The sequence below is a fragment of the Hemitrygon akajei genome, chromosome 24 (genome assembly GCF_048418815.1).
Source record: "Hemitrygon akajei chromosome 24, sHemAka1.3, whole genome shotgun sequence".
Classification (NCBI taxonomy): domain Eukaryota; kingdom Metazoa; phylum Chordata; class Chondrichthyes; order Myliobatiformes; family Dasyatidae; genus Hemitrygon; species Hemitrygon akajei.
Window position 1 is genome coordinate 51,962,302 of NC_133147.1, and position 142,997 is coordinate 52,105,298.

General features: G+C 51.1%; 7 protein-coding genes and 1 non-coding gene across 10 annotated transcripts; 2 read left to right on the forward strand and 6 right to left on the reverse strand.

Annotated features, from left to right (window-relative positions):
* Window positions 1-10,186: 10,186 nt before the first annotated feature.
* LOC140715728 (C3a anaphylatoxin chemotactic receptor-like) lies at window positions 10,187-11,143 on the forward strand. The gene has a single exon (XM_073028100.1). The coding sequence runs from the start codon at window positions 10,187-10,189 to the stop codon at window positions 11,141-11,143; it is 957 nt and encodes a 318-aa protein (XP_072884201.1).
* A 12,979-nt stretch (window positions 11,144-24,122) lies between these two features.
* Window positions 24,123-27,308, forward strand: LOC140716065 (L antigen family member 3-like). The gene is made up of 3 exons (XM_073028752.1): window positions 24,123-24,252; window positions 25,487-25,615; window positions 27,004-27,308. Exons 1-3 carry the CDS (start codon window positions 24,203-24,205, stop codon window positions 27,116-27,118), a joined length of 294 nt encoding a protein of 97 aa, XP_072884853.1. The 5' UTR covers window positions 24,123-24,202; the 3' UTR covers window positions 27,119-27,308.
* Window positions 27,309-28,188: 880 nt separating this feature from the next.
* LOC140716064 (ras-related protein rab7-like) lies at window positions 28,189-40,200 on the reverse strand. 2 transcript variants are annotated; one of them, XM_073028751.1, is made up of 4 exons: window positions 39,233-40,200; window positions 38,146-38,174; window positions 35,341-35,688; window positions 28,189-29,476 (listed from the first exon to the last, which is right to left on the reverse strand). In XM_073028751.1, the coding sequence occupies exons 2-4, from the start codon at window positions 38,161-38,163 to the stop codon at window positions 29,126-29,128; spliced, it is 717 nt and encodes a 238-aa protein (XP_072884852.1). In that variant the 5' UTR covers window positions 38,164-38,174; window positions 39,233-40,200; the 3' UTR covers window positions 28,189-29,125. The 2 variants fall into 2 exon arrangements, with proteins under 2 accessions (XP_072884852.1, XP_072884851.1); XM_073028750.1 differs by lacking the exons at window positions 38,146-38,174; window positions 39,233-40,200 and adding an exon at window positions 37,296-37,556.
* Window positions 40,201-44,611: 4,411 nt separating this feature from the next.
* On the reverse strand, window positions 44,612-75,354 carry renbp (renin binding protein). The gene is made up of 11 exons (XM_073028753.1): window positions 75,284-75,354; window positions 74,571-74,673; window positions 73,562-73,637; window positions 70,056-70,131; window positions 68,852-69,024; window positions 54,727-54,951; window positions 54,075-54,156; window positions 53,245-53,407; window positions 52,541-52,685; window positions 51,101-51,188; window positions 44,612-48,576 (listed from the first exon to the last, which is right to left on the reverse strand). The coding sequence occupies exons 2-11, from the start codon at window positions 74,669-74,671 to the stop codon at window positions 48,497-48,499; spliced, it is 1,209 nt and encodes a 402-aa protein (XP_072884854.1). The 5' UTR covers window positions 74,672-74,673; window positions 75,284-75,354; the 3' UTR covers window positions 44,612-48,496.
* A 1,011-nt stretch (window positions 75,355-76,365) lies between these two features.
* Window positions 76,366-104,559, reverse strand: LOC140716067 (protein FAM3A-like). Its single transcript, XM_073028754.1, has 13 exons — window positions 104,492-104,559; window positions 103,956-104,012; window positions 95,909-96,019; window positions 95,563-95,586; window positions 95,256-95,379; window positions 93,274-93,332; window positions 92,549-92,593; window positions 91,615-91,705; window positions 91,396-91,522; window positions 81,038-82,232; window positions 77,784-77,892; window positions 77,383-77,512; window positions 76,366-76,692 (listed from the first exon to the last, which is right to left on the reverse strand). Exons 2-10 carry the CDS (start codon window positions 103,966-103,968, stop codon window positions 82,143-82,145), a joined length of 684 nt encoding a protein of 227 aa, XP_072884855.1. The 5' UTR covers window positions 103,969-104,012; window positions 104,492-104,559; the 3' UTR covers window positions 76,366-76,692; window positions 77,383-77,512; window positions 77,784-77,892; window positions 81,038-82,142.
* LOC140715730 (protein FAM107B-like) lies at window positions 76,549-77,863 on the reverse strand. Its single transcript, XM_073028101.1, has 3 exons — window positions 77,784-77,863; window positions 77,383-77,512; window positions 76,549-76,692 (listed from the first exon to the last, which is right to left on the reverse strand). Exons 1-3 carry the CDS (start codon window positions 77,861-77,863, stop codon window positions 76,549-76,551), a joined length of 354 nt encoding a protein of 117 aa, XP_072884202.1.
* A 12,740-nt stretch (window positions 104,560-117,299) lies between the features above and the next one.
* rpl10 (ribosomal protein L10) lies at window positions 117,300-119,892 on the reverse strand. 2 transcript variants are annotated; one of them, XM_073028755.1, is made up of 7 exons: window positions 119,846-119,892; window positions 119,597-119,630; window positions 119,156-119,214; window positions 118,852-118,959; window positions 118,009-118,147; window positions 117,574-117,736; window positions 117,300-117,498 (listed from the first exon to the last, which is right to left on the reverse strand). In XM_073028755.1, the coding sequence occupies exons 2-7, from the start codon at window positions 119,617-119,619 to the stop codon at window positions 117,346-117,348; spliced, it is 645 nt and encodes a 214-aa protein (XP_072884856.1). In that variant the 5' UTR covers window positions 119,620-119,630; window positions 119,846-119,892; the 3' UTR covers window positions 117,300-117,345. The 2 variants fall into 2 exon arrangements, with proteins under 2 accessions (XP_072884856.1, XP_072884857.1); XM_073028756.1 differs by lacking the exon at window positions 119,846-119,892 and having other exon boundaries at window positions 119,156-119,208; window positions 119,597-119,621.
* Window positions 117,839-117,975, reverse strand: LOC140716098 (small nucleolar RNA SNORA70). Its single transcript, XR_012096242.1, has one exon. It is a non-coding gene; the product is annotated as a small nucleolar RNA SNORA70 (small nucleolar RNA).
* Window positions 119,893-142,997: the final 23,105 nt, after the last annotated feature.

Consider the following 142,997-nt stretch of genomic DNA (forward strand, 5'->3'; position numbering starts at 1 on the left):
AGATTCAGGATCAGTTCCTGAGGATTAGAGAATGGCTAATGTTATCTCACTTTTTAAGAAAGGAGGGAGGGAGAAAACAGAGAACTATCGACCTGTCAGCCTAACATCAGTAGTGGGGAAGATGCTAGAGTCCATTATTAAAGATGAAATAGTGGCATATCTAGATAGCAGTGATAGGATTGGGCCGAGCCAGCATGGATTTACCAAGGGCAAATCATGTTTGACTAATCTATTGGAATTTTTCGAGAATGTAACCAGGAAGTTAGACAAGGGAGATCCAGTGGATGTAGTGTACCTCGATTTTCAGAAGGCATTTGATAAGGTCCCACATAGGAGATTGGTGAGTAAAATCAGAGCTCATGGCATTGGGGGAAATATATTAACATGGATAGAAAACTGGTTGGCAGATAGAAAGTAAATGGGTGTTTCTCGGAATGGCAGGTGGTGACTAGTGGGGTGCCACAGGGCTCGGTATTGGGACCACAGCTGTTTACGATTCACATCAATGATTTAGATGAAGGCATTGAGAATAACATCAGCAAATTTGCTGATGATACTAAGCTGGGTGGCAGTGTGACATGTGATGAGGATGTTAGGAGAATTCAGGGTGACTTGGATAGGCTGGGTGAGTGGGCAGATACTTGGCAGATGACGTTTCATGTGAATAAGTGTGAGTTTATCCGCTTTGGGAGTAAGAACAGGAAGGCAGATTATTGTCTGAACGGTGTAGAGTTAGCTAAGGGAGAAATACAAAGAGATCTCGGAGTCCTTGTTCATCAGTCACTGAAGGCGAATGAGCAAGTGCAGCAGGCAGTGAAGAAGGCTAATGGAATGTGGCCTTTATTACAAAAGGAATTGAGTACAGGAGCAAGGAAATCCTTTTGCATTTGTACAGGGCCCTCGTGAGACCACACCTGGAGTATTGTGTACAGTTTTGGTCTCCAGGGTTAAGGAAGGACATCCTGGCTGTAGAGGAATTGCAGCGTAGATTCACGAGCTTAATTCCTGGGATGTCCGGTCTGTCTTACGCAGAGAGGTTAGAGAGACTGGACTTGTACACGCTGGAATTAGGGAGATTGAGAGGGGATCTGATTGCAACATATAAAATTATTAAGGGATTGGACAAGATAGAGGCAGGAAATATGTTCCAGATGCTGGGAGAGTTCAGTACCAGAGGGCATGGTTTAAGAATAAAGGGTAGGTCATTTAGGACAGAGTTAAGGAAAAACCTCTTCTCCTAAAGAGTTGTGGGGGTGTGGAATGCACTGCCTCGGAAGGCAGTGGAGGCCAATTCTCTGGATGCTTTCAAGAGGGAGCTAGATAGGTATCTTATGGATAGGGGAATCAAGGGATATGGGGACAAGGCAGGAACCGGGTATTGATAGTAGATGATCAGCCATGATCTCAGAATGGCTGTGCAGGCTCCAAGGGCCGAATGGTCTACTTCTGCACCTATTGTCTATTGTCTATTGACTGGTCGTTACTCACTGCAGCCCTGGCCTCCTTTAACGGTGCCCTCAACCCCCTTCTCTATGTCTTCGCTTGCAGCAAATTCCGCCACGTCTTCAGGCGCTCTCTCCTTGCCTCGCCCCTGCCGGCCTTCGCCGAGCAGAGGCTCGAACTGAAGACCCAGACCCGCAACCACACCTCAAATATGAATACCCGAGGGAGTTAATCGTGGACACACAGACAACCGATATCCCCTGACTACAGACACAGTGGACAGTCGGGTGCAACTGTGGTCAGGAGTGGAGTCTTTCCTACACCCTTATTTTAATCACTTAAAACAATACAGCACAGTAACGTGCCGGATCAACTAAATCAGTAAATAGGTGGACAATTAAACTAATCCCCTCTGCCTACACAATGTCGATAGACTCCCATTATGCTCATTTCACCTATCTAAATTTCACTTAAAGGTCTCTAACCTCTCTGCTCTTACCACCATTCCAGGCAGCGCACACCGCGCTCTGTATAAATAACTTGCCCCTCGCACCTCCTTTGGTCTATAGATCTTGGAGACTAGGACTTACTATCGATAGGTGGTTGTTACGGGTACTGATGCTCCTGCTGGAACAAGTGAGCGTGCTGATTGATTCTTTGCTGCTAACACAGACATCTTCAGTATTGAGTTCTTGAAAGTGAAACTGTAGGTTGTGAGATCAGTTCAGTGTTGGGGTGAGAGAAGTTATCTTCTCTGGTTCAGCAGCCTGGGATGGCCGACGGGTCATAACTCTTCCTGAACCTGGTGGTGCGCTACCGGAGGCTCTGATGCCTCCTGCCCGATGGCTGCAGAGAGAAGAGAGCATGGCCTGGATGGCAAGGGTCCTTGATGATGGCTGCTGCTGCCGTGTGACGGCTCTCCCTGCAGATGTGCTCGGGTGGTGGCCAGGTCTTTATCTGTGATGGACTGCTAAAGTCCTGCCAAGTCGCTGTGAATCCCACGCTGTGAATGCGATACAGCAGAAATTACTGCAGTGCAGCATTTTGGAATTTAACCCCTAAAAAACTTTTGAAACACCCTGGTTTCCTCGGCTGAATAAGTCCGGGAAAGTCAATCTCCGGCCCTACGAAGCTCGTGAGATTCAGGAGCGATCCCACACTAAATCCCTCGTTTCTCTGGATGTGTGTCATTCGCTACCCTGTTTCACAATGGTGTCACGAAATAACAGACAGCGCACCATGTACGATCAAAAGATTTATCTTTACATTTCCTAATTTGACTAAAGGGTTAATAACAAAAAGAAAAAAAGGGCCCATTTTAATGAAACAGCCTAATGTGCACATGTTGGAGCAGGTCGGAGGAGCGACCATTCGGCAAGAGCAATTTATTAAAAAGAGCCAGTAACAATAACTCAGGTGCAACATGAGCGGCCATTCTTTTGAGTGAGCCAGTGTTTGGAGTGGCTTTGAATAATTAGGTTTTGGCGAGATCAGGCTTGGAGGTAGAGCTACTACGACTTGATGTTTCAATCCCAGTGATCAGTCGGCACTCTCAATGTTGGCAGTGGCTTGGACTGGTGACGAGGAGGGTAGCTACGTCATCGGGGTCATCAGGTGGGCACCCTCCTTCTTTGAGATTTCGTTGATAAGCCCACGACGTCTCCAGAGGGGTCAACGGTGCTACCTGGCGTCCCAGATACACCCTCCTCAGTTCCGTACCCTCCTGTCTTCATCTTACAGCCCAGTTGTTGTCTTTCCTTTTAATCCAAATCCAATTGCTGCTTTCCTCTGCTGCGTTTGGCACAGACTTGCTCCTTGCTGTAGCTCTAGATCAGGTCGCCCATCTTCTCCAACTTCTTTTCTGCTGATCCCTTGATGCCACTTAAGATCAGGTTTACATTTGCATTGATGGTTTCCCACTCCTTGCTGTTAGACTATGGTCGTTTCACCAACGGCTTAAGTCCTTGCACGTTCTCCACTTTACGATGTGCCTGGCTGGGTCTTGGACTGCTGCTTGTGCCTGAAACTTCTTCCACATCCCGCAGGGTGCTGATACTCTGCGGACTGTGGGTTTCTTCCTGCCGCTGAGTTTCATCCGACTGATTTGACCTTCCTCTTAACAGAAGCTGGCCAATGCGGGGCCCTAGGTTGGAGATTTTCAAGCATTTCTTCCGTCCTTGGTGAATTTTAAGACCACGAGTTGATGTTACTCTAGTCCAGCCGCACCCACAGGTCTGAAGAACATGTCGAGCTGCCGGTTTCTTGATTCATTGTTGTGTCCATGCCAAGGTTCGTCACCGGGAGGTCAGTCAGAGAGTCTTCTTACGCCCCTGCTCTCACAGACTCTGGAGGTATACTTCTCCTTAAACTTTCCATAGCCAAATGAGGGTGGCACTTCTGCTCTGACAAACTGAGGGGGCCTGATGTTATGGGTAGCTAGCCCATAACAGCCCCGCTAGGGTCTAATTCCTCCTGGCTTGTGCACTCCTGTCCTGTGTAAGAAGTATATCTTGCACGTTATTCTCTCTCTTTGTTCTTCTTTCTTCATTTCTCATAGTTAGTGAGAATGGCTTCAGTGGCAATATTTCGTTCTTCGTGTGGCATGTAAGATGTCTGTGAGACCTCTGGCGGCCCAGATAAACACATCTGAACCAGGAGCGCCGAGTTGCAGTTACTCAGACAACGTATTAAGAAACTGGAGCTGCAGCTTCACGTCCTTCGACTCATGCGGAAGAATGGGGAGGTGATAGACAGGAGCTACCACCAGGTAGTCAGCTCCAGAATTCAGGAGACAGGTAACTGTCAGGACAAGGATGGGAAATACACGGCCAGTGCAGAGTACTCCTGCAGCTGTTCCCCTTAATAATAAGTATACAACTTTAAATATTGTTGAGGGGGACGAATTACCGGGGGAGAGAGGGGCACAGTGACCGGATCTGAGTGTTGTACCTCAGCAGAGCAGAGAGGTGAAGAGGACTGCAGTGTTGACCATCAAGGAAACTAGGTGATGTTCTCTGGGCGCGGTAATAGCACCAGAATGGTATGTTCCCTCCCTGGTGCCAGGATCAGTAATGTCTCTGAATGGTACCATGGCGAGAGTGAACAGCCACAAGTCTTATTACGCATTGGCATCCATGAACTAGGGAGAAAAAGTGAGGAATTGCTGAAGAGATTTTAGGGAGCTCAGTAGAAAGCTGAGAATCAAGACCACCAGGGTAGTAATCGCAGGATTGCTGGCTCTGGCATGTGCCAGTGATGATGAGGATAGGAACAATTGCCAGGTAAATATGTGGCTAATGAGCTGGTGTTGGGTGCAGGCAGGGTTTCCAATTTCGAGATCATGGGTATCTCCTCTGGGGCAGGTATGGGTTGTACAAATGCACGGATTACACATGAACGCGGGCTGAGGGGTGTGTGGTGTTCCAATATCCTTGTGGGCAGGTTCGCTGAATTTGTTCGGGAATGTTTTTGGCAGGGTAGTGGGAAAAAGAGTGATAGTGCTGAATATGAGGCAGTTGGTTTACAAACAGAGACAAGCTGTAGTCAGGCTCCTCGCAAGGAAAGGCTAATGACAATGAAAACTGCAGTCAACAGCATGAGTCGCAAAGTAAAATGCGGACAAAATCCAAAAGTGTGAACACAGGACTGAAGGTATTATATTTTAATTCGCACAGCATACGCAATCAAATAGCTGGTAACCTGTAGCACAGTTACAGGTTGGCACGTATGATGGGGTGGGTATTATTGAATCGTGGCTGAACGAAGATTGCAGCTGGGAGCTTAATGTCCAAGGATACACAACGTGTCGAAAGGTCAGGCAGGGAAGCAGAGGGGAGGCGTTACACTGTTGGTAAAAAAGACAAATGAAATCATTGTGGATAGAACTAAAGAACTGCAAGTGCAAGAAGACGCTGGATGAACTTCTTATGGAATTGAGTAGAAAGTTTAAGACAAAAGAACCCAAACGGGAAAGTGATGACAAAATGATTGAATTTATCCTGAGAAAGTTCAGCTAAACGCAGATGTATCTGTATGACAGCAGAGTAAAGGGAATTAAAGACATGAGAGAGGAGTTGGCCAGAATTAATTGGAAAACAACACTGGAAGGGTCGATGGCAGAGCGGTGTTACATACCCCGTGGGTATCTTGTGACTGTCTTATGACCATGATGTAATTAACTATCTGCTGAGCATGATGTAATGTTCTTGTGATGGTGGGGTGAAGTAATTTCCGGCCAGTGTGAGGTCAGGTGATGACATGTTCTCAACAGGTATAAAATAGGAAAGCCTGCTGTGACGCAGGTGTTTTCTGTTGACTCGTCGTTCGATTCGTCAGTTACTCCGTTACGCTGCATATTTGGTCTCATGACGCAGGTTCGTCTTAAAGTGGAGTTTTACTTTCTACTGTAATGTTGTCCCGGCAGTTTTGCAAATAACTGGCAGTTGCTTGATGTATCTTTTATTTAATTTTATAGTCTAAGTATTGGAGAGAGCAGACTTTACCGAAGTACGGGTACCCGAAGGATCAAGTAAAGTTCGGGGGTTTAATACAGGATCGACCTTATTAGATCTTCGTTCAAGGAAGTACTGACCTGCATCTGAGATAACCCCTACCTATAAGAGTAGAAAGGGTGGTGCAGTGATCCTTCACCAAGGAAAAGGTCAGTTCCTTTCAGCCGTTTTTATTTCCTTCGTCGTGAATCCTTTGGGCAAGGCATATTACCGCTGGGATCAGCAGTAACGTCACGTCTTCGAGGAATTCGCTACTTCAGGGAAGTCTCTGCTAATTGAATGCATAAACCACTTGGACTTTCGTACTTACCACGTTTATGACTGTGTTCGCATCTACCACTTTAATCACTATTCCAGAGTTGCCGTATAGCAGTTAACTTCCGGTTAAATTAGTTGTTTGTTTACTTTTCATTTTTTATTGAGCAGAGTTTAATAAATGTTTATTTGTTGATAAAGAAAAACCTGACTCAATTGTATATTCATTGTTGCCGGACACGTATCGTAACAGCGCAATGGCTGGAATTTCTCGAAGCAATTCGGAAGGCACAACGTATATAGATCCCAAACAGGAAGAAGTATTCTAAAGGCAAAATGAAACAATCATAGCCAAGAAGAGAAATTAATGACAACATAAAGCCCAACACGGGCTGTATATTACAGCAAGAATTGCTAAATAGTTAGGGAATTAGAAAGCTTTTAAAAACCAACTGGAAAACCTGAAAAGTCATTAAAAAGCTCGAGATGGAATAAGAAGGTGAGCTAGCCAATAATATTAAAGAGGATACTGAAGTTTCTTTAGAGACTTAAAGTGTTAAAGAGATGCGAGAGAGGTAATAATGGACCGCTGAAAAATGTTGCTGGAGAGACACTAATGGCGGATATTGAAACGACGGAGCACCTGAATATTTTGCATCAGTGTTCATTGTGGAAGACACCAGCATGAAGTATCTGGATTCACTATTCCTAGGGAAAACGTTTTCGGGAACCTCAAAGGTCTGAATATGGATAAGTCACATGGACCATATAGGGTTAAATTCAGAAATTATCCACGTGACCTCTTTATCTAATTTACTTCTCAAAAATAAAAGGAAATGTTTTGTTCTTCTCTGCTTTCTGAGTAAAATATTATCTTCTAATGTCAACAGCTCAACTTCCTCATATTGAGCTTCTTGGAACTTCACACACAGAGAGTCTGTACCGAGGTGGACTGACTCATCTCTTCGGCTCATTCGGAATCAAGATCCCCACCATTGCTAAATCAGCATCCAAATTCCGCACAAGACACAACGCTCTGATGTACCTGGAGCACCCAAGGAACCCCACCGTCCAAATTAACGCCTGAGTGCGAGTATTAAATACTACTAAGGACAGGTGACGGAGCAGGAGATTCCAGCGAAAGGTGAGATGAATTTCCATGTGATTTATATTAATGTGTAAATGTGGCGTCCGATCAGGGATCACCAGCGTGGCTGTGTTGCGGAAGAAACCTGTCCTTCCTACTTTTGGAAGGTTTTTCAGGAGATAACTCAGTGAAGGCAGGGCAGTGGGGTTGTTAACATGAGGAGAACTCCAGAGATTACAGAGAATGGTCTTGTCTTCCATGGGGATCGAAGGACGCTGACCGAACCCCTGACAAAATAAATTAAGATAACAGATACAGAGATAGTGTATACAGAATCGCATTCCCATGGTAGGAGCAACATTAACAGGAAGGCAGATACTGTATTTATCTTGCGGATAGGAGAGTTAAATCGAATATAACGGATAGTTGTTTTTTTAAGTTTGTTTTGAATGTCAGTTCGATTTTGAGATACAGCACTGTAACAAGCCCTTCCGGCCCTACGAGACCGCCCGGCCCAATTACACCCATGTGATCAATTAACCTACCGGAGTCTCAAGCCTTCAGGGATTGAAAGGCTTATCACATGAGAAACATTTCGTGGTCCCGGTCTTCTACTCACTGAAATTCAGAAGAATGAGAGGTGACTTTGCTGAAACCTGGGGACTGTTGAAAGGCCTCGATGCAGTCGATATGGAGTAGATGTTTCCTATGTTGTGGGAGGCTAAGAGCAAACGACACAGTCTCAGGAGGGAGGGCCGTCCTTTTAGAAAGGAGATTCTGTTTAACTTCTGTAGCCAGAGAGTGGGGAATGTATGAAATTCATTGCCACGGAGAGCTGCATGTTTCTGTATTTTTAAGACGGAGGTGATAGATTCTTGATTGGTCGGGGCATGCTCGGAAACAAGGGGAAGGGAAGAGACTGGGGCTGAAAAGGAATACGGCGGAGCAGAATCAATGAGCCAAATGGACTAATTCTGCTCCTATATCTTATGGAATTATAATCTTATGTGTGAGGAAACTGGAGCACCCAGAAGAAACCCACGTGATAGCGGGACAAATTCTAAACTCCCCTTAGACAGCGGCGGGAGATGAACCCGGTTTTTTGGCGCTGCAGCAGAGTCATGTTAATCACTGCGCTACCATGCTGTCCATCATGAACTGACACTTTGAACGTGGCTGCCAGGGGAGGTGACAAACATCATATGCAATGAGTACGTGTAAGAGGTATTTATGCAGACACGTGAATAGATGAGACATACGCAGTCACGTTTCCAAAGGGATGCAAGATGGATTAATGTTAATGGGGAAATAGTGGGCATGGTATGATAGGCCAAGAACCTGTTTCTGTACCGAACTTAAAGCAATAGGAACACTGGTAATATTGGTCGTGTTGGTAATGGTAGTAATGATGGTAATGGTAGAAGTCGTTTATAAGGTGATGAGAGGCAGAGATGGAGTAGACAGGCAGTATCTATTTCCCCTGTGTTGAAATGTCCAGTACCAGAGGGCGGGGATTTAAGGTGAGAGGGGTACGATCAAAGGAGACGTGAAGGTTAATTTGCTTTTCACACAGCGTGGGGGCCTGGAATGCGCTGAAAGAGTGGTGGTGGAGGCAGATACATCGAGACTGTTCAGAGCCTGTTGGATGGGAACATGAATGTGAGGGAAGTCGACATTGTGCCAGCAGATGTCATCAGTTCCGTAGGCCATGTGATGACTAATTTAATTGGTTCAGTACAATATTGTGGAGTATTCCTGTGCTGGATTCTTCTGTGTTCTTGCCGGACTCTGCAAAAGTCCTGGGCACATTTCTGTATTGGGAGTGACTTCGACTTTTGCACAGTACTATATTTGTCAACGTAGACCGGAGAGCGTCGAGCGGAAGCAAAGGATGCTGGGACTGGCGAGGGTAAAGCACCATGGGAGGGATGTGGGACAGGTGCCAGAGAAGGAGTGCCAGGGTTGGTGTTGGGGGCGGCTGCTGGCGCGGATGCAAACACGCACTGAGCTGAGACAACAGGGATAGTCATTTGATTCTAATAAATTAGTTTGTTGACTATTACAGAATGTCACTTTGGTGCTTTCCGCTTCCTCCCATCCCCCATCCCCTTTTCTCCAAGCTTGATTCCCTTCTCCCAGCCCCGTTACCAGACTCAGTCTACAACAAAGACCAATATCAGAATCAGGTTTATCGTCACTCACATACAGTATGCCTTTAATGTGTTGCTCTTTTGGTGACAGTGCAATGCATCAAGTTAATAAATCACTGTCTAGTAATAGGCAATTCCGGCCCAACGAGCCGCACTGCCCAGCAAACCACCTAGTTAAACACAGGAAATTTCACGAAGGTCAATTAACCTAAGAGCCAGAGCGTTTTTGGAATGTGGGAGGGAAGCGAAATACCCGCGGGAAGCCCGCACGGTCACGGGAGCAAGAATTAGTACTGGTAGTAGATTGATCAATCAAGTCCAGTAGAATGTTCTTCTAAGGGATTGTCATCCGTGGGTCCTCGGCTGGCTGTAGAGGCCGATCCAGGACCCATATAACGGTCATTATAGTACATTCCCTTAATGGAGATCGACCGCGCGTGACTTGTCTAACGTGGGGTAACTAATGTACGGCCATACATCACATGGTCGTTGACAGATCGGGGAGATGCCGGTCAGGGTTAACTGGCCTGGAATGCGAGACCACTGAGGTCCCTGCGTTGCAGCAGACTTCCGCCGGCCTCACTGCCGTTGTGTGTGTCAGGTTTCTGTTCCGTGTTACATCCCATCTCTGCTCCCCTTCCTCTCCTTCCCTCTTCGCTCTCGCCCCTCCTCCTGAATTCGCCGCCTCTCCATTCTGCACCCCTCTCACTTCCACGATATCTCCTCCACCAGATCCGACAATGTCGTTCTCCGAAGGAGTGACTAGTTCGACGCTCGCTGGGAATCTCTCCTCTCACAATTCCACGGCCGATGGAAACAGAATGGAGTGGGGAGCACCTTCCGTCGTGTCAATGGTCATCTTCACCCTCACCGTCCTACTGGGCGTCCCGGGCAACGGCGCAGTCATCTGGGTGACGGGCTTCAAGATGAAGAGTAAGGTACACACGGTGTGTTTCCTGAACCTCGCTCTGGCTGACCTGATCTATTGCCTCACTCTTCCCTTCAGAATGGCTAACATCTTCCTGATCTACGCTGGGTACAACGCCTACTTTTCCATGAAGTTTATTGGAACGTTGACGTTCCTCAACGCATCCGCCAGCATATATCTGTTATGCCTGATCAGCATCTGCCGCTGCCTGGCTATTACTCGGCCTACGTGGTTCCAGCATCATCTGGGCCTCACATGGGCTCGTGCGGCCTGCTTTGCAGTCTGGATCCTAGCCTTCGTCATGTACCTGCCCGTCCTCCTGCTTCCGGATTGGAAGAAGGAATTGACCGTCTTGGAGCCAGTTTGGGTTGTTTTCATCTTCGGCCTCCCCCTTCTCATTATGATCACCAGCTACTCCCTGGTTGGCAGTAGGCTGCAAGGGAACAGGTTCGCCAAATCTAAGAAGCCTATCCGCCTGATCTTCACCGTGGTCGTGACCTTTATGATCTGTTGGATCCCCAACGCTGTGTGCGACCTCCTATATGCCTTCACCACACCGATTTCCCAGGGCTGGTCATTATTCACTGTCGCCCTGGCCTCCTTCAACAGCGCTCTCAACCCCCTTCTCTATGTCTTCGCTGGCCGTGAATTCCACCAGGTCTTCAAGAGCTCCCTCCTCGCCTCGCTCCGTCTGGCCTTTGCCGAGCAGAGGCCAGAATTGGAGACCCAGACTCAGACCCCCAACCTCTCCTTAAATACGAATGTCTGAGGGAGTTCCTCGCGGCCAGACATTCGACCGATATCCCCTGACTACAGACACAGTGGACAGTCGGATGCAGTTATGGTCGGCAGTGGAGGCTTTGCTACACTCTTATTTTAATCTCTCAGAACATAGAACATAGACCACTTGCTCAACAATGTACCGTACCAATTCAATAAATGGCCAATTAACCAAATACCCTCCGCCTACAGAATGGAGATATCCTTCCTTTATGCTGATTCTGCCTGTCTAATCATCTCTTAAAGGTCTCTAACCTATCTACACTTACCACCATTCCGGGCAGCGTGTGCCAGACACACACCACTGTCTGTGCATTTAACCCGGGCTTTGTATCTCCTTCGGAATGACGGAATGACTTTAAATGGACGTCCTCTGGTATCAGACATTACAACCCTGGGGAAACACGCTGAATATCGACGCCTTTCTTTATCTTCTAAACGTCATCCCGCCACCCCAGTGAAAATAACCCAAGTGTATTCAACCTCTCGTAGTAGACGATGCTCTCTAATACCGGCAGCATTCTGGTATATCTCCTCTACACCCTCTGCAAAGCCTCGACATCTTTCCTGCAATGGATGACCAGAACTGTCTACACCTCTTTCACCAAGTAGTCTCCATGTTCCTATAACCTCTCACCCTACAAGTCATTTTCACCCACAGAACAGGATGGTTTTTATCTCACCCTTCTCGGTGAACTCTAAACAGACTGTCGTGCGTGAGAATCCCATTAAATCAGCAGTTTCTGATTTCCTGGTGGTGGCTGATGGAGTAACAGCAATCTGTCGATGCTCCAACTCTAGTTATCTTCCTACTACCAACCTGTCTTGAAATTTCTTTTTTAAGTGTGATATTTTTTCATTATGGCTACAAGGACTGACAGAGGTACTAAAAAGGATGATCCCCTGCTTCTTTGGATTCTATTGTGGATTTACTGCAAAGCATAAACGAGAAGCCTCTGAGAAGTTTCAACAATTCAGCTGTGAATTTAAACTAATAGATGGTAAACTGAATTCTATTCAACAAACTGTTAATGAACACGATAAACGCATAAAAATAATGAAGCAATCCAAGTCCAACGAAAGCTAAGACAGAAGATTGTCAACATAGAAAATGGAAGTAGAAGGAACAACTTACGGGTTCTGGGTCTCGAAGAGTTAACCGAAAGTTATCATTCTATGGAATTCTTTGCAAACTTTCTACAAGAATTATTTCCGGAGATGTTGACGTCTTTGCCTATGATTGATCAAGTTCACAGGTATCCCGTGTTTAGAACTCTTAACAGAGATAGCCCAAGATTAGCAATATTCCGTTTTCATGAATTTAAAACAAATGAACTGTTAATACAGTTAATTAATACACGAATCTCGTCGAAGAGGCATGATTGCAAGATTAGATTTGTTGCAGATTACCCAAAAGAGGTTATGAGGTTATGTCCGAGTTTTTTAACAAGGGTTCCCTTCGCTACCCAGCTCGACTCAGAATCACACTTAAAAATGGATCTTTGGAATCGTTTTGTTCGACTGCTGAAGCACAAAGGTTTTTTTTTTAATCCGAAGGTTAGCTGTTTAGTTTGTCCTTACATGAAGACACAAAATTAAATAAGAAACTTCTAATTCACAAATGCCGTTGTAGGGGCATGATTCGTTATAGGGTGGAATATTAAGATTCTCGAAGACGATTTGCTTGAGTTTATGCAGGAACGTGCTTAGTTTAAACAAGCTTTGCTGGAATTTTTTAACAAGGGTTTTAACCCGTCTCTTGACTGAAAATCTCATTAAAAATGGATCCTTCGAATTGTTTCATTTGAAAACTGAAGCATAAACATTTTTTAAAATTTGAAAGCTAACTGCTTAGCCTGTTTTTCCATGAAGATATAAGATTAAATGTTCAATGTCTTTCTGTATGAATAATTGTATCTTTTACTTTTGGTAAACCTTTGTAACTAATTTCCTTTTGTATTTTTTAATACTGTAGTTTTGATATACGAGAATTGAATTTCTTGTTTGGATATCCTTTAGTCAAGGTTGGAATATAAACAATCTTGAAACTAATTGGAGCGATCACTAGGTTTTTTTTTGGGGGGGGGGGATTGTCCGTAGTTGTAGATGCTGGCTTTCTATTGGTTGGTCTTCTTTCTTTGGGAGGTGGGCGTGGGTATGTTTTTTTTCTCTCAGAAGCTGTTTTCGATTTTTTTTTAGCTAACTTGTTCATTGGTTACCATTTCTCAAGGTTTATGGATTGGTTTAACTTACATTTTAACCCTTCCTTTAAATAATATTAAAAATGGACCGAACCATTAATTTAATCAGATTTAACGTGAGAGGGTTAAATCACCCTGTTAAACGTAATAGGATTTTTGCCTATATTAGGAAATTTAAGGACCCTATTATTTTTTAACAAGAAACTCACATACGCAAATGTGATCATCTACGTTTTTTTAGCCGTTGGAACGGTCTTTGTTTTCATTCGTCTTTTCAGGCCAAATCGAGGGGAGTTTTGATTATTATAGATAATACACTTTCCTTTGTCCAATATAAAGTAGTGTCTGATACGATTGGACGTTTTGTTATCGTTTCAGGAAAACTAAGTAATAAATTAATAGTATTGCCAATGTGTATGCCCCAAAAGTAGATGATCCAGGACACTTTGAGCGTTTTTTTTTCGTTTTTACCAGATCTGAGTCTTTATTCTTTGGTGATGGGAGGAGATTTTAACTGCTGGCTAGACCCAAGTTTAGACCGATCATCTTCTAAACCAGCGTCTCTTAATAAATCAGCTTTGTTTATTCAATCTTTTTTATTGAAATGTGGTATTGTTGATATTTGGCGTTTCTTACATCCTTTAGATTGGGAGTACTTGTTTTTTCCCCATGTTAATCATACATATTCCAGGATTGATTACTTTTTATTGATAGTCAAATGATTTCATCAGTTCGTTCCTGTGAATATGAAGAGAATGCTGTTTCAGATCATGTTCCTGTATTTCTATCTTTAAATCTCCTTGGTCGTCCTCAAGCAAACAAATTTTGGCGTATTAATACAGCTTTGTTGTCTGATAATGAATTTTTAAAATTTCTAAAGAGGCATATTATTTTGTTTTTTGAAGAGAATAAAAAAGGAAGATACTTCTAATCTTATTGTATGGGATACTCCCAACGCCTATATTAGAGGACAAATAATTTCTCCTACTGCGAGTGTTAAGAATAAAGCTAATAAAGAAAGAATTGAATTAGCCAACCAATTGAAACAATTAGATCAAGAATATGCTATAGTTCCAGATCCTGTTTTATATAAAAGACGTGCTGAAGTTTAAACTAAATATGATCTTTTGTTAACATATCCAATTGAAACTCAACTTCTTAAAGATAGAACTCAAATTTATAATCACGGAGATAAATCAGGCAAAGTATTAGCCAAACAATTAAAAACTTCTGTAGTTAAACGACAAATTAAAGAAATTTACAAACCTAATGGTGATAGGACAACTGATCACTCTGAAATAAATGATACCTTTAAAGAATGCTATTCTAAACTTTATAGTTCCGATTACCCTAAAGATAATACTGTAATGAATAATTTTCTAGATCAATTAAATATCCCTGTACTTTTTGCAGATAATTGTAAACATATAGATCAACCCATTTCTTATGAGGAAATTGCCGAGGCTATACATTCATTACACTCGGGGAAGGCTCCGGATCCAGATAAATTTTCTGGAGAATTTTATAAGGCTTTTTCTTCATTAATTATACCGCAGTTACTCTTAGTCGTTTTGGATTCTTTCAAATTGGGTAGCTTGCCTCAATCTTTCTATGAAGCCTCTATTTTTCTTATCCTAAAGAAGAACAAGGACCCAACTGAATGCTCTTCATATAGGCCAGTTTCATTCCTCAATGTTCATACTAAAATCCTTTCTAAAGTTCTGGCTCGTAGGATTGAAAACATTCCACCTTCTATTATTTCTGATGATCAGACTGGAGTTATTAAAAACCGACATTCTGATTTTAATATACACCGTGTATTAAATGTTATTTACTCTCCCTCCCAGGAGATATAGGTTAAGTGTGATATTCTTAGATGCTGAGAAGGCCTTTGATTGGGTTGAATGGAATTAATTATTTACAACCTTAGAAAATTTTAATTTTGGGCCATATTTTATTCAATGGATTCAATTACTTTATCTATCTCCTTCTGCTCGGATTCTTACTAATTTTCAAAATTCCAAACCATTTAAACTTCATTGCAGAACTAGACAAGGCTGTCCATTGAGTCCTTTGCTCCTTGATCTAGGTTTAGAAACCCTTGCCATTGCTTTTCGAGAATCTAATGATATCTGCGGTATTTTAAGGAGAGGTATTACTCACAAAATTTCGCTTTATGCTGATGATATATTGTGTTTATCTCCAATGCTGAGACGTCGTTACCTTGCCTACTTTTTTTACTCACCCGTTTTAGCCAGTTTTCAGGGTATAAATTGAACCTACGTAGGAGTGAATTATTTCCTTTCAAAAATTTGGTATCAATTAATACTAATCTCTATTTTAAAGTTGTAAGGAAGCATTTGCAGAATTTTCTTTGCTTGCTGCTAGGAGCTAGGAGTTTGTCAGAGGTGTTAACACCTTACTTCTGCAGAGCAATGTTCTTACGAGAACTGCAACATAAATAGCTTAATTGTTAACCGCAGACTAGACATGACATACGATATTATCACTTTCTTGTACGTCAGACTGTTTCATCTTTCTGTATAAAAGGTCAACATGTATATGCATCGGGTCAGAGTCAGTTTCTCCACCGTGAGGGTTGGCTTTCCGTGACCATCACGACAATAAAGGTTCTCGCTGCGAACTGAGCCCAGAGAGTCTCTGTCTTTTATTTTAAATAAAGTGTTAAAACTCTGCTACAACAGTCACCTTTTCAATATCGTTGATTGGACGAATTAATTCTACTAAAATGAATATTCTACCTAAATTTATATATCTTTTTTCAGGATTTACCCGTTTTTACTCCTAAATCCTTTTTTGACTCTCTTGATTCTATTTTATCCTCCAATATATGGAAACATAAACCTCCACATTTAAATAAAATTCATCTTCAAAAATCTAAAAAGTCTAGAGGTTTAGCCTTACCTAATTTTAGGTTTAATTACTGGGCAGTTAATATTCGATATTTTACGTTTTGTCTGTATTATATTAATCGTGTAGATTGTCCGGTATGGGTCTCTTTAGAAGCTAACTCTGTTAATAAATTTCCTATTATTTCTCTTCTTGGATCCTCACTTCTTTTATTTGTAAGGAAACTGATAATTTAATAGTTAAACAATCTCTGAGGATCTGGATACAATTTAGAAAACACTTTGGTTTATTGAGATTTTCCCATTCAAGTCCCAACTATTCAAATTTTTCAAACCCTCCATGACTGATTTAGTTAAGACTTAGACTGATTTAGACTGATTAAAGAATGGGACAGGTTGGGTATTAAATATTTTTGAGATCTGTTTGTTGGAGGAAACCATTTTTCATTTGAGCAATTGTCAGCTAAATATACTTTGTAGCTTACCCAAAATTCTCTTTTTAAAATATTTCCAAATCAGAGACAGTTTAAAATCTCAATTATGTACATTCCCTATAAGCTCAGATAAGAACTTACTGGACATAATTTTTAGTTTGACAACTTTTCATAATGGTTCTATGTCTAATATTTATGGTGTGTTACTGGAAACGAGGAATGTTCCTTTAGACAAAATTAAGAATCTCTGGGAACAAGATCTACTGACAACGATATCTGAGGAAACTTGGAATGAAATTTTTAAACTAGCTAATACTTCATCGCTACGTGCTCGTCATTCCCTCAGACAATTTAAGGTGGTAGATAGAGCTCATGTGACTAAGGATAAGCCATCTCGTTTTTATTCGGATATATCTCCCTACTGTGACAGATGTAATAATGGAGAAGCTTCATTCACTCATATGTTTTGGACTTCTCCGAATCTTGAAAGATATTGGAAGGAAGTTTTTCAAATTTTTTCCTTACTTTTTAAAGTCAATTTTAAGCCTAACCCTCTGACGGCCCTATTCGGTATTGTTGCAGGACAAGAAATTAAGCTGAAGGCGTCTGATTTACATATTTTGCCATTTAGTTCTCTTATAGTCCGGATGGCGCTTTTGTTTAAATGGAAAAATGTTCTTCCTCCTACTCATCCTCAATGTTTATGTGACCTTATGTCCTGTTTAGATTTAGAGAAGATTCGTTGTTCAATTTCTGAATCTCGTCAAGACTTTCAAACACTGTGGGGACCTTTTCTGAATCATTTTCAAAACCTTCAATTCGTTGTTTTGAACTCAGATGTTGTCTATTATTAATTTTTAATTATATAAGAAAGTATTTTACTTTCTTTCCTTAATAAACAGCTTCGGTCTTGGTAGGAGTTAGTCTCTTTTTTGGTAATAGATTAGTATATTTCAATATAACTATTGATTAACTTACATGAATACGGGTAAACAGCTGTTTACCATTTACGTTAACAATTTGGATGAAGGCATAGAAAATAACATCAGCTAATTTGCTGATGATACTAAGCTGGGTGGCAGTGTGACATGTGATGAGGATGTTAGGAGAATTCAGGGTGACTTGGATAGGCTGGGTGAGTGGGCAGATGCTTGGCAGATGGCGTTTAATGTGAATAAGTGTGAGGTTATCCACTTTGGGAGAAAGAACAGGAAGGCAGATTATTATCTGAACGGTATAGAGTTGGGTAAGGGAGTAATACAAAGAGATCTAGGAGTCCTTGTTCATTAGTCACTGAAGGTGAATGAGCAAGTGCAGCAGGCAGTGAAGAAGGCTAATAGAATGTTGGCCTTTATTACAAAGGGAATTGAATACAAGAGCAAGGAAATCCTCTTGCATTTGTACAGAGCCCTGGTGAGACCACACCTGGAGTATTGTGTACAGTTTTGGTCTCCAGGGTTAAGGAAGGACATCCTGGCTGTAGAGGAAGTGCAGCGTAGATTCACGAGTTTAATTCCTGGGATGCCTGGACTGTCTTACGCAGAGAGGTTAGAGAGACTGGGCTTGTACACGCTGGAATTAAGGAGATTGAGAGGGGATCTGATTGAAACATATGATTATTAAGGGATTGGACAAGATAGAGGCAGGAAATATGTTCCAGATGCTGGGAGAGTCCAGTACCAGGGGGCATGGTTTGAGAATAAGGGGTAGGTCATTTAGGACAGAGTTAAGGAAAAACTTATTCTCCCAGAGAGTTGTGGGGGTCTGGAATGCACTGCCTCGGAAGGTAGTGGAGGCCAATTCTCTGGATGCTTTCAAGAAGGAGCTAGATAGGTATCTTATGGATAGGGGAATCAAGGGATATGGGGACAAGGCAGGAACTGGGTATTGATAGTAATTGATCAGCCATGATCTCAAAATGGCGGTGTAGGCTCGAAGGGCCGAATGGTCTACTTCTGCACCTATTGTCTATTGTCTATTGTCTATAATAAGATTGTTATTATGAACAGATATAATGAAATTGGTAGTTTTTAACATCTTTTTTGATCTTTTATATACACTTTCCTGTACTCTGTATTCTTCTATGTAGAAACTAATAAAAATATTGGAAAAGGAAATCAGCAGTTTCTGAAATATACAAAACAATCTGTCTGGCGTGACCGATCAGAGTCACTTAGTTCCTTTCCCATTCTGATGTTTGGTCTGAATAACAACCGAATCTCTTGACCATGTCTGCATGTTTTTATGCATTACGGTGCTGCAATATGATTGGCTGATTAGATCTTTGCATTAACGAGCAGGTATACAGCTTTATCTAATAAAGTGGCCTAATGAATTGTAAAGTTTCTAAATATCAAACTAATACTATAAAGAACAGTAAATAGTAAAAGATAAACAAAATCAGATCAATATTTGGTGTTGCCACCCTCTGCCTGTAATGCTCCATCACTTCTCTTACTTCCACTGTCGTGGAGTTTTATAAAAAGACAATTGGCTGGTAGGTTGTCCCAAACATCTTGGAGAACTTACCAAGTACCTACAGTCGGCTAAATTTCCCTTTTCCATATTCCAATATTAATGTGAGAATTGGACTGTATTTTGTAATGGTTTAGAAACATAGAAACATAGAAAATAGGTGCAGGAGTAGACCATTCGGACCTTCGAGCCTGCACCGCCATTCAGTATGATCATGGCTGATCATCCAACTCAGAACCTTGTACCTGCTTTTCTCTCCATACCCCCTGATCCCTTTAGCCACAAGGGCCATATCTAACTCCTTCTTAAATATAGCCAATGAACCGGCCTCAACTGTTTCCTGTGGCAGAGAATTCCACAGATTCACCACTCTCTGTGCGAAGTTTTTCCTCATCTCGGTCCTAAAAGGCTTCCCCTTTATCCTTAAACTGTGACCCTTCGTTCTGGACTTCCCCACCACCGGAAACAACCTTCCTGCATCTAGCCTTTCCAATCACTTCAGAATTTTATACGTTTCAATAAGATCCCCCCTCAATCTTCTAAATTCCAGTGAGTATAAGCCTAGTCGATCCAATCTTTCTTCATATGAAAGTCCTGCCATCCCAGGAATCAATCTAGTGAACCTTCTTTGTACTCCCTCTATGGCAAGAATGTCTTTCCTCAGATTAGGGGAACAAAACTGCACACAATACTCGAGGTGCGGTCTCACCAAGGCCTTGTACAACTGCAGTTGAACCTCCTTGCTCCTGTACTGAAATCCTTTTGCTATGAATGCCAACATACCATTTGTCTTTTTCTCTGCCTGCTGTACCTGCATGCCCACCTTCAATGACTGGTGTACAATGACACCCGGGTCTCGTTGCACTTCCCCTTTTCCTAATCAGCCACCGTTCAGATAATAATCTGTTTTCCTGTTCTTGCAACCAAAGTGGATAACCTCACATTTATCCACATTAAATTGCATCTGCCACGAACTTGCCCACTCACCTAACTTATCCAAGTCACCCTGCATCCTCTTAACATCCTCCTCACAGCTAACACCGCCGCCCAGCTTCGTGTCATCCGCAAACTTGGAGATGCTGCATTTAATTCCCTCGTCTAAATCAGTAATATATTTTGTAAACAACTGGGGTCCAGCACTGAGCCTTGCAGTACCCCACTAGTTACTGCCTGCCATTCTGAAAAGATCCCGTTTACTCCCACTCTTTGCTCCCTGTCTGTCAACCAATTCTCTATCAACATCAATACCATACCCCCAATACCGTGTGCTTTAAGTTTGCACAGTAATCTCCTATGTGAGACCTTGTCAAAAGCCTTTTGAAAATCTAAATATACCACATCCACTGGCTCTCCCCGATCCACTCTACTAGTTATATCTTCAAAAAAATTCTATGATTCGTCAGACATGATTTTCCTTTCACAAATCCATGCTGACTTTGTCCGATGATTTCACTTCTTTCCAAATGTGCTGTTATCACTTCTTTGATAACCGACTCTAGCATTTTCCCCACCACCGATGTCAGACCAACCGGTCTATAATTCCCCGGTTTCTCTCTCCCTCCTTTTTTAAAAAGTGGGGTTACATTAGCCACCCTCCAATCCTCAGGAACTAATCCAGAATCTAAGGAGTTTTGAAAAATTAACACTAATGCATCCCCTATTTCTTGGGCTACTTCCGTAAGCACTTTGGGATGCAGACCATCTGGCCCTGGGGATTTATCTGCCTTTAATCCCTTCAATTTACCTAACACCACTTCCCTACTAACATGTATTTCCCTCAGCTCCTGCATCTCACTAGACCCTCGGTCCCTTACTATTTAGGGAAGATTATTTATGTCCTCCTTAGTGAAGACAGAACCAAAGTAGTTATTCAATTGGTCTGCCATGTCTTTGTTCCCTATGATCAATTCACCTGTTTCTGACTGTAAAGGACCTATATTTGGCTTGACCAATCTTTTTTTTCTTTTCACGTATCTATAAAAGCTTTTACATTCAGTTTTTATGTTCCCTGCCAGCTTTCTTTCATCATCTTTTTTCCCTTTCCTAATTAAGCCCTTTGTCCTCCTCTGCTGGTCTCTGAATTTCTCCCAGTCCTCAGGTGTGTCTCTTTTTTTTTGCTAATTTGTATGTTTTTTCTTTGGACTTGATACTATCCCTAATTTCCCTTGTCAGCCACGGGTGCACTACCTTCCCTGGTTTATTCTTTTGCCAAACTGGGATAAACAATTGTTGTAGTTCATCCATGCGATCTTTAAATGCTTGCCATTGCATATCCACCGTCAACCCTTTAAGTATCATTTGCCAGTCTATATTAGCTAATTCACGTCTCATACCTTCAAAGTTACCGTTCTCTAAGTTCAGAACCTTTGTTTCTGAATTAACTATGTCACCCTCCATCTTAATGAAGAATTCCACCATATTATGGTCACTCTTACCCAAGGGGCCTCGTACGACAAGATTGCTAACTGACCCTTCCTCATTGCTCAATACCCAATCTAGAATGGCCTGCTCTCTAGTTGGTACCTCGACATGTTGGTTCAGAAAACCATCCCGCATACATTCCAAGAAATCCTCTTCCTCAGCACCCTTACCAATTTGGTTCACCCAATCTATATGTAGATTGAAGTCACCCATTATAACTACTGTTCCTTTATTGCACGCATTTCTAATTTCCTGTTTAATGCCATCCCCAACTTCACTACTACTGTTAGGTGGCCTGTACACAACTCCCACCAGCGTTTTCTGCCCCTTAGTGTTATGCAGCTCTACCCATATCGATTTCACATCCTCCGGACTAATGTCCTTCCTTTCTATTGCGTTAATCTCCTCTCTAACCAGCAATGCTACCCCACCTCCTTTTCTTTCCTGTCTATCCCTCCTGAACATTGAATATCCCTGGATGTTGAGCTCCCATCCTTGGTCACCCTGGAGCCATGTCTCTGTGATCCCAACTATATCATATTCATTAATAACTATCCACACATTCAATTCATCCACCTTGTTACGAATGCTCCTCGCATTGACACACAAAGCCTTCAGACTTGTTTTTACAACACTCTTAGCCCTTATACAATTATGTTGAAAAGTGGCTGCTTTTGCTTTTTGCCCTGGATTTGCCTGCCTGCCACTTTTACTTTTCACCTTACTACTTTTTGCTTCTACCCTCATTTTACACCCCTCTGTCTCTCTGCACTTGTTCCCATCCCCTTGCCACATTAGTTTAAAGCCTCCTGAACAGCAGTAGCAAACACTCCCCCTAGGACATTGGTTCCAGTCCAGCCCAGGTGCAGACCGTCCTGTTTATACCGGTCCCACCTCCCCCAGAACTGGTTCCAATGCCCCAGAAATTTGAATCCCTCTCCCTTGCACCATTTATCAAGCCACGTATTCATCTGAAATATCCTCCTATTTCTACTCTGACCAGCACGTGGCACTGGTAGTAATCCAGAGATTATTACCTTTGTGGTCCTACTTTTTAGTTTATCTCCTAACTCCCTAAATTCACCTTGTAGGACCTCATCCCGTTTTTTACCTATATCCTTGGTACCTATGTGCACCACGACCACTGGCTGTTCACCCTCCCACTCCAGAATGTCCTGCAGCCGCTCAGAGTCATCCTTGACCCTTGCACCAGGGAGGCAACATACCCACCTGGAGTCTCGTTTGCGGCCGCAGAAACGCCTATCTGTTCCCCTTACAATCCAATCCCCTATCACTATAGCTCTCCCACTCCTTTTCCTTCCCTCCTGTGCCGCAGAGCCACCCATGGTGCCATGAACTCGGCTGCTGCTGCCTTCCCCTGATGAGACATCTCCCCCAACAGTATCCAAAACAGTATATCTGTTTAGGAGAGAGATGAAGGGTTTCCTTCAGTTTTTCGGTGTTTCTTTCTTGTGGCCGATTGGCGGGGGGGGGCTGACCTGTTAACTTTTGTGTGTAACAGGCAGTGTTGGGGGAATTTGGTGCCACTGTCCCTGTTCTTTTCTGCGAGTGAGGGTTCAAAACGTTACGTGTAGGGGACTTTGGTTGTTATTGTGGCTGTTTTTTCCTGCAGGCGAGTGGGGATATTGGGGTCTGCGAGTTGTTTTTTTCTTTTCTTTTTCGTGCCGGTTGGGGTGGGGGGAGTTGATGTGTTTCCTTTCATCAACAACCATGGTCTTTCTGAATTTAATGGCTGTCTGGAGTAGACAAATATCAAAGTCGTATCATACATGCTCACTTTGACAATAAAATGAACCTCTGAACTCTCCCCACCATCTTCAAGAGGGCGGCATTCATCATTAGAAACTCTCACCACCTGGATACAAGTCCTTTTCTCGTTGCCACCACGGGGGGGGGGGGGGGGGGATTTACAGGAACCTGAAACTCCACAGTCAATGATTCAGCAAGCGCTTCCCTGCCATCCGCCACCAGATTTTTTAAAGTTCCATGAACACGACCTCGCTATTTTTTACACAATATTTATTGACTTTGTCATTTATAGTAATCTTATGATATTATGATATGATATTCGCAGAGTAGCGTTGCCAGAAAACAACAAATGTCACGCCAGCTATAATGCGGTGATAATTAGACATATAACGACGACAGGCTTATACTGAGTCAATACCCACCATTGAAATTTCTTACAACACGGACAAAATGCTGGTGGAACACAGACTAGTCCCTACGAAGGGTCTCGGCCCGAAACGTCGACAGTGCTTCTCCTTGTAGATGCTGCCTGGCCTGCTGTCTTCCGCCAGCATTTTGTGTGTGTTGTTTGAATTTCCAGCATCTGCAGATTTCGTCGTGTTTGCCATTGAAATTTCTTATTTAACAAGTCACTTTGGAATTTCCCGCAGGGGGCGACCCCTGTTGTTCGCCCTGGGGTTGAACACTGGGGAAGAGGGCGGGGCCACGAACATCTGAAGCCCCACCCATCCCACACCCCTTAATAAGGCTTCTGTCCCGCCTCTCCTCAATGACAGGTTCCAACATCACCCCTCCGCTCAATGGTATCGTCCGCCACCACGCCATTCCACCCCCACCGCTCCCGCTCAGTGGTCGCGTCCGCACTTCCTACCCAAACATGGCGGCGGGAGAGGAGGCGGTTGCCAACGGCGACAACCGGCTGCACTTGTATCCTTTGTTTGATGGACTTCGACCGGGTGCGTTGGGACGACGGGGGAGATGAGGGAGCTTAGGGCTAGGGCGGTGTAAAGGCAGATCAACCCCGCCGGGAACACAGACGGTAGACACCGGCATGGTGGGAGTAGCTGCATTTTCGTGCGGTGCGCATGCGCCTCGCGTGGAGGCTCCTGGGCAATGTAGTTGTATTTGCTATACTCTGTGGCACAGTGCCCTGTTACTGACTCTTTGGAGCACCAGATGAAGATTTCATTTCTGCACCCACGTTCCCGCGGAATGTGCTCTAAATTGGGATATTGCTTACAGGGCATGCGCTCCGTTACGGAAGATATTCGAGAATGAGTAATTTAAGGGCTCTTTCAGGAGCACATGCGCTGTAGCTCATGAGCGCCTTGTGTGTGTGTGCTGCAGCCTGCTGGGAGTTGTAGTTTCTAATGTTGCGAGTGTCTCGATCATTTCTGTACGTTAAACCAGAAATGCCCAGTAATCCTTCAAAATTTCCTTTCATTTTTAGTCACTTCCCACAAGGCCAGTAAATGTTCCCCATCCCTAATTGCCCAAGATAGGGGGTCATCCCACACCCTTTAATCACAACAGTTTGTTGAAACGGGCTGCAGGGTTCAAACCCAGTGACGGTGAGCGATGTGACTTAACTGAGCCGTGATCAACTGGCAGAGCAGACTCGATGGGCTGAGTGGCCTGATTCTCCTGTGCTTTACGGTCTTAAAGATTTGGGATAGCAGGAGAGTCACCAGGGTTGGGAGGCGTTGCAGTCGAAGTTGCCCGGGCGAGGAAACAATATGAACCCAGCAGACACACGCTGTCCGCCGGTGGTGAAGAGAGATGTCTGGGGTCACGGATGGGATGCCAAACGAGGGCTGGATGGTGTTGGCCTTCTCTACAGTTGTCGGACCACGGCATGTGGGGATTGTCCTGTCACACTCCTGAGCTGTAGATCGGGGAGATGGTAATGTCATGATGTGGAATGCAGAGTCTAACTCCAGCCAGGGATGTTAACATCACACTCCTGACCGGTGGGAAGGCCCAGGAGGTGAGTCACCCACATCAGGACTCCACCCCTTCCACAACCATCCTACTTCTGCGCTGGCGAGGAGGTTCCAGTCAGCTTCCAGCACACGGCGGGAGCGGTGTGGGGTGGGGGCACAGGAACAGGGCCCCGTTGCCCTCTCCATTTCTGTTATCACTCCTTAGCGAGGGGCCACAGTAATCTCAGCGTCCCTTTCCCGTCGGCGAGGGAGGCACAGATCGCCTTGGGATCCCTCAGCCCGGACGCCGAGCCCAGGAAAGGGGGAATCAGCAGAACTTTAACCGTACAAGACTGCACACTTCAGGGGTGAGTGCGTGGAGTGGCATCCTTCTATGTCCTCCCCCGCCCCACCCCAACACCAATTTATTTATTTCTTTACAATCTGTGTTCCACACGCGTCCGTTGCCTGGCCCGATCTGCCCCTTAAGAAACGTGGAAGACTCCGGCTCGGAGCCAGGATGTGCGGCGTGGGGCCGCTGGAGGACCTTCACTGGGGCCCTCAACGCCAGTGTCATAACAGACACTTCTTGCTTGCTCTCCCCCCCCCCCCACTTAGAAAGCTCACAGTAGATTTATTATCAAAGTACATATACGTCAGCCTCTACAACCCTGAGATTCATTATCTTGCGGGTGTACTCAACAGATCTATAGAATGATAGCCATCACAGAATCAAGGGCCACCCGAATTGGGTTTTCAACCAGTGAGCAGAAGGCAAGCCTAGTTTTGGCCTGACCCCCCCCCCCCCCCTTACTTACTGACTGCCTGTTACGCCACTGGTGTTTAGGCCCTCTGCCTCTGGCAGTGTTCTTCATCATGTCAATAGCTTAAGCCCAGTTTTCACTACTGTCCGTCATGCAAGTCCCAGGTGGAGACTCATTTATTAAAAACTTGGACAGGTGCATGGATGAGAGGTGTATGGAGGGATATGGGCCAGGTGCAGGTCAGTGGGACAAGGCAGAAAAATGGTTCGGCACAGCCAAAAGGCCTGTTTCTGTGCTGTAATGTTCTGTGGTTCTTTGAATACAGTCGCATTCAGATGTAGAAGGGTTCTTCACTGCTGTTTTCACAACAGTTTTGTTTGACCCATCAGAGTTGTTAGCCTGGAGCTGAACCCCTGAACGTAGGAGACCACTCTTAGACTGACCTCTGCCCTTTGACCTGCTTGGCATGGGTCACCCTACCAGGAGCCAAAGCATGAAGCTCTGACTCCAGCCGACATAGCTGTCCGGGTCATTGAGCCTCCATTGAGGTTGTGGTCCTCTTGGAGGGAGGGAGCAGGAGGAGGGTGAGAGGAAAGGTGGGGAGTGGGCAAGCACACCTCCATTGGGCTTAGGTGACTGTGAAGAGTCAGCTGAGGATTTGAAAGGCACTAGAGAGACGGGGACTGCCGCCAGTGACTCGCAGAGCACGTGAAAAGGTGGGGGAGGTGGCTCGGGTATCCTGATGCTTTGGAGCACCCATCATCCTACACTTGCCCTCACTCAGTGGGGGGGGTTGTGAAAATAGTGCCTCCCTCCTTGCTCCCTGTCAACCCCCCCCTCCATCCACGTTCCCCCGCCATCTCTTGCCGCCGTCTTCCCGCGCTCTCTCTCTCTCCCCCCACCATTTCTCGCCCTCTCCCTCCCTCACCGAAATCAAGCACCCCACTGCCTGCCGCACCTCACCCACCCTCCCCTCTCTCCTCTCTCCACAGCCACTGGGAGGCAGAAGAGGCCAGAATCCTCCGGGTGTCCGTCAGCTCCTTCCTGGACCACCTCAGCCTGGTGCTGGAGACCATGGACAGATTCGGACCGGCCAGCTCTAGCTAGGGGCGGGGGGTCCGCGGGCGACGAGTCCAGGGGTGGCCAGTCCCAGGGGTGCTGTTCGTGGGTGATTCGGGAGGCATGCGTGCGGCTGCCTCCCAAGCCGGAAGTGCAGACGGATGTGTGGAAGCGGCGGGGGCGACCGACCGGAATCGGCGGACTGCGGGAATAAACTGCGGAGTGTCGACGGCCACAATTCCTGTTTCTTATTGTTGGGGTGGGGACGGGCAGGCACAGGTCACTTCTCCTTACTGATTCATTGAGTTACGTCACTGAGTCGACCCTCCCGGCCCTTCACCCGATTTAACCGTACCCTCATCACAATGACCAGTTAACCGACCGGCCGGTACGTCTTTGGACTGTGGGTGGAAACCGGAGCACCCAGAGGAAACCCACACGGTCCCTGGGGAGGAGGGAAAGACTCCTTACAAAGGACGCCAGAATTGAACTCCGAACTCCACAGCCCCGATTCCTGATCGTGCTGCGCTCACCTTTACGGTCCGTGGACCCTCCTGACAAACCCGTCCCACGCTCGCTCACACACACACACACACACACACACACACACACACACACACACACACACACACACACACACACACACACACACACACACACACACACACACACACACACACACACACACACACACACACTTCAGTCACTGCTCCAGTACGGAAAGTAACTCTACGGTCTGCAGTCCAAATCCAGTCATCGGTCACGACTCGGCACCAAGCGTCTGGGGAAATTTTCCACTCCCCACTGGATGGATCCGCTCTGCCTCAGCCAGACGGACTCGGATAATCACGGGGGGGAGGCAACCTGGGAGCGGTACGGAGAGGGACACGTGGCGAGGGTGGGCAGAGAGATGCAGATACACAAGACTCTGTGTTGGGTCGAAGATCCCGTTTCCGAGCCCTGCGGCTCCAGGACGCTGAAACCTCTGAGGGCCGAGGAGTGTTTGCCGGGGACGGGAAGTTCGATTCCAGCTCCCCACACCCACCCCTCCATCTTGGAGTGGGTGTCGACTGATACCAGACTCAAGAGCACAGAGCGGGGGAGGACCATTCCAGAAGTCATCTCAAATCAGTTTTTATTCAACTTGGGGTCCGTCCCGATCCACCTTGAATGACAGCGTGCGTGGGTAACAGGAAAGTGTGGCGGACAGGGACTCTGGCCTGCGAGAAAGTTGTGTGGGGGGGGGGGGCCATAAAGGAAGGGAAAAGTCAGAAATCTGTAAACATCACCCCTCCCTCCACACCATCCCCTCCCAAAGAACACAGAGACTAAAGAAGGCTGATAGACAAAGCAGACAGGGAGGAGAGCCCAACAGGGCCGGTGGGGAGACCCCAGCCTTTTCCTGGGAGGGAGGGGGCAGGACGCCCCCACTAGTTGCTTCCACCGACAACCACCGGCATCACAGAAACTCTGGTGTGGACTCTCTGTGCGCCCGTCTCGCAAACCGGGACAGGAGAGCGGAGATTTGGGGGAGGTCACCGCCCAACCGTCCCTGGGCATCCTTTCCTGCTCTCTCTCAAAGCCCATTCCCGAAAAGTGGAAAGGGTGGGGGTATGGCTCCCTTCTCCGCTTGCATGCTGCCCAGCCCGGAGGTCACGACGCCTTTCCTTGTCCCGGGACAGATGGGAGGGTGACATAGGCTGGTAATAGCCCCTGAATCCTCTTCTTCTGCGCCGGGGAGTGGTGACACTGGGGCCAGTTCTCTTTCTACCCCGTCTGCTAGCCAGCCCGAGGGGTCAGTCCGCTCCCTTGTTGTGGGACGGGGTGAGAGAGTCACAAAGGATGGAGACAGCCCCCCCCAACCCTCTCCTGTGGGCTGATGGGGGGTGTCACTGGGGTCCAACCTCTCTCTCTCTGCTATCCAGCCCAGAGGAGACAGAGCAGATTCAGGTTAGAGAAAGCCTCCTCTCTCCCCTGTCCTGGGCCAGGGAGATCACTGAGGGCTCGATGGACAGCTTCGGTGGGACAACAACGTGGGGTCAGGGGTCCCGCCGGTCATTTCCCCCGTTTCACACAGGACGCGCTCGGTTTAACAAATAAGGCAGGCGGAAAAAGTTTTTGGGGAGCAGGACTCAGTCCCACGGAGACGGCAGGATGTTGGCCCCACACCCGCACCAGAGGGAGGCAGTGGCCGGGAGGGTTACTCCAGTGAAGGTGGGCATTCCTCTTCCGGAACGAGGCGAGGGGTGTCCGGAGTGCGGTAAATCCCAATCCTCGGGTCTCACCGCTTAGCCCCTCCCCCCCGCCGGTCAGCACTGGCAGCCGTCTGCATCTGCCGCCCCCCCTGTCGGCCTGGTCCAGCCGAATCTGATCGGGGGTATCACTGCAGACATCAATCTCAGACTCCTGCGGGGTGGGGGGAGAGAAAGTAAGAGAGACCATCACTCAAAGCGTCCAGTCTAGCCCAGCCACGGGGCATGAGATCACTCCCAAAACCGCCCTCCCCCACCCAGTCATTCTGACCACACGCAGCAAACCGCTAACCCCCACAGGGAGAAGCAGTGACTGGGGTTTGAGCCACACTAAACGCCTGCAGGAGATAAGCGGGCCGGGCAGACTGCGGAGGGACGTGGAGAGACAGCGATTCAGGCCGAGACCCTTCTCCTGGACTGGAAAGTAAGAGGGAGGTGAGGGGAAGGAGTGGAGACTGATAGCGCTAAGTGAGGAGTCAGGGTAGTGAGCAGATAGGAGTGGAGGTGATGCGGGTATCATATCTGAACTGGGCGATGGAGCTGAAGATGACAGAGGAAGGTGGAGTGTGAACTAAAGTTTCAGAGTGGGAGACAGGGTTGTGGAATTCATTGAAACCTCAGTGAATGTTGAAAGGCCTGGATAGAGTGGACAAGCAGAGGATGTTTCATAGAGTGGGGGAGTCTAGGACCAGAGGACACAGCCTCAGAATAGGACCCCACTTCAGAACAGAGTTGAGAAGGACATAGGCCTCATATGGAGCCAGTGATCATTAATGGAGAATGTGTGGAGCAGGTTAAGACCTACAAGTATCTGGGAGTACAGTTAGACGAGAAGCTAGACTGGACTGCCAACACAGATGCCTTGTGCAGGAAGGCACAGAGTCGACTGTACTTCCTTAGAAGGTTGGCGTCATTCAATGTCTGTAGTGAGATGCTGAAGATGTTCTATAGGTCAGTTGTGGAGAGCGCCCTCTTCTTTGTGGTGGCGTGTTGGGGAGGAAGCATTAAGAAGAGGGACGCCTCACGTCTTAATAAGCTGGTAAGGAAGGCGGGCTCTGTCGTGGGCAAAGTACTGGAGAGTTTAACATCGGTAGCTGAGCGAAGGGCGCTGAGTAGGCTACGGTCAATTATGGAAAACTCTGAACATCCTCTACATAGCACCATCCAGAGACAGAGAAGCAGTTTCAGCGACAGGTTACTATCGATGCAATGCTCCTCAGACAGGATGAAGAGGTCAATACTCCCCAATGCCATTAGGCTTTACAATTCAACCGCCAGGACTTAAGAACTTTTTAAAAGCTATTACTAATGCTTTTTGAGATAGTGATTTAGATGCATATCATATTTTTTTTACTGAGTTAAGTATTGTATGTAATTAGTTTTGCTACAACAAGTGTATGGGACATTGGAAAAAAGTTGAATTTCCCCATGGGGATGAATAAAGTATCTATCTATCTATCTATCTATCAGCATTATTAATCAGGGACACACACCCCCACCACCACCACACAGGATCTCATTGTTGCCATCAGGAAGAAGGTATGGGAGCCTTAGGATTCACACCACCGGGTTCCATAACAATTAATACCCCTCAACCATCACACTCCTAAAGCAGAGAGGATAATTTCACTTGCCCCAACACTGAACTGCTCTCACAACCTATGGACTCATCTTCGAGGACTCATCATCTGAAGTTTTTGATTTGTATTGCTTATTTGTTAATTAATATTATTTATTTTTTAATTTATTTTGTATTTGCACAGTTGTCCAAAGTAAAATTTGTTATCATAATAACCTACACATCGCTTGAGATTCATTTTCCTGTGGGCAAATCTGCAGAATAGTACCTATAACAGGATCATGGAAAGATCGACCAGAGTGCAGAAGGCTACAAACTGTGCAAATGCAAATATAAATAAATAGCGATAAGTAATCAGATAAAGAGTCCTTAAAGTGAGATCACTGGTTGTGGGAACATCTGGATGGATGGACAATTGAGTATGTTTATTCCCTTTGTTCAAGAGCCTTTTGGCTGAGGGGTAGTAACTGTTACTGAATGTGGTGCTGTGAGTCTGGAGGTCTCTTGTATCTTCTACCTGATGGCAGCAGCCAGAAAAGAGCCTGGTCTGAATGGTGGGGATCTCTGACGCTGCTTTCCTACCACAGCGTTTCATGCAGATGGGCTCGGTGGCTGAAGGGCTTTACCCCTGATGTCTGCCCTGTTCAATGTGGTCTTTGATTGTATTATGGTTATTTGAATTATTGGGTATGCCAATTCCAGGGTAGTATATGGTGACGCCTCACGTCTTAATAAGCTGGTAAGGAAGGCGGGCTCTGTCGTGGGCAAAGTAATGGAGAGTATAACATCGGTAGCAGAGCGAAGGGCGCTGAGTAGGCTACGGTCAATTATGGAAAACCCTGAACATCCTCTACATAGCACCATCCAGAGACAGACAAAATGTTGAATTTCCCCATGGGGATGAATAAAGTATCTATCTATCTACATGTACTTTGGCTGTCTTTACCCATTTGGTGGTGAGTGTGTGGAATTCATTGCCCCAGGCAGCTGTGGAGGTCAAGCCATTGGGTATATTTAGAGCGGAGGTTGATGGATTCTTGATGAGTTGGGGGTCAAATGTTACGGGAATAATAAAACAACCATAAAGAAGTGGTGGAGCAGACTTAATGGGCCGAAAGACCTAATTCTGCTCAGTGTCTAAAGGAGCTGGAGAGGGGAGGGGAACCGGGCAGAGGAGAGTGTGTGTGTGTGTGTGGGAGGGGTGCTGGGGGCAGATGTAGGTGGTGACCTGAAGTTAGAGTAATCGACGTCCGTCCCATCGGGTTGGAGGCTACCCGGATGGAATATGAGGCGCTGCTCCTCCAGACTGGGTGTGGCCTCAGCGTGGCGATAGGGGAGGCCATCGATCGACACGTCGGAATGGGAAGTCGCATTGAAATGGGTGGCCAGCTGGAGACCCGGCCTCGTGCAGTGGAATCAAAATGGGCCGTCACCGGGAAGACCCGCCTGCCGTGGCGGACCTGCCGGATCTCCCCCCCCCATCTACACCAGGCATCGCCAATGTGCCGGAGGCTGCAGCAGGAGTCAGTAGGTGCCCCCCAAATGACTAGTAGCCGAAGTGTTGTCTCCCCTAGAAGGACTGATTTGGGCCCTGAATGGGGTGAGGGAGGTGAATGCGCAGGTGTCGCACTTTAGCTGCTCGCAGGGATAAGTCGTAGGACGGAGATCAGTGGGGTGGACGGGTGGACGAGGGAATGAAGAAGAGAGCAATCGCTGGGGAAATGGTGGAGGAGAAGATGTTCTTTTGCGGTAGGTGGACAGATACAAAGTGCCGGAGGAACTCGGCAGGACAGGCAGCATCTATGCAGAGCAATAAACAGACAACATTTCAGGCCGAGATCCTTCAACAGGAGTAAGAATGTGGTCCACATTTAAAACAGGAGGTAGAAAGTGTGTGCCAAAAGGACAATATCATGGGGAACTTCAATGTGCAGGTAAATCAGGTTCCAAGAGGAGGAATTTTCTAGAATACCTACGAGCTTTTTTGAGCAGCTCATGACTGAATTCATTTGGGGATCAGCTATTCTCGACTGGGCATTCTGCAGTGAGCCGGAGAGGAGTAGAAAGCTGAAGGAAAATCAACCTTAGGGGCAGGTGATCACACTATAATCGAATTTACCCTGAAATTGGAGAATAGCTAAAGACAGGTGTATCAGTATTACAGTGGAGTAAAGGGAATTCCAGAGGCATGAGAGAGGAGTTGGCCAGAATTGATTGGAAAAGAACACTGGCATGGCAGAAGGTGTAGCAGCAGTGGCAGAGTTTCTGGAAGCAATTCGGAAGGCACAGGATCTATACATCCCAAAGCAGAGGTATTCTAAAGGCAAGATGACACAAGCATAGCTAACAGAAGAAGTCACAGCCATCATAAAACCCAAAGACAGGGCATATAATAAAAAGAAAAAAAATATTGGGAAGTTAGAGGATTAGGAAGATTTTAAAAACCAACAAAGGCAGATAAGAGTCATTAAGGTAAAGATTCAATACAATAGTAAGCTTGCCAACAATTTTAAAGAGGATACCAAAAGTTTCTTGAGATACAGTGTAAAAAGAGACAAGAGGAAATATCAGTGTGCTGGAAAACAATGCTGGGGAGGTAGTAATGGGGTACAAGGGAAACGGCGGATGAGCTGAATAAGTATTTGCATCAGTCTTCATTGTGGAATAGAATAGCAGTGCGGTGGAAGTTCCAGGTGTCGGGGGTCATGAAGTGTGTGAGGTTACCATTACTAGAGAGAAACTGAAAGGTCTGAAGGTAGATGTCACCTGGATGGGATGGTCTACACCCCAGGGTTCTGAAGAGATTCTGGAGGCATTAGTAATGATTTTCCAAGAATCACTAGATTCTGGAATGAAGACTGGAAAACTGCAAATGTCACTCCACTCTTCAAGAAGAGAGAGAGAGGCAGAAGAAAGTAAATTATAGGATAGTTAGTCTGAACTCAGCGGTTGGGAAGATGTTGGAATCGATTAGGGGTGTGGTTTCAGGGTATTTGGGTGCACGTGATAAAATAGGCCACAGTCAGCATGGTTTCCTCAATGGAAAATCTTGCCTGAGAAATCTGTTGGCATTCTTTGAAGAAATAACAAGCAGGGTAGACGAGGGAGAATCGGTTGATGTTGTGCACTCGGATTTTCAGAAAGCCTTTGACAAGGTACCACACACGAGGCTGTTTAGCAAACAACTACAAAATATTCTAACATGGATAAAGCAGTGGCTGACTGGCAGGAGGCAAAGAGTGGGAATAAAGGGAGCCTTTTCTGGTTGGTTGCTGGTGACTGGTGGTGTTCCGCGGGGGTCTGTGTTGGGACCGATTCGTTTTATATGTCAATGATTTGGATGATGGAATTGATGGCTTTGTTGCAAAGTCTGCAGGTGATATGAAGATAGGTGGAGGGTCAGGTTGTTTTGAGGAAGTAGAGAGGCTACATTAGGATTTAGACAGATTAGGAGAAGACATGGCAGATGGAATACAGTGGTGGGAAATGTATGGTCATACACTTTGGAGTTTACAATTTGTAAATAGAGTGAAAATATTTTTTTAAAACTGAGGCGCAAAGGGGCTTGGAAGTCCTTGTGCAGGATTCCCTAAAGGTTAGTTTGCAGGTTGAGTCTGTGGTGAGGAAGACAAATGTGATATTAGCATTCATTTCAAGAGGACTAGAATATAAAAACAAAGATGTAACGTTGAGAATTTATGAAGCACTGTGAGACCTCATTTGGAGTGCTGTGAGCAACGTTGGATCCCTTATCTTAGGAAGGATGTGCTGAAACTGGAAAGGATTCAAAGGAGATTCATGAAAATTATTCCAGGATTGAAGGCTCGTCATACAAAAGGTGTTTGGTGGCTCTGGGCTGTACTCTCTAGAATTTAGAAGGATGAGGGGTTGCCCAATTGAAACCTATCAAGTGGAGAAATGCCTTGATAGAGTGGATATGTAAAGGATGTTTCCTATGGTGGGAGAGTCACGGAGGACACTGGCTCAGAATAGAGAGGTGTCCTGTTAGAACAGAGATGAGCAGGAATTGCTTCAGCCAGAGAGTGGTGAATCTATTGAATTTGGTGCCACGAGGAGCAGAGGAGGACAAGTCTCTGTGTGTATTCATGGCAAAGATTGACAGATTCTTGATTGGTCAGGACGTAAAGGGATACAGGGTGAAGCCAAGAGATTGGGGCTGAGAGGAAAATTGGATCAGGCATGTTGAGATGGCAGTGCAGACTCGGTGGACTAAATCGTCTGATTCTGCTCCTATACCTTATGGTCTTGCGGTCTTACCAGGACTGGAAAGAAAAGGGAAGAAGGTAGAGAAGGAGGACAAGCTGGAGTCAGGGGGGAAAGGCAAGGTGAGAAGCTGAGAGGTGATGGTGGAAAAGGTAAGGGGATAAAGAAGGCTAAGCTCCCTCTCCAAAACCCTCCTGCAGTGCGTGCTCAGATACCTGCTTCAGGACGTTCAGGACAATGGTCTGGAAGGCCTGATCCACGTTGATGGCTTCCTTGGCGCTCGTCTCAAAGTAGGGAATGTTGTTTTTCCTCTGGCACCAGACCAGCGCCCGCTTGCTGGGCACCAGACGAGCATCCAGGTCGACCTTGTTGGCCAGGACAATGAAGGGGAAGTTCTCGGGGTCCCGCGGGCTAGCCTGGATCAAGAACTCGTCCCGCCAGCTGTCCAGCGCCTTGAAGGTGTTGGGCATGGTGACATCGAACACCAGTACGCAGCAGTCAGCGCCGCGGTAGAAAGCGACCCCCAGGGATTGGAACCGTTCCTGGCCGGCCGTGTCCCAGATCTGCGGGATGGAGCGCAATACAGTCACACCACACTCTTAGGATCAGGCAGACTGTACCATCTCATCACACACTCCAGGGTCGGACACAGAGGAATCCCCTTCCACACCATCCCATCACACACTCCCGGGGTCAGACACAGAGTGAAGCTCCCTCCACACCGTCCCATCACACACTCCCGGGGTCAGACACAGAGTGAAGCTCGTCCCACATCGTCCCATCACACACTCCAGGGTCGGACACAGAGGAATCCCCTTCCACACCATCCCATCACACACTCCCGGGGTCAGACACAGAGTGAAGCTCGTCCCACATCGTCCCATCACACACTCCAGGGGTCAGACACAGAGTGAAGCTCCCTCCACACTGTCCCATCACACACTCCCAGGGTCAGACACAGAGTGAAACCCCTCCACACCGTCCCATCACACACTCCCGGGGTCAGACACAGAGTGAAGCTCCCTCCACACTGTCCCATCACACACTCCCGGGGTCAGACACAGAGTGAAACTCCCTCCACACCGTCCCATCACACACTCCCGGGGTCAGACACAGAGTGAAGCTCCCTCCACACTGTCCCATCACACACTCCCAGGGTCAGACACAGAGTGAAGCTCCCTCCATACCGTCCCATCACACACTCCCGGGGTCAGACACAGAGTGAAACTCCCTCCACACCGTCCCATCACACACTCCCGGGGTCAGACACAGAGTGAATCTCCCTCCACACCGTCCCATCATACATTCCCGGGGTCAGACACCGAGTGAAGCTCCCTCCACACCGTCCCATCACACACTCCTGGGGTCAGACACCGAGTGAATCTCCCTCCACACCGTCCCATCACACACTCCCGGGGTCAGACACAGAGTGAAACTCCCTCCACACCGTCCCATTACACACTCCCGGGGTCAGACACAGAGTGAATCTCCCTCCACACCGTCCCATCATACATTCCCGGGGTCAGACACCGAGTGAAGCTCCCTCCACACCGTCCCATCACACACTCCTGGGGTCAGACACCGAGTGAAACTCCCTCCACACCGTCCCATCACACACTCCCGGGGTCAGACACAGAGTGAATCTCCCTCCACACCGTCCCATCACACACTCCCGGGGTCAGACACAGAGTGAAACTCCCTCCACACCCGTCCCATTACACACTCCCGGGGTCAGACACAGAGTGAAACTCCCTCCACACCGTCCCATTACACACTCCCGGGGTCAGACACAGAGTGAAACACCCACCCACACCGTCCCATCACACACTCCCGGGGTCAGACACAGAGTGAATCTCCCTCCACACCCGTCCCATCATACATTCCCGGGGTCAGACACCGAGTGAAGCTCCCTCCACAACGTCCCATCACACACTCCCGGGGTCAGACACAGAGTGAATCTCCCTCCACACAGTCCCATCACACACTCCTGGGGTCAGACACCGAGTGAAACTCCCTCCACACCGTCCCATCATACATTCCCGGGGTCAGACACAGTGAAGTTCCCTGTGCGAGGAGAGGTATTGGGTATTGAGAAAGAACACGGGAGCAGAGAGAGTGAAACAGATCACCGAGGACAGGCGGCACCAAGTGATGGAGGAGAGGCGTTCACCTGCATGGTGACCAGTCGGTCGCCCACCATCACTTCCCTGGTGAGGAAGTCGACGCCGATAGTCGCTTTGTACTGGTTACTGAAACTCTTGTTCACATACTGATTCATCAGCGAGGTCTTCCCCCACCCTGGGGAGTGGAGAGGGAGAGGTCAGCACCAAATTGGCACCCCACCCCTACCCCGAACACCAGACTCCTGCCCACCTCGGAGGCAGACCAAGATCCCCACCGCCCGACCCGGGCCATCTTCTCGCAGCTCCCAGAAGCCCCACATCTCCAGGCTCCGGAACAGCGACTTCCCTTTAACTGAAAATCCTTCGCGGCTCGGTGTGGCCACTGCTCCGCCCGCGACTGCAGGAATCCGCAGAGAGTTGCGGCTCGTCACAGGAAGCAGCCTCCCCTCCGTGAACACTACCCACACCAGCTCACTGCCTCAGCTGGGCAGCCGGATCATCGAAGACATCACACAGCCCGGCCCTGGAGGGAACAGTACAGGCCACTCGGCCCACAAAGTCCTGCTGAACCAAGTAAATTAGGGATCAAATGGCCAACTAAACTGATCTCCTCTGCCGACACAACGTCCATATTCTTACATGTTGGTCACAGCCACTACCACCGAGCCAGGCAGCACATTCCAGGCACTCACCATACTCTGTCAGTAACAAACCCCTGTCAGAGCTCCACCCCTGCACTCCAAAGAACTGATGCCCTCTAATCCAGAGGGAAAGGGGCTATTCCCTACCCGACCCCGGTTTGCAGGACCACACACACTCCCCGACTGCCGCCATGTTTCCAGAGTTCTGACGCGCTCCTCACCCGGCGTCTCCCAGGATGATCACTTTCAATAATACCTTCTTCCGCAAGGCCATCGTGCTGTGAGCTGCAGAAGGGACAGGTATAGACAGAGGGATGAGTTCTTCCCCCCTGGGACAGGGAACACGAGACACAGGCGCATGCACAAACCCCAGCTCATCGTTCACACACCCTCTCCAATGACCTCCTCCCCTTCTCCCAGTAGCCCCAGCTCAACTGCTCCCATTCTTCTCCCACTTGGAGCTCTGGAACCGGGGGGGGGGGGGGGAGGGGGCGTCCACAGGGGGAGGAGATCCCGGGATCTGCATGGAAAGGGGAAAATCCCGGATCTCACCCCTTCCTTCTCTGCACTCCTCTCCTCTCGAAAAACCCACCCACTTCACCACCCTTTTCCAACAGCCAGCTTCTCCTCCCATACTCTCCATTCTCACCAGCCCACATATCCTCCCCTCAACCTCCAGCCCCAGGAATTCCCTTGGGCAATGGCCTTCTCCCTCCCATCGGACAAGGAACTCGGACACACACCTCGAGATCCTCCCAACAAACCTCCCCCCCCCCCCCCCCCACCAATAGCTTCCTCACCAGGCACTCCAGTCCCTCAAAAAAACTCTCTTTCACCTGCAAGCCCCAGGGTTCCCTCCTCTGCCAGGACATAACACCCTGCCCCTCACCACTATGCTACCCTCAGGACTCTCCCCACACTACCCCCAACCAGGATGCTTCCCCAACCTCATAATCCACACTCCCCACAAGAACCTCTTCCCCCCCCCCCCGCCTACTCCAGATTCCCCTCTGGGATGCTCCCCCACACCCGCACCTACTGCACACTCCCCCCCCCCAGGATGCTCGCCCCCCCACCTATCCCACATTTCCTCCGGGACACTCCCCTCACCTCCCCACAATGCCCCCGGGACGCTTCCCCTTCCCCCACACTGCCCCGGGATTGGCCCTACCCCATACTCCACTCGGGGTACTCCCTCACCCACCTACCCCAGTCTCCCCCAGCTACCCCACACTCTCTCCGTATGCTCAACCTCTCCCCCCAGGAGAGTGTGTCCCCCCGGGGGACACTCTTGCCCCCCACCTATCCCACATTCCCCTCGAGACACTCTGCCCCCAACCCACCTACTCCACAATACCCCCGGGACGCTCCTTCGTAACCCGAGTGCCGGCACCGCTGCGGCGAACTAGAATCAGGTTCCGGTCACGGGCCCTGACATCATCGAGTAAGAAGCCATGATTTAGGGACCGGTCAACTTTTTAATGAATAATTTAGCGCCCTGGTGAATATTAATGAGGTTGGCCGTCCTCCCATTGGCCCGTGAGGTTCGCGGATCCTTGACGGGGAAACGAAACAATTTTCCGCGAAATTTGTGGAACTGAAGTCTTGTCCCACACTTCACATGATCAGCGAAAACCGAGGGAGAGTCGCACTGTGGGAGGGGCTGTGAGTGGAGGTATCTCGGCATTGTGGGAGGGGTATTGCCTGGGGGGGAGGCGGTGATGAAGGAGGGGTGGTGAGGAATCTCCTCATCGTGTGAAGGGCGGGGAAAGGGGCGTTCTCTCCAGTCTAGCCATTCTCCTCTGACCTCCCGGATTAACAGCACGCACAAACACCTTTTCCTGCGCTACATTAACGGCTGGTTCCTGCACCCCTGCTGACCCCGTCGACCGCGTCCGCTTTGCCTCCAACTTCCACTCTGCTTTCAAACTCAATTTCGACACCTCCCTTCCCTTTCTCAATCTGACTGTCTGTCTCCGGAAACAGCTTGTCCACTGACGTTCATTAAAAACCCGTAGACTCTCACAGCTATCTGGACTACAGCTCCTCCCACCCTGCTACTTGTGAAATGCCATCCCCCTTTCTCAATCCCTTCGTCTCCGCCGCATCTGCTCTCAGGATGAGGCTTTTCATTCTAGAACGAAGATGTCCTCCTTTTTCAAAGAAAGGGGCTTCTCTTCCTGCACCGCCAACGCTGCCCTCAACCGCATCTCTCTCATCTGCTCTTACCCCATCCTCCCGCCACCCTACCAAGGATATGGTTCCTCTCGTCCTCACCTCCCACCCCACCAGCTTCCAGCACTTAATTCTTCGAAACTTTCTCCACCTCCAACTGGATCCCGCCACCAAATACATCTCCCCCCTCCCCCTCCCCCCCCCCCCCCCCACTTTCTGCTTTTCCGCAGGATTCGCTCCCTACGCGACTCCCTCGTCCATTCGTAACTCTCCGCTGATCTCCCTTCTGGCACTTACCCTTGCAAGCGGAACGTGTGTAAACCCTCCCCCACCCCCCCCCCTACACCTCCCTCACTACCAGCAGGGCCGAAACAGTCCTTCCAGGTGAGGCGACACTTCGCCCGTGGGTCTGTTTGGGGTTATTTACTGTGTTCAGTGTTCCCAGTGTGGCCTCCTGTACGCTGGGGAGACCCGGCCTAGATTGGGAGACCACTTCGCTGAGCACCTACGCTCCATCAACCAGAACAAGCGGATCTCCCAGTGGCTACCCATTTTAATTCCACTTCCCGTTCCCATTGCAATACGTTCATCCACAGCCTCCTCCACTGTCGTGATGACTTAGGTTGGAGGAATAACGCCATATATTCCGTTTGGGTAGCATAACACCGGTTTTTTCTAACTTCCGGTAATGCCCCCAACCACCCCCCGCCCCCTTCTCCATTTCCCATCCCCTTTTCCTTTCCTCGCCGTGTCTCCTTCCCCGCCCCTCGCCTCCCTCTGGTGCTCCTCCCCCTTTTTCTTTCTTCCATGGTATTCCGTCTCTTTCACCGATCAACTTCCCAGCTCTTTACTTCATCCCTCCCCCCCTCCACCTGTCACCGGGTGGTCATCTCTCCCCTTCCCCGCCTTTCAAATCTACTCCTCAGCTTTTGTTCTTCAGTCCTGCCAAAGGCTTTTGGACCGAAACGTCGACTGTACTCTTTTCCAGCGATGCTGCCTGGCCTGCTGAGTTCCTCCAGCATTTTGTGTGTGTTGCTCGGGTTTCCAGCATCTGCAGACCTTCTCCCGTTTGTGATTTCACACACACACACACACACACTCACACTCTCTCTGTCTCTCTCTCTCACACACACACACACACACACACACACACACACACACACACACACACACACACACACACACACACACACACACACACACACACACACACACACACACACACACACACACACACACACACACACCCAGGCAGCATCTGTGTTAAAGAGTTAATGAGCCGAATTACTCTTCAGAGCCGAGACCCTTCATCAGGACCTGAAACGGCCTAGTTCAAAACGTCAGCTGCTTAACCTTTTCCACGGATGCTGCCTCGCCTGCTGAGTTCCTCCAATATTGTGCGAGTGTGTTACTTGAACTCCCAGCATCTGCAGAATTTCTCTTTTCTGACTCTGCGTTAGCAAGGAGTTTTCGCCCAAAGACCGGTGGCTCACTGGATGCGTTTTGTGTGTGAGTGTGTGGTTGTTTGATCTTCACACTCAAGAGACTGTTGAAAATGGCAGATCAGCAGTCTCTGAGATACTCGAACCACCGCATCTGGCACCAACAGTCTCCCCCATGGTCAATGACAATTAGATCACATGTCTTCCCCATTCTGATGTTTGGTCTGAGCCTCTTGGCCACGTCGGCATGCTTTAATGCATTGAGTTGCCGCCACGTGATTGGCTGATCCGATATCTGCACTAACGAGCGTGTACCTTCTCAGTGTAGATAGATGGGGATGGAGTTGCTAACTCTAATCATTCTCATCGTGTTTGCTTGTTTAAAAATGTGTGAAATTTGCGTTCACCTTGAATCTGCTGTTGTAACAAGTAAGTTTCTCAGTGATCTCAGGGTGCATGTTCAGATTACAATAAACTCGATTTCGAAAGATTTTCCGTTTATTAACACATTCATCGGTCAAAGGAAAGTCAGTATTAAATGCACATTCTCGGGGGGGCAGGTTACAGAATACGTTGTTATATTATCACCCTCGGGGCGGGGGGGGCGGGGGGAGACAGATAGCGGTGTACATTTAGTTGCCTTATCTCTCCTCTCCTGTTAACCCTCCGTCTCTCTCTCCCCCCCCCCCCCTTTTCTCGGGGAGGGGACGGTGAACAGGTTGCAGAATACGTTCTGTTACATTATCACTCTCTCTGCTAGCTCTCTTCCCTTTCTCAAGGTGGGGGGGGGGGTGTGAGATAGCAGAATACGATTATCTCCCTCTCCCGACTCCGCTTCTCCCTTTCTCGTGTGGGGGTGGGGTGAACACAGCAGAGTACATCGAATTGCATAATCTCCCTCCCCTCAGTCTCTCTCTCTCCCTTTCTGGGTGGGGGGGGGACAGGTTACAGAATACGTTCATTCGTATTATTACCCTCCTCTTCCGGCTCTCCCTCGCTTTCTTTGGGGGGCGAGTAGGCATCAGAATACGCTTATCACCCTCTCCGCTTCTCCCTCCCTTTCTCGGTCAAGTAGGAGAATGGGATTCACTCCTCTCTCAGAGTGACAGGCAAATCTCCAGTTCTGACCACCGTACGTTCCCCCTTCTGCCTCCACTGCAGAGTTCAAGGAGTTATCAGGCCCGAAGCAGAGGGGCAAGGATTGGGGCAGAGCGAAGAGAGGAAGGTGAGAGTGAGAGATGGGTGTGAGGCAGAAGGATGGTCACAGTCTCCACCCCACTCCCCCCACCCCAGAGCAGGGGAGCCTAATACTAGAGGGCAAGTTTCCGGTAAGATAGAACACACTCAAGGCCAAAAGATTTCCCCACGGGGAGTGGTTCATATAAATTCTATGCTGACGTGTTAGAAGGCGTTGGTCAGACTACACGGATTATTGTGCGGCTGACGAGAGTGATCCCGGGAATGAAAGGATTGACATACGAGGAGCAATTGATGGCTCCGGGCCCTCAGCTCGCTGCAACTTAGAAGAATGGTGGTGGTGGTTGGCGGGGTGGGGGATCTCATTGAAATGTATCGAATACTGAACTTCTTGGATACAGTGGACGTGGAGAGGATATACAGTAGTGGGGGAGTCGCGGACCAGAGGGCACAGCCTCAGAATGCGATCATAAGACAAAGCAGCAGAATTAGGCCACTTGGCCCACCCAGTGTGCTCAGCAAAGTTGTTGGCAAGGGTGGGACAGGTCCGGCTTCTTTTTAATCAGGCATACACAGAATAGAAGGTTGTCCCTTTGGAATAGAGATGAAGAATTTATTTAGCCAGATGGTGGTGAATCTGTGGAATTCATTGCCACAGACAGCTGTGCAAGCCATTGGGTAGATTTAAAGTGCAGGTTGACAGGTTCTTCATAGTTTATGTGGGAAGGCAGGAGAAGAGGGCGGAGTGAGATAATAAACAAGGGAAAATCTGCAGAAGCTGGAAATCCGGACCAGCTGGAAGCTGGACACACACAACACACTGGAGGAACTCAGAAGACCAGGCAGTATTTATTGACTTTTCAGGCCGAGACCCTTCAGCAGGAGTGGAGAATAATGGTGTGGAGTCAGAGTTAGGTTGGGGGGGTGGTCTCCAGCATTTGGTGTACATGACGTCTTGGTTAAGATTTTTACTGCTGTGCTCGGAGTATTTCGCTTTAGCAGTACTGTAAGAGCAGTCTGTTCTGATTTCAGCCTCTTTGGCTTTGAGCTGAGATAAGGGGCTTTGTTGTTCAACTTAGGAATGTGGTGTCAGCCAGTCAGGACGGTGGAACTGGGGGAAGGTTCCAGAGAACACAGGTGTGGGTCAGAGACTTTTTTGGCGGGAGCTGGGAGAGGACGGGAGGGACGGTGGCTGAGGCTGCGGTCACTGTTACATGGGTGCTTTGTGCAGATAAACGGCTTCAAGGAGGAAGGGCCAATACTCCCGTGGGGTTGCCCGTTTGTTCGCAATGGATTTCGAGCGACATTCGGAAGCTGGTGTGTGCTTCCGTGCAGACTGTGGGTCCAGCGGGCAAGTTAAAGGCAACTTCAAGATGAGTTCCAACTTGCCCGTTTAATTATGAAGTTTTTTTTTTAACTTTCTTTTCTTTAATTCTAGGTTAACATTCATAAATATACTTTCTTTGTGATTCTATGCCGTGTACGGACTGTTAATATACTTGCCGACAGGCGATTGTGGGGGGGCACTATATGTGGTACGTACACACCACACACACACACACACGGAGGTTTGGGTGGGCAGAACGCCCCTTCATCACGGTTTTACGGAACCCAGGTCATACCAACACTAGTCCTACGGAGTCGGTTTTCTCAACGCCGAGTCCAGTGGCTGCTGGCGAGGGACTAACCATGCACCTCTCTAGAGGCGCTCAGTAAAAAGCGGGTTTTGTGGGTGTTGAGTGAGGTAATAAGTCAACTATGGTGAAAATGGTGCAGCAAACGATGGGCTGAATGCCTACTTCTCTTTGTCTTATAGCCTTCATGAGGTCTAGAGGGGAACCGGAGGGAGGAGTGAGAGTAAGCGGGTGTGTGGACTGATCGAGAGGGTGGAAGAGGTGAACTAGGAGGTGATTTGGGGGGCGGGATGGTTTGGGGCAGAGGTGGATGGTCACCAGATGATGGAGAAATCGATGTCGATACCATCCAGTTAGGCTTTTAAAGTGGAGGTTGATAGGTTCTCGGATAGTGCAGGAGTCAAAGGTTATGGGGACGAGGAAGGAAATTGGATTAAGAGAGATAGTAGATCAGCCACAATGGAATGGTGGAGCAAACTCGATGGGCTGAGTAACCCAATTCTCTTCCTATACCGTATGATCTTCTGGTATATGAAACGAGCTACCATGGGAAGCGAATGAGGTCAGTACATTAACAATGTTTGAAGCATACTTAGACAGGTACGTGGATGGCAAAGGTTCAGAGGGACTCAGGCCATGGATTTGAGTTGAAGAGCCATGAGGTAACGCTACAGCTCTTTGAAACCCTGGTCAGACCACACTTGGAGTATTCTGCTCAGTTCTAGTCGACTCATTATCGGAAGGATGTGGAAGCTTTAGAGAGGGCTTCACCACGATGCTGCCTGGATTAGAGAGCATGTCTTATGAGGAAAGGTCAAGCAAGCTAGGGCTTCTCTCTTTGGAGCGGAGGATGAGAGTTGACATGGTAGAGGTGTATCGGAAGATAAGAGGCACAGACAGAGTGGACAGCCAGAGAGTTTTACCCAGGGCAGAAATGGTAAGTACGAGGGGGAAAGAGTTCGATGATGATTGGAGGAAAGCGCAAGGGAGACGTCAGAGAGAAGTTTTATGCACAGAGCACCAGAGCACGCGCTGTCAGGGCTGATTGGAAAGGCCTTGATAGAGCAGATATTTCCAGTGGTGGGAGAGTCTACATCCTGAGAATAGAGAGGCATTCTTTTAGAACGGAGATGAGGAGGAATTCCTTTAGCCAGAGAGTGGTGAATCTGTGGGATTTGTTGCCACAAGCGGCTTTGGAGGCCAAGTCTTTAGGTAAATTTAAGGCAAGAGATTTATAGATTCTTGATTAGTCGGGGCATGAAGGGATCCGGGGTGAAAGTAGGAGATTGGGGTTGAGAAGGTAAATAGACTAGCCATGATGAAATAACAGAAGTGGACTCGATGGGCCAAATGGCCTAATTCTGCTCCTATACCTTCTGGTCACACATTGGAGCATTTGAGGAATCCTTCGAAAGGCGCATAGATGATGGAAAAATGTGGTTCTCAATGCAATCAGGATGGCACCATGGTCAGCACAGACAACGAGGGGCCGAAGGGACTGTCTGCATTCTGAGCCCACCTCCTCCCGGAATCTGGGAATTACAAAAGGGGGGAGCTGAATAGACCCATTCCCTGAGAGAAGAGGTGGGAGAGGTGTTCAAATCTGATATTGGGGACTTTCTGTGCACAGACTGTGGAGCATTCCTGAGTGAGAGGGGAGTGAGCAATTATCACTGCGGGTATGTCAGGGGGAAATGGGGCATGTAGGCGGCGGTGGGTGGACTGGCTCAGTGGAATGGAGGCAGGTGAAGCCTCACGTCAGCCAGCTTGCTCGCGGACCACATCCAGAGGAAAGAGACAGACGTGCTTGGTTCATCCCCCACCACACACACACACAATCAAACCCCACCCATTTGTGAATGGTCAACAGACTGTTAAATTTTGGTTGTCTAGCACGGGCTAGATAGGCTGAATGGCCAGCTGTTGTACTCTGCGACGTCCTCGGCCCACGTCCCCACGGGCTCCCCGTTCGCCCGGTGATCTATTGGTTCCGGGATTAAACGCACTCAGCTACCGAGGGTCCCAACAGGGAGTGTGAGGGTGGGGGAATTGTGAAGATTTCTCCTCCCCTCACAGGTGAGGGAGCTTGCCATATCCCCCGCCCCCACAACTCCCGGCGTTCCGTGTCCCTCCCATCTATTAGCAAGCCCCCACGATACGTCTAGAATATGGGGGTGTCGTTGGTGGAGGACTCTGTGCGTGGGATCCAGGGTGCAGAGCAGTGCCGTGTGACAGGCCCCTCCCACACCTGGAGGACTCCCCGCTTTGCGCAGGTACGGAATATGCGAGGCAACACACTTCACAGTTATGTTTCAATGCACAGAGACCAACTGAGGGCTATCTGGGAGGGGTGTGTGGTGGGGTAGAAATTTGTCCCTATCAAAGGAGGTGTGAGGTGCTCCTTCCCTCTGCCAGCCTGCAGGCCACCCTCGGGCAAGGGGTGGCACCTGCTTCGCCCCTCGATCGGGGTCGTGAGAACCACGGGATGATCACGAGTAGCTGGGGTGTATCACAAGTCCTGGTTATGCGACCACTGACGCCAGGCAGACAATCTCTGAACAGTGTTGATAAGGGTTGGAGGTCCTTACACTACCCAGAGTCAGGCAATGCTACCCCACTTCTGCAGAAAGATTTGCCAAGAACAGTCACGGTCACGGATAAACCACGATCGCCCACGTCACACGACCCAGCACCTAATGATTTCATGTGACACAGCAAATAATGATGACATCATACAACACATCACATAATGAGGGCGATGATGCAGGAGGGAAGGGTTAAATTGATCCCAGAGGACTGTATTATGCTAAAAATTTAGAAGAATATTATAGGGACTTGAGAACCTGAGTCACAGAGAAAGGTTGAATAGGATAGGACATTATTCCCTGGAGGCTAGGAGAATGAGGGGAGATTGATAGAGGTGTACAAAATTATGAGGGGTATAGATAGGGTAAATGCAAGCAGGCTTTTTCCGAGGTTCGGTGAGACGAAAACCAGAGGTCACGGGTTTAGGGTGAAAGGTGAAATATTTAAGGGGAACCCGAGGCAGGAACGAGCTGCCAGTGAAAGTGGGGGATGCACCATAGGGGAGAGATTTGAACAGGTACATAGATGGAGGGGTATGGTTGCTCGTGGTATAGGTGTGGTTCAAGGCATACAGGCAGAATAAGAGTTCAGCAGAGATTAGAAGGGCTGAAGGGCCTTTTTCTAATCCTCTTGATTTAGTTTTCCTCCAGTTCTGGCCACACCAACCCCAAACATTCCCAAACGTTGGAAGACCTGCTTCCGGAGGTGGGGGGAGGGTGGGTCATTCGTGGATCCTGGCCGCAGGCTGGGCAGGGGACTGGGTCCCAGCTGACCACCCACCCCTCCTCAGAGGCCTCACCTGTGGCCAGGTGTCACTAGAGTGGGAGAACAGGGTGACCGCCTGGTTCCTCACAGGCACTGTGGGGCTGCTGGTGTTGGAGTGGATAGGGGAGTGTACCCAGCAAAGAGGGTTTCAACACCATGTAAAAAATATTCAAATACAAGGACCATCACACACTCCCGGGGTCAGACGCAGAGTGAAACTCCCTCCACACCGTCCCATCACACACTCCCGGGGTCAGACACAGAGTGAAGCTCCCTCCACACCGTCCCATCACACACTCCCGGGGTCAGACACAGAGTGAATCTCCCTCCACACCGTCCGATCACACACTCCCGGGGTCAGACACAGAGTGAAGCTCCCTCCACACCGTCCCATCACACACTCCCGGGGTCAGACACAGAGTGAAGCTCCCTCCTCACTGTCCCATCACACACTCCCGGGGTCAGACACAGAGTGAAGCTCCCTCCACACCGTCCCATCACACACTCCCGGGGTCAGACACAGAGTGAATCTCCCTCCACACCGTCCGATCACACACTCCCGGGGTCAGACACAGAGTTGAGCCCCCCCCCCCAACTCTGTCGCCTTGTGCATTGTGAATAAGTTCTGGACTTGGAAGCTGGAGAATCAGAGATAATTCTGAAAGGTTGATAGGTTGATGTGGAGGTGGGGAGGTGGGGGTTCCTTCATTGCGGTCGACAGCTGGGCTCCTGGCTGCTCCCCTCCCTTTTGATCCAGCAGTGCGGGGGAGGAAGGAGGACCCTCTCCTTCCCGGAAGCCACCCGTTCCTCAGGACGTCGAGCTCTCTGCCAGCAGAGAGTCGAGAACGGTCTCGCAGAGGTAGAGGCTGCGGGGCAGATGGAAGCACCCTACAAGAGCACGAAAGGCAGAGTCAGTCCCTCTGTTGGACCGGGGCATTTAATTTGTGGCTAGGACTGCTTAATTGTCATTTTCTTCACTGTTAAAAATTAATTTTCTGCTTGTATTTTATATGGGTAGCGGGGTGGAGATACGTCCCTACCAAAGGAGGTGTGGGGCGCTCCTTCCCTCCGCTAGCCTGCGGGTCACCCTGGGGAAAGGTGTAGCTCCTGCTTAGCCCCCAGATCAGGGTCACGTGAACCATGGGAGCAGGGGGTGGATGGTCCTATGAGCAGCCGGTGCAGATCGCAAGTCCTGGTTAACCACTGATACCAGGCAGACAATCCCTGAAGAGATCGATAATGGCTGCAGTCACCATTAGCCCAGGAGAAGGCAATGTCAAGCCACTTCCGAGGAAATGTTTGCCAAAAACAATTATATTCATGGAAAGGCCATGAACTCCCACGTCATACGACACGGCTCATAATGAACGAACCTCGTGGCCACCACATATATGTTCAACGTGTTTCTTAGTTTTTCATACGATTCTAGAAGCTTCTCTTGATATTGCTTTATTTGAATAAGGCGTCTAAGATTGGATGACTCCTAACTGTGAATTTGAATGGATCTATAACCATATAACAATTACAGCACGGAAACAGGTCATCTCGGCCCTTCTAGTCCGTGTCGAACGCTTACTCTCACCTAGTCCCACCGACCCGCACTCAGCCCATAACCCTCCATTCCTTTCCTGTCCATATACCTATCCAATTTTACTTTAAATGACAATACCGAACCTGCCTCTACCACTTCTACTGGAAGCTCGTTCCACACAGCTACCACTCTCTGAGTAAAGAAGTTCCCCCTCGTGTTACCCCTAAACTTTTGCCCGCTAACTCTCAACTCATGTCCTCTTGTTTGAATCTCCACTACTCTCAATGGAAAAAGCCTATCCACGTCAACTCTACCTATCCCCCCTCATAATTTTAAATACGTCTATCAAGTCCCCCCTCAACCTTCTACACTCCAAAGAATAAAAACCTAACTTGTTCAACCTGTCTCTGTAACTTAGGTGCTGAAACCCAGGTAACATTCTAGTAAATTTCCTCTGTACTCTCTCTATTTAGGATAAAAAGAGCTGACCAGGAGACTGTGCCATCTTCTGTCTCTCCCTCTCTCCACTACTAGACCTCTATCACTGTCTGTTAAGAACTCTCTTCTTTTAACACTTAATAAAATGATCGAGATGCAATGTTCCCTCTATTTTGTTTTACAGCTGTGCAGACCAACCTTTGCTCTTGAGTAGGGAACTTCTACATGGCCAGAAAACTGTGCAGCATTTTATACAGGCAGTCCCCGGGTCACGTACGAGTTCCGTTCCTGAGTCCGTCTTTAAGTTTGATTTGTACGTAAGTCGGAACAAGTACGTCCGGTATTATTTAGAGTCCGTTAGTCAAACGTTTGTCTGAGTATATAGTGTATATTTTACCTTTCTATGCATATAAATCACTTAAGAAACGTATGTATTCCAATAATTAAACCACTGCATTGCTTAGTAATAACTGTAGCTTTCATCGGGGCAGGGCCTTTCACATGCTCCATTATTCTCACTTTATCCGTTATCCTTTAAATTGTTCCGATCATTGACCAACTGTAGCCTAACGCTTTTCCAATGACCGATGGCGTTTCACCTCTTTCCAAACGCTTTATTATTTCTACTTTATTTTCAATCACGATCGCTTCCCGTCAATGGAACAGAAACACTGCGGGTGGCGGGTCCTGACCTCCGCCGGCTCCCGAGGTCCGCTGGGTCTTAAGGACCACCGCACTGAGACAGGCTAAATGGGACAAGTGGGGGCTGTGCTGGGTTTGGGTATTTGATCCTCCACAATATTCCGCGTGGGAATTTAAACTGGAGGTGGCAGTGTTTTTTTTAGGAGGTTGAGTTGCGAGCTTGACATCAACCCAGCATGGATGGTATGGGAGTCACTGGATCAACATCAACCCGGCACGGGAGCGGTCTGTCACTGGATCGAACCTCTGTTCCCCAGCTCGGCGCTGATCTCACTGCGCCACCAGCCGAACGGAACGGGGGGGGAGGGGTGAATCTTACTAAGAAAAATTTAAGCCAAATACAAATTTAAACACTCAACACAGTGTCAACGGCATTGACTTAAAATGGTGGACGGCGTTGTGATCCGACTTAAAATGGCGGACGGCGTTCTCCTTCCGCGGTTCGTAGGTACGAGCTGTCCGGAAGTCGGACGTTCGTAACTCGGGGACTACCTGTAATAACATTATGCAAAAGAACATTTCCAGCTGCATGAGGCTACGTGCTGGGGGGGGCATTTCCGCTACTACGCAGCTTAGTGGGAAAGGTGACTGAGAGGCAGTAAGTTTTGTGCCTCTTTCCTGACTTCCCAAAGAACCCTGCATTCGGAACATCAGAGCCCAAGACACCCTGTCGGGCTGGATGTCACTCCCCCACCTCCACAACCCTTCCCGGCTCTGTCAGCGTGCCGGGATCAGACGTACCTTTGAAAGGTCCTCCCTTGAAGGAGTGGGTGACCTCTCCGCGCCGGTTCAGGTAGCCGTACCATTCTCCGTGCTCCTGATCCGGAAACTGCGGGAGAAACGTTGGAAAACTGAGGCTTTAGTCGGACTTGGGAGTACTGTGTAGTGCAAGTACATGAGGTTCCAATTAATCGGGACAACTGTTTAATAAAAATAAAAACTAATCAAGAAAACAGCCGGGATCCCCTTCGTTTATTTAGGACACTATGCCGCTCAATTTGGACAGCAGACTATTACTGAAGAATTTCTGATTTGCACCGGTCACGTGTAATTGTACCCCGTTGGGTTCTGGCGCTTGGGGTGACCAGTTTTTAAAGAGCATTGGTTGTGTGTGTTTATGTCCAGACACCAGTGATTTTTCTCACTGAGTCGGCGAAGAATAAGCAGCGAGACAATTCCCGAACTGTTTTGCTCACCGCGGTTTCAAGCTTTCGGGCTTGGAGATGCTCCGCGGAAACGGTCGGGGGTGAAAACGAAACAATTTCACTACTCCAGCAAGTTAGAATTTGAAGGTATCGACAACCATGTTACAATGAGAATGAAGAAGTGGAGGATGCAACAGTCGATAGTATTGTACGAAGGCAGTCCATTGTCGGATATACCGTAGGGTGTCTGCTCCGATTTTGTTCATTTAAAGTCGATAACTATTAGGAACTAATACACAGTTTTATAGTACTGTAGTTGGATTGGTAGCATTCTAATTTGCTCTGTATTTCATTTAAATACATAATTTGTTACTGTGTCGTTTTTATACCTTAACTATTCCCATTAAACTTCAGCCAATTGTGGCAGCTGCTTAATTGGGCCAAAGTGTACTGGTCCTGAGGTGTCCCAGTTAACCAGAGTTCACCAAGTTGTGTCATGTAATCCACGTTGGAGTTCAGAATAATGGGGGCAGGGGGATTTTTGGAGAAACATTGAGAGGTCTAGACAGAGTGGATGCAGAGAAGGTGTTCCCTATCACAGGGGAGGAAGTGGTTGAGGCAAGAACGTGACACTTGAAGACAATCGGACGGGAATGTTGACAGGAAAACTTCACGGCAGGAGTTCCCAAGCTTTTTTTAATGCCGCAGACCCTTGCCGTTAACCGTCGACCCCTGGTTTAGGGGGACGATGGGTCAAAACGTGGGCAGATGCCGCTGACCTGGATGGGAAGGGGGTGGGACATCAGCGGGCTGTTGGGCCGAAGGGCCTGTTTTCTGAACAGGGCTCCGCGGACAGTCTGTGAGACTCAGGCGAGCAAGGGACAGCAGACCGTGGACTTGATCCGAAAGATGGGTGGACACCCCACCCTACGCGGCCGCGTCCGCACGGGAAAGGGAGACGGGGGGGGGGGGGTCGCTGGGGGCCGCGGAGAGCAGAAACGCCGGGGAGTGAGAGGCTCGGGCGGGCAGTACTCACGTGGCTGAAGCTGTAGTCAAAGACCTGGCGGAAGAAGTCGAGGAGCCGGGGGTCGCGACTCAGCTGGTAGCCCAACAGGAGGGCCACCAGAGCTTCGGTGTGGGGCCACCAGAGTTTCATGTCCCATTCGAGCTGGGGGGGCGGTGGGAAAGGGAATGAGAAGGGGAGGGGAGGAAGGGTGGAAGGATAGGGGAGGGGGAGGAAAGAACTTGTCAGATCTACAGAGCTTCAGGCATCTCCATTAACTGAGCGATCAAACATGGGGAGGGAGGCAAGGGAGAGCTCGAGGGTGGAGAGAGAAAAGGACGGGGGGGTGTATGGGTGGGCAAGAGGGGGACAGAGAGGATGGGGGGGGAAGGGTGAGGAATGGTGTGGGGGTTGAGAGAACTTGTTAAGACCATACTCCACCACCAGCTGAAGAATCACAACCCAGTGTGTAGGTGGGGTGGGGTGCAGGGGAGTGAGACTCCACGGTTGGTGGGGGGGGGAGAGGGTGTCCTCATTTGGGAGGTGGGGCAACTCATGGGGAAGGGAGGGAGCGAGGGGGAGACCACGGACATCTGGTGCACCCTCTCCGGGGGCGGTACGGTGGGTGATGGGGGTGTAGGAACCATTCTACTGCACGGCAACCGTCGAACCCCCTCCCCGTTACCTCCATCCCCCAGAGAGGGCAGAGGAGGGGGCTGTTACCTGGGTGGGGGGGGAGCCCGTCCACGTCGAGGAAGGAGAACAGCCCCCCGTGCTGTTGGTCCCAGCCCGTGCGGAATGGCCCGACCAGGAATCCCTCGAGCGCCGTCGCTGTCAGCTCCTGCGAGCCCGTTGCCTCCGCCCATCGCAGGAGGAACCAGCCGGCCTCCAGCGCGTGGCCTGTCCAGGCAGCAGGGTCAGTACGCTGTCCACACACCCCCACCCACCCATTCTCCTCTCTCCCCATCGCAGGAGGAACCAGCCGGCCTCCAGCGCGTGGCCTGTCCAGGCAGCAGGGTCAGTACGCTGTCCACACACCCCCACCCACCCAGTCTCCTCTCTCCCCATCGCAGGAGAAACCAGCCGGCCTCTAGCGCACGGCCCGTGCTACCGGAGATCGGCCCCACCTTTTCCCCGTCTCTCCGTAACCGCTGCCCACCACGGGAGAAACCAGCCGGCCTCTGGCATGTGGCCTGACCCACTGGCGATCGTTGGAGCATTGCCCACGCACCCTCCCCGTCCCCTCTGCCTGACGTTTCTGTCTGCCTCCAGTGCGTTCTGTCCCACCTCCCCTCCCTTTGTGACCAAACCTCCAACCGTCCCTCCTCCCTACCTCGCCGCATATTCCCTCCCGTCTGTCAACCCCTCGCTGTCTCATCATTCCCATCTTTCCCTTCCCGCCTCCACTGACCGCCCCTCCCCCCCCGCCACTTCTCCCTCACCCCGGGGAATTCCGATCCCAGGAGAAGTAGGACCGGGCTTTGTGGCTCACCCTCCCCGGCCGAGGGAGCCCCACCCCGGGGGGTCCAGCGAGCACCGGGCCCCGGGGGTCACACACAGCCTGTACCTGGGTTCATCAGCCGTCCCTGGCTTCCCGGGAGCTCCTTTCCTTCGGAGGACACCGTCTCCAGCACGGCCGTCCCGTCCCTCTGCATGGAGTGGGGGGGGGAGGGTGAAAAGAGTTGGGGTTTCAAGGGGGGTGGGGGTTGAAATGGGGGTGGGGGTTTGAAAGGGAGTGGAGAGTAGAATCAGCCAGGGTCCCTGCTCCCCATCACTGGGTACACAACTGGTTTGGGAAGAGGAGGTGATGGGGACTGAAGGGGAAGGGAGTGGAGGGGGGGAGGATCGAGGGGCGATGGGCGAGGAGGAGGAGGAGGACGGGGAAGGGACAGGTCAAATTGCCTCCCCATCACTGTCCAGTGACCCCAGGGTTGAAGAAGAAGCCCTGAACTCCGAGTGGAGTCACCGGGATGCCGTCGTGATGGTGTTTTTTAAGCAGGCTTTCTGGTTTTTTACGAGGCTGATTTGCCAGCTCGATGCTCAACCCAGCACGGATGGAAAGCGTGCCGGGGAGCTGGCCGGATTCGAACCCGGGAGCCTTCGCTCCGAAGTCCAGCGCTGATGCCACTGGGCCGCCATCCGGCCTGACCCCAGGGTTGGGAGGGCGGAAATCGGCCCGGGTTCCTCCTCCCCCCCACCCTCGTGCTCTGCCCCTTTACCTTCAGGTGTTGGAGGATTTTCCGCACGCTCCAATCGCCGACCTCCCGGTACCTCTGCTCCCTCTCCGACACGCCCTCCTCGAGCTGCTGGACGAGGCACAGCAGCATCATGGGCACCGCCAGTGAGCTGGTGTCAGGGGCCCCGGGCAGGTGGGGTCGTCCCAGCCCAGCCGGGTCCACCCGAACCCAGTGACACACCTGGTCCATCATCGACAGCGCCTCCCTCTGCAGACGGCAGAGCGAGAGAGTGACACACTGACACATGGGCGTGCGCACACACTCACTCACACACACACACACACACAGGGGCTCTCTCTCTCTCTCTCTCACACACACACACACACACACAGGGGCTCTCTCTCACACACACACAGGGATTCTCTCTCTCACACACACACACAGGGATTCTCTCTCTCACACACACACACAGGGGCTCTCTCTCTCACACACACACAGGGGCTCTCTCTCTCTCACACACACAGGGATTCTCTCTCTCACACACACACACAGGGGCTCTCTCTCACACACACACAGGGGCTCTCTCTCACACACACACACACAGGGGCTCTCTCTCTCTCACACACACACAGGGGCTCTCTCTCACACACACACAGGGGCTCTCTCTCACACACACACAGGGGCTCTCTCTCTCACACACACACACAGGGGCTCTCTCTCACACACACACAGGGGCTCTCTCTCTCACACACACACAAACACACACAGGGGCTCTCTCTCTCACACACACAGGGGCTCTCTCTCTCACACACACACAGGGATTCTCTCTCTCACACACACAGGGGCTCTCTCTCTCTCACACACACAGGGGCTCTCTCTCTCACACACACACAGGGGCTCTCTCTCTCTCACACACACACAGGGGCTCTCTCTCACACACACACAGGGGCTCTCTCTCACACACACACAGGGGCTCTCTCTCTCACACACACACACACAGGGGCTCTCTCTCTCACACACACAGGGATTCTCTCTCTCTCACACACACAGGGATTCTCTCTCTCTCACACACACAGGGGCTCTCTCTCTCACACACACACACACAGGGGCTCTCTCTCTCACACACACAGGGATTCTCTCTCTCTCACACACACAGGGATTCTCTCTCTCTCACACACACAGGGATTCTCTCTCTCACACACACACACACACAGGGATTCTCTCTCTCACACACACACAGGGATTCTCTCTCTCTCACACACACAGGGATTCTCTCTCTCACACACACAGGGATTCTCTCTCTCACACACAGGGATTCTCTCTCTCTCACACACACACAGGGATTCTCTCTCTCACACACACACACAGGGATTCTCTCTCTCACACACACAGGGATTCTCTCTCACACACACACACAGGGATTCTCTCTTAACACACACACACACACACAGGGATTCTCTCTTAACACACACACACACACAGGGATTCTCTCTCTCTCTCTCTCACACACACACACACAGGGATTCTCTCTCTCTCACACACACACAGGGGCTCTCTCTCTCTCTCACAAACACACACAGGGATTCTCTCTCTCTCACACACACAGGGATTCTCTCTCTCTCTCACACACACACAGGGGCTCTCTCTCACACACACACAGGGATTCTCTCTCTCTCACACACACAGGGATTCTCTCTCTCTCACACACACACAGGGATTCTCTCTCTCTCTCTCTCTCTCTCTCTCTCACACACACACACACACACACACACACACACACACACACACACACAGGGATTCTCTCTCACACACACACACAGGTATTCTCTCTCTCACATACACACAGGGATTCTCTCTCTCTCACACACACACAGGGATTCTCTCTCTCTCACACACACAGGGATTCTCTCTCTCACACACACACAGGGGCTCTCTCTCACACACACACAGGGGCTCTCTCTCTCACACACACAGGGGCTCTCTCTCTCACACACACACAGGGATTCTCTCTCTCTCACACAGGGATTCTCTCTTAACACACACACACACACAGGGATTCTCTCTCTCTCTCTCTCACACACACACACACAGGGATTCTCTCTCTCTCACACACACACAGGGGCTCTCTCTCTCTCTCACAAACACACACAGGGATTCTCTCTCTCTCACACACACAGGGATTCTCTCTCTCTCACACACACAGGGATTCTCTCTCTCTCTCTCTCACACACACACAGGGGCTCTCTCTCACACACACACAGGGGCTCTCTCTCTCACACACACACACACACAGGGGCTCTCTCTCTCTCACACACACACAGGGGCTCTCTCTCACACACACAGGGGCTCTCTCTCTCACACACACAGGGGCTCTCTCTCTCACACACACACAGGGGCTCTCTCTCTCTCACACACACACAGGGGCTCTCTCTCACACACACAGGGGCTCTCTCTCTCACACACACAGGGGCTCTCTCTCTCACACACACACAGGGGCTCTCTCTCTCTCACACACACACAGGGGCTCTCTCTCACACACACACAGGGGCTCTCTCTCTCACACACACAGGGATTCTCTCTCTCTCACACACACAGGGATTCTCTCTCTCACACACACACAGGGATTCTCTCTCTCTCACACACACAGGGATTCTCTCTCTCACACACACACAGGGGCTCTCTCTCACACACACACAGGGGCTCTCTCTCTCACACACACAGGGGCTCTCTCTCTCACACACACACAGGGGCTCTCTCTCTCTCACACACACACAGGGGCTCTCTCTCACACACACACAGGGGCTCTCTCTCTCACACACACACACACACAGGGGCTCTCTCTCACACACACACAGGGCTCTCTCTCTCTCACACACACACAGGGGCTCTCTCTCACACACACACAGGGGCTCTCTCTCACACACACACAGGGGCTCTCTCTCTCACACACACAGGGGCTCTCTCTCTCACACACACACAGGGGCTCTCTCTCTCTCACACACACACAGGGGCTCTCTCTCACACACACACAGGGGCTCTCTCTCTCACACACACACACAGGGGCTCTCTCTCTCACACACACAGGGATTCTCTCTCTCTCACACACACAGGGATTCTCTCTCTCTCACACACACAGGGGCTCTCTCTCTCACACACACACACACAGGGGCTCTCTCTCTCACACACACAGGGATTCTCTCTCTCTCACACACACAGGGATTCTCTCTCTCTCACACACACAGGGATTCTCTCTCTCACACACACACACACACAGGGATTCTCTCTCTCACACACACACAGGGATTCTCTCTCTCTCACACACACAGGGATTCTCTCTCTCTCACACACACAGGGGCTCTCTCTCTCACACACACACACACAGGGGCTCTCTCTCTCACACACACAGGGATTCTCTCTCTCTCACACACACAGGGATTCTCTCTCTCTCACACACACAGGGATTCTCTCTCTCACACACACACACACACAGGGATTCTCTCTCTCACACACACACAGGGATTCTCTCTCTCTCACACACACAGGGATTCTCTCTCTCACACACACAGGGATTCTCTCTCTCACACACAGGGATTCTCTCTCTCTCACACACACAGGGATTCTCTCTCTCTCACACACACAGGGATTCTCTCTCTCACACACACACACACACAGGGATTCTCTCTCTCACACACACACAGGGATTCTCTCTCTCTCACACACACAGGGATTCTCTCTCTCTCACACACACAGGGGCTCTCTCTCTCACACACACACACACAGGGGCTCTCTCTCTCACACACACAGGGATTCTCTCTCTCTCACACACACAGGGATTCTCTCTCTCTCACACACACAGGGATTCTCTCTCTCACACACACACACACACAGGGATTCTCTCTCTCACACACACACAGGGATTCTCTCTCTCTCACACACACAGGGATTCTCTCTCTCACACACACAGGGATTCTCTCTCTCACACACAGGGATTCTCTCTCTCTCACACACAGGGATTCTCTCTCTCTCACACACACACAGGGATTCTCTCTCTCACACACACACACAGGGATTCTCTCTCTCACACACACAGGGATTCTCTCTTAACACACACACACACACACAGGGATTCTCTCTTAACACACACACACACACAGGGATTCTCTCTCTCTCTCTCTCACACACACACACACAGGGATTCTCTCTCTCTCACACACACACAGGGGCTCTCTCTCTCTCTCACAAACACACACAGGGATTCTCTCTCTCACACACACACAGGGGCTCTCACACACACAGGGATTCTCTCTCTCTCACACACACAGGGATTCTCTCTCTCTCTCACACACACACAGGGGCTCTCTCTCTCACACACACACACAGGGATTCTCTCTCTCTCACACACACAGGGATTCTCTCTCTCTCACACACACACAGGGATTCTCTCTCTCTCTCTCTCTCTCTCACACACACACACACACACACACACACACACACACACACACACAGGGATTCTCTCTCTCACACACACACAGGGATTCTCTCTCTCACACACACACACAGGGGCTCTCTCTCACACACACACAGGGATTCTCTCTCTCACACACACACACAGGGGCTCTCTCTCTCACACACACACAGGGGCTCTCTCTCTCTCACACACACAGGGATTCTCTCTCTCACACACACACACAGGGGCTCTCTCTCACACACACACAGGGGCTCTCTCTCACACACACACACACAGGGGCTCTCTCTCTCTCACACACACACAGGGGCTCTCTCTCACACACACACAGGGGCTCTCTCTCACACACACACACACAGGGGCTCTCTCTCACACACACACAGGGGCTCTCTCTCACACACACACAGGGGCTCTCTCTCTCTCACACACACAGGGGCTCTCTCTCACACACACACACACACAGGGGCTCTCTCTCACACACACACAGGGGCTCTCTCTCTCACACACACACAACACACACAGGGGCTCTCTCTCTCACACACACAGGGGCTCTCTCTCTCTCACACACACAGGGGCTCTCTCTCTCACACACACAGGGGCTCTCTCTCTCACACACACAGGGGCTCTCTCTCTCTCACACACACAGGGGCTCTCTCTCTCTCACACACACACACAGGGGCTCTCTCTCACACACACACAGGGGCTCTCTCTCTCACACACACACAACACACACAGGGGCTCTCTCTCTCACACACACAGGGGCTCTCTCTCTCACACACACACAGGGATTCTCTCTCTCACACACACAGGGGCTCTCTCTCTCTCACACACACAGGGGCTCTCTCTCTCACACACACACAGGGGCTCTCTCTCTCTCACACACACACAGGGGCTCTCTCTCACACACACACAGGGGCTCTCTCTCACACACACACAGGGGCTCTCTCTCTCACACACACACACACAGGGGCTCTCTCTCTCACACACACAGGGATTCTCTCTCTCTCACACACACAGGGATTCTCTCTCTCTCACACACACAGGGGCTCTCTCTCTCACACACACACACACAGGGGCTCTCTCTCTCACACACACAGGGATTCTCTCTCTCTCACACACACAGGGATTCTCTCTCTCTCACACACACAGGGATTCTCTCTCTCACACACACACACACACAGGGATTCTCTCTCTCACACACACACAGGGATTCTCTCTCTCTCACACACACAGGGATTCTCTCTCTCACACACACAGGGATTCTCTCTCTCACACACAGGGATTCTCTCTCTCTCACACACACACAGGGATTCTCTCTCTCACACACACACACAGGGATTCTCTCTCTCACACACACAGGGATTCTCTCTCACACACACACACAGGGATTCTCTCTTAACACACACACACACACACAGGGATTCTCTCTTAACACACACACACACACAGGGATTCTCTCTCTCTCTCTCTCACACACACACACACAGGGATTCTCTCTCTCTCACACACACACAGGGGCTCTCTCTCTCTCTCACAAACACACACAGGGATTCTCTCTCTCTCACACACACAGGGATTCTCTCTCTCTCTCACACACACACAGGGGCTCTCTCTCTCACACACACACACAGGGATTCTCTCTCTCTCACACACACAGGGATTCTCTCTCTCTCACACACACACAGGGATTCTCTCTCTCTCTCTCTCTCTCTCTCTCACACACACACACACACACACACACACACACAGGGATTCTCTCTCACACACACACACAGGTATTCTCTCTCTCACATACACACAGGGATTCTCTCTCTCTCACACACACACAGGGATTCTCTCTCTCTCACACACACAGGGATTCTCTCTCTCACACACACACAGGGGCTCTCTCTCTCACACACACAGGGGCTCTCTCTCTCACACACACACAGGGATTCTCTCTCTCTCACACAGGGATTCTCTCTTAACACACACACACACACAGGGATTCTCTCTCTCTCTCTCTCACACACACACACACAGGGATTCTCTCTCTCTCACACACACACAGGGGCTCTCTCTCTCTCTCACAAACACACACAGGGATTCTCTCTCTCTCACACACACAGGGATTCTCTCTCTCTCACACACACAGGGGCTCTCTCTCTCACACACACAGGGGCTCTCTCTCTCACACACACACAGGGATTCTCTCTCTCTCTCTCTCACACACACACAGGGGCTCTCTCTCACACACACACAGGGGCTCTCTCTCTCACACACACACACACACAGGGGCTCTCTCTCACACACACACAGGGCTCTCTCTCTCTCACACACACACAGGGGCTCTCTCTCACACACACACAGGGGCTCTCTCTCACACACACAGGGGCTCTCTCTCTCACACACACACAGGGGCTCTCTCTCTCTCACACACACACAGGGGCTCTCTCTCTCTCACACACACACAGGGGCTCTCTCTCACACACACACAGGGGCTCTCTCTCTCACACACACACAGGGATTCTCTCTCTCTCACACACACAGGGATTCTCTCTCTCACACACACACAGGGATTCTCTCTCTCTCACACACACAGGGATTCTCTCTCTCACACACACACAGGGGCTCTCTCTCACACACACACAGGGGCTCTCTCTCTCACACACACAGGGGCTCTCTCTCTCACACACACACAGGGGCTCTCTCTCTCTCACACACACACACACAGGGGCTCTCTCTCACACACACACAGGGCTCTCTCTCTCACACACACACAGGGGCTCTCTCTCACACACACACAGGGGCTCTCTCTCTCACACACACACACACACGGGGCTCTCTCTCACACACACACAGGGCTCTCTCTCTCTCACACACACACAGGGGCTCTCTCTCACACACACACAGGGGCTCTCTCTCTCACACACACAGGGGCTCTCTCTCTCACACACACACAGGGCTCTCTCTCTCTCACACACACACAGGGGCTCTCTCTCTCACACACACACAGGGGCTCTCTCTCTCACACACACACACAGGGGCTCTCTCTCTCACACACACACACACGGGGTCTCTCTCTCTCACACACACAGGGATTCTCTCTCTCTCACACACACAGGGGCTCTCTCTCTCACACACACACAGGGGCTCTCTCTCTCACACACACACACACAGGGGCTCTCTCTCTCACACACACAGGGATTCTCTCTCTCTCACACACACAGGGATTCTCTCTCTCTCACACACACAGGGATTCTCTCTCTCACACACACACACACACAGGGATTCTCTCTCACACACACACACAGGGATTCTCTCTCTCACACACACAGGGATTCTCTCTCACACACACACACAGGGATTCTCTCTTACACACACACACACACACAGGGATCTCTCTTACACACACACACACACAGGGATTCTCTCTCTCTCACACACACCACACAGGGATTCTCTCTCTCTCACACACACACAGGGCTCTCTCTCTCTCTAGCACACACCACAGGGATTCTCTCTCTCTCACACACACAGGGGATTCTCTCTCTCTCACACACACACAGGGGCTCTCTCTCTCACACAGCTACACACAGGGATTCCTCTCTCTCTCACACACACAGGGATTCTCTCTCTCTCACACACACACAGGGATTCTCTCTCTCTCTCTCTCACACACACAACACACGACACACACACACACACACACAGGGATCTCTCTCTCACACACACACACAGGTATTCTCTCTCTCTCTCTCACACACACAGGGATTCTCTCTCTCTCACACACACAGGGGCTCTCGGATTCTCTCTCTCACACACACACAGGGGCTCTCTCTCTCACACACACAGGGGCTCTCTCTCTCACACACACACAGGGATTCTCTCTCTCTCACACAGGGATTCTCTCTTAACACACACACACACACAGGGATTCTCTCTCTCTCTCTCTCACACACACACACACAGGGATTCTCTCTCTCTCACACACACACAGGGGCTCTCTCTCTCTCTCACAAACACACACAGGGATTCTCTCTCTCTCACACACACAGGGATTCTCTCTCTCTCACACACACAGGGGTCTCTCTCTCACACACACAGGGGCTCTCTCTCTCACACACACACAGGGATTCTCTCTCTCTCTCTCTCACACACACACAGGGGCTCTCTCTCACACACACACAGGGGCTCTCTCTCTCACACACACACACACACAGGGGCTCTCTCTCACACACACACAGGGCTCTCTCTCTCTCACACACACACAGGGGCTCTCTCTCACACACACACAGGGGTCTCTCTCTCACACACACAGGGGCTCTCTCTCTCACACACACACAGGGGCTCTCTCTCTCTCACACACACACAGGGGCTCTCTCTCTCTCACACACACACAGGGGCTCTCTCTCACACACACACAGGGGCTCTCTCTCTCACACACACAGGGATTCTCTCTCTCTCACACACACAGGGATTCTCTCTCTCACACACACACAGGGATTCTCTCTCTCTCACACACACAGGGATTCTCTCTCTCACACACACACAGGGGCTCTCTCTCACACACACACAGGGGCTCTCTCTCTCACACACACAGGGGCTCTCTCTCTCACACACACACAGGGGCTCTCTCTCTCTCACACACACACACACAGGGGCTCTCTCTCACACACACACAGGGCTCTCTCTCTCACACACACACAGGGGCTCTCTCTCACACACACACAGGGGCTCTCTCTCTCACACACACACACACACAGGGGCTCTCTCTCACACACACACAGGGCTCTCTCTCTCTCACACACACACAGGGGCTCTCTCTCACACACACACAGGGGCTCTCTCTCTCACACACACACAGGGGCTCTCTCTCTCACACACACACAGGGGCTCTCTCTCTCTCACACACACACAGGGGCTCTCTCTCACACACACACAGGGGCTCTCTCTCTCACACACACACACACAGGGGCTCTCTCTCTCACACACACAGGGATTCTCTCTCTCTCACACACACAGGGATTCTCTCTCTCTCACACACACAGGGGCTCTCTCTCTCACACACACACACACAGGGGCTCTCTCTCTCACACACACAGGGATTCTCTCTCTCTCACACACACAGGGATTCTCTCTCTCTCACACACACAGGGATTCTCTCTCTCACACACACACACACACAGGGATTCTCTCTCTCACACACACACAGGGATTCTCTCTCTCTCACACACACAGGGATTCTCTCTCTCACACACACAGGGATTCTCTCTCTCACACACAGGGATTCTCTCTCTCTCACACACAGGGATTCTCTCTCTCTCACACACACACAGGGATTCTCTCTCTCACACACACACACAGGGATTCTCTCTCTCACACACACAGGGATTCTCTCTCTCACACACACACAGGGATTCTCTCTTAACACACACACACACACACAGGGATTCTCTCTTAACACACACACACACACAGGGATTCTCTCTCTCTCTCTCTCACACACACACACACAGGGATTCTCTCTCTCTCACACACACACAGGGGCTCTCTCTCTCTCTCACAAACACACACAGGGATTCTCTCTCTCACACACACACAGGGGCTCTCACACACACAGGGATTCTCTCTCTCTCACACACACAGGGATTCTCTCTCTCTCTCACACACACACAGGGGCTCTCTCTCTCACACACACACACAGGGATTCTCTCTCTCTCACACACACAGGGATTCTCTCTCTCTCACACACACAGGGATTCTCTCTCTCTCACACACACACAGTGGCTCTCTCTCTCTCTCTCACAAACACACACAGGGATTCTCTCTCACACACACACACAGGGATTCTCTTTCTCTCCCACACAGGGATTCTCTCACTCTCACACACACACAGGGATTCTCTCTCTCACACACACACACACACACACAGGGATTCTCTCTCTCTCACACACACACACAGGGATTCTCTCTCTCTCACACACACACACAGGGATTCTCTCTCTCACACACACACACACAGGGATTCTCTCTCTCTCTCACACACACACACACAGGGATTCTCTCTCTCACACACACACACACAGGGATTCTCTCTCTCTCTCTCACACACACACACAGGGATTCTCTCTCTCACACACACACACACACACACACACACACACACACAGGGATTCTCTCTCTCACACACACACACACACACACAGGGATTCTCTCTCACACACACACACAGGGGCTCTCTCTCACACTCACAGGGATTCTCTCTCTCACACACACAGAGATTCTCTCTCTCACACACACACAGGGATTCTCTCTCTCACACACACAGGGATTCTCTCTCTCACACACACAGGGATTCTCTCTCTCACACACACAGGGGCTCTCTCTCTCTCTCTCTCTCACAAACACACAGGGATTCTCTCTCTCTCACACACACACAGGGATTCTCTCTCTCACACACACAGAGATTCTCTCTCTCACACACACAGGGATTCTCTCTCTCTCACACTCACAGGGATTCTCTCTCTCACACACACAGAGATTCTCTCTCTCTCACACACAGGGATTCTCTCTCTCTCTCTCACACACACACACACACACACAGGGATTCTCTCTCTCTCTCTCTCACACACACACACACACACACACACACACACACACAGGGATTCTCTCTCTCACACACACACACACAGGGATTCTCTCTCACACACACACACAGGGATTCTCTCACACACACACAGGGATTCTCTCACACACACACAGGGATTCTCTCTCACACACACACACACACACACAGGGATTCTCTCTCTCACACACACACACACACAGGGATTCTCACACACACACAAACACACACAGGGGCTCTCTCTCACACACACAGGGATTCTCTCTCTCACACACACAGGGATTCTCTCTCTCTCACACACACACACACACACACACACACACACAGGAATTCTCTCTCTCACACACACACAGGGATTCTCTCTCTCTCACACACACACAGGGATTCTCTCTCACACACACACAGGAATTCTCTCTCTCTCACACACAGGGATTCTCTCTCTCTCACACACACACACACACACACAGGGATTCTCTCTCTCTCTCTCTCACACACACACAGGGATTCTCTCACACACACACACAGGGATTTTCTCACACACACACAGGGATTCTCTCTTAACACACACACACACAGGGATTCTCTCTCTCTCTCTCACACACACACACACACACACACACACACACAGGGATTCTCTCTCACACACACACACAGGGATTCTCTCTCTCACACACACACAAACACACACAGGGGCTCTCTCTCACACTCACAGGGATTCTCTCTCTCACACACACACAGGGATTCTCTCTCTCTCACACACACAGGGATTCTCTCTCTCTCACACACACAGGGGCTCTCTCTCTCTCTCTCTCACAAACACACAGGGATTCTCTCTCTCACACACACACAGGGATTCTCTCTCTCACACACAGAGAGATTCTCTCTCTCTCACACACACACAGGGATTCTCTCTCTCTCACACACACACACACACACACACACAGGGATTCTCTCTCTCACACACACAGAGGGATTCTCTCTCTCTCACACACACAGGGATTCTCTCTCTCACACACACAGGGATTCTCTCTCTCTCACACACACAGGAATTCTCTTTCTCTCACACACACAGGGATTCTCTCTCTCTCACACACACAGGGATTCTCTCTCTCTCACACACACACACACAGGGATTCTCTCTCACACACACACAGGGATTCTCTCTCTCACACACACAGAGATTCTCTCTCTCACACACACACACAGGGATTCTCTCTCTCTCTCTCACACACACACACACACACACACACACAGGGATTCTCTCTCTCACACACACAGAGGGATTCTCTCTCTCTCACACACACAGGGATTCTCTCTCTCTCACACACACAGGGATTCTCTCTCTCTCACACACACACACACAGGGATTCTCTCTCTCACACACACACAGGGATTCTCTCTCTCACACACACACAGAGATTCTCTCTCTCTCACACACACACACAGGGATTCTCTCTCTCTCTCACACACACACACACACACACACAGGGATTCTCTCTCTCACACACACACAGGGATTCTCTCTCTCTCACACACACAGGGATTCTCTCTCTCTCACACACACACACACACACACAGGGATTCTCTCTCTCTCTCACACACACACACACACACACACACACACACACAGGGATTCTCTCTCTCACACACACACACACACACACAGGGATTCTCTCACACACACACACAGGGATTCTCTCACACACACACAGGGATTCTCTCACACACACACACAGGGATTCTCTCACACACACACAGGGATTCTCTCACACACACACAGGGATTCTCTCTCTCACACACACACACAGGGATTCTCTCACACACACACACACACACACACACAGGGATTCTCTCTCACACACACACACACACACACACAGGGATTCTCACACACACAAACACACACAGGGGCTCTCTCTCACACACACAGGGATTCTCTCTCTCTCACACACACAGGGGCTCTCTCTCTCTCACACACAGGGATTCTCTTTCTCTCACACACAGGGATTCTCTTTCTCTCACACACATAGGGATTCTCTCTCACACACACACACACACACAGGGATTCTCTCTCTCACACAAACATGCCCAGGCAGTCTCTCAATTACAGAGAGGGACAGACAGGGAGAATGAGGAGGAGAGACGCACAGATACACACACAGACGACTACGCACAGAGGGTCTCCAAAAGACCATAACAGAACAGAATTAGGCCATTTGGCCCATCCAGTCTGCTGACATTTCATCATGGCTGATATACCCCCCCCCCCCCCGTATTCCTTCATGCCCTGACTAATCCAGATTCCATCAATCTCTGCCTTAAATACACAAAAAAACTTGCCCCCCACAGCTGCCTGTGGCAACAAATTCCACAGATTCAGCACTCTCTGACTGAAGAAATTTCTCCTCATCTCCATTCTAAAAGGACACCCTTCTATTCTGAGGTTGTGTCTGCTGGTCTTAGACTCTCCCTCCATGGGAAACATCCTCTCCACATCCACTCTATCAGGTCTTTCACCATTCGACAGGCTTCAGTGAGGTCACCCTCATGCTTCTGAGGCCTAGTGAATACAGGCCCAGAGCCTGCAGACGCTTTTCGCACGACAAGCCCTTTAACCCTGGGATCATTTTCGTGAACCTCCTTTGAACCCTCTCCAGTTTCAGCACATCCTTTCTAAGATACGGGGCCCAAATCCGTTCATAATTCTCCAAGTGAGGCCGTATAAAGTCTCAACATTACATCCTTATTTTCATTTTCTAGTCCTATCGAAATGAATGCTAACATCAGATTTGCCTTCCTCACCACAGACACAACCTGAGAATTAACCTTTAGGGAATCCTGCACAAGGACTCCCAAGTCCCTTTGGATTTGTATGTTTGTATGTTCTTTCCACTTGGAAACCAGACAACCATTTCATTTCTTCCACTAAGGTGCGCAACCATACACTTCCCAACACTGTATTCTATCAGCCACTTCTTTGCCCATTCTACTTCCTGCGGCCTCTCTACTTCCTCAACACTACCTGCCCCTCCACCTATCTGCCCTCATCCCGTCTGCAAACTTTGCAACAAAGCCATCAATTCCATCGTGCGTACCTGGTATCGGTCCTGCCCGGTGGCCCTCCACAGCTCGTCCATAGCCAGCACGTAGAAGCACTCACTGAAGATGGTTCGCTGGACCTTGACCGCTCGTCCGTCCCGGCTGACGCAGAATGCCCGCTTCCGGCCCTCGCCAAAGGCCGCCGAGTGGCGTATCAGGAACTCCCCGCCTGAGGGAGGGAACCGACAGCCCCACACACCCGACATGTCAGTTGGCGAACGGTGGGAGGGGCGGCGAGGAGAGGAGGGAGCGCCGTGCCGCAGGAGGGGCGGTGAGGGGGGAGCATAGAGCTTGCAGAGGGGCAACAAGGGCGGCCCACCGTACCTCGGGGTAAACTCTACCATTGGGAAACTGGGCAGAGAAGTAGCAGATGGATTAGTGTTGGGAAGTGGTCGGTCATGCATTTTGATAAAAGGAATAACGGTGTGAACTATTTTCTGAAACATGGAGCAAAATTAGAAATCTGAGGCGCAAATGGACTTGGGCGTCCTCGTGCAGGATTGCCTAAAGGCTAATTTTTCAGGTTGAGCCTGTGGCGAGGAAGGCGAATGCAACGTTAGCATTCATGTCGAGAGGATTACAATATAAAAACAAGGATGTGGTGCTGAGGATTTCTCAGGCACTGGTGAGGCCTCACTTGGAGGATTATGAGCAGTTTTGGACCCCTCATCTAAGAAAGGACGTGCTGACGTTGGAGAGGGTTCGGAGGAGGACCACGAGCTTTATCCCGGGAACGAAAGGCTTAACGTTTGAGGCGTGCTTGACGGCTCTGGGGCTGAACTTGCTGGAGTTTAGAAGAATGAGGGGGAGGGCATGTCATTGAAACCTTTCGAATTCTGAAAGGCCTGGACAGAGTGGATCTGAACAGGATGTTCCCGATAGTGGGGAGAGTCAAGGACCGGAGGACGGAACCACAAAACAGAAGGACGTCCCTTTCGAACGGAGATGAAGAGGAATTACTTCAGCCAAAGGGTGGTGAATCTGTGAAATTCATTGTCACAGACAGCTTATGGAGGCCAAGTCATGGGGTATATTTAAAGTATAGATTGACAGCCTCTTGATTAGTCGGGGTGTAAACGGGCACAGGGAGAAGGCAGGAGAATGGGGTCGGGAGGGATAGTAAATCAGCCATGTTGGAATGGCAGAGCAAACTCGATGGGCTGAATGGCCTCACTCTGGTCCCACGTCTTACGGTCTTACCAGCTGCCGCTGCATCCAGCAATTCCTGTCGGTGAAAGCGCGGAACTTTCCGGTAGAGCCGGCAGTAAGTCCAGACCTGTGGAGGGAGGGCGACGGGGACACGTTTTACACATCACAAGACTCCCGCTGGAATACATCTTTGTAACGTGGGAGTGCCCGGGGGAAATCCACACGGTCACGGGGAGAGCGTACAGACTCCGTACAGACAGCGGCCGGAATCGCAGCCCGATCCAGTAGGCCCATAAATGTACAACATGGAACTGGCCCTGGTAACACTCTAAAGTCAAGCTGACCCTTCCTTCCCACGTAGCCCTGCAGTTTCCTATCTAAAAGTCTCTTAAATGCCCCTAAAGTACCTCCCTCCACCACCACCCCTGGCAGGACGTTCCACACACCCACCACTCTCAGTGTAAAAAAAACTTACCTCCAACATTTCCCCCTATACTTTCCTCCAGTCAGCTTAAACTTATACCTCTCGTGCTAAACTTTTCTCAAACTTATCACATACTTTGGAACATACACTCAATGGCCGCGTTACTCGGTACCTCCTACATGTGATACGGTGGCCACTGAGTTAACGTCTGTGGCTTTCTGCTGCTGTAGCCCGCCCATTTCAAGTTTCAACATGTTGCGAGTTCGCAGAAGTTCTTCACTGTTGTAACGTGTGGTTGTTTGAGTTACTGTCGCCTTCCTGTCAGCTTGAACCAGTCTGGCCATTCTCCTCCAACCTCTCTCACCAACAGGGCATTTTCACCCACAGAACTCCGCTCATTGGAGATTTTTTTTTTTGTTTCTCGCACCATTCTCCGCAAACTCTAGAGACGGTTGTGGGTGAAAATCCCAGGAGATCAGCAGTTTCTGAGAGACTCAAAGTTCAAAGTGCATTTGTTATCACAGTATGTACACGCAACCTTGAGATTCGTCGCCCAATAGGCAGCCGGGAAACACGGAAGCCCAATAGAGCCCGTTATAATAAAACCTGAGAAAAAAAACAAATCACGCAAACAATAAACGCGAGCGAATAGCGTTCACGGACCCTCAGCTCGCCGGGTCCCTCGCCTAAACCGAGCTAAACCGGCCCGTCCCTCGCCTCAGACCCCGACAATCCGGCCCGGCAGCTAACTCGCCGTCCAAACGTCGCCCGTACGCTCTGGGGCTTGGATGCCGCCGCTTTGACTCGGCCCGTCCTCGACCTTCCCAATTCGGCACGGCGCTTCCATCCTCTCCGTCGCCCCGCCTGGCACCAACGTTCACCGAGATCACGTTTCCTGATGTTCGGTCTGAACGACAACCGGACCTCTTGGCCACGTCTGCGCCCTCTTATGCATTGAGTTGCTGCCCCGTGATTGGCTGATTTGATATTTGCATTAACACGTATCCAGTAAAGTCACCGCTGAGTGCAGGGTGAAACTCTCACAGCATACCTCCTCGCCACCCACCCACCCACCCACCCGCCAGCTTGTCCTCCTCCCTCTCCATTCTGCAACACACCCCCTTCTTCCCCCTCCCTTCCCAGTCCTGATGACGGGTCTCGGCCCGAAACGCCGACTGTCCATTCCCCTCTGTCGGCGCTGCCCGACCAGCCGAGTTTCTCCAGCGTTTCGTACGCGCGTTACTCTGGACGCGGGACCTCTGGAGTTTAGGAAGGACGTGCTTGCGATCGAGGGACTGCGGAGGAGGTTCACCAGGAGAAGTGGCACGCCTTTCCCATGAGCGAAAGTCGCCGAGACCCTTTGTCGAGGGCGCTGGTCCTAAACGTCGGCTGTTTATTCGCTTCCATCGGTGCCCCCTGACCTGCTGAGTCCCTCCAGACAGTTGTGTGAGTCGTTCTGGATCTCCGGCATCGTGAGAACGGAAAGATGGCTTCTCGAGCAGGCAGATACAGACCACCCGCACAACATAAACCGTGCACAAATCATCGAAGACACCGAAGAAGGGCGTGTAAAATCAAACATCCATGCAGAACAAAGAGCTAGGCCCTTCAGCCCATCGAGTCTGCTCTGCCATTCCATCACGGCAGATCTATTATCCCTCTCAACCTTCTCCCCATAATCCTTAAACCAATCAAAAGCACGTCACTCTCTGCCTTCACATCCCAGTGAACTCCAGGGATGAACCACTCTTCGTCTGAAGAAATTCCTCCTCGTCTCTGTTCCTTCTATTTTGAGGCTGTGCCCTCTGGTCCCAGACTCCCTCCCTATAGGAAACATCCTCTCCATGTCCACTCTATCTGGGCCTGTCAGCATTCGATCGGTTTCAGTGGGATCTCTTCCCCCCTACCCCCACCCATTCTTCTGAACTCCAGGGAGCCATCAAACACTCCACACACGTTAACCCTTTCGTTCTTGGGATCACCCCCATAAACCTCGGAATGCCCTTCAATGCCAGCACATCCGTACTTAGATAAGGGACCCAAAATCTCCCACGAGACTCTAATTGCGGTCAGATCAATCCTTGTAAAGCCTCAGCAATGTCTGAAAAGGTAGCGAATTCAGCTCACGGGTAAGGCCCCCGAACCGTGGAGCACATCGACACGAAACGCTGTGGGCGGAAAGCAGCGTCCATCCTCAGGAATCCCAGCACCAAGGCCCAGCTCGCTTCCCGCTGCTGCCGTCACGGAGAAGGTCCAGGAGCCTCAGACCCACAGCACCAGGTTCAAGATCAGTTACCACCCTCAACCATCAGCCCCTCGAACCAAAGGGGGTAACTACACTCACTTGTCCATCCACGGAGATGTTCCCGTAACCAATGAACTCACTTTAAGGACTCTTTATTTTGTTATCTCATATTCTCATTATTTATTACCATTTATTTCTATTTCCATCTGCACCGTTTGTTGTCTTCTGCGCTCTGGCTGATCTTTCACTGATCCTGTTACAGTTACCATTCTGTAGATTTGCTGAGTCTGCCCGCAGGTAAATGACCCTCAGCGTAGTCTGTGGTGATGTACAGGTACTGTCATAAAATTTACGTTGAACTTTGAGCATTATGTCCTTGCTATGAAATTCTACTCCTCTGAAAATGAACGCTAACGTGGCATTTGCCTTCCTTATCACCGACTCAACCTGCAAGTTAGGAGATTCTGCACGAGGACTCCCAAGCCCCTTGCAGCTCGGGTTTCTGAATTTGCTCCACTTGGAAAGCAGCCCGCGTCTGAATTCCTTCTACCACAGTGCATGACCATACACTTCCCTGCCCATTCTCCTAACCTGTCCTTCCACAGCCTCTGTTTCTGGAGCACCACCTGCCCCTCCAACTATTGCACAATTTAATACCTTCCTTTTGAGACGTTCTGCATATGTCGAGCCTGTGAACTCCTCTTTAACCCTGTGCGGTGCTGGACGTGGCCACACAAAAACAACAAACTCAGCTCTGAAAACGAGAAGCGACCGGGGAGATCCCAAAAGGCCGCCAAGGTTACTGTCAGACTGGAGACGGCGCGGACAAGGTGGAGGGGGTGGGTACCCGGTGACTGGTCCAGGGTTTAATGTCGGCTGTTCGCTCACCTGTCTTCCCTGCAGCCAGATATACTTTAACTCATCGTAGACAGAACCATCGCGACTCAGACACGTGAAAAAGCCCCTGCGAGGTAAAGGTCTCGGAAGATCAGGGACTCCATCCTTCCCCGCCTCTCCCACCCTGCCAACCCCCTCACGGGGCGCCCTCCTCGCTGCCCCAGTCCTTTCCACCTTGTCGCCCCTCCCACAGAGATCCCTCTCCCTCCTCGCTGCCACCCCCATGGCACACTCCCTCTGCCCCTCCCACAGTGATTCCTCCCTCACTACCCCCCTCACAGTGCTCTCCCTCTCCTTCACTGCCCCTCTTCCTCCCTTGTCTCCCCTCCTATGGCAATCCCTCTCTTCCCCACTGCCCCCTCGTACTCTCCAACTCCCTCACTACCCCTCCCACAGAGCTCTCTCCCTCACTATCCCTTCCCAAGGCGCTCACTCTCTCCCTCACTATCCCCTCCCACGGGGCTCACTCTCTCCCTCACTATCCCCTCCCAAGGGGCTCACTCTCTCCCTCACTATCCCTTCCCACGGGGCTCACTCTCTCTCACTATCCCTTCCCAAGGGGCTCACTCTCTCCCTCACTATCCCCTCCCACGGGGCTCACTCTCTCCCTCACTATCCCCTCCCACAGGGCTCACTCTCTCCCTCATTATCCCCTCCCAAGGCGCTCACTCTCTCCCTCATTATCCCCTCCCAAGGCGCTCACTCTCTCCCTCACTATCCCCTCCCATGGGGCTCACTCTCTCCCTCACTATCCCTTCCCACGGGGCTCACTCTCTCCCTCACTATCCCCTCCCATGGGGCTCACTCTCTCCCTCACTATCCCTTCCCACGGGGCTCACTCTCTCCCTCATTATCCCCTCCCATGGGGCTCACTCTCTCCCTCATTATCCCCTCCCAAGGCGCTCACTCTCTCCCTCATTATCCCCTCCCAAGGGGCTCCATCTTTCTATTGCCGCCCCTCCTCCTCCCTCGCCCCACCCTGACGCCGTGGACCCCTCACCCGAACTCCCGGTCGTGGGAAAACTTCAGCCAGAAGTCGACGGTCCGGTCGAGCTCCTTGCGGATCTTATCCCGGAAACCTTCGAGCTCTTCCCGCGACATCCCTGCAGGCAAGACCGATGGGGAAGGTGAAGTGGTCAGCCAGGGGTGGGGAGGGGGGGCAAATCAGGGACGCTCCCTCTCTGCCCCACACCACTTCCAGCCCCGCCCTCGTCCCATGCACTTCCGTCCTCACATCACTCACATGACACACACTTTCAGTCCAAACTCCCACTTCCCTCAGACTCTGTCATCCGCTCCCTCAGTTCAACCCCCCTTCCATTTTCCTTTAATACACCCTCCCTCCCCTTCACCCAAACCTGCATCCCCATCACATTCCTCTCCCCTTTCCCTATCTCACCCTCCCTTCCGTTTCCACTCTCCTTCTCCCCTTTGCCCCACCCTCCCCTTCCCACTACGCCCCTCAAACGCTTCTCTCTCACCTCCCCTCCCTTTCCCCCTCTCCAGCCTCTTCTCTTTTTCTTCCCCATACCCTCCCTTCAAACCCATCCCACTCACCTACCTCCCTCTCTTTGATGCCCATTCCCCGTCCTCTTTTCCCTTCAACACCCCTCCCCCCTCCTCTCCCCCTTATTTCCTTCTCCCGCTCTTCCTTTATCCCTCTCTCTCCCTCCCCTCATCCCCCTCCGCCCTCACTCTGCGATGTTCACTCACTCACTCACTCCCGGTCCCGAGCTTCCAGTCAGCTGCTCGGACCCCAGCCGCGCCTGCGCACTCGCTTTCACTCGCCGTCGCTTCCCGGGTGTGACGGCGGCGTGACGTCACCGCGTCCCCGCAATTTTCGCGGGAATTTCAAATCCGGATCCGTCCCTTCAGACCGTTCGACCTCTACCCCTCCTCCCTCCGACACACTCCCGTCACTCAGCCCCTCCACCCCTCCCTCCGACACACTCCCGTCACTCAGCCCCTCCACCCCTCCCTCCGACACACTCCCGTCACTCAGCCCCTCTCCTCCCCTCCCTCCGACACACTCCCCTCACTCCGCCCCTCTCCTCCCCTCCCTCCGACACACTCCCCTCACTCCGCCCCTCTCCTCCCCTCCCTCCGACACACTCCCGTCACTCAGCCCCTCCACCCCTCCCTCCGACACACCCCGTCACTCAGCCCCTCTCCTCCCCTCCCTCCGACACACTCCCCTCACTCCGCCCCTCTCCTCCCCTCCCTCCGACACACTCCCCTCACTCCGCCCCTCTCCTCCCCTCCCTCCGACACACTCCCCTCACTCCGCCCCTCTCCTCCCCTCCCTCCGACACACTCCCCTCACTCCGCCCCTCTCCACCCCTCCCTCCGACACACTCCCCTCACTCCGCCCCTCTCCTCCCCTCCCTCCGACACACTCCCCTCACTCCGCCCCTCTCCTCCCCTCCCTCCGACACACTCCCCTCACTCCGCCCCTCTCCACCCCTCCCTCCGACACACTCCCCTCACTCCGCCCCTCTCCTCCCCTCCCTCCGACACACTCCCGTCACTCAGCCCCTCTTCCCCTCCCTCCGACACACACCCCTCACTTCGCCCCCTCCTCACCTCCCTCCGACACACTCCCCTCACTCCGCCCCTCTCCTCCCCTCCCTCCGACACACTCCCCTCCCTCCGCCCCTCTTCTCCCCTCCCCTCGACACACACCCCTCACTTCGCCCCCTCCTCACCTCCCTCCGACACACTCCCCTCACTCCGCCCCTCTCCTCCCCTCCCTCCGACACACGGCCCTCACAAAAGAAACAGTTTGAACAACAGTCGAAAATGAGGAATGTTTTATTGTGGGCTGGAGGGATGTTGAGGGGTGGGCTACACAGTCCGTAAACCAGAGACAGAGACCATCGAACCACACTGTAAACCGATCTCACGGAGGGAGGGTAGGACAGAAAGGAGGAGGTAGGTTGGTACGGGTGGAGAGGGTGGGTTAGGACGGCCGGCTTCCCTCAGGCGGGTGCGCTGTGTTTCTGCTCCAGGGCCTCGGACTCCGGGCTCGGTGGCTCCTGCGTCCTCCGCAGCCGCTCCTTCACTTGAACAAACTCGGGCGCTCCCTCAGCCTCCGCCCGGGCCGCCAACTCCAGCCTCAGCAGCTGCGGGGGGGAGGGGGGAGAGCAGAGGAAGCTGTCACTCAGGGCAGCCACGCCCACCTAAAGCCACGCCCTTTCGCATCAAGACCCGCGCAGAGACAGAAGCCAAGTGCCCATCTGAGCTAAGGACCGCCCATCAATGAAGATACCTTACCTCTAAACGAGGCAACACCTCTACAGCTCCAAACCTCCTTTGCTTTCCCCAACCTGGTCACACCCTCCCTTGTATTCCTTTCCCGCCCCTCATCGCCTGGTACTTCACCCCTGCAAGTTTCCACCACCCCCTCAGTGTGGTCCCACCTCTAATCCCTCGGTCCCGCCCCTCAATGTGATCCCACCTCTAATCCCTTGGCCCCGCCCCCTAATCACGGCCCACCCCTCTGTGGCCCCACCTCTCATCCATTGGCCCCGCCCCCTAATCACTTGGCCCACCCCTCACTGTGGCCCCACCTCTCATCCATTGGCCCCGCCCCCTCAGTGTGATCCCACCTCCAATCCCTTGCCCCAACCCGAATCCCTTGGTCCCGCCCTCTAATCCCTTGGCCCCGCCCCCTAATCCCTTGCCCCATCCCCTCAGTGTGATCCCACCTCTAATCCCATGCCCCACCCCCTCACTGTGGCCCCACCTCTAATCCCTTGGCCCCACCCCCTCAGTGTGGCCCCACTTTTCATTCCTTAGCTCCTCTGCCTCACCTCCTCTTTCTTCTGCTGCCTCCTGAGGAACTCTCGCTGGAGTGGGGAGTGTTCTGGCGGCTCATCCTGCACCCTGCGCTGTTCCCGCTGTTCCAGAACCTTCTGCAGCTCCGTCTTGCTGGCCAAGCCCCTTGGGGACGGGCAAGAGGTTGTCAGTGGGTGTGAGTGGGTCATGGGTTGGGAATGGTGACAACCCACACCTCACTACCTCCCCTTCCATCCCCATCAACCCCTGCCCCCTCCCCCACCCCAACCCTCCCCTTTGCAATCCCCTCCTGCCCATCAACCCCTCCCCTGCACACGCTTCACCACTTCCCTCCTCACACACATCCTCACCCCTCCCCCTCCTCCCTGCATTCCTACCCCTCTCACCTCTTCCCTCCCCCTTCCACACCCCTCACCTGCGGTGGGCAAGGCGCAGTTCACGGTGCAGGTCCTGGTGGGTCCGAGCCGCCTTCACCGAGCCCAGGGCCGGGAGCATCCTCTTCCCTGAGTCCCTCGGCTGCAGCCCTGGGGAACACCTGCCTTGAGTGTGGTCATGACTGCCAACCCTCCATCCACTGTCCCTCACTACCCTGAGTATTATCCCCCCCCCCATGCTCCAAGGAGTTTCCCTCAGGCCAAGGAACTCTCATCATCTTACCCCCTTGAATATTTCCAAGGGAAACCACTCCACCGTGCCTCCTCAATCCCTTTGAGGGCTCCTTCTCTTCTTGCCTCACTCAATACTACTGAACTATCCTCCTCCACTTTGCTCTCTCAGTCCCTCCTGACTCCCCCTCTTCTAGCTTCCCTCAATTTCTCTAAGGTCCTTCAATATTTTTGCAAGGACTCCCCCTCCTCTACATTGTTTCTCCTTCGGAGAGATCCCCACCCCCTGCAAGCTCCATCACTTTCCAAGCACTCCCACTCTACTGTGCTCCCCCTACTCTTCCTCCATGTGGACTGACAAATGCAATTGGAGCTGAAACTTTAAGGATGTGACATGATTAACTTTGGGAGGTAGAATTGGAAGGCAGAACGCAGGATTGATGGGGTCCACATCCATGGGCAAGCTGATCGGGCCGCTAAGAAGATGAGTGATGTGTTGGCCGATATTGGTCAGGTGACAGAGTTCAAGGGTGGCGAGGTAATGTTACAACTCTATAAAACACACTTGGAGTATTGTGTTCTGTTCTGGTCGCCTCACCATAGGAAGGATGTGGAGAGGGTGCAGAGGAGATTCGCCAGGATGCCGTCTGGATTAGAGAGCAAAGCTGGAGTGAACTGGGGCTTTCACTTTAGAGTGAAGGAGGATGAGAGGTGCCTTGACAGAGGTGTACAAGATGATCAGAGGCATAGATAGGGTGGCCAGCCAGAGACATTTTCCCAGGGTGAAAAGGGCTAATACGAGGAAGCACAATTTTATGGAGATTGTAGGGGAAATGCAAGAGATAAGCTGTCTTATGCAGAGATTGGTGGGGGCATTTCCAGGGGAGCTGGTAGAGGCAGATAAGTTCGGGACATTTAAGAAACTCTAGGATAGGCACATGGATGATGGAAAAGCGAAAGGAAGGGTTAAACTGATTGTAGAGTGGGTTAAAGGGTCAGCACAAGGTTGTGGGCTGAAGGGCCTGTACTGTTCTCCCCAAGTTCACACACACCTCAGTGAGGTTCAGAGGTGCTGCTCCCCACCCCGTTCACAGAGAACACGACCAAACTCCCACTTCTACCCCCACCTGTCCACCCACCCCTCACTCTAACTTTAGCTGAACTTTAACCCAGAGGCTGAGGGGAGACGTGACAGATGTGTTTAAGATATTGAGAGGCAAAGGTAACAGTAGAAAACGTTTCCTCCGCAGAGTACAAGGGGGCAGTACATAGCGCCAGCGACTCGGGTTCAGCTCCGCCGCTCCCTGGAAGGAGTTTGTACGTTCTCCCTGTCACCGCGTGGGTTTTCTCCCGGAGCCCTGGATCTCCCCCCCCCCCACATTCCAAAGATGTACAACTTGGGTTGGTAAGTTGTGAGTATGCTATGTCTGCGCCAAGTATATTTAAAGCAAAGATTGATATGCTCTGTCATAGAGAGGGCCAGAGGGGAGAGAACATAAGGCATCGGTCAAACCTCACTTTGAGTACTGAGAGCAATCTGGGACCCTTATCTAAGAAATTACGTGCTGGCATTGGAGCAGGTCCAGAGGTTCACAAGAGAGATTCTGGGAATGAAAGGGTTAACGTGTGAGGAACTTTGATGACTCCGGGCCTGTAACTCGCTGGAGTTTAGAAGAACGTGTGGGGGTCTCACTCAGATATTGAGAGGTCCAGATAGAGTGGATGTGCAATAGTGGGGGAGTCTAGGACCAGGGAGCACAGCCTCAGAATACAAGGACATCCATTTAAATCAGAGATGAGGAGGAATTTCTTTAGCCAGAGGTTGGCGAATCTGTGGAATTCATTGCCACAGACGGCTGCCGAGGCCAAATCACTGGGTTATATATAAAGGAGGTTGATTAATCAGGGTGTTGAAGCTATCGAGGAGAAAGTGGGTTGAGAGGGACATCAGCAAGGATAGAATGGCGGCAGACTCGAAGGGCAAATTGTCTAATTCTGCTCCTATGTATTATGGATGCCCCCCCCTCCCCCAGCAAAAAAAAATGAACCCAACTCATACCAGGCGAAATCTTTCACAAATAAAATCTGCAGATGCTGGAAGTCCGAGCAACACACACAAAACGCTGGGGGAACTCAGCAGGCCAGGCAGCATCGATGGAAAAGAGTAGACTCCACGTTTCAGGCTGAGACTGGACTCTTCCTGCTGAGATCCTCCAGCGTTTTGTGCGCACTGCCAGGGAAAGGGTTTCCTTCTCAACCCTGACAGCATTTTGCCAGCTGAGCTTTTAAAAGCAGCTGCTCGAAGGAGTCCGACGACGTCCTGGGCCCCTATTAATATTGACAAGATGAAAGGCTCTGGCGTAGCCTGCACCCTGCCTTCCGAGCGCCCTGGGTAGCGTAGCAGTGAGCGTAACGCTTTAAACTGCCAACAATCTCCGCCGCTGCCCGTAAGGAGTTCTCCCCTGTGTGGGTTTCCTCTGGGAGCTCCCATGTTTCGGAGACGTGGGTGTGTTAGGGTTAGTGAGCAGCACGCACCAGAAGTGTGGTGCCCCCCCCGCCCCCCATCCTCGGACTGTGCCGGTTGCTGTCACCAGCGAGGCATCTCACTGTACGTTTTGATGCGCCTGTGACAAACAGAGCTTTCCATCCCTCAGTTCCTTCTGCGCCTCCCTCTCAGTCCTCGGGGGAATTCATTCCGCTCAGCAGCTCTGGGTGAGTAAACATCTCTTCAGCTTTATCTTTTGGGCGCCGATCAGTCTGAAACTGAATCCTCGCCCTGCGAACGCCTCCAGCCGGGGGAAGCATGAGGCCAAGATCGAACCCGGCCAGACCCGCGGGGGATTCGGTCTGCACCCTCCGCTGCAAGCGCTCCGCTCGTCCGGCGGGAAGGCCAGACCGATAGCCACCCCCACCCTCCCCTCCGTGAAGAGAATTCCCCACACATCCACTCATTCCTGTCCCCCCCGTACAAAGTGCAACGGGAGCTGGGGATGGGGGAGGGAAGGAAGGTTGGTGGGGGGTGGGTGTCGCACCCTGGGTAATTTCCCATGGGATAGGATCCTACCGTGCACGGGGAGGTCCGGCGAGCGGCGGTGGAGGTGGCTCTGTGCTGGGAAGCAGGAGCCGGAGACGGTCACATCACCTGTGGCAGGCAGGGAGGGTTGGCTCAGGTTTCAGCTCGAGCCATCCATTATTGATCGAGGCGGCTGTGAGCAGATCCACTGTCTGTGACCGGCCTGTGGACTCCCTCGATCCGGACAGCAGCCAACACCGGCACACGGAGAGCGGCTGTGCTTGCGTGCGTGTGCATTTGTACACGTTTTGCATATTTACGTGTGTGTTTGGGCACATAGTGCATATTTAAGTGTGCTTGTTATATATTTCAGAATGCATTTGTGTAAGAAAGCATGCGTGAGCGTGCATCAAAACATGTCTGAATGGTTATACGTTTCAACGAAGCAGTAATACATTAACGTGCTTCACTATAAAACAATTTATTATCTTTAAATAGAAATGAGAGAACATGAAATGAGCAAAAATGAAATTGGACCCCTGTCCTTGGGGAAGGGTGGGGGGGTCAATCCTCTTCCTGGGAATGTAGCAGCTCGTTGTGGAGAGAGGTGGGGAGCCCAAGGGAGTGTCAGAGCCAGCAACCGACCCAGGGCTCTGGGGAGAGTCGGGGTGGGTGGGAGGGCTGTGGCCCTGGCGGACATTCAGTGAGTGTTACCGTTACGGTCCCTGCACCATCTGGGTTGGAGGACATGGGAGGCGAAGAAGGGAGCCGACTCAGGAAAGTGAGAGAGAAGGAGGGAGGAGGGGAATGTGAACGGGGGGGGGTCAGGGAAGGGTGAGGGATGGCAGGGTCGAGGGAGGGGAGGGTGGGGGATGAGGGAGGGGAGTTGAGTGGGTGGAGCGGGCCAGACGAGGGGGTTGGGAGCCATATGAGATAAAGGTGGTGGAGGAGGAAGGGGAACTGAGGGATCTGCCCCAGGAAGGGGGGGGGGGGAACGAAGAGAACGAGGGAGGGCAAGGGGTTCATTCCTCGAGGGTGGGAGCAGGTGGGGAGAGACGGCCCTGGAATGAGCTCCTATGGAACCCGAGCCACAGACCCTCCACCCGCCACTTCCGGGGGTGGGGAGTGGGGGGGGGGGGTGTGCCTGGTGTCCGCCTCACACCAGCTTGTGGGGGATACAGCCCTCGATCTCGACGGCCTCCGGCCAGCCCTCGTACTTGTTAGTGCTCTTGTCGTTCTTCACGTGCTGCGGGAGAGAAAACCGGGGTCCGGGTCACCAGACGTTCTCACTGGAGGGGGAGGGGTCTTTTACTTAGACGGAGACGCAGCGCGGAACCAGCGGCTCGAGTCACACTGTCCCGAGATGAGCCGAGCCTAACCTCAGGGCAATTTACAATGAACAATTAACCTACTGCCCGGTACGGCCTTGGACTGCAGGAGCAAACCAGAGGAAACACAAGCAGTCTACGGGGAGGACGTACTAACTTCCGACTCAGTTCCTGTAAGAGCTGAGATGTAATAGCGTCCGTGAAAGGGGCTGGGAGAGGCCACGTGGCCCCTGGAATATCGAACAGTCCCCTTCAGCCCGCCACATCTGTGCCAAACAGCGTGTCGAAGTGAACTACACTCAGACACACTTTACTAGGTGCACCTGCTCGCTAATGCAAATATCCAACCAGCTGAGTGTGGCAACAACTCAGTGCATAAAAGCACGCAGATGCAGTCAAGAGCTTCAGACCAAACATCAGAATGGGGGAAGAAATGTGACTTTGACCGTGGAATGATTGTCGGTGCCAGATGGGGTGGTTTGAGTATCTCAGAAACTGCTGATCTCCCGGGATTTTCATCCACAACACTCTCTAGAGTTTACAGAGAATGGTGCAAAATAAAACCACCAGTGAGCGGCAATTCTGTGGGTGAAAATGCCTTGTTAATGAGAGAGGTCAGAGGAGAATGGCCAGGCTGGGCAACCTTCAAGTTGTCGGGCTACAGCAGCAGAAGATCACAAACGTACCCTCAGTTGCTACCTAGTTGAGACCTGGTAAAGCAACCAGGGAGTGTACACACTTCCACAAACAGTAGAGATCCCTGTGGAACACCTCTCCGGCCAGAACACACCCTTTCCACCGCAACTCTTTAGAAACATAGAAAACCTGCAGCACAATACATGCCCTTCGGCCCACAAAGCTGTGCCAAACATGTCCTTACCTTAGAAATTACCTCGGGTGACCCATAGCCCTCTATTTTCCTAAGCTCCATGTAGCCAGCCAGGAGTCTCTTAAAAGACCCCATCGTTTCACCTCCACCACCGCCAGCCAATTCCATGCACTCACCACTCTCTGCGTAAAAATCTTACCCCTGACATCTCCTCAGTACCTACCTCCAAGCACCTTAAAACTATGCCCTCTCGTGCTAGCCATTTCAGCCCTGGGAAAAAGCCTCTGACTAGCCACACGATCAATGCCTCTCATCATCTTATACACCTCTATCAGGTCAACTCTCATCCTCCGTCACGCCAAGGAAAAAAGGTCAAATTCACTCAACCTATTCCCATAAGGCATGCTCCCCAATCCAGGCAACATCCTTGTAAATCTCCTCTGCACCCTTTCTATGGTTTCCACATCCTTCCTGCAGTGAGGCGACCAGAACTGAGCACAGTACTCAAGTGGGGTCCGACCAGGGTCCTATATAGCTGTAACATTACCTCTCAGCTCTTGAACTCAATCCCACGGTTGATGAAGGCCAATATACCGTATGCTTTCTTAGCCACAGAGTCAACCTGCGCAGCAGCTTTAAGTGTCCTATGGACTCGGACCCCAAGATCCCTCTGATCCTCCACACTGCCAAGAGTCTTACCATTAATACTATATTCTGCCATCATATTTGACCTACCAAAATGAACCTCCTCACACTTATCTGGGCTGAACTCCATCTGCCATTTGCCAGCCCAGTTTTGAACCCTTTGTCGATGCGCAGGCCAACTCTGAAGCCCCACTGCAGGGTCAATGTAGATCTAGTTGACTATCTTTGTGAAGTTCTCGTAGGCAATGTCCACTACCCGTCCTCATCAATCACCTTGGTCACCGCATCAAAACACTCTCAAGGCCTAATAATGTAACATTATTACAGCCCCAGTGATCCAGGTTCAATTCCCACCGCTCTCTGTAACAAATTTGTACAATATGTTCTCCCCATGACCGTGTGGGTTTCCTCTGGGTGCTCCAGTTTCCTCCCACAATCCAAAGATGTTAATAAATTAAATGTAATTAATGATATTAATCACAATAATTAACAATATTAAGTGCTATTCATCAATTAGCATTAATTATTGTTGTTAAATTACCACCTTGCTGATTAGCATCAATTAAGAATATTCATTCATTAAAGTGATCTTGCCACTAAACATGCCTTTACCTCTTCCTCTCAATCTGCTTTCCACAGGGATCTCTGTGATTTCTTTGTCTACTCGTCCCTCCCAGCACTTTTCCCTGGAACTGCCCATTCACCTCCTCCCTCGCGTCCATTCAGGGCCCTAAACAGACCTCCCAGGTGAGGCAACACTGCATCTGTGAATCTGCTGAGGTCGTCTATTGTGTCCCAATGCGGCCTCCTCTACATTAGTGAGACCCGTGGTAAACTGGGGAACTGCTTCATCAAGCACCTCCACTCCACCCGCCAAAAGCAGGACATTCCAGTGGCCAAACATTTTAATTCCCGTTCCGACATGCCGGTCCGTGGCCTCCTTTTGTGCCAAGATGGGGCCGCCCTCAGGGTGGAGGAGCAACACCTTATATTCCATCTGGGTAGCCTCCAACCTGACGGCATGAATATTGTTTCTCCTTCCAGTAAAAACAATTGCCCTCCCCTTTTATTCTATTCCCTACTCTAGCCTTGCTTCATCCTACCTGCCTTATCACTTTCCCCCTTCCTTTCCTTTCTGCCACGGTCCACTCTCCTCTCCTATCAGATTCCTTCCTCTCCAGCCCGTTACCTCTCCCACCCACCTGGCTTCAGCTATCACCTTCTAGCTTGTCCTCCTTCCTCTCCCCCCACCTTTGTATTGTGGCATCTTCCCCGTTATGAGTGATGAACAGACCTGATGGTCAATGGGGTGCAGAGTTAACCATTCCCAACCAACCCCCCCCCCCCCGAGAACTACGAACTATTGCTGTTGTTATGCTGCTCATGTGAGAGAGAGAGATAAAGCCCAGGCAAGAACATTTGCTGCAGATAAGAGGGAGAGAGACTGTTGATTTACTGTATTTTGACTCATCCTGGATTATTTACCTTCCACTACAAGGACTTTACTTTGCTCGTTAACATTCCTCAGGAGACAGCAGGAGTGGCCTGATTTGATGGACACAGTCATTTAGAGTTGATGGATGGCTGAGACCCCGTGAGTGGGGATAAAAGACAGGTCTGGAGAGATACCCTTCAGACACACCAGTGGGCACTGACTGAGTGTTGTGAACCCACAGAAAGGTGGGGGCTTCGGGGACCGGATCAGGAGATCGGTCAGAAAAGCTCACAGTGTTACAGCAGGAAAGGTGGGGACTTGTGTGTGTGTCCACTCATGCCAGAGTGACGAGTCCACCACAGAAGAACGGTCTAGCTGAAGACCAGAGGGGTCATAACTGAATGGCCACAATGACACGACGGATTAAGAAAACCACAAAAAGGTTTGCCTGCTGCAGCAGTTGCTGTTACATCTCGCTCGCTCTCTCTCTCTGTCCAACGATTTCAATACAACCATAACTACTTCAGCATTTATGAACTGAACTCTATACTTTCCTATGACTATTCATTTACCCCTAGATATCGATAGAGCTTGTTTATTATTGATTATTATTATTCCTACATTTTTAGGTTTATTACTGCTAACTTGTTTTATATGTATATTTGCATTTTTGATATTGTATTGTGTAGTTTACTAATAAACACCTTTAGTTTGGTACCACCAGACTCCAATGGATTCTTCTTTCTCTGCTGGTCAGACACCCAGTTACGGGGTACGTAACAATTGTGCCTTGTCTCCGGGATTTGATTACCAATTGGGGGGCCAGTGAATCGGGAAAGTCCCTTATCTGATCTGGTTGTGTGGATAACCAGACGGGAAACCAGCAAAGATGGAAATTCACAAATTTTTAAAAGCCCCGACTTCGGGGGCATTGGAGGATGCCAGGAAGGCGGAATTGGTGAGTGTTGCAAAACGATTAAATCTCTCGGCGGTGAAATCATCGATGAGCAAGGTGGATATACAGAGAGCAATAGCTGTGCATTATGTATCCGAGGGTGTGTTCACGTCGGATGTATTCGACCTGTTCCCTGAGAGGAAACCAGTTGAGGGTGAGGTTCAGTTACAGATAGAAAGACTAAGATTGGCTGCGGAGGAGGAGGAAAGAGAGCATGAGCTCCAGATACTCCGGATAAAGGAGATAGAAGCTACAAGGCAGAGAGAAGCTGATAAGCAGAGGGAGGAAAGGGAGAAAGTGAGGCAGTTTGAGCTGGAAATGGAGAGGTTAAAGGCATCGCAGGGAAGAGACCGGGTTGCAAACCCAAATGAGGGGTTCAAGATTGGTCAGGAGATCCAGTTGGTACCTCCATTCGAGGAGACGGATATCGATAAGTTCTTCCTCCATTTTGAGAAAGTGGCTGTGAATCAGTACTGGCCTAAGGGGAAATGGGTTGTTCTGTTGCAGAGCGTACTTAGGGGGAAGGCTCAGCAAGTGTATTCGGCATTGTCCATGGAGAGGTCTAGGAATTATGAGGAAGTAAAAAGGGCTATACTGAGGAATTACGAGTTGGTGCCAGAGGCATACCGGCAGACGTTCCGGAACTTGAGAAAGCCGTGGAACCACACGTATTTAGAGTTTGCCCGTGAGATGCAAATATATTGTGAGCGTTGGTGCGCCTCAAAAGGGGTCGTTGGAGATTATGATAAACTGTTACAGTTAATACTGATGGAGCAATTTAAAAGTTGTATCCCTGAGAGTATGAAGACATACTTGGATGAGAAGGAGACAGAGACTCTGTCTGCGACTGCCAAATTAGCAGACGAGTATGCCTTAACCCACAAAACAAAGTTTTCCCTAAATAAGAGCTACCAGAAAGGCAGTAGGGACGATAGAGAAAGCCCACCGGCTAAGGCAGAGAATAAGCCGGGAGCTAGTGGAAAAGGCAGGGAGGAGGAAAAACAGGCTGGCAGGAAGGTTCCTAGCTTTACCTGTTATAATTGTGGGAAAGCTGGTCATATAGCATCTAAGTGCTTTGCTCCGAAGAAGGAGACGGAAAAGGGAAAACGGCAGTCCCTACTGGTTGCATTGAGTCGGTCAGCAGATCGATGAGGAAGGCAAAGGTAGATAGAGCCCAAGAGGGGCGTGAGAAGTTTATCTCGGAAGGGACAGGGTCTGTGAAGGAAGGAGAAACCCCAGTTCCAGTGCGGATCTGGAGAGATACTGGGGCTGGACAGTCATTGATTTTAAGGACGATGTTAGACTTCGGTCCTGAGACTGAGACTGGGGAGGTATCGGAAAAGGGACCGAGGCCGTACCTTTGCACAGGATGTTTCTGAAATGTGACCTGGTATCTGGACCAGTCGAAATAGGGGTGCGGTCGAAACTACCGATGGACAGCGTGGACGTCCTGCTTGGTAACGATCTGGCAGGTGGTGACGTGTATCCAGCAGTGAAATTAACAAGCAAGCCTGCAAGTGCTGAGGACACGCCCATAGATTCCAAGATTTATCCCGCATGCGCAATCACTCGCAGCATGTCTAGAAAGGTGGCTGAGAAAGGAGTCAGTTTAAATGAGTCCAGGGTTGATTTAGCGGAGACATTTTTGCCGACCTTGTATGAAAAGGGGTTAGAGGATGGTAAAACGGAGAATAGTGGAGCTAAGGAAAGTAAGGGAGACGAAGCAGATTTTGTGTTAGCAAGGAACGAAATTTTGAACCTGACTCATAAGATACCCTAGGTGGACACTTAGGAGTGAGGAAGGAGGTTATGGAGGCACAGAGTAAAGATGAGAAACAGATGAGGCAGTTAGAAGGTCCTGGGCTGGACACGGATGATCTATCTTGTTTGACAGAGCTGTTTTCAGTTGAAGAATTTAAGAGTGTTCCCGATGATATAAGGGCAGTCCTAGATGAAAAGGTTGCCGCTACCTTGAGGGAGTCTGCTGGGTTAGCAGACGAGGTTGTTTTAACCCGCAAGGTTGAGTTTTACTCCGAAGGGGAGTTGCCCAGAGAGTAACTGCGAGGATCAGGGGAACTTAGAATTTGAAAAGGGGACTGGTATTGAAAGCCTAGGAGGGGCAGATGTCCCGTTTGCTTGTGTTCAGGATGTGAAGGATGTGGAATCACAGGGTACTGAACCTAGTGTTGAAGCTCAGGAAAAGTCTGAGGTATCTGATTTAGTTGAAAAGGAATGCAATCCTTTTGGGTCAGATAGACTTGGTTCAGTGAAGAAAGGGTTAACCGTGGCACCCGGGAGAAAGTGAGAATTCTCAGTCACTTGTGTTAAAAGTTAGTGAGGAGATGAAAGCTGGTGATGTGGATGTTATTGAAGGGAAAGGGAGAAGTATTGTTCCTAAACTTTTGAATAAAGAAAATTTGTAGTCGGGTTTGGTGTCAGAACTGCTGACAAAAGTGAAGGGACCGTTAACTGAACAATGACTTGTCACAAGGTGCCTGTGAGTCAATTACAGTTTGTTTTGGAATTTAAGGATAAACAACTTGGTGACGTTGTTCAAGGATGTGATTTGGAGAGACAGAACTTAAAGTGTTATTTTGACCGAGAGGGATCACCTGCAGATGTGATCGATGGAGAAACTAACAGAATTAAAGATCCTGAAGATAAAAATTAATGAGTGGTTAAAGAATGTGAATAATAAAGACAACATCATGGAAGATTGAATGTTAAGTTAAAAGTAAAATAGAGATTAGTATTTGCACAAATTTCTGTAATGTACTACATTATGATCACACATGTATTGGTTCACGCTTTGTAATATACACCTAAGCTAGAACACAATCCCTGGGTATTTTTGGCTAACATGAAAAATAAAAATAGGAGGTTATTAAGTTGGAGTCTGTTGTTACAGGAATTCAATATTAAAATACAAAATGTAAAGGGGAGTAATTGCTGATTGTTTATCCAGATGTTAATTTGAAAGTGTACTTGTATTATTCTTGTAGTTAAGACCACTTCTGTATTTTGTTAAATTCTGTAATTCAGTAATGTTCTTTATTAGTTAATTTTCACCCTGGTGAAAATTTCCAGAAGGATGGGGGTGTTATGAGTGATGAACAGACCTGATGGTCAATGGGGTGCAGAGTTAACCATTCCCAACCCCCCCTCCTGAGAACTACGAACTATTGCTGTTGTTATGCTGCTCATGAGAGAGAGATAAAACACAGGCAAGAACATTGCTACAGATAAGAGGGGGAGAGAGACTGTTGATTTACTGTATTATGACTCTTCCTGGATTATTTACCTTCCACTACAAGGACTGTACTTTGCTCGTTAACATTCCTCAGGAGACAGCAGGAGTGGCCTGATTTGATGGACACAGTCATTCAGAGTTAATGGATAGCTGAGACCCCTTGAGTGGGGATAAAAGACAGGTCTGGAGAGACACCCTTCAGACACACCAGTGGACACTGACTGAGTGTTAGGAACCCACAGAAAGGTGGGGGCTTAGGAGACCGAACCAGGAGATCGGTCAGTAAAGCTCACAGTGTTACAGCAGGAAAGGTGGGGACGTGTGTGTGTCCACTCATGCCAGAGTGATGAGTCCACCACAGAAGAACGGTCTGGCTGAAGACCAGAGGGGTCATAACTGAATGACCACAATGATACGACGGATTAAGAAAGCCACAAAAAGGTTTGCCTGCTGCAGCAGTTGCTGTTACATCTCGCTCGCTCTCGCCCTCTCTCTCTCCAATGATTTCAATACAACCATAACTACTTCAGCATTTATAAACTGAACTCTATACTTTCCTATGACTATTCATTTACCCCTAGATATCGATAGAGCTTGTTTATTATTGATTATTATTATTCCTACACTTTTAGGTTTATTACTGCTAACTTGTTTTATATGTATATTTGCATTCTTGATATTGTATTGTGTAGTTTACTAATAAACACCTTTAGTTTGGTACCACCAGACTCCAACGGATTCTTCTTTCTCTGCTGGTCAGAACACCCCAGTTACGGGGTACGTAACACCCCTTCCTTTCCAGTCCCAAATAAATATTTTGGCCCAAAACATTGACCATTTATTCATTTTATAGAAACAAAGATATCTACAGCATATTACAGGCCTTTCAATATAGTACCGGCCATGTAATCTACTCTAGAAACTGCTTAGAATTGCCCTGCTACATAGCCCTCTATTTTACTCAGCTCCATCTGCCTAGTGCCTCTTAAAAGACCCTAATGAATCCACCTCTACCACCACTGCACGCAGTGTAATTCCACGCACCCACCACCCTCTGTGTGAGAATATTTACCCTGACATCCCCTCAAAACCTACTTCCATGCGCCTCAAAGCCATGCCCCCTTGTGTTAGCCCATCTCAGCCCCGAAAAAGCCTCTGGGTATCCACACGATCAATGCCTCTCATCACCTTATGCACCTCCGCCCCGCCATAGATGCTGCCCGACCAGCAGAGATCCTCCAGCATCTTGTCTGCATGGCTTTATATTCCTTGACTGTATTGTTAGTTAATCATATTAAATGATTAATATTGGTTAATTATCAAAAAATAGGCATCCGTTAGTCTTGAGAGACCATGGATTTGTGCCTTGGAAGGTTTCCAGGGTGCAGAACTGGGCAGGGTTGTATGGGAAACCGGCAGTTACCCAAGCAGCAAGTCTCCCCTCTCCACGCCACCGATGTTGTCCAAGGGAAGGCAAGGGCCGATACAGCCTGGCACCGGTGTTGTCGCAGAGCAATGTGTGGTTAATGCCTTGCTCGAGGACACAACACGCTGCCTTAGCTGAGGCTCGAACTAGCGTCCTTCAGATCACTAGACCAGCGCCTTAACCACTTGGCCACGCGGTTAATTATGGCGGTAACAAGATTACAGGGCCAGCGATCCGGGATCAATTCCCGCCACAGTCTGTACATTTTCCCCACAACCGCACGATTTCCTCCGGAGCTCTGGTATCCTCCCACGGCGGGCAGCGGAAGCCCGGCCCCACCCCCAGCACAGACGCCCCCGTTTCACTGTGCGCTCCTCCACACTGGAGAGCACCAATCCTGAACACACCTAGCACAGCTCAGATGTGGACTTGCCTCGAGTGACTACCGTCTCAGAACATTCAATTCCCTGGGGGCAGAAGCAGTGCAGTGGGGCAGGGGAGGACTCTGGGGGAAACGGGAGGGGGCGGGCGGTTCACGGACCTGCTCGAAGGGACTCTTGTTATCGATGCCTTTGGCCCCGACGAACACCCAGCTGTCGCGGAAGCCCAGCGTGTGAATTGCCTTGCTGCCCAGCTCGCTGAATATCCGCTTTGCCTCGTCGTTCATCCTGCGGGCAGATAACGCAACGCACAAACTTGGCCAAGTCACCAACAACGGCAGAGTGGGGGCGCGGGGCCGAGAAACGGAGGGGAAACTCACTTTGTGGCTGGGTCGTCGTAGGAAGCCACGAACACCAGTGTCCCCTCATAGATCGGCCGCAGGAACTTCAACAGCTCCGTAATTCCCGTATCTGGAATCAGAGTGCAGTAGGGACAGAGAACACGTATATCTCCAAACTCACACTATCCGCAATCTCAATGGGACCCACCACCCTTCCTATTCACTTTCACGGGACCCCACCCCTTCCCATTCACTCTCACGGGACCCCACCCCTTCCCATTCACTCTCACGGGACCCCACGCCTCCCATTCACCTCTCACGGGACCCCACCCCTTCCCATTCACTCTCACGGGACCCCACCCCTTCCCATTCACTCTCACGGGACCCCACCCCTTCCCATTCACTCTCACGGGACCCCACGCCTTCCCATTCACTCTCACGGGACCCCACCCCTTCCTATTCACTCTCACGGGACCCCAACCCTTCCTATTCACTCTCACGGGACCCCAACCCTTCCCATTCACTCTCACGGGACCCCACCCCTTCCCATTCATTCTCACTGTCCACACTCTCAATGGGACCCCACCCCTTCCTATTCACTCTCACGGACCCCATGCCTTCCTATTCACTCTCACCGGGACCCCACCCCTTCCCATTCACTCTCACGGGACGCCACCCCTTCCTATTCACTCTCATGGGACGCCACCCCTTCATATTCACCCCCACTCTCAATGGAACCCCACCCCTTCCATTCACTCTCACGGGACCCCACCCCCTTCCCATTCACTCTCACGGGACCCCACCCCTTCCTATTCACCCCCACTCTCAATGGAACCCCATCCCTTCCCATTCATTCTCACTGTCCACACCCCCATGGGACCCATCCCCTTCCCATTCACTCCCACCGTCCGCACTCCCACGGGCCCCCACCCCCTCCCATTCAGTCTCCCCTGCATCGGGCCTCACCTCCAGCCCCACATGTCGAAGAATTTGGCATCCATCAGCTCTCCCGTCACTCCTGGAAAAAATTTTTTCAGACCATTAGCCCTGCTGTTACAGCGAAGCGATCGCGCTGTGTGGTGGGCCCGGAATTGAGACCAGTAGACGCAGCAGAAGTAGGCCATTCAGCCCATCAAGTCTGTTCTGCCCCTATCAAACCCTTCTCCTGCCCTCTCCTCGTAACCTTTGACACCCCGACTAATCAAGAACCTGCCAACCTCCGCTTTAGATATACCAAGTGACTCGGCCTCCACAGCTGTCTGTGGCAACAAATTCCACAGATTCACTACTCTCTGGCTAAAGAAATCTCTGTTCTAAATGGATGTCCTTCTCTTCTGAGGCTGCGCCCTCCTGTCCTAGCCTCTCCTACCACAGGAAACGTCCTCACCACTTCCACTCTATTCAGTCCTTTTAATATTGGACACCCACCCCCAATTCCTCTAAACTCCAGTGAGTACAGGCTCAGAGCCAACAAACGCTAACCCTTTCATTCCCGGGATCACTCTCTGGACCCTCTCCAATGCCAGCACATCCTTTCATAGGTGCCAAGCCATAACTGCACACAATACTCCAAATGCCCGACGAAGGCTCCGTGTGGATTTATCTGGCTGGGTGGGTCGCAGATTGGAAGCCTTTCACTAAACTGGTGTGAGTGACAGTGACAAACCGATTACCAGATGGGAGGATGGCGCGTCTTACCATTCACGAGCGCGATGTTGAGTCCACGCCCGACGTTGTTCTTCACGCTGCTCATGAACCTGGAACCAAAAGTGACCCTCTCATCAACCAAGCTGGCGAGGCAGGGCGAGGGGTGACAGGGAGGGGTGAGACTGCTTTACGGGTGTGGACTTCAAAATGGCGACAACTTCCAGATGGCACCATTCTACCGACTCCGTTGAGGTCATCGTTCACAATAAGTTGTGTCTTTTTTTAAGTCATAGGGATGGTTTTGGGGACAGAGAGTGGAGTTAGGGGTCTGGTCACAGTTTTTGGGGACAGACAGCAGTGTTAGGAGACAGTTTATAGTTTTGGGGACAGAGAAGGGAGTTAGGGGGTCTGGTCACAGTTTTTGGGGACAGACAGCAGTGTTAGGAGACAGTTTATAGTTTTGGGGACAGAGAAGGGAGTTAGGGGTCTGGTCACAGTTTTTGGGGACAGACAGCAGTGTTAGGAGACAGTTTATAGTTTTGGGGACAGAGAAGGGAGTTAGGGGTCTGGTCACAGTTTTTGGGGACAGACAGCAGTGTTAGGAGACAGTTTATAGTTTTGGGGACAGAGAAGGGAGTTAGGGGTCTGGTCACAGTTTTTGGGGACAGACAGCAGTGTTAGGAGACAGTTTATAGTTTTGGGGACAGAGAGGGAGTTAGGGGTCTGGTCACAGTTTTTGGGGACAGACAGCGGTGTTAGGAGACAGTTTATGGTTTTGGGGACAGACAGCAGTGTTAGGAGACAGTTTATAGTTTTGGGGACAGAGAAGGGAGTTAGGGGTCTGGTCACAGTTTTTGGGGACAGACAGCAGTGTTAGAAGTCAGTTTATAGTTTTGGGGACAGAGAGCGGAGTTAGGGGTCTTACGGTTTTTGGGGACTGAGATGAGAGATAGAGGTTCAGTTATGGTTTAGGGGACAGAGAGGGGAACTCGGAGTCCAGATACAGTTTTTAGGATCAGAGATGTAGCAGAGTTAAGAATCAGACGGAGAGGGAAGGAGGGACAGAGTGATGGAGGAATGTTTGTAACACCCTGGTTAAGAGTTTTAAAGCTATTCAGCAGGCAGTTAATTTTAGCAGTTCTCTGAGAGCAGCTTGTTCTGCTTTTAGCCTGTTTCGTTTTGAGTTGAGATAAGAGGCTTGTTTATCAACTGAGGAATGTGGTGCCACAACTGGGAGCAGGTTCTAGAGAATATGGGGTGGAGGTGTTTTGGTTGGCTGGGAGTTGGGGAAAGACAGGAGGGAGGCCGTTCCAGTTGCACAAGGTGCTTTGTGCAGACGAATGGCTTCTAGGACGAAGGGCCAATACTGCCGTGGGGGAGCTGGTTTGCTTGAGACAGATTTTAAGCGACCTTCAGGTGGTGCATGCTTTCCCGCAGACCGAGGGTCCACCAGTTCAAGATTGGAGCTCCACCATTCACGTGTCACTGCATAAGGACCATGGACCCCTTTTTGTTTTGTTCTCCTTTATTAACTTTTGCGGAAGTTAACATTCTTAAACATACTTCTTGTTAATTGTACGCAGCGCACAATCTGTTATTTCTTGCCAGAGGGTAGTAAACCGCACAAACTGGGGTCTGGACGGGCAAGACATCCCAAGCTCGCGGACTTGGCGGGACCAAAGTCACGGAAGAAGCCTGAGAACGGACGGCTTCTCACCGTGCAATAGCGAGGGGCTGATGAGTTGCGTTTCCAGGGGTGCCCAGTTAAAAGGGGGTTTCGTGTAGATGGGGAAGGAAGGGATGTCGCGGAGGATGAGCAGACAGCCGTGGGGGGTGGCCAAAAGGGACATAAAGAAGGGTGCGACGGATATGGAGCAGAGGGAAGGGGTTAGAGGAGAATGGGATGGGAGGGAGGGGGAAGGGAAGGCAACTAGAGGGGCGAGAGGCACGTAGTAGAGGGGTGGTGAAGGAGAGGAAGAGAGGAAGGGTGAGGGACGGATGTAGAGGGGATGGGGGACGGAGTTATTACTCACACTTGGTCCTCCATGCAGAATTTGGGGCCGATGACATTAGCGGCCCCACTGACGATACGGAACGCAAAGTGTTTCTCCGGACACGGCATCGGGAGCCCGCACTTGTACTTCCGCGGCTTCGACTCTGTACAGGGCACAGGTCAGAGTTCGGGGTCAGTGGGACGAAGCTGTGAGGCGGGAAACCGGGGTACCGTGGCACAGGCCCGGGGGGGGGGGGGACAACGGAGGCAGGAGGCGGACGGCAAGGCAGGCAGCCCACTCCCTCCCTACCCGCCCACGCTCGCGGCTCCTCGTGCTGCTGGCTTACCTGCGGTTGGCTGATCCAGGGGACCTGTAGCGGGAGGGAGAGGAGACGTGAGCTCTGGCTCGTGGAGCCCCGCCAACCCACCCACCATCCCGATCAGCCTCCCGGTCCCCCCTCGCCCACCACAACCCCCCGAGAGGACGCCACACCCCGTCTCCTGGCCACACCTGAACTCAGATGGCAGCCGAGGATAGTCAGCTTGGGTGGCTGGGGGGGGTGGGGGTGTACAAAGTGCAGGGGATAGGGTTAAAGAGGGGAGGGCAGAGAGAAGTGGCTCCCATCCCAAACATCCAAGCTAGAGCTAACACAGCCCCCCCCCCCCCCCAGTCCCCAACGCCCCCCGCCTCACCGCTCAGGAGCTGCCTCAGCTTGTTGTAGGTGCTGCCTTGGCCGGAGAGCAGGCTGCCCAGCACCCAGAGGACCCCCAGCAGCAGCACCAGCACCACCAACCGCAGGGGCCCTGAAACCAGACGGAAAACAACGTCAGGGGCAGGCACTCTCCACATCTCCACACTCCTGACCCCGTCCCGCGGGGACAGCACTGAACCAGTGCTCCACCACAATACCCCGGTTTTACACACTGACAGACCCGTCCCCACTAGTACCGTACCCCGGTGTCACAAAGTGACAGACCCGTCCCCGCCGGTACCGTACCCCGGTGTTACACAGTGACAGACCCGTCCCCCCCGGTACCGTACCCCGGTTTTACACACTGACAGACCCGTCCCCACTAGTACCGTACCCCGGTGTCACACAGTGACAGACCCATCCCCCGCCGGTACCGTACCCCGGTGTTACACAGTGACGGACCCGTCCCCGCCGGTAACGTACCCCGGTGTTACACAGTGACAGACCCGTCCCCCCCGGTACCGTACCCCGGTGTTACACAGTGACAGACCCGTCCCCCCCGGGTACCGTACCCCGGTGTTACACAGTGACAGACCCATCCCCACTAGTACCGTACCCCGGTGTCACATAGGGACAGACCCGTCCCCACCGGTACCGTACCCCGGTGTCACACAGTGACAGACCCATCCCCACCGGTACCGTACCCCGGTGTTACACAGTGACAGACCCATCCCCACCGGTACCGTACCCCGGTGTCACACAGTGACAGACCCGTCCCCACCGGCACCGTACCCCGGTGTCACACAGTGACAGACCCGTCCCCACCGGTACCGTACCCCGGTGTCACACAGTGACGGACCCGTCCCCACCCGTACCGTACCCCGGTGTCACACAGTGACGGACCCGTCCCCACCGGTACCGTACCCCGGTGTCACACAGCGACGGACCCGTCCCCACCGTACCGTACCCCAGTGTCACACAGTGACGGACCCGTCCCCACCGGTACCGTACCCCGGTGTCACATAGGGACAGACCTGTCCCCACCGTATCGTACCCCGGTGTCACACAGTGACGGACCCGTCCCCACCGGTACCGTACCCCGGTGTTGCACAGCGTCAGAATTGTCCCCACCATACCGTATCCCGGTGTCACATAGGGACAGACCCATCCCCACCGGTACCGTACCCCGGTGTCACACAGTGACAGACCCATCCCCACTAGTACCGTACCCCGGTGTCACATAGGGACAGACCCGTCCCCACCGTACCGTACCCCGGTGTTACAGTGACAGACCCGTCCCCACCGGTACCGTACCCCGGTGTCATACAGTGACGGACCCGTCCCCACCGTACCGTACCCCGGTGTCACTCAGTGACGGACCCATCCCCACCGGTACCGTACCCCGGTGTGGCACAGTGTCAGAATTGTCCCCACCGGTACCGTACCCCGGTGTCACACAGTGACAGACCCATCCCCACTAGTACCGTACCCCAGTGTCACATAGGGACAGACCCGTCCCCACCGGTACCGTACCCCGGTGTTACACAATGACAGACCCGTCCCCACCGGTACCGTACCCCGGTGTTACATAGGGACAGACCCGTCCCCACCGGTACCGTACCCCGGTGTCACATAGGGACAGACCCGTCCCCACCGGTACCGTACCCCGGTGTCACATAGGGACAGACCCGTCCCCACCGGTACCGTACCCCGGTGTCACATAGGGACAGACCCGTCCCCACCGGTACCGTACCCCGGTGTTACACAATGACAGACCCGTCCCCACCGGTACCCGTACCCCGGTGTCACATAGGGACAGACCTGTCCCCACCGTATCGTACCCCGGTGTCACACAGTGACGGACCCGTCCCCACCGGTACCGTACCCCGGTGTTGCTCCCCACCGGTACCGTACCCCGGTGTTGCACAGCGTCAGAATTGTCCCCACCATACCGTACCCCGGTGTCACACAGTGACAGACCCATCCCCACTAGTACCGTACCCCGGTGTCACACGGTGACAGACCCATCCCCACCGGTACCGTACCCCGGTGTCATACGGTGACGGACCCGTCCCCACCGGTACCGTACCCCGGTGTTACACAGTGACAGACCCATCCCCACCGGTACCGTACCCCGGTGTCACACAGTGACAGACCCGTCCCCACCGGTACCGTACCCCGGTGTTACACAGTGACAGACCCATCCCCACCGGTACCGTACCCCGGTGTCACACAGTGACAGACCCGTCCCCACCGGTACCGTACCCCCGGTGTCACACAGTGACAGACCCATCCCCACCGGTACCGTACCCCGGTGTAACACAGCGACAGACCCGTCCCCACCGGTACCGTACCCCGGTGTTACAGTGACAAACCCGTCCCCACCGGTACCGTACCCCGGTGTAACACAGTGACGGACCCGTCCCCACCGGTACCGTACCCCGGTGTAACACAGTGACGGACCCGTCCCCACCGGTACCGTACCCCGGTGTAACACAGTGACGGACCCGTCCCCACCGGTACCGTACCCCGGTGTCACACAGTGACAGACCCGTCCCCACCGGTACCGTACCCCGGTGTAACACAGCGACAGACCCGTCCCCACCGGTACCGTACCCCGGTGTCACACAGTGACGGACCCGTCCCCACCGGTACCGTACCCCGGTGTCACACAGCGACGGATCCGTCCCCACCGTACCGTACCCCAGTGTCACACAGTGACGGACCCATCCCCACCGGTACCGTACCCCGGTGTTGCACAGTGTCAGAATTGTCCCCACCATACCGTACCCCGGTGTCACACAGTGACAGACCCGTCCCCCCCGGTACCGTACCCCGGTGTCACACAGTGACAGACCCATCCCCACCGGTACCGTATCCCGGTGTCACACAGTGACGGACCCATCCCCACCGGTACCGTACCCCGGTGTTACACAGTGACAGACCCATCCCCACTAGTACCGTACCCCGGTGTCACATAGGGACAGACCCGTCCCCACCAGTACCGTACCCCGGTGTCACACAGTGACAGACCCGTCCCCCCCGGTACCGTACCCCGGTGTCACACAGTGACAGACCCATCCCCACTAGTACCGTACCCCGGTGTCACATAGGGACAGACCCGTCCCCACCAGTACCGTACCCCGGTGTTACACAATGACAGACCCGTCCCCACCGGTACCGTACCCCGGTGTCACATAGGGACAGACCTGTCCCCACCGTATCGTACCCCGGTGTCACACAGTGACGGACCCGTCCCCACCGGTACCGTACCCCGGTGTGGCACAGTGTCAGAATTGTCCCCACCGGCACCATACCCCGGTGTTGCACAGCGTCAGAATTGTCCCCACCATACCGTACCCCGGTGTCACACAGTGACAGACCCGTCCCCACCGTACCGTACCCCGGTGTCACACAGTGACGGACCCATCCCCACCGGTACCGTACCCCGGTGTCACACAGTGACAGACCCGTCCCCACCGGTACCGTACCCCGGTGTCACACAGTGACGGACCCATCCCCACCGGTACCGTACCCCGGTGTTGCACAGTGTCAGAATTGTCCCCACCGGAACCGTACCCCGGTGTTACAGTGACAGACCCGTTCCCACCGGTACCATACCCCGGTGTCACACAGTGACGGACCCGTCCCCACCGTACCGTACCCCGGTGTCACACAGTGACGGACCCATCCCCACCGGTACCGTACCCCGGTGTGGCACAGTGTCAGAATTGTCCCCCACCGGTACCGTACCCCGGTGTTGCACAGCGTCAGAATTGTCCCCACCATACTGTACCCCGGTGTCACACAGTGACAGACCCATCCCCACCGGTACCATAGCCCGGTGTCACACAGTGACAGACCCGTCCCCACCGGTACCGTACCCCGGTGTTACACAATGACAGACCCGTCCCCACCGGTACCGTACCCCGGTGTCACATAGGGACAGACCAGTCCCCACCATATCGTACCCCGGTGTCACACAGTGACGGACCCGTCCCCACCGGTACCGTACCCCGGTGTTGCACAGTGTCAGAATTGTCCCCACCATACCGTACCCCGGTGTCACACAGTGACAGACCCGTCCCCCCCGGTACCGTACCCCGGTGTCACACAGTGACAGACCCATCCCCACCGGTACCGTACCCCGGTGTTACACAATGACAGACCCATCCCCACCGGTACCGTACCCCGGTGTCACATAGGAACAGACCCGTCCCCACCGGTACCGTACCCCGGTGTCACACGGTGACAGACCCATCCCCACCGGTACCGTACCCCGGTGTCATACGGTGACGGACCCGTCCCCACCGGTACCGTACCCCGGTGTTACACAGTGACAGACCCATCCCCACCGGTACCGTACCCCGGTGTCACACAGTGACAGACCCGTCCCCACCGGTACCGTACCCCGGTGTTACACAGTGACAGACCCATCCCCACCGGTACCGTACCCCGGTGTCACACAGTGACAGACCCGTCCCCACCGGTACCGTACCCCGGTGTCACACAGTGACAGACCCATCCCCACCGGTACCGTACCCCGGTGTAACACAGCGACAGACCCGTCCCCACCGGTACCGTACCCCGGTGTTACAGTGACAGACCCGTCCCCACCGGTACCGTACCCCGGTGTAACACAGTGACGGACCCGTCCCCACCGGTACCCGTACCCCGGTGTAACACAGTGACGGACCCGTCCCCACCGGTACCGTACCCCGGTGTAACACAGTGACGGACCCGTCCCCACCGGTACCGTACCCCGGTGTCACACAGTGACGGACCCGTCCCCACCGGTACCGTACCCCGGTGTAACACAGCGACAGACCCGTCCCCACCGGTACCGTACCCCGGTGTCACACAGTGACGGACCCGTCCCCACCGGTACCGTACCCCGGTGTCACACAGCGACGGATCCGTCCCCACCGTACCGTACCCCAGTGTCACACAGTGACGGACCCATCCCCACCGGTACCGTACCCCGGTGTTGCACAGTGTCAGAATTGTCCCCACCATACCGTACCCCGGTGTCACACAGTGACAGACCCGTCCCCCCCGGTACCGTACCCCGGTGTCACACAGTGACAGACCCATCCCCACCGGTACCGTATCCCGGTGTCACACAGTGACGGACCCATCCCCACCGGTACCGTACCCCGGTGTTACACAGTGACAGACCCATCCCCACTAGTACCGTACCCCGGTGTCACATAGGGACAGACCCGTCCCCACCAGTACCGTACCCCGGTGTCACACAGTGACAGACCCGTCCCCCCCGGTACCGTACCCCGGTGTCACACAGTGACAGACCCATCCCCACTAGTACCGTACCCCGGTGTCACATAGGGACAGACCCGTCCCCACCAGTACCGTACCCCGGTGTTACACAATGACAGACCCGTCCCCACCGGTACCGTACCCCGGTGTCACATAGGGACAGACCTGTCCCCACCGTATCGTACCCCGGTGTCACACAGTGACGGACCCGTCCCCACCGGTACCGTACCCCGGTGTCACACAGTGACGGACCCGTCCCCACCGGTACCGTACCCCGGTGTTGCACAGCGTCAGAATTGTCCCCACCATACCGTATCCCGGTGTCACATAGGGACAGACCCGTCCCCACCGGTACCGTACCCCGGTGTCACACAGTGACAGACCCATCCCCACTAGTACCGTACCCCGGTGTCACATAGGGACAGACCCGTCCCCCCCGTACCGTACCCCGGTGTTACAGTGACAGACCCGTCCCCACCGGTACCGTACCCCGGTGTCATACAGTGACGGACCCGTCCCCACCGTACCGTACCCCGGTGTCACTCAGTGACGGACCCATCCCCACCGGTACCGTACCCCGGTGTGGCACAGTGTCAGAATTGTCCCCACCGGTACCATACCCCGGTGTTGCACAGCGTCAGAATTGTCCCCCACCATACCGTACCCCGGTGTCACACAGTGACAGACCCGTCCCCACCGTACCGTACCCCGGTGTCACACAGTGACGGACCCATCCCCACCGGTACCGTACCCCGGTGTCACACAGTGACAGACCCGTCCCCACCGTACCGTACCCCGGTGTCACACAGTGACGGACCCATCCCCACCGGTACCGTACCCCGGTGTCACACAGTGACAGACCCGTCCCCACCGGTACCGTACCCCGGTGTCACACAGTGACGGACCCATCCCCACCGGTACCGTACCCCGGTGTTGCACAGTGTCAGAATTGTCCCCACCGGAACCGTACCCCGGTGTTACAGTGACAGACCCGTTCCCACCGGTACCATACCCCGGTGTCACACAGTGACGGTCCCGTCCCCACCGTACCGTACCCCGGTGTCACACAGTGACGGACCCATCCCCACCGGTACCGTACCCCGGTGTGGCACAGTGTCAGAATTGTCCCCACCGGTACCGTACCCCGGTGTTGCACAGCGTCAGAATTGTCCCCACCATACTGTACCCCGGTGTCACACAGTGACAGACCCATCCCCACCGGTACCATAGCCCGGTGTCACACAGTGACAGACCCGTCCCCACCGGTACCGTACCCCGGTGTCACACAGGGACAGACCCGTCCCCTCTGGTACCGTACCCCGGTGTCACACAGTGACGGACCCGTCCCCACCGGTACCGTACCCCGGTTTTACACAGTGACAGACCCGTCCCCTCTGGTACCGTACCCCGGTGTTACACAATGACAGACCCATCCCCACCGGTACCGTACCCCGGTGTCACACAGTGACGGACCCGTCCCCACCGGTACCGTACCCCGGTGTCACACAGTGACGGACCCGTCCCCACCGGTACCGTACCCCTGTGTCACACAGTGACGGACCCGTCCCCACCGGTACCGTACCCCGGTGTCACACAGTGACGGACCCATCCCCACCGGTACCGTACCCCGGTGTCACACAGTGACAGACCCGTCCCCACCGGTACCCGTACCCCGGTGTCACACAGTGACGGACCCATCCCCACCGGTACCGTACCCCGGTGTTGCACAGTGTCAGAATTGTCCCCCCACCGGAACCGTACCCCGGTGTTACAGTGACAGACCCGTTCCCACCGGTACCATACCCCGGTGTCACACAGTGACGGACCCGTCCCCACCGTACCGTACCCCGGTGTCACACAGTGACGGACCCATCCCCACCGGTACCGTACCCCGGTGTGGCACAGTGTCAGAATTGTCCCCACCGGTACCGTACCCCGGTGTTGCACAGCGTCAGAATTGTCCCCACCATACTGTACCCCGGTGTCACACAGTGACAGACCCATCCCCACCGGTACCATAGCCCGGTGTCACACAGTGACAGACCCGTCCCCACCGGTACCGTACCCCGGTGTCACACAGGGACAGACCCGTCCCCTCTGGTACCGTACCCCGGTGTCACACAGTGACGGACCCGTCCCCACCGGTACCGTACCCCGGTTTTACACAGTGACAGACCCGTCCCCTCTGGTACCGTACCCCGGTGTTACACAATGACAGACCCATCCCCACCGGTACCGTACCCCGGTGTCACACAGTGACGGACCCGTCCCCACCGGTACCGTACCCCGGTGTCACACAGTGACGGACCCGTCCCCACCGGTACCGTACCCCTGTGTCACACAGTGACGGACCCGTCCCCACCGGTACCGTACCCCGGTGTCACACAGTGACGGACCCGTCCCCACCGGTACCGTACCCCGGTGTTACACAGTGACGGACCCGTCCCCACCGGTACCGTACCCCGGTGTCACACAGTGACAGACCCGTCCCCACCGGTACCGTACCCCGGTGTCACACAGTGACGGACCCGTCCCCACCGGTACCGTACCCCGGTGTCACACAGTGACAGACCCGACCCCACCGGTACCGTACCCCGGTGTCACACAGTGACGGACCCGTCCCCACCGGTACTGTATCTGTGTTAAACAGTGACAGTACACATGTAAACTGGCGCAGATTTTAATTGGCCACAGTGAAGAAGGTAGCGATCTTGCCCGCGTACTGGTGTAACAACTTGAAAAGCAAGGGGCGGGCTGAAGTGCTCACTCACCTGCCAGCCTCATCGTGGCACCTGGGCGGACGGCTGAAGCCTGCACCAGCAGTCAACCTGTGGGGCAGACATCACAGGTCAGATGTGCAACAGGGGAGACTGCAGCAGCCGAAACCTGGGACAACACACCTAAAAGGTCATCAGCAGCAAGGTGGAATCTCTTCGATTTCAAAACAAATCCTGTTCACATCACTCTCGCTGTCGGGGAGGGGAGCCGGACCGGACACGGTGCCAATGGTCCGGGGGGGAGTGGAGGCTCCCAGCGTCCCGGAGCGGGCGACACCGGTTCCAGTGGCAGGTGGAGAGGAGGGGGCAACTCCAGACCCGATGCCCCAGGTGGCGATGGGGCGACCCGATCCTGCGGACCCGGGCAGTGGGGTGGGGAAGGGGGGGTGTGGCGGGGGATGGTCCCGGGGGAGGAGGGCCAGTTCCGGTCTCGGTGCTCAGTGGGGGTTTGATACGGCTGGAGTGGCGGCCCCGGTCAGTCGGTGAACCGCCGGCCGGAATCCGGCCCGCTTCGCTCCGGTGAACAGTACCTCAGCCGGCGGCGTCTTCGCTTCGTCCTCCTGCCAGCAGCGGGACGGAAGTGACGCCTCCTTCCTACCCCGCCACCCGCGATTGGTCGTCGTCCCATAGAAAGAAAGCTGGGGGCGGGACCGAGAGCCTCCCCCCCCCTGCTCGGATGAGAAGCAGCGCCTCCCCGCGCCCCTGCGGCTGGGAGGTCTCATTGCGTCTGGCCCAGGGAGTCGAGGAAGATCAAGAATCATATGTCGTGAAATTTGTTAACTATTCGGCTGCAGTACAATAAACTACATTATAAATAAGTATAGAAAAAATACCGAGCTACATTAACGACATACATGTCCACTAAATAGTTGTGTTCAATAGGTAGTGAAATAAAACATAAATTTTTAAAAAAGTATTGAAGTGACGTTCATGAATTCAATGTCCATTTAGGAATCAGATGACAGAGAGGAAGAAGCTGTTCCTGAATCGCTGAGTGTGTGCCTTCAGGCTTCTGTTCCTCCTTCCCGGTAACACTGTGAAGAGGGCATGATTTGGGTGGTTGGGGGCCCTTAATGATGGACACTACTTTCCTAAGGCATCGTTCTTTGAAGATATCTTGGATACTACAGAGGCTGGTAGCCTTGGTGGAGCTAATTTTACAAGTTTCTGACCCTTAGTCTGATCTTGTTAAGTAGATCCCAGAAAGAGGAGCATATGGGATGAGATTTGACACAGCGCACAATGCTGATAATGTTTAGGAAAGTATCTTAGATCAGCATTTGTGCCCAGTTCTGCACTGTCCAGCACCTCCATTGCCTGTACCCTCTGTGACAATATCTCTGAGGACAACATATTGATGCAGTTACAAACAAGGAAAGACAGCGGCTATACTTCATTAGGAGTTTGAGGAGATTTGATACGTCAGCAAACGCTCCAGCAAATCTATACAGGTATACCGTGGGGAGCATTCTAACTGTTTGCATCACCGTCTGGTATGGAGGGGCCACTGCACAGGATCAGAAAAAGCTGCAGAGGGTTGTGAACTCAGCCAGCTCCATCACGGGCACCAGCCTCCCCAGCACCCAGGATAATTTCAAAGGGCAATGCCTCAGGAAAGCAACACCCATCATCACGGACCCCCACCACCCAGGCCCTGCTCTCTTCTCACTGCTGCCATCAGGAAGGAGGTACGGGAGGCTGAGGTCCCACACCACCAGGTTCAGGTACAATAATTACCCCTCAACCATCAGGCTCCTGAATTAGCGTGGATAACTTCACTCACCCCAACGATGAACAGATTCCACAGCTACGGGCTCACTTTCAAGGACTCTCACAACTCATGTTCTCAATATTACTTATATATTATTAATATTATAAAGATTTTTTTGCATTCCTCTGCCCGCCCCCCCCCCCCCCCCACTGCCCATCCCATGGCTCTGTTGTGTCTTCTCTCTAGTCTGTTCCTGGCACTAAAGACTCAAAGTTCAAAGTAAGTTTATAATCAAAGTTTGTATACGTCACCCTGAGATTCATTTTCTTGCAGATGTTCACAGTAAAACAAAGAAATACAGTAGAATCAATGAAAGATGACGAACATGTTATGGTCCGGTCTGGAGCCCGCATTCCGGTTCTTGATCCAGTCCGCAGAACTCCGGACTCCAGGTCATGTAGCCATCCCTCCCTTCGCCCTTGAGCCCAAGTAGTCACACCCTGTGGATCATCGTGGCTTGTTTGGACTCAAGGAGGCGCACCTGATGCCCATCGGCTGGTGGTGTATATAGGGGGCTCTGGGACTGTAGAGTGGTGGTGGTTACAGTTACCCTTACCCTGGCTTGGAGTGCCCCTTGTTAAAGATGAGTTTTTTTGAGTAAGTCTGGCAGTCACCCTGGACCTAGTTCCCTTCCTATCCCTTGCCTCCATCGGGTAAGCCTGGCTGGGACTGCTGTTGCCTGGCGGGGGGACTCTGCCCCTTTCCATCCCTGGCTGCTGATGGGTTGTGCCCTGTAACCTACCCAGGTGTCCTGTGACCTGCTCAGGCCCCCGTGTTCCTACCTGGGAGGTCTGGGCCCTGCCTAGGAGTTACGTGGCCCACCCACTGAACTCCAAGATCCTGCCTTGCCCACCTGAACTCTGGGATCCTCCTTGCCTAAACTCTAAGACTCTCCTGGAACCCCAGAATCACCTTGAATGTCACGTCCCTTATGCACACCACGGTCACCACATCTTGTCTATCGTTTAGTTATTCCTGTCCTGCCCCTAGTACTTCAGTGCCTGCGCCCTGCACTTGGGTCCAGCCTCCTGTCCCCTTATGACAGAACAAGGACAAACAAGGTGTACCCAGTATGCAAAACAGGACAAACTGTGCATCCGTTAGTCTCGTGAGACCATGGATTTGCGCCTTGGAAGGTTTCCAGGGCACAGGCTGGGCAGGGTTGTATGGGAGACCGGCAGTTGCCCAAGCTGCAAGCCTTCCCCTCTCCACACCACCGATGTTGTCCAAGGGAAGGGCACTAGGACTCAAGCAGAGGTGCTTGGCACCAGTGTCGTCGCAGAGCAATGTGTGGTTAAGTGCCTAGACCGACGCCTTATCCACTAGGCCATGCGCCAATACAAACTGTGCAAATCAAAAAGAATAACAAATAATAAAAAAAAAAGTCACTAATAATTAAATACAGAGAACATGAGTTGCAGAGTCTTTGAAAGTGTGTCTGTAGGTTGTGGAGCCTTTCAGTGTTGAGGTCACTGAGTGTACGTTCGTCCTGTCAGCCTAACATCAGAAGTGGGGAAGATGCTAGAGTCCATTATTAACGAGGAAATAGTGGCATATCTAGATAGCAGTGATAGGATTGGGCCGAGCCAGCATGGATTTACCAAGGGCAAATCATGCTTGACTAATCTATTGGAGTTTTTCGAGGATGTAACCAGGAAGTTAGACAAGGGAGATCCAGTGGATGTAGTGTACCTCGATTTTCAAAAGGCATTTGATAAGGTCCCACATAGAAGATTGGTGGGTAAAATCAGAGCTCATGGCATTGGGGGGAAGATATTGACATGGATAGAAAACTGGTTGGCAGATAGAAAGCAAAGGGTAGCGGTGAATGGGTATTTCTCGGAATGGCAGGTGGTGACTAGTGGGGTGCCACAGGGCTCGGTATTGGGACCACAGCTGTTTACGATTTACATCAACGATTTAGATGAAGGCATTGAGAATAACATCAGCAAATTTGCTGATGATACTAAGCTGGGTGGCAGTGTGACATGTGATGAGGATAGTAGGAGAATTCAGGGTGACTTGGATAGGCTGAGTGAGTGGGCAGATACTTGGCAGATGACGTTTAATGTGAATTAGTGTGAGGTTATCCACTTTGGGAGTAAGAACAGGAAGGCAGATTATTATCTGAACGGTGTAGAGTTAGGTAAGGGAGAAATACAAAGAGATCTAGGAGTCCTTGTTCATCAGTCACTGAAGGTGAATGAGCAAGTGCAGCAGGCAGTGAAGAAGGCTAATGGAATGTTGGCCTTTGTTACAAAGGGAATTGAGTACAAGAGCAAGGAAATCCTTTTGCATTTGTACAGGGCCCTGGTGAGACCACACCTGGAGTACTGTGTACAGTTTTGGTCTCCAGGGTTAAGGAAGGACATCCTGGCTGTAGAGGACGTGCAGCGTAGATTCACGAGGATAATTCCTGGGATATCCGGACCGTCTTACGCAGAGAGGTTAGAGAGACTGGGCTTGTACACGCTTGAATTAAGGAGATTGAGAGGGGATCTGATTGCAACATATAAGATTATTAAGGGATTGGACAAGATAGAGGCAGGAAATATGTTCCAGATGCTGGGAGAGTCCAGTACCAGAGGGCATGGTGAATAAGGGGTAGGTCATTTAGGACAGAGTTAAGGAAAAACTTCTTCTCCCAGAGAGTTGTGGGGGTCTGGAATGCACTGCCTCGGAAGGCAGTGGAGGCCAATTCTCTGGATGCTTTCAAGATAGGTATCTTATGGATAGGGGAATCAAGGGATATGGGGACAAGGCAGGAACCGGGTATTGATAGTAGATGATCAGCCATGATCTCAGAATGGCAGTGCAGGCTCGAAGGGCCGAATGGTCTACTTCTGCACCTATTGTCTATTCTGCTGCTGTGGCCCATCTCCTTCCAGGCTGGATGTGATGTGTGTTCAGAGATGCTCTTTTGCACACCACTGTTGTAACGTGTGGTTATTTGAGTTGCTGTCACCTTCCTGTCAGCTTGAACCAGTCTGGACATTCTCCTCTGACCTCCCTCATTACCAAAGCTTTTTCACCCCCTGAACTGCCAATCACCGGATGTGTTTTGTTTTGTTTTTCGCACCATTCTCTGTTAACTCTAGAGACTGTTTTGAGTATAAGCAGTTTCTCAGATACTCTGGCACCAACAATCATTCCACGGTCAAAGTCACATTTCTTCCCCCATTCTGTTGTTTGGTCTGAGCAACAACTGAACCTCTTGACCATGTCTGCATGCTTTTATGCAGGCATGGTCAGCCCTCCGCCCCCCATCAGCTCCATCATATGGGGGGTAAATCACAACCGCTGATAACAGCAGACATATCTCCACTCTCAACTCTGTCACATTCTCCTCTACCCGCTCTCCGGGGTAAGCAATCTAGGGGGGGGGGGTCACTTCACCGCAGGGGGCTACTACCAAGGACTGTACCCTGCTGACGGTGCCCTCCCGCGCCTCCGACGTGTTCCCTTTTCCCGTATCTCTGTGACCAGCTCAACAAAAGATGAAGGGGGCGCGTCTTACGAGACTGTCGGAGACCCCAATAAATCCGGTCATGGGTCCGGGCGCCCCTGGCTATTTGGTCCATTCTTAACTGATCCGCCCCAGCCGCCTGAATGACCCCTCTGCGCCGCAAGCAGTTTAGCTGTCGCTCTAGCCGAAAAATAGAAGCAGAAAGCTTCTCCCCTTCTCCTGACGCACGTTCTGAAACCGCACCATGGGCTTGCTGTCGGGCCAAAAGCATTGTCCAGTGCTGGCTACGGGATAACGTCACCTGACATGCCCATTCAAACTTTCAGCCAATCCCCGTCGCTGTGCGTCATCAGCGCACGGCCACTCAGCTAAGAACTGAGATTCCCGCTCCGCCCAAGTCTCCCACTCCTTTCGGGCTGGCGTAATTCCAGAGAACGGGCTTCCAGAACCGGGACTTTGAACCTGGCTACTTTTGCCTTTATGTACCAGAGAGGTAAGGGCGGATACTACCTCGGAAATCTCACTCTCCCCTGAGGGGTGGGGACTTAGTAGACATTCCAAATCCGACCACTCCTTCCCCTCACCCCTCAGGAACGACAGAACCCTCCGCCCCCTCAGCGCTGGTCTGTATTAAAAGGGGAGCTGCACCGGCCACTCCGCCCACAATCGAATTAACAGGCGAATTAACAATTCATCCCGAGTACGAGTATCGACCCCACTGGTTCAGTTCTCAGGGTAATCACACAGCATCCAACGGAATCAATCCCCCACAATTGTAACCCTCGGTTCGGCTGGCAGCTTAATCGGGGGGAAGATAGCCCCCGGCCCGGCCAAGTTTAAGAAATCTCGTTTGGATGGAAGTTCGAGATCGATGTTCATGTGATCGAGGTTGGAGACTACCCTAACGGGAATATAAGGTGTTGTTCCCCCAACCTCACCACGACGGCGGAGGAAGCCGTGGATGGACATATCGAAATGGAAAGCGGGATCAAAATGGATGAGATCCCAGTTTTTCAGGCTGAGCGTAGGTGTCTGGGGAAAGGGCAGGTCTCCCAATCTGTGTCGGATCTCACCGACAGACAGGAGGCCACACCGGGAGCACTGGACACAGTATATGACCCCAACAGACTCACAGGTGAAGTGTCTGCTCACCTGGAAGGAGTGAATGATAGTGGGGGAGGAGGTGTAGCACTTGTTCCACTTGCAAGGGTAAGTGCCAGGAGGGAGATCAGTGGGGGAGGGGCGAATGGACAAGGGAGTCGCGTAGGGAGCGATCCAGAAAATGGGGGGGAGGGATAGATGTGCTTGGTGGTGGGATCCCATTGGAGATGATGGAAGCTAGGGTGAATTATGTGCTGGACGTGGAGGTTAGTGGGGTGGCAGGTGAGGATGGGGTAATAGCAGACGTGCGTGAAATGGAAGAGATGAGGTTGAGGGCAACGTTGATGGTGGAGGGAAGGAAGCCCCTTTCTTTGAAAATGGAGGACATCTCCTTCATACTAGAATGAAAAGCCTCACCCTGTGAGCAGAGGCAGAGGGATTGAGAGAAAGGGGTGGTGTTTTTACAAGTAACAGGGCGTGAACTTTGTGATATGGTGCAACTCAAACTACCTGCGTCTCAATATCACCAAGACCAAGGAGATGGTGGTGGACTTTAGGAGATCTAGGCCTCATATGGAGCCAGTGATCATTAATGGAGAATGTGTGGAGCAGGTTAAGACCTACAAGTATCTGGGAGTACAGTTAGACGAGAAGCTAGACTGGACTGCCAACACAGATGCCTTGTGCAGGAAGGCACAGAGTCGACTGTACTTCCTAAGAAGGTTGGCGTCATTCAATGTCTGTAGTGAGATGCTGAAGATGTTCTATAGGTCAGTTGTGGAGAGCGCCCTCTTCTTTGTGGTGGCGTGTTGGGGAGGAAGCATTAAGAAGCATTAAGAAGAAGGAAGGCGGGCTCTGTCGTGGGCAAAGTACTGGAGAGTTTAACATCGGTAGCTGAGCGAAGGGCACTGAGTAGGCTACGGTCAATTATGGATAACTCTGAACATCCTCTACATAGCACCATCCAGAGACAGAGAAGCAGTTTCAGCGACAGGTTACTATCAATGCAATGCTCCTCAGACAGGATGAAGAGGTCAATACTCCCCAATGCCATTAGGCTTTACAATTCTACCGCCAGGACTTAAGAACTTTTTAAAAGCTATTATTAATGCTTTTTGAGATAGTGATTTAGATGCATATCATATTTTTTACTGAGTTAAGTATTGTATGTAATTAGTTTTGCTACAACAAGTGTATGGGACATTGGAAAAAAGTTGAATTTCCCCATGGGGATGAATAAAGTATCTATCTATCTATCAGGTAGCTGCGAGAGTCCGTGGGTTTATAATAGACATCGGTAGATAAGCCATCTCCTGTTATGGTCCGGTTCTTGACCCGGTCCGCGGACTCCGGATCCTTCGACCGCCCCTCGTTTCGCCTTGAACTCAAATAGTCACACCTGAGGATCATCTTAGCATGTTCGGGCTCAAGGAGGCGCACCTGATGGCTTTCGGTTGGCTGTGAATATAAGGGGCTCTGAGATTGAGTATGGGGGGGGGGGGGGTCATCCTGTCCATCCCGGCTTGGAGTTCCACCGTAAACGACGAGTTCTGTGAGTGAGCGATGGACCGGGCTGCTCCGTAGCCCGCCCGAGTCTTCCGGCCACAGTGAGTCTTGAAGTCACCCTGGACTGAGCACCCTTACTACCCCCTGCCTCCGTCGGGTAAGCCAGGCCAGATTGCCATTGCCCGGCGGAGGACTCTGCCCCCTTCCTATCCCTCGCCTCCAATGGGTTGTGCCCCGCGACCTGCCCAGGCCCCCGTGTCCTGCCCAGGGGTTCTGCAGTCCGCCCAGGGGGCTGTCCTCCCAGCATTCCTAGTCCCAAGAACCCAGCCTCCAGCCAAGCCTCGAGGCCACCTTGGACCCCAAGATCTCTCGGAGCTCCACGGTCTCCACACCTTGTCCTATCCTTCAGCTTGTCCCGTCCTGCCCCCAGTACTTCAGTGCCTGCGTCCTGCATTTGGGTCCAGTCTCACGTCCCCTTATGACATCTCCAGAGATGGAGACAGAGAGAGGTAGAGAACGGAGAGGGAGGTGGCGGAGGGTAGGCTGGAAGTTGGAGGCAGAGTGGATGAAATCGACAAGTTCAGCACGGATGCTGGAAGCAGTACCAATACAGCCATCGCTGTAGCGTAAGGAAAGTGCGGGAGGCTTGGAACGTGGACTGTTCCACGTAACCAACGAACAGGCAGACATCGCTGGGACTGATGTGAGTGCGCATGGCTACACCTTTTGCTTGAAGGATGTGGAAGGAGCGAAATGACGGTACATCATTAAAGACCCCTTACACCATCTTCTGCCATCAGGAGCATCAAAACAAAAACCACAAGGCTACTAAACAGCTTCCTCCCACAGGCAGTCAGACTGCTAAATAGCTGCTCTACCCGACTCTGCTTTGGACACTTTTAACTTGCACTGGACACTTATAACTTGATTTTAACCGACGTGTGGCTGTTGTGTTTTTACTATTTATTGTTGCGTTTGTTTATGGGAAACGCTGTCTCATTTTTGCCCTGCAGAGCTGATGGATGGTTGGAATGACAATCAAGTTTTTGAATCTTGAAAGGAGAAATTATTTCGAGTGAGGATAAGCTCTGCGAGGTAGAAGAGAGTGGTGGTGGAGGGGAACTGGTTGGGTCTGGTGTCCAGAAAAAAAAACAGAGCTTTGAGGCCTTCCTGGTGGGGAGAGGGGGTTGCAGATGTACAAGCACTAAACATCCATAATAGTAAGATGATGGGGGCCGGGGAACCTGAAATCGTTGAAAAGATCCAGAGCGTGTGCAGAGTCATGGATGTAGGTGTGAAGGGACTGAACTAAGGGGACAGAACATTGCTGCTTGTCTCAAGTTTGCAAAAGTCTCTGGGACGTTGGTGGGCTTTCTTGCATGAACCGCTTGATTCAGATCCTTTCACAATGTTTCTATAGGATTAAGGTCAGGACTTTGACTCGTCCATTCCAAAACACTGATTTTCTTCTTTTTAACCATTCTGCTGTTGATTTACTCGTCATTCAGATCATTGTCTTAATTATCCAACTTAAGCTTCAGGTGACAGACCTCTACCCTGACATGCCCCTGTAAAATGTCTTAATACAATGTTGAATTCAAGATTGGGCCTGGATTGCAAAGCAGCCCCAAACCATGATGCTCCTTCCACCGTGCTTCACAGTTGGGATGAGGTTTTGGTTTTGGTGTGCAATGCCCTTTTCCCTCCAAACATATTGCCACAAAGTTCAACTTTTGTCTCATCTTCTACAAACTTCAGATGTGTGGCAATGTGTTTTTCTGGAGAGCGGTAGTTTCCTCCGTGATGTCCTTCCATGAACACCATCCTTCTTCCATGTTTTGTTTTGGTTGAGGCATGGTGCACATCGAGATCTTTCTTGAGAAGAGCAGGCTGTCAGTAACCTGACTTCGAGGTCTTTTTTATGGGGCAAGGCACCTCTCCAATCTCATTTCATTGATCGGAGCACCCAACTCCAAATAGCTTTTGTAGAAGGCATTACCATGTGGTTCACATACTTTTTCCAACAAATAACAGGTATTAGTGGATTATTTTTCTCAATAATGTTTTTTTGTGCTTTTTATTCAATTGGGTTCTTTTTATCTAGTTTTGGGTACACTTGTTCATTAAATATACATCTAATTGGCTAATCATCTGCACAAAAGCTTACTGATGTGATCAAGCAGTTCAGTTCAGACCAAACTGAGCAGTCGTGATTTTAAGTCATATTTATGCAGAAATAGAGAAAATTCTACAGCACTGTAGAACACTACTGTAGCTGGAAGAGTTTGTGGAGGCATTATATTGGTGACTTCAAGAATCACTAGATTCTGCTCGATTCTAGAGGACAAGTTTGCAAATGTCATTCCATTCTTCAAGGGGAGGCAAAAGAGAAGAAATTATAGGCCAGTTAGCCTGACCTCAGCAGCTGAGAAGAAACAAGCCAAGGATGAGGTTTTGGAGTACCTGGGAGATGCATGATAAAATAGGCCAGAGTCAGCATGGTTTTAAGGGAAAATCTTGCCTGACTAATCTGGTGAAATTCTTTGCGGAGGTAGCAGACAGGTGAGACAAGAGTCATTGGATGATGCGATTTTTGGAAGACGGTTGACAGCATACATGACGCTGTTTAACGGAGGCCCACAGCATTACACTGGTGATTCTAGTGTGGATAGAGGATTGGTCAAGTGGCAAAAGGCAAAGAGCGTTATTAAAGGGGACCTTTTGTGGTTAGCACTAGTGGTGTTTGCAGGACTCCATTTTATACTCAATGGCCACTCTGTTATCTCCCGTACCCCTAATAAAGTGGCAGGGCGCACACTCGCAGTCTTCTGCTGCTGTACCCCAACCACTTCGTTTAATTTATGCATTCAGAGATGCTCTTCAGCACACCAGAACTGTAACTTGTGGTTTTCTGTGTTAGTTGCCCTGTGTTGTGTTACCTGAACCAGCCTGGCTGTTCTCCTCTGACTGCTCAGCCATTGTTTGGTCTGAACTGAACTGCTTGACCATGTCAGTTAGCTTTTGTGCAGATGATTAGCCAATTAGATGTATATTTAATGAACAAGTGTACTCAATAAAGTGTATTTCAGACAGCATTGTGGGCAAGTTTGCAGATGATACAAAGGTAGGTGGAAGGGCAGGTAGAGTTGAGGAAGCAAGGAGTCTGCATGACTCATGAGCGTAGGCAAATTGGCAGATGAAATATATAGGGAAATGCATTGGTAGAAGGAATAAAGGCAGATTACTTTAATTCTGCTCCTGTCTCTCATGGACTTCCAGGGCACAAAAGGATATGGGGAGAAGGCAGGAGATTGGGGCTGAGGAAGAAAATGGATCAACCATAATGAAATGGTGGGAGACTCACCCAATTCTGCTCTTACATCTAATGGTTCAAGACCAAGGTGCAAAGGGACTTGGGCATCCTCATACAGGACAAAATGGACACAGCAGGGAAGTGACTGGATAGAAAAACTGAGGGTAAACCATCTCATGCGGTCAGGACAGTTGGGGGGGGGGGGGGAATTCTGTTCGCAGGTCAGTTCTACAACACTCTTCTGCCCAATTCATCCACGCTGACCACCAGACGGGGAGGACGATACCATTCAGCCTGCTGCATCATTATCATGGCTGATCCATTTCCCTCAGCTCCATCCTCCTGCCTAACCATCAACCTATCAATCCCCAATATACTCAATAACCTGGCCTCCACCACCATCTATGGTAATGAATTCCAGATTTACCACCTTCTGGATAAAGAAATGGCTCCTCATCTGTTCTAAATAGATGCCTGACTATTCTGACGCTGTGCCCTCTGGTCCTAGACTCCCCCCACAAGAGAACATCCTCTTCACATCCACTGTATTGTGGCCTTTCAACATTCAATGGGATTTAATGACACCCCCCCCCCCCCACGTTCTTCTAAACTCCAGTGTGTGTGTACAGGCTGAAAGCCACCATTCACTGCATATATAACCCAGAACCACTCTCGTGAACCTCCTCTGAACCCTCTCCACTATCAGTCAGCAGATCCTTTCTCAGCCAAGGGGCCCAAAACTGCTCACAATACAAGTCAGTCCTCACCAGTACTTTATAAATAAAGTCTCAACATAACTTCCTCGATTTTGTATTCTGGCCTTCTGGAAATTAATGCTAACATCACATTTGCCTTCCTAACCACCAACTGAAAACTGCAAATTAACCTTCAGGAAAAGCTGTATGTCCAAGTCCCTTTGTACCCCCCCCCCTTTAAAAAAATTCTCCCCATTGAGAAGTCTGTTTATTCCTGCTCCCCAAGAGCTGACCATGCACTTCCCAACACTGTATTCCAGCTGCCACTTCTTTGCCCAATCTTACCTGCAAATCCTTCTGTAGCCTCTCCACTTTCTCATTAACTCCCCTCTCCCCCTCCAACTTCGTATTGTCTCAAACTTCACAAAGCCATCAATTCCATCATCCAAATCATGGACATACAATGCAAAAAAAAGTGGCCCCAATACTGACCGCTGTGGAACACCACAGGCTCCAAGCTGCCTCATGTGCAGCACCTCCTCAAACACCTTCAATATTTGTCCACGCTAGACCTTCCTCGCCCCAATTTAGGGTGAGGGGGGTGTAAATCAACTTGAAACCCATCTGAAAATTGAAGGGTCTGGATGCAGGGCTCCCAACCTGGAGTGCACTGACCGCTTGCTTAATGGTATTGACCCATGCCATTATAAAAGTTGCCCCCCCCCCCCACCACCAGTCAGGATAGAGAGAACATAGAAAGGACGTTCCAGCAGTGGGGGAATCTAGGACCATACAGCAGCACCTCAGAATTGAGGGCTAGCCTTCAGGACAGACATGAATTTCTTTAGCCAGAGGGTGGTGGATCTATGGAATTCATTGCCACAGATGGCTGGAGGTCAAGACACCATGTATTTAAAGAGGAGGTTGATATGATTAGCCAGGAAGGGGATAGTTACAGGGAGAAGGCAGACGAGTGTGGTTGGGGCTAAAATAAACCAGCAATGATGGAATAGCAGAGCAGACTTAATAGGCCAAATGCCCCAACTCTGCCCATGTCTTTGCCTCAAGGCGAAACCCCCCCAAACCACGTACCTGTCGAAGCATTTTCAAAAATGCGATTGTACTCATCGTACGACCTTCTCCCGCAGCTCGTCCCACATCCCCACCACCCCCTCAGGTCACTTAAATCTTTCATCTTCACCTTGAACCTCTGCTCTCTGGGGTAAAAACACCGCGACCATCCACCTCACCTACACCCCTCAGCCTGCTTCACACCATGTAAAACAGTCGCAGCCTCTCCTTGTAAATGAAACCCTCAGTCCCAGTAACATCCTGTGGAGCTTCCTTAAGTACGCCAGTCAGAACTGCAAACGCGACTGTGCACACATCTCCTCACGCATGCCCAGCCAGTCCCCACGAATAGACTGCGACACACCAACACAATCCCACCCCAGTCACCCTGTGGAAGTCAGTCAGACTCGGGGAAGAGATGGATCAAACAGTTTATTCAGTGGAAAGGGCAGGCTCTGCTCTCACGCATACAGGGCCTTCCAGGCAATTAGTGGACCCCGGTTGGGGATATATTTGACTCCACAGCCGTCAGGAATCAGCCGCTTCTCTGCCACCATCCCGTCAAAGTCCTCTGTGTTGAACTTTGTGAAACCCCACTTCTTGGAGATGTGGATCTGACGGGGGAAGGAAGAGTTAGAGAACGTGCCAGAGAACACACCCCGTCCCACCAGCCCCTGAACACCCCTCACCTTTTGCCGGCCTGGAAACTTGAACTTGGCCCTGCGCAGAGCCTCGATGACGTGCTCCTTATTCTGTGTCTTGGTGCGCACTGACATGATGACCTGGCCGATGTTTACCCGGGCCACGGTGCCCTGGGGCTTCCCAAACGCACCCCGCATGCCTGTCTGAAGCCTGGAATGGAGAAGATTAATCAGTCTTCACACCCTGACAAAATCTGACCACAACCAGCCAATGACCAGCCTCCCCATGCACCCCATCCAGCGACCATTATCACCGTGTCCCAGAGGTCCCTTTAAACGCCCGGCACTGAATCACAGCCGGGCGCATACACAACCAAAGACTTGCTGTCCGCAGCCATTGCACACCGGTACCCAACTGTGATGGGAGCCGGTCGGCTTAATTGACTGCGATCGGTCGGGGGAGGAGACGGGAGGAAGCCTCACCTATCGGCTCCGGCGCAGGACAACATCTTGTTGATGCGGATGACGTGGAAGGGATGCAGCCGCATACGAATGTGGAAGCCGTCCTTGCCGCAGGTCTTCACCATGTACTTGTTGGCACAGATACGGGCCGCCTCCAATGCTGGGGGTGGGGAAGACAGTGGGTAAATGGAATTGACGGGTAATGGGGCAAGAGAGGGGGAGGAGACCAACAAGAGTCGAGGAGGGGTGGGAAGAAGACAACCAAGGCGGGGGAAGATGCTGAACCTAACTCTAAAGCCCTGCTTAGACCACACTGGCAATATTGTGTTTGGGTCTGGTCACCTCATTATAGGAGAGACGTAGGTTTGGAGTGATTTACCAGGCTTCCAGGATTAGAGATCAAGTGGACAGCCAAGGTGGAAATGACCAATACAAACAAGCCCATTTTTTATAATGATTTAAGTGAAGTATAGGGGCAAAGTTTTTTTTAAAATAGAGTGTAGTGACGGTGTAGAACGCCTTGCCACAGGTGATGGTTGAGGCAGATATACCAAGGGTATTTAACTTAAATAGAAATATATGATGAATGGTACACTACACGGGAAGGATGGATCAGTTGATTTACAATTAGTTTAAAAGCTCATACATTGCAAGCCAAAGGTACTGTACTATTCTATGTTTAACAATAACTGTTTATGTTCAAACCACCAATGGGAAAGGGACCAGAACCAGTTGTATCTGCCCACACATAGGCCATTACACAGGGCAGCAGCCCCTCGAGTGGAAGAAAAACTTTGCCCCTGAACAGTCTGGTCCCAAGTGTCACAGACCCACCGACTGACCGGCCGCACACCCCTCACCCACCTTCAGACGACAGCTGCTCGTACTCGTCGGACACCATGTGGCCACAGAGCGGGAACTCGTCCACCTTGGCCTTCTTGCGGCCCAAGTCAAAGATCCGGATCTTTGGGTCTGGGGGGGTAAGGAGGAGAGGAGAATGATGTCTCACCCAGCCATGCACACCCACCCCACGTGACCAAGCACTGCCCCTGTAACCCAGATCACCATCCCTCAGTGCAACTTCCCCTGTTCCCAGGTATGCTGGTTCACCATTCCCTTCACACCCATGCAAATGGCACTGTTCTCCACCCTCTCCCAGCATACATACCTGGGACACCACGGCAGAACCGTGACTTGGGATACGGCTTGTTCTTGCAGTATCTGTAACTGAGATGCAGGGAGTTAGTTGTTAAAGAGTGCCTGACCTCTTGGCCCATCATACCACTGTCCTCTTTCCACCCCTCTGCCCCCCCCACCTCCACCCAGGATCTCCCCTGAGGAGTCAGTCCTGGGGCCCACATAGCCCCTTCCTCCACGAGTGGTCCCAATCATGACCCCTCAACTCCCTCCCTCCAAATGATCCTGCATCCAAAGCCCGTCCCCCACTCAACCCCAGCGTGACCCTTCGATCTCCCATGAATGGTCCTGGGGCCAAACCACGCCCCACTTCCGGGTAGCCTGTGGGTTGAGGAACGTGACCCCCTAACCCCCACCCACCCCCCCCCCCACATCGGTCCTGCGGTCAACCAATAGCCCCGCCCCCACTCACCATCGCGCGGGTCGGCGGCCCATCGTGCCTCGCGCTGTGGAAGAGATTAACATCAATTAGTGACGTCGGCGAGCTTCTTACCCCCCCCCCCCCCGCAAAAACCCCGTTCTGCCTCCGTGGAAACTCCTTCCATAGCCCACCCCGCGCACCGTGACCATGCGAACCCCCTCCCCAGTCCCGCTCGGTCTCCATGGAGACAGCTTTATTCCCCCCCCCCACACACACAACAACCCGGCGAGCTCCGCTCACCTCGCGCTCCGCAGCGAAAGAGAGCACACGGGGCCCGCGCCGCCTATAAGAGCCCGAGCCCACTTCCGGCCACGCCTCACTTCCGCCGCCGGCTCGCCTTCACCGATACCATTATATTTTTAAACCCCAGCATCTGAACGAAAATCGCGCCCGCACTCGGGTCCGTCCGCGGAGTTTCGTTATTTAAAATAAAATCGGAGTTTCGAGACGTCATCCAAACGGCAGCTCATCGCCATCCGGCGGATGTGGGGCAGTTGGCGGAGTGGCGGAAGTGGGGCTGTATGCGCGGAGAGGGGCAGAGTTACCGGAAGTGACGCTAGCGGGGCGGAAGCCGTTCTGATGACGTGCCCTGACATGGCGGCTGAGGGACTTGGCGAAAGATGTGGCCGTCGTTATGGGGCAGAAAATTTCTAAACAGTTTTAATCATCTTAAAGGCTTATTGAACAATATAACTTTCAGAAATAGAACCAAATGTGTTCCTTGACAGGGGTTCGGGGTGGACGTGGCCTCAGGGGAGGTTACATAATACGATCTGTATTATGTCCAGTGAAAACCTCTGCCCATTATATTTAGCATTTCATTAAACAGTGCACTGATAGAATAATTACAAAGCAGAATAAGTGTTACAGTTACAGAGAAAGTGCAGTACAGGTAGACAAAAAGTGTCAGATCATAACGAGGTAGATTGTGAGGCCGATGTCCTCACAGTCGCCCCAGGATACAATAAAATACTTCAGAATCAGGTTTAATATCATTTGTGTATGTCGTGAAACTTGAAGTTTTCAGCAGCAGTACAATGCACTACATGATAACTACAGAAATGAAAGTTCTGAATTACAGTAAATATATGAAGATGTATAATATATATAAGTAGTGCAAAATAGAAATAAAGAGATGAGGTAGTGCTCATAGATTCAATGTCCTTTTAGAAATCAGATGGCAGAGGGGAAGAAGCTGTTCCTGAATCACTGAGTGTGTGCCTTCAAGCTCCTGTACCTCCTTCCTGACGGTAGCAATGAGAAAAAGTGCATGTCTTGGTGGTTGATGCCCCTTAATGATGGACACGTTGTTCTTTGAAGATGTCCTGGGTACTACAGAGGCTGGTGCCCATGATGGAGATGGCTGAGTTTAAAACTCTCTGCGGCTTATTTCGGTCCTATGCGGCAGCCCTCCCATACCAGACAGTGAAGCCTGTCAGAATGCTCTCCGCGGTCCGTCTACTTCTGCACCTATTGTCTATTGTAGAAATCTCTGACTGTTTTGGGTGAATATACTAAATCTCTTTGTCTTTGTAACTGCATCAATATGTTGGAACCACATTAGGTCCTCGGAGATATTAACACCCAGGACCTTATACGTCGATAAAAATAATCTGTAAATTGATAGACACCATGTTGTGTAACTTTTTATGGAAAAACAAAGTTCATTATATTTTTTAAAATCTGCTGTCATGAATAGTTATGATAAGGGGGTTCTAAATTTTCTTGATCTTGACAATCTTAATCATACTTTTTAAATTAATTGGAATAAACAATTACTACATAATCCTACTTCTATATGGAATTGTATCCCTTCTTTTGTCTTTTCCCAGGTTGATGAATTGAATTTTTTTCTTTTATGTAATTACAAAACAGACAAAGATCCTCTGCGTTTTTCTCAGTTTCATAAACAGATGCTCTTATCTTGGTCTTTGATTTACAAACAGAATATCTCTCCACAAAGTCACTTTATCTGGAATAACCACAAGATAATTATAAGAATACATCTTTGTTTTATAAAGATTGGTTTGATAATAATATTTTGTTAGTTAAACAGTTATTTGATTCAAGTGGTACTTTTTTGAGTTATACTGAGCTTTAATCCACCTTTGAATTTCCTGTGACTCCAAAAGAACTTGCTGCTGTTATGGTTGCAATTCCCTCTGGTGTAATTACGTTGTTTAGAAATACATCATATTCGGTAGTTGATTACCCAGCTTGGATCCATCCAGTACAGCTGTAGGAAAGATTTGTTTTCCTCCATCTTTAAAAACAATAATAAAGGTATTAGAAGTTTGTTTCAAAAAGACATTACCTCTATTCCTATGGCTGTAGATTTTTGGAATAGTCGCTTGGGTGAAGGAGTATTTGGGGCTTATTTAATTATTTTTTATTGAGGAATTAAATTAAAGAAATTTCATTTAATATTATACATAGATATTATCCAACCAATGTTTATTTGACAAGGTTTAATTCTGACATTGAAACTACCTGTTCTTTTTGTGTTTATATCCAGATGATTTATTTCATCTGTTTTGGGATTGTGAATGTGTTAAAACATTTTGGGTTGATGATTGTCGGTTTATAGATCAATATATCAATGTGGATTTTACTTTTTGTTTTGAAAATGTCTAATTTGGGTTTACTAATAATACCAAATCTCATAGGGATCATTTCTTTATCTCAAATCTTTTGTCAATTTACAGCAAATGTTATATCCATAAATGCAAATACAGCAATAATTCATTTATATTTTTTATGTCAGACTTCAAACTGTACGTTAGTACTGTGAAAACTTCACATAACCAGAAAGCTGTAAAGACTGTACAAATTTGTCAACGTTTCGGGTTATCTCTGTAAATGTTTTTGCTTTGTGATTCCTTTTAGATATAGTTCCTTCTGTCCAAAAGTATTTAGAGTGGATTTTCTTGTTTATTTGTATATTTAAAGTTAACAGTTATATATTTGTTGCTGCTTAAGTGTGATTCCCTGGCTTTGTTAGCATATGTTTAGTGTTTTTGTTTGTGTTCAATAAAAAATTTTTTAAAATATTAACACCCAGGAACTTCAAATTTCTCACCTTCTCCACTTCTGATCCCAGTACAAGGACGGGTGTGTGTTCCCTCATCTTCACCATTCTGAAGTCCACAATCAGTTCTCTGGTCTTACTGACACTGAGTGCCAGGTTGTTGCTGTGACACCACCCAACTAGCTGGTTTCTCTCGCTCCTGTATATTGTTACAAAGGATGAACAACTCTGATGGGCAGAAGGGGGCTGAGTTGCTCATGCCCCCCCCTTTGGAGAATCGCAAACCGTTACTATTTTGATGCTGCTAACAAGAGGGTAAGAGAGACAAAAGAGAACATGCAAGGACAATAGCTGTCACTGTTTGATCGCTCTCTCTCTCTCTCTCTCTTTCCAACAATTACAACACATCAACCAACAACTACCTCAGCCTGCATGAACTGAACTTTATATTTCCATGTGACAATTCATTATCCCCTAGACATCGTTAGAGCTTGTTTATTATTGATTATTATTATACCCACACTTGTAGGTTTAGTATTGCCAACGTGTATTATCTGTATATTTGCATTGATATTGTTTTGTATATTTTACTAATAAACACTATTTGAAAATAGCACCACCAGACTCCAACGGACACTTCTATCTTTGCTGGTCAGACACCCAGTTACGGGGTACCTAACAATGTCGTCTTGTCACTGTAATCTTAAAACTGCGGGGTAGTTCTCCTGTACTGCCCAGAAATTCGTTTTCTTGTGGGCATTCACAGGAAAGCAAAGAAATACAAGAGAAACAGTGAAGAACTACACACAGGCAACGGCTGACAAACAACCAATGTGCAGAAGAAGACAAACGCTGCAAATTAAAAATAAGACTGAGAACGAGAATTGTCAAGTCTTCCAAGGTGGGTCCATGGGCTGTGGAGTCGGTTCAGTGTTGAGGTGAGTGAAGGAGATGGGCTGGACTTTAGCAAGACAAAGCCAGCACTGCTCCCTGTTACTACTGATGGTGGGGATGTGGTGAGGACCTGCCAGTAGCCGGGGGTGCACCTGGAGTGCAGCACCAACACAGAGGCTGTGAGAAAGGCCAGAGTCACCTCGACCTCCTGAGGAGACTGAGGTCCTTTGGCGTCTGCAGGCCTCCCCTTCACACGTTCTACCAGGCTGTTGTCACCAGGACAATCTTCTATGCGGTGCTGTGCTGGACCAATGGCATCAGCATGGACAATGCCAACCGGCTCAGTAAACTGATTAGAAAGGCTGGCTCTGTTATAGGAGTCAAACTGGACGCACTGGAGGCTGTGGTAGATCAAAGGACCCTACGGAAAACCCCGGCAATTCTGGACAATGTTTCTCACCCTCTGCGAGCCACCTTGGCTGAAGAGAGGAGCACGTTTAGTAATAGACTAAGAGAACTGCTCTGCTCCAAAGAGCGATATATGAGGTCATTCATACCCTCGGCCATTAGGCTCCATAATGAGTCAACCTATAGCCGGGGAAGCGATGACCCTCCTTCCTGTTAGGCTGTTTAAGGTAATTTATTTTTAAATATTTTTCTTACTTCTCTTTTAATATTTGTCTTTCCGTGCTATATATGTATTATATACTTGCAATGCTGCTTTGACTTTGTAATTTCCTTTGGGATCAATAAGGTATCTATCTGTCCACGCCGGTTCAGGAGCCTGATGGTTGAGGGGTAATAACTGTTTCTGAACCTGGTGGTGTGGGACCTGAGGCTCCTGTACCTCCTTCCTGATGGTTGAGGGTGTAATAACTGTTCCTGAACCTGGTGGTGTGGGACCTGAGGATCCTGTACCTCCTTCCTGATGGTTGAGGGGGTAATAACTGTCCCTGAACCTGGTGGTGTGGGACCTGAGGCTCCTGTGCCTCCTTCCTGATGGTTGAGGGGGTAATAACTGTCCCTGAACCTGGTCATGTGGGACCTGAGGCTCCTGTACCTCCTTCCTGATGGTTGAGGGTGTAATAACTGTTCCTGAACCTGGTGGTGTGGGACCTGAGGATCCTGTACCTCCTTCCTGATGGTTGAGGGGGTAATAACTGTCCCTGAACCTGGTGGTGTGGGACCTGAGGCTCCTGTGCCTCCTTCCTGATGGTTGAGGGGGTAATAACTGTCCCTGAACCTGGTCATGTGGGACCTGAGGCTCCTGTACCTCCTTCCTGATGGTTGAGGGTGTAATAACTGTTCCTGAACCTGGTGGTGTGGGACCTGAGGATCCTGTACCTCCTTCCTGATGGTTGAGGGGTAATAACTGTTCCTGAACCTGGTGGTGTGGGTCCTGAGGCTCCTGTACCTTCTTCTTGATGGTTGAGGGGTAATAACTGTTCCTGAACCTGGTGGTGTGGGACCTGAGGATCCTGTACCTCCTTCTTGATGGTTGAGGGGTAATAACTGTTCCTGAACCTGGTGGTGTGGGTCCTGAGGCTCCTGTACCTCCTTCTTGATGGTTGAGGGGTAATAACTGTTCCTGAACCTGGTGGTGTGGGACCTGAGGCTCCTGTATCTCTTCCCCAATGGCAGCAGTGAGAAGAGAGCGTGGCCTGGGTGGTGGGGATCCTTGATGACGGATGCTGCTTTCTCGTGGCAGCGTTCCCTGTAGATGTGCTCAGGGGTGGGGAGGGCTTTTGCCCGTGATGGACTGGGCTGTGTCGGACACTTTCTGTAGACCTCTCCGTTCTTGGTGTTTCCATACCAGTCAGGGTTCTCTCCACTGCGCATCTAGAAAAGTTTGTCAGAATTTTAGCGGACACGTCGATTCTAAACAAACTTCTCAGAGAGTAGAGGAGATGTCTTTGCCTGCTCCAAGCCGTCCTTAGCGGCTGGTGGGAGGCACTTCCAGGCTTCTGTATCTTCTGCCTGAAGGGAGCGGGAAGCAGAGAGAACATCCAGGGCAGGTGTGGGGTTTTCGATTCTGCCGGCTACTTTACCGAGACAGTGGGAAGCGTCGGCAGAGTCCGCGGAGGGGAGGCTGGTTTCCGTGATGAGCTGAGCCGTGTCCACAACCCTCTGCGGTTTCTTGCAGTCTGCACTGAAAACTGATGAGGACTCGATGCTCTCAACCCCCCCCCCGACCTCAGCACTGTTGATGTGGGCAGCTTTATAGAACGGTGGGGGGCGGGAAGTAGAGGGAGTCACAGTAAGAGGGCTTTCGCTCAATGAGGCTTCGGTGATAATGGGTCGAGGCGAGGTAAAGTTACTTGTGAAGGATAGGAACAGGAAGCATGTGTGTGAGGCCAGTGTTCTGTGCTCGGCGTCAGAAGCGTGAAGTCCGGGAGGCTCCCAGCCTCCTGGACGGCCACATCTGCACCAGGTGCTCCTTAGGGACCGGGTTAGGGAACTGGAGATGCAGCTCGATGACCTTCGACTGGTCAGGGGGAGTGAGGAGGTGATGGAAAGGAGTTATAGACAGGTAGTCACTCCGGGGCCTGGGGAGACAGATAAGTGGGTAACTGTCAGGAGAGGGAGGGGCAGGAGTCAGATACTAGACAGCACCCCTGTGGCTGACCCCCTTGACAATAAGCACTCCTGTTTGAGTACTGTGGAGCGGATACTGGCCCTATGACTCAGAAGGGTTGGGAAAGGAAGAGGAAGGCAGCAGTGACTGGGGACTCTATAGTCAAGGGGGTCAGACAGGTGATTCTGTGAACGCAGGAAAGAAACGCGGATGGTAGTTTGCCTCCCAGGTGCCAGGGTCCGGGATGTTTCTGATCGTGTCCAAGATATCCTGCAGTGGGAAGGAGAACAGCCAGAGGTCGTGGTACATACTGGTACCAACGACATAGGCAGGAAAAGGGAGGAGGTTCTGAAAACAGACTACAGGGAGTTCGGAAAGAAGTTGAGAAGCAGGACCGCAAAGGTAGTAATCTCGGGATTACTGCCTGTGCCACGTGACAGTGAGTATAGGAATAGAATGAGGTGGAGGGTAACTGCGTGGCTGAGTGATTGGAGCAGGGGGCAGGGATTCAGATTTCTGGATCATTGGGATCTCTTTTGGGGCAGGTATGACCTGTACAAAAAGGACGGGTTACATTTGAATCCCAGCGGGACCAATATCCTGGCAGGGAGGTTTGCTAAGGCTATTGGGGAGAGTTTAAACTAGAATTGCTGGGGGTGGGAACCGAACTGAAGAGATGGAGGAAGGGGCGGTTGGCTCACAAATAGGGAAAGCTTGGAGACAGTGCGAGAGGGAGGATAGGCAGGTGATAGAGAAGAGACGCACTCAGACCGATGGTTTGAGATGTGTCTATTTTAATGCAAGGAGTATTCTGAACAAAGCAGATGAGCTTAGATCATGGATCAGTACTTGGATTACAGAGACTTGGATGGCTCAGGGGCAGGAATGGTTACTTCAAGTACCGGTTTTCAGATGTTTCACAAAGGATAGGGAGGGAGGCAAAAGAGGTGGGGGAGTGGCACTGCTGATCAGAGATAGTGTCACGGCTGCAGAAAAGGAGGAAGACATGGAGGGATTGTCTACTGAGTCTCTGTGGGTGGAAGTTAGAAACAGGAAGGGGTCAATAACTCTACTGGGTGTTTTTTATAGACCACCCAATAGTAACAGGGACATCGAGGAGCAGATAGGGATACAGATTCTGGAAAGTGTAATAATAACAGGGTTGTCGTGATGGGGGATTTTAATTTCCCCAATATTGATTGGCATCTCCCTAGAGCAAGGGGTTTAGATAGGGTGGGGTTTGTTAGGTGTGTTCAAGAAGGTTTCCTGACACAATATGTAGATAAGCCTACAAGGGGAGAGACTGTACTTGACCTGGTATTGGGAAATGAACCTGGTCAGGTGTCAGATCTCTCAGTGGGAGAGCATTTTGGAGACTGTGATCACAATTCTATCTCCTTTACCATAGCATTGGAGCAGGATGGGGACAGACAAGTCAGGAAAGTGTTTAATTGGAGTAAGGGAAAATATGAAGCTATCAGGCAGGAACTTAGAAGCATAAATTGAGAACAGATGTTCTCAGGGAAATGTATGGCAGAAATGTAGCAAATGTTCAAGGGAAATTTGTGTGGTGTTCTGCATAGGTACATTCCAATGAGACAGGGAAAGGATGGTAGGGTACAGGAACCATGGTGTACAGAGGCTGTTGAAAATCTAGTCAAGAAGAACAGAAAAGCTTATGAAAGGTTCAGAAAACTAGGTAATGATAGAGGTCCAGCAGATTCTTCACATTCTACAAGTATTTGAAGAACAAGAGGATAAGACGTGAGAGAATTGGACCAATCAAGTGTGACAGTGTAAAAGTGTTAAAGGAACTGGAGGAGGTAGCAGAGGTACTTAATGAATACTTTGCTTCAGTATTTACTATGGAAAAGGATCTTGGTGATTGTAGGGATGACTTACAGTGGACTGAAAAGCTTGAGCATATAGACGTTAAGAAAGAGGATGTGCTGGAGCTTTTGGAAAGTATCAAGTTGGATAAGTCACGTACTGGACAAGATATACCCCAGGGTACCGTGGGAGGCGAGAGAGGAGATTGCTGAGCCTCTGGCAATAATCTTTGCATTATCAATGGGGACTGGAGAGGTTCCGGAGGATTGGAGAGTTGCAGATGTTGTTCCCTTATTCAAGAAAGGGAGTAGAGAGAGCCCAGGAAATTATAGACCAGTGAGTCTTACTTCAGTGGTTGGTAAGTTGATGGAGAAGATTCTGAGAGGCAGGATTTATGAACAGTTGGAGAGGCATAATATCATTAGGAATAGTCAGCAAGGCTTTGTGAAAGGCAGGTCGTGCCTTACGAGCCTGATTGAATTTTTTGAGGATGCGACTAAACACATTGATGAAGGTAGAGCCATAGATGTAGTGTATATGGATTTCAGCAAGGCATTTGATAAGTTACCCCATGCAAGGCTTATTGAGAAAGTAAGGAGGCATGGGATCCAAGGGGACCTTGCTTTGTGGATCCAGAACTGGCTTGCCCACAGAAGGCAAAGAGTGGTTGTAGACGGGTCATATTCTGCATGGAGGCCGGTGACCAGTGGTGTGCCTCAGGGATCTGTTCTGGGACCCCTACTCTTTAAGATTTTTATAAATGACCTGAATGAAGAAGTAGAAGGGTGGGTTAGTAAGTTTGCAGATGACACAAAGGTTGAGGGTGTTGTGGATAGTCTGGAGGGCTGTCGGAGGTTACAGCGGGTCATTGATAGGATGCAAAACTGGGCTGAGAAGTGGCAGATGGAGTTCAACCAGATAAGTGTAAAATGGTTCATTTTGGGAGGTCAAATGTGATGGCAGGATATAGTATTAATGGTAAGACTTGGCGGTGTGGAGGATCAGAGGGATCTTGGGGTCTGAGTCCATAGGACACTCAAAGCAGCTGCGCAGGTTGACTCTGTGATTAAGAAACCATACGGTGTATTGGCCTTCATCAATCGTGGGATTGAGTTCAGGAGCCGAGAGGTAATGTTGCAGCAAAATAGGACCCTGGTCAGACCCCACTTGGAGTACTGTGCTCAGTTCTGGTCAGAGGAGATTTACAAGGATGTTGCCTGGATTGGGGAGCATGCCTTATGAGAATAGGTTGAATGAATTTGGCCTTTTCTCCTTGGAGCGACGGAGGAGGAGAGGTGACCTGAGAGAGGTGTATAAGATGATGAGAGGCATTGATCATGTGGATAGTCAGAGGCTTTTCCCCAGGGCTGAAATGGCTAACACGAGAGGGCACAGTTTTAAGATGCTTGGAAGTAGGTACAGAGGAGATGTCAGGGGTAAGTATTTTCATGCAGAGTGGTGAGTGTGTGGAATGGGCTGCCAGCAACAGTTGTGAAGGTGGATACGATAGGGTCTTTTAAGAAACTCCTGGACAGGTACATGGAGCTTAGAAAATTAGAGGGCTATGGGTCACCCGAAGTAATTTCTAAAGTAAGTACTTGTTCGGCACAGCATTGTGGGCCGAAGGGCCTGTATTGTGCTGTAGGGTTTCTTTGATTCTAGACAGGGGCATGTGCACCATTCCCCCTTCCTGAAGTCAACAGCCAGCTCCAGTGTTTTGCTGACACAGACAGAAAGGTTGCTAGCACCTCAACGTGAGGGTCGAATCTGAAGACACAGTACAGGGTTAACGGCAGGATTCACTTTGGAAGGTCGAGCCTGAAGACACAGTACAGGGTTAACGGCAGGATTCGCTTTGGAAGGTCGAATCTGAAGACACAGTACAGGGTTAACGGCAGGATTCGCTTTGGAAGGTCGAGCCTGAAGACACAGTACAGGGTTAACGGCAGGACTCACTTTGGAAGGTCGAATCTGAAGACACAGTACAGGGTTAACGGCAGGATTCGCTTTGGAAGGTCGAGCCTGAAGACACAGTACAGGGTTAACGGCAGGATTCACTTTGGAAGGTCGAATCTGAAGACACAGTACAGGGTTAACGGCAGGACTCACTTTGGAAGGTCGAATCTGAAGACACAGTACAGGGTTAACAGCAGGACTCACTTTGGAAGGTCGAATCTGAAGACACAGTACAGGGTTAATGGCAGGATTCACTTTGGAAGGTCGAGCCTGAAGACACAGTACAGGGTTAACGGCAGGACTCACTTTGGAAGGTCGAGCCTGAAGACACAGTACAGGGTTAACGGCAGGATTCGCTTTGGAAGGTCGAGCCTGAAGACACAGTACAGGGTTAACGGCAGGACTCGCTTTGGAAGGTCGAGCCTGAAGACACAGTACAGGGTTAACGGCAGGATTCGCTTTGGAAGGTCGAGCCTGAAGACACAGTACAGGGTTAACGGCAGGATTCACTTTGGAAGGTCGAATCTGAAGACACAGTACAGGGTTAACGGCAGGACTCACTTTGGAAGGTCGAATCTGAAGACACAGTACAGGGTTAACGGCAGGACTCACTTTGGAAGGTCGAATCTGAAGACACAGTACAGGGTTAACGGCAGGATTCACTTTGGAAGGTCGAGCCTGAAGACACAGTACAGGGTTAACGGCAGGATTCACTTTGGAAGGTCGAGCCTGAAGACACAGTACAGGGTTAACGGCAGGATTCACTTTGGAAGGTCGAGCCTGAAGACACAGTACAGGGTTAACGGCAGGATTCACTTTGGAAGGTCGAGCCTGAAGACACAGTACAGGGTTAACGGCAGGATTCACTTTGGAAGGTCGAATCTGAAGACACAGTACAGGGTTAACTGCAGGATTCACTTTGGAAGGTCGAGCCTGAAGACACAGTACAGGGTTAACGGCAGGATTCACTTTGGAAGGTCGAGCCTGAAGACACAGTACAGGGTTAACGGCAGGATTCGCTTTGGAAGGTCGAATCTGAAGACACAGTACAGGGTTAACGGCAGGACTCACTTTGGAAGGTCGAGCCTGAAGACACAGTACAGGGTTAACGGCAGGATTCGCTTTGGAAGGTCGAGCCTGAAGACACAGTACAGGGTTAACGGCAGGACTCACTTTGGAAGGTCGAATCTGAAGACACAGTACAGGGTTAACGGCAGGATTCGCTTTGGAAGGTCGAGCCTGAAGACACAGTACAGGGTTAACGGCAGGATTCACTTTGGAAGGTCGAATCTGAAGACACAGTACAGGGTTAACGGCAGGACTCACTTTGGAAGGTCGAATCTGAAGACACAGTACAGGGTTAATGGCAGGATTCACTTTGGAAGGTCGAGCCTGAAGACACAGTACAGGGTTAACGGCAGGACTCACTTTGGAAGGTCGAGCCTGAAGACACAGTACAGGGTTAACGGCAGGATTCGCTTTGGAAGGTCGAGCCTGAAGACACAGTACAGGGTTAACGGCAGGACTCACTTTGGAAGGTCGAGCCTGAAGACACAGTACAGGGTTAACGGCAGGATTCGCTTTGGAAGGTCGAGCCTGAAGACACAGTACAGGGTTACGGCAGGATTCACTTTGGAAGGTCGAGCCTGAAGACACAGTACAGGGTTAACGGCAGGACTCTTTGGGGGTGGGTCTGTTTAGAGTTATAACCCTGGAGGCAGAGGTGTCGTCAATAATGAATAGTGTGATGTAGGTGTCACTTACTAAGTCAGTTACGTAGGGTCCAGACAAGGTTCGCAGGAATGTTCTTGGGAATGAAAGAGTTAAGGCTTGATGGCTCTAGGCCTGTATTCCCTGGAGTTTTGAAGAATGTGGGGGGGGGGGGTGGAATCTCCTTGAAAATCCTCTTGTGCAGAGTATTTTTCCTAACGTGGGGTAGTCTAGGACCAGAGGGCACAGCCTCACAATACATGGATGTCCCTTTAGATCAGAGATGAGGAGGAATTTCTTCATCCAGAGGGAGTTGAATCTGTGGAATTCCTTGCCACAGATCTAGCCCGCAGCAGACGGCGTACCTCCTGGTTCACCCACAGCTTTTGGTTTGAGAATGGACAGTAAGTCTTTGTGGGCACACACTCATCCACACAGGTTTTAATGAAGTCGGTAACAACTGCAGCATATTCATCCAGGTTCGAAGATAAATCCCTGAGGATTGCAAGTCACTGGGTATGTTTAAAGCCCCTGTGTAGGAAGGGTGTTGGGGTTTGGAGAGGGTACATAGGAGGTTTACCGGAATGCTGCCTGGTTTAGAGGGCCTGAGCTATCACGAGAGGCTGGATAAACTTGGGTGGTTTTCCCTGGAGTGCCGGAGGCCGAGGGGGATCTGATAGAGGTTTACAAGATTATGAGAGGCATCAATAGAGTAGACAGGGAGTATCTGTTTCCCAGGGTGGAGATGTTTAATACCAGAGGGGCATGCATTGAAGGTGAGAGGGGTAGGTTCAAAGGGGTAATTTTTTACCCAGTGCCTGGAATGCCCTCCCTGCTATGGTGGTAGAGGCAAATACATGAAAGGCTTTTAAGAGAGGTCAGGGTAGGCAGATGGATGTGAGGAAGATGGAGGGATGTGGAGGGAGGAAGGAGTAGTGTTTGTGTGCTGTTGATTTGATCTGAGCAATGGGATCAACGTGCATCCTAACACCTTCACCGTCGTTTCGGGGGATTTTAACCAGGCCAGTCTGAAAAAAATCACTCAGCAATTCCCATCAACAATTCACCTGCAATACCAGAGGAAACAACACACTGGACCATTGCTACCTCACCATCCAGAATGCCTACGGTGCTATTCCACACCCTCACGTCGGGAAGTCTGATCACCCGGCTGTACTTCTACTCCCTGAGTATCGGCAGAGACTAAAGATTGCAGCACCGGCAGTGAGGACCAAGGAGGTTTGGACAAGGGAAGCACAGGAGCGCCTACAGGACTGATTTGAATCAGTGGACTGGACTGTATTCAGGGATTCATCTTCAAACCTGGATGAGTATGCTGCAGTTGTTACTGACTTCATTAAAACCTGTGTGGATGAGTGTGTGCCCACAAAGACTTACTGTCCATTCCCAAACCAAAAGCTGTGGGTGAACCAGGAGGTACGCCGTCTGCTGCGGGCTGGATCTGTGGCATTCGAGCCTGGCGGCCCAGGCCTGTACCAGGAAAACGGGTATGATTTGCGGAGGGCTATTTCAAGGGTGAAGAGACAATCTCAAATGAGGTTGGAGGCGACATCGGATGCAGGGCAGCTCTGGCAGGGTTTGCAAGACATTACTTCCTACAAAACCCAACAGTATGAACGGCAGCGATGCTTTCACTACCAGATAAACTCAACGCCCTCTGTGCCCGCTTTGAGAGAGAGAGAACACAACTGCAGCTGTGAAGATCTCTGCCGCACCCGGAGACCCTGTACTCTCTGTCTCACAGGCCGATGTTAGACTGTCGGGAAAATCTGTCCACCCGCTCCTTAATGCAAATATCTAACCCGCCAATCCGGCTCCTCACACGTCCCAATGCCCCGCGGGGTCGGTGGGGAACCCGGCCGCGGTGAACTGTCCCGCTGGTGTGTGGGTGGGGGGTGGGGGAGTGGGTTCTTGATGGGGATGTTGGAGGGAGGAGAGTGAATGGGGTCAGTGTGGGACTGGGGTGAATGGGTGTTGATTTAGTACTGAAGTGACATTTCTGTAATGCTGTTTATGTATATATGTTGATTAAGTATTCTTCCTCATTTAAATAAATAATTGACGGTTTTATGTTAAAATATGTGAATTGCATACGTCATGGGACTCCCATGTGATCGTGTGTGTTCCTCGCTTAAAGTAAACACAAAGTTAGACCCACGTTCTCAGACCCCCACAGCTTCCTTTGAACTAGTTTAATGTTTTACAAAACAAGATATGGGCACCAATTGTTCTCTCTCTCCCTGTCTACCTCTCTCTCCTGTCCCTCTGGACACTTCCCACTGTCTCCACACCTCTCTTTCTCTGAATTCCTCATTCCCTCCCCTTCTACATTTCTCTCCCCCTGCCTCACACCCTCCCTCCTATCACCCCCTCTGACTACCCATTCGCTCTCTAACCCTTTTTCTCTCACCTTTCTCTTCCCCTCTCTCACCCCATTTCCACCCCTCTCCTTCCCTCCTTCTCCCACCCCCACACTCCGCCTCTCTCCACTGTCCCCTCTTTCTGCCCCTCTTTCCACCCCCATTCTTCCCCACGTCTCCACGAACGCACCCACCCCTGCTGTACTGCCGGGTAACAGCAGGTGGCGCCGCCGAGCCACGGATGAACCATCCTGACCAACTCCCCATCTACCGAGTCCAAAACCCGACCCATCTCACGGTGGAGTGAGGCAGGGACACTCCGACGTGCTGGGAGCGGGGGGCGTGGTGATCTGGTCAGCGGGGGTCCACTGCTACTCTGGTCCTGCAAGGGCGGGATGCCAAATTAGTGTGTCTGTTCATCCCATTTGAATCCTGTCCCGGAGAAGCACAGGACCACTCGATCTGACCCCGGGAGTGTGTGATGGGACGGTGTGGAGGGAGCTTCACTCTGTGTCTGACCCCGGGAGTGTGTGATGGGACGGTGTGGAGGGAGCTTCACTCTGTGTCTGACCCCGGGAGTGAGTGATGGGACGGTGTGGAGGGAGTTTCACTCTGTGTCTGACCCCGGGAGTGTGTGATGGGACGGTGTGGAGGGAGTTTCACTCTGTGTCTGACCCCGGGAGTGTGTGATGGGACGGTGTGGAGGGAGCTTCACTCTGTATCTGACCCCGGGAGTGAGTGATGGGACGGTGTGGAGGGAGATTCACTCTGTGTCTGACCCCGGGAGTGTGTGATGGGACGGTGTGGAGGGAGTTTCACTCTATGTCTGACCCTGGGAGTGTGTGATGGGACGGTGTGGAGGGAGTTTCACTCTGTGTCTGACCCCGGGAGTGTGTGATGGGACGGTGTGGAGGGAGATTCACTCTGTGTCTGACCCCGGGAGTGTGTGATAGGACGGTGTGGTGGGAGCCTCACTCTCTATTTGACCCCGGGAGTGTGTGATGGGACGGTGTGGAGGGAGATTCACTCTGTGTCTGTCCCCGGGAGTGTGTGATGGGACGGTGTGGAGGGAGATTCACTCTGTGTCTGTCCACGGGAGTTTGTGATGGGACGGTGTGGAGGGAGATTCACTCTGTGTCTGACCCCGGGAGTGAGTGATGGGACGGTGTGGAGGGAGTTTCACTCTGTGTCTGACCCTGGGAGTGTGTGATGGGACGGTGTGGAGGGAGCTTCACTCTGTGTCTGACCCCGGGAGTGTGTGATGGGACGGTGTGGAGGGAGTTTCACTCTGTGTCTGACCCCGGGAGTGTGTGATGGGACGGTGTGGAGGGAGTTTCACTCTGTGTCTGACCCCGGGAGTGTGTGATGGGACGGTGTGGAGGGAGATTCACTCTGTGTCTGAGCCCGGGAGTGTGTGATAGGACGGTGTGGTGGGAGCCTCACTCTCTATTTGACCCCGGGAGTGTGTGATGGGACGGTGTGGAGGGAGATTCACTCTGTGTCTGTCCCCGGGAGTTTGTGATGGGACAGTGTGGAGGGAGCTTCACTCTGTATCTGACCCCGGGAGTGAGTGATGGGACGGTGTGGAGGGAGATTCACTCTGTGTCTGACCCCGGGAGTGAGTGATGGGACGGTGTGGAGGGAGTTTCACTCTGTGTCTGACCCTGGGAGTGTGTGATGGGACGGTGTTGAGGGAAATTCACTCTGTGTCTGTCCCCGGGAGTGTGTGATGGGATGGTGTGGAGGGAGATTCACTCTGTGTCTGACCCCGGGAGTGTGTGATGGGACGGTGTGGAGGGAGATTCACTCTGTGTCTGACCCCGGGAGTGTGTGATGGGACGGTGTGGAGGAAGATTCACTCTGTGTCTGACCCAGGGAGTGTGTGATGGGACGGTGTGGAGGGAGTTTCACTCTGTGTCTGACCCCGGGAGTGTGTGATGGGACGGTGTGGAGGGGGTTTCACTCTGTGTCTGACCCCGGGAGTGTGTGTTGGGATAGTGTGGAGGGAGATTCACTCTCTGTCTGACCCTGGGAGTGTGTGATGGGACGGTGTGGAGGGAGCTTCACTCTCTATTTGACCCCGGGAGTGTGTGATGGGACGGTGTGGAGGGAAATTCACTCTGTGTCTGTCCCCGGGAGTGTGTGATGGGATGGTGTGGAGGGAGATTCACTCTGTGTCTGACCCCGGGAGTGTGTGATGGGATGGTGTGGAGGGAGCTTCACTCTCTATCTGACCCCAGGAGTGTGTGTTGGGATAGTGTGGAGGGAGATTCACTCTGTGTCTGACCCCGGGAGTGTGTGATGGGACGGTGTGGAGGGAGATTCACTCTGTGTCTGACCCCGGGAGTGTGTGATGGGACGGTGTGGAGGGAGATTCACTCTGTGTCTGACCCCGGGAGTGTGTGATGGGACGGTGTGGAGGGAGCTTCACTCTCTATTTGACCCCGGGAGTGTGTGATGGGACGGTGTGGAGGGAGATTCACTCTGTGTCTGTCCCCGGGAGTGTGTGATGGGACGGTGTGGAGGGAGATTCACTCTGTGTCTGACCCCGGGAGTGTGTGATGGGATGGTGTGGAGGGAGCTTCACTCTGTGTCTGACCCTGGGAGTGTGTGATGGGACGGTATGGAGGGAGCTTCACTCAGTGTCTGACCCCGGGAGTGTGTGATGGGACGGTGTGGAGGGAGATTCACTCTGTGTCTGACCCTGGGAGTGTGTGATGGGACGGTATGGAGGGAGCTTCACTCAGTGTCTGACCCCGGGAGTGTGTGATGGGATGGTGTGGAGGGAGCTTCACTCTGTGTCTGACCCCGGGAGTGTGTGATGGGACGGTGTGGAGGGAGCTTCACTCTGTGTCTGACCCCGGGAGTGTGTGTTGGGATAGTGTGGAGGGAGATTCACTCTGTGTCTGACCCCGGGAGTGTGTTTTGGGACGGTGTGGAGAGAGATTCACTCTGTGTCTGACCCCGGGAGTGTGTGATGGGACGGTGTGGAGGGAGATTCACTCTGTGTCTGACCCTGGGAGTGTGTGATGGGACGGTGTGGAGGGAGCTTCACTCTCTATTTGACCCCGGGAGTGTGTGATGGGACGGTGTGGAGGGAGATTTACTCTGTGTCTGTCCCCGGGAGTGTGTGATGGGACGGTGTGGAGGGAGATTCACTCTGTGTCTGACCCCGGGAGTGTGTGATGGGATGGTGTGGAGGGAGCTTCACTCTCTATCTGACCCCGGGAGTGTGTGATGGGACAGTGTGGAGGGAGTTTCACTCTGTGTCTGACCCCGGGAGTGTGTGATGGGACGGTGTGGAGGGAGCTTCACTCAGTGTCTGACTCTGGGAGTGTGTGATGGGACGGTGTGGAGGGAATTTTAGTCCGTGTCTGACTCTGGGAGTGTGTGATGGGACGGTGTGGAGGGAGTTTCACTCTGTGTCTGACCCCGGGAGTGTGTGATGGGACAGTGTGGAGGGAGTTTCACTATGTGTCTGACCCCGGGAGTGTGTGATGGGACGGTGTGGAGGGAGCTTCACTCAGTGTCTGACTCTGGGAGTGTGTGATGGGACGGTGTGGAGGGAATTTTAGTCCGTGTCTGACTCTGGGAGTGTGTGATGGGACGGTGTGGAGGGAATTTCAGTCCGTGTCTGACCCTGGGAGTGTGTGATGGGACGGTGTGGAGGGAGTTTCACTCTGTGTCTGACCCCGGGAGTGTGTGATGGGACGGTGTGGAGGGAGTTTCACTCTGTGTCTGACCCCGGGAGTGTGTGATGGGACGGTGTGGAGGGAGTTTCACTCTGTGTCTGAACCTGGGAGTGTGTGATGGGACGGTGTGGAGGGAATTTCAGTCCGTGTCTGACTCTGGGAGTGTGTGATGGGACGGTGCGGAGGGAGCTTTACTCTGTGTCTGACCCTGGGAGTGTGTGATGGGACGGTGTGGAGGGAATTTCAGTCCGTGTCTGACTCTGGGAGTGTGTGATGGGACGGTGTGGAGGGAATTTCAGTCCGTGTCTGACTCTGGGAGTGTGTGATGGGACGGTGTGGATGGAGATTCACTCTGTGTCTGACCCCAGTTTGTCTGTGATGGGACAGTGTGGAACGAGTTTCACTCTGTGTCTGACCCCGGGAGTGTGTGATGGGACGGTGGGGAGGGAGTTTCGCTCTGTGTCTGACCCCGGGAGTGTGTGCTGGGACAGTGTGGAGGGAGCTTCACTCTGTGTCTGACCCCGGGAGTGTGTGATGGGTTGGTGTGGAGGGAGCTTCACTCTGTGTCTGACCCCGGGAGTGTGTGATGGGACGGTGTGGAGGGAGCTTCACTCTGTGTCTGACCCCGGGATTGTGTGATGGGACGGTGTGGAGGGAGCTTCACTCTGTGTCTGACCCCGGGATTGTGTGATGGGACGGTGTGGAGGGAGATTCACTCTGTGCTGGTATGGATGTTGCCTGGGTTGGGGAGCATGCCGTATCAGAATAGGTTGAGTGAACTTGGCCTTTTCTGCTTGTAGCGATGGAGGATGAGAGGTGACCTGATAGATGATGAGAGGCATTGATCATGTGGATAGTCAGAGGCTTTTTCCCAGGGCTGAAACAGCTAACACGAGAGGACACAGGTTTAAGGTGCTGGGGAGTAGGTACAGAGGAGATGTCAGGGGTAAGTTTTTTACTCAGAGAGTGGTGAGTGTGTGGAATGGGCTGCCGGCAACGGTGGTGGAGGTGGATACGATAGGGTCTTTAAGAGACTCCTTGGATAGGTACATGGAGCTTAGAAGAATGGAGGGCTCTGGGTCACCCTGGGTAATTTCTAAAGTAAATACATGTTCGGCACAGCATTATGGGCCGAAGGGCCTGTATTGTGTTGTAGGTTTTCCACGATACTAGACAGGGGCATGTGCTCTATTCCCCCTTCCTGAAATCAATAACCAGCTCCAGTGTTTTGCTGACACAGACAGAAAGGTCGTCAGCACCTCAACGCGAAGGTCGAATCTGCAGACACAATACAGGGTTAACGGCAGGACTCTTAGCAGTGTAGAGGAACTGAGGGATCCTGGGGATCCACGTCCACAGATCCCTCAAGGCTGCCGCACAAATTGACAGGGTGGTGAAGGGAGAGTATGGAGTGCTGGCCTTTATTAGTCAGGGGCTGAGTTCAAGAACCTTGAGGTAACATTGCAGCTGTATAAAACCCTGGTCAGGCCACACTTGGAGTATTGAATTCAGTTCTGGTCACCTCATTACAAGAAGGGTGTAGAAACGGAGTGAAGAGCCGTGCAGTAACGTTGCAGCTGTAGAAAACCCTGGTCAGTATTGTGTTCAGTTCTGGTCGCCTCATTATAAGAAGGATGTGGTGCAGTGGAAGTTTACCAGGATTCTGTCTGGTCGCTATTTAATACTCTGATAACGGGGGGAGGGGGGTTAGAAGCTGTGCTCGAGCCTGGTGGGACGTGCTTTCAGGCTTTTGTATCTTCTGCCCGACGGGAGAACGTCCAGGGTGGGTGGGGCTTTGACGATGGTGTCTGCTTCACTGAGACAGAGGGAAGAGAGTCCGTGGAGGGGAGGCTGCTTTCCGTGACGTGCTGAGCCTTGCCTGCGGTCACGGGCGGAGTGGCTGCCATTCCAAGCCGTGATGCACCTGGACGGGAAGCTCCAGAGAATTGACAAGGGTTCATGCGGACGTGCCGGGCCTCCTTGGTGGCGTGAGGAAGCGGAGGTGTGGGTGAGATTTTGTGGCCCTGACATCCACGTGGTTGGACTGGGACAGGCTGGTGAAGACGTACACAAAGGCTGGATGAACTCAGCAGGTCGGGCAGCATCCGTTGAAAGGAGCAGTCAACGTTTCGGGTGGAAACCCTTCGTCAGGACTGAAGGAGGAGGGGGCAGGAGCCCTATAAAGAAGGTGGGGAGAGGGTGGAAAACCAATCAGAGGAAAGATCAAGGGGTGGGGGAGGGGAAGCAGGGAGGGGATAGGCAGGAGAGGTGAAGAAGGAATCTAAGGGGAATGCACTATGAGTAGTAGAAGAAGGCAGAATCATGAGACGTGATAGGCAGCTAGAAGAGGAGACAGAGTGAAGGTGGGATGGGGGAAGGGAGAGGGAGGGAATTACCAAAAGATGGAGAATTCGATGTTCATACCAAGGGGTTGGAGACTACCCAGACAGTATATGAGGTGTTACTCCTCCAACCTGAGTTTGGCCTCATCATGGCAGTAGAGGAGGCCGTGTATGGACATATCTAGATGGGAATGTGAAGGAGAGTTGAAGTGGGTGGCAACTGGGAGATCCTGTCTGTTGTGGTGGACGGAGCGGAGGTGCTCGACGAAGCGGTCCCCCAATCTGCGTCGGGTCTCGCCGATGTAGAGGAGGCCACACCGGGAGCACCGGATGCAATAGATTACCCCAACAGACTCACAAGTGAAGTGTTGCCTCACCTGGAAGGGCTGTTGAAGATGTTTGGAACACATCTCAACCCTCGGGACCTCAGCGCCGTTGACGTGACAGGAGACTGTGAACCGCTCTCCCTTCCCGAAGTTAAAGACCAGCTTGGGGAGCACCAGGGTCGAGGACGATCATGGTGGAGGTGTCGCTGTTGGTCAGGAAGTTAGGGGTTGAGTTGGAAAGGGAGACGCTGACTGCCAGGTTTAGGCGTTTGGAGGTGGGTCTGCTTAGAATTATAATCCTGGAGGCAGAGGTGTCGTGGATAATGAATAGTGTGATGTAGGCGGCTTCACTTGCGTAGGGTCCAGACGGGGTTCACGAGAATGATCCCGGGGATGAAAGGGTTAATGCTTGACGGCTCTCGGCCTGAGTAACCCGGCGGTGTGAGTCTAGGGGAAGTCCAGCCCACCAGACCTGTGAACTCTGGTTGGTGTGGACGCTGTGTGATGTTTTCCCATGTTACCAATCAGTACCGTGAATAACGAACAGTGCACCATATGATGGAGCTCTATAATTATTAATTTGTATAGGGTTAGTAAAGGGACAAAATGAAAAAGGGCAAATTTTAGTGAAACACGTTGGATCTCACAATTTTCCCTCCGTTCGTTCTCCATCTATTTCCCCCGGGGATCGTCGATTCCCGACCCCATTCCACGTCCAGTCAGTCCTGTCGTCACTGCAGTCAGGGTAGGCAGATGGATGTGAGGAAGATGGAGGGATGTGGAGGGAGGAAGGAGTAGTGTTTGTGTGCTGTTGATTTGATCTGAGCAATGGGATCAACGTGCGTCCTAACACCTTCACCGTCGTTTCCGGGGATTTTAACCAGGCCAGTCTGAAAAAAATCACTCAGCAATTCCCATCAACAATTCACTTGCAATACCAGAGGAAATAACACACTGGACCGTTGCTACCTCACCATCCAGAATGCCTACGGTGCTATTCCACACCCTCACGTCGGGAAGTCTGATCACCCGGCTGTACTTCTACTCCCTGAGTATCGGCAGAGACTGAAGATTGCAGCACCGGCAGTGAGGACCAAGAAGGTTTGGACAAGGGAAACACAGGAATGCCTACAGGACTGCTTTGAATCGGTGGAACGGACTGTATTCAGGGATTCATCTTCGAACCTGGATGATTATCCTGCAGTTGCTACCGACTTCAATAAAACTTGTGTGGATGAGTGTGTGCCCACAAAGACTTACTGTACATTCCCAAACCAAAAGCCGTGGGTGAACCAGGAGGTACGCCGTCTGCTGCGGGCTGGATCTGTGGCATTCAAGCCTGTACCAGGAAACCGGGTATGATTTGCGGAGGGCTATTTCAAAGGCTGAAGAGACAATTTCGAACGAGGTTGGAGGCCGCATCAGATGAACAACAACTCTGACAGAGTTTGCAAGACATTACTTCCTACAAAGCAAAACCCAACAGTATGAACGGCAGAGATGCTTTCACTACCAGATAAACTCAACGCCCTCTGTGCCCGCTTTGAGAGAGAGATCACAACTGCAGCTGTGAAGATCTCTGCCGCACCCGGAGACCCTGTGAGCTCTGTCTCACAGGCCGATGTTAGACTGTCCTTAAAGAGGCTGAAGGTCCCGATGGAGTACCTGATAAGGCTCTGAAAACCTGAGCCAGCCATCTAGGGGGAGTATTCAAAGATTTTTTCCACCTCTCACTGCCACGGGCAGAAGTTCCCACTTGCTTCAAAAAGGCAACAATTAAACCAATGCCTGAGAAGAATAACATGGGCTGCCTTAATGACGATCGCTTGGTAGCACTCAGTGATGAAATGCTTTGAGAGGTTGGTTATGACTAGACTGAACTCCTGCCTCAGCAAGGACCTGGACCCATTGCAATTTGCCTTTCGCCACAATAGGTCAACAGCAGACGCAATCTGAGTGGCTCTCCACACGGCTTTAGACAAACACCTACATCGGGATGCTGTTCATCGACTGCGGCTCAACACCAACATGGTATCGACACCAGAAGGGTCCTGGCAGAATTGTTGCTGCTCTCCTTACCGACTGCTGCCCGTCGGTCAGCGGGTCAACGATCCCGTTGCAGAGGGAAGCATTGTCCGGTGCTCCCCGTTCAGCTGCGCAAACGAGCCGTCACTCTGAAGCAGGAAATTTCTACTCGGCACAAAAACTTTGCACGAACCTTACATAGAAGTACGTGCAGGCAGCGTGGCAACGAAGGCTATGTGCACGGGGGCATTTCAGTTACCGCGTAGCCTCGTAAGCAGACGGCTTAGGACACCCAGACCTCGCAGTTTGATTGGAATTACGATATTGAAAGCAGAATTGTAGTCGATAAAAACCATACAATATAGGATCAGAATTAGGCCATTCGGCCCGTCAAACATCTCTCATCCAGGCAGCATCCTGGGAACGCTCCTCTGCATCCTCCCTAAAGCTCCGACGTCCCTCCTCCTCTCAGTGGCCACAATGTCAGGAAAATCTGTCCACCCGCTCATTAATGCATATATCTAACCCGCCAATCCGGCTCCTCACACGTCCCAATGCCCCGCAGGGTCGGTGGGGAACCCGGCCGCGGTGAGCTGTCCCGCTGGTGTGTGGGTGGGGGGGGGGGTGGGTTCT

What these genes read in the sequence shown, in the direction of transcription:
- LOC140715730 (XM_073028101.1), bottom strand. Translation starts at nt 77,863, where the DNA reads ATGCTCCCGGCCCTGGGCTCGGTGAAGGCGGCTCGGACCCACCAGGAC. An exon ending in CTGCGCCTTGCCCACCGCAG is followed by an intron (nt 77,513 to 77,783) that starts GTGAGGGGTGTG and finishes CCCGTCCCCAAG; the next exon opens with GGGCTTGGCCAGCAAGACGG. An exon ending in GGCAGCAGAAGAAAGAGGAG is followed by an intron (nt 76,693 to 77,382) that starts GTGAGGCAGAGG and finishes TCCCCCCCGCAG; the next exon opens with CTGCTGAGGCTGGAGTTGGC.
- LOC140716065 (XM_073028752.1), top strand. Translation starts at nt 24,203, where the DNA reads ATGGCGGCGGGAGAGGAGGCGGTTGCCAACGGCGACAACCGGCTGCAC. An exon ending in GGCGACAACCGGCTGCACTT is followed by an intron (nt 24,253 to 25,486) that starts GTATCCTTTGTT and finishes GAGGGGCCACAG; the next exon opens with TAATCTCAGCGTCCCTTTCC. An exon ending in CAAGACTGCACACTTCAGGG is followed by an intron (nt 25,616 to 27,003) that starts GTGAGTGCGTGG and finishes CTCTCTCCACAG; the next exon opens with CCACTGGGAGGCAGAAGAGG.
- rpl10 (XM_073028755.1), bottom strand. Translation starts at nt 119,619, where the DNA reads ATGGGCCGCCGACCCGCGCGATG. An exon ending in GGCCGCCGACCCGCGCGATG is followed by an intron (nt 119,215 to 119,596) that starts GTGAGTGGGGGC and finishes CCTGCATCTCAG; the next exon opens with TTACAGATACTGCAAGAACA. An exon ending in TCCTGCGCCGGAGCCGATAG is followed by an intron (nt 117,737 to 118,008) that starts GTGAGGCTTCCT and finishes TCTCCATTCCAG; the next exon opens with GCTTCAGACAGGCATGCGGG.
- LOC140716064 (XM_073028750.1), bottom strand. Translation starts at nt 37,403, where the DNA reads ATGAATCAGTATGTGAACAAGAGTTTCAGTAACCAGTACAAAGCGACT. An exon ending in ACCGACTGGTCACCATGCAG is followed by an intron (nt 35,689 to 37,295) that starts GTGAACGCCTCT and finishes TCCATCCCGCAG; the next exon opens with ATCTGGGACACGGCCGGCCA. An exon ending in TCCTGAACGTCCTGAAGCAG is followed by an intron (nt 29,477 to 35,340) that starts GTATCTGAGCAC and finishes CCCACCCCGCAG; the next exon opens with GAGTCTGAGATTGATGTCTG.
- LOC140716067 (XM_073028754.1), bottom strand. An exon ending in TACGACGACCCAGCCACAAA is followed by an intron (nt 91,523 to 91,614) that starts GTGAGTTTCCCC and finishes ATCTGCCCGCAG; the next exon opens with GATGAACGACGAGGCAAAGC. An exon ending in ACAAGAGTCCCTTCGAGCAG is followed by an intron (nt 82,233 to 91,395) that starts GTCCGTGAACCG and finishes TCTCTCCCGCAG; the next exon opens with CACGTGAAGAACGACAAGAG.
- LOC140715728 (XM_073028100.1), top strand. Translation starts at nt 10,187, where the DNA reads ATGTCGTTCTCCGAAGGAGTGACTAGTTCGACGCTCGCTGGGAATCTC.
- renbp (XM_073028753.1), bottom strand. Translation starts at nt 74,671, where the DNA reads ATGTCGCGGGAAGAGCTCGAAGGTTTCCGGGATAAGATCCGCAAGGAG. An exon ending in GGGACGGCTGATGAACCCAG is followed by an intron (nt 53,408 to 54,074) that starts GTACAGGCTGTG and finishes CTGCCTGGACAG; the next exon opens with GCCACGCGCTGGAGGCCGGC. An exon ending in TTCCTCGACGTGGACGGGCT is followed by an intron (nt 52,686 to 53,244) that starts CCCCCCCCACCC and finishes ATTCCCTTTCCC; the next exon opens with ACCGCCCCCCCAGCTCGAAT.